This window comes from Telopea speciosissima, chromosome 2 (assembly GCF_018873765.1).
Source record: "Telopea speciosissima isolate NSW1024214 ecotype Mountain lineage chromosome 2, Tspe_v1, whole genome shotgun sequence".
Classification (NCBI taxonomy): Eukaryota; Viridiplantae; Streptophyta; class Magnoliopsida; order Proteales; family Proteaceae; genus Telopea; species Telopea speciosissima.
The window spans coordinates 68,962,983-69,107,161 of record NC_057917.1 but is presented as its reverse complement, the minus strand read 5'-3'; the positions used below and the strand labels follow the sequence as shown (position 1 = coordinate 69,107,161).

Here is a 144,179-nt window from a genome sequence, read left to right as displayed (position 1 = left end):
GCTGGATTGATCGATTACGAGCAATTGACCTAACCAGCCCGATTAAAAATTGACTAGCCCAACCCTTTATTATATGCTTGACAAGGAGATAGAGGATACCCCATTCAAGAAAAACAGCGGGGGAAAGAAGGACCCAGATGGGGAATTTTTATCCTGTCCTGTTCCATGCCCGAACAGGACCGTCCAATCCCCTCATAGGGGGTGCGAAATGACGACTTAACCTCCCTGGACAAGGGGTTAGGTCGTCATTTCACACCCCCTATGAGGGGACTGGACGGTCCTGTTCGGGTAGGGAACAGGAGAAGATAACGATTCCCCAGATGGGTATGAGGGGACATGTGACAAATTCAAGAAGCAGTGGGATGTTGATGAGCATTGGGTGGTTGAAGCCTTGAGAGTGAGGCTTCGGATGGTTTGACACCTAGTCCAAGTGTTCTCACAAATCATGAACCCCAAAGGACGTTGAGGGCTGGGCAGTTATCTGTCCAAATTAAAACAAAGAGTGATAGAGTTATGTTTGGATAACCACATTCTGTTCTATGGATTTTTTTTTTCTTTTTCCCTCTTCAGTTCATTAAAATTTTGTTAAAATCATTCTTGTAGTTAATGTTTTTTAAATTTTCTGATGAAAATTGTTATTGACTTTTAGGTTTACACCGTTTAAAGACCGTCTAGAGTTAAACATGCCCACAACCCGATTGAACTTTTACAGAGATTTCTCCAATCTGATCGAGGAGGGGTAAATGAATGAAGTTGCATCTTCATATCTGACATTCCACATTTTATATGCAAACCTTATTACAAGTTCTAAGTAGAGTGCTCCAATCTTCCTTGCAACTTCACCGGCCCTTCCCCTTCATTATTTCTGTATCCGCTGGAGAATCTCCTTTTTCAATGAGCCTAATGAGTTGGTTTATAGGGTGTGCAATACCAATTACACCCTCTGTAAAGAAATTCATTACAAGATGTGATCCTCTAGAGCCTGCAAGTAGGGGTGTAAATGAATAGTCAAAATCCGTTTCCATATCCTTGTCCGTATCCGTTTAGCGGTATCCGAATCCGTCCGAAAGCTAAACGGATGGGGATACGGATAGGCTATAGCTATCCGAAAAGCTATATTTACACGTAAACGGATAAAAAATCCGATCTGTATCTGTGTCCGTATCCGTTTAGTACTATCCGAATCCGTCCGATAGATAATCGGATGCGGATGAAGATGCGGATATAGCATTATCCGAGCCGAATCCGATATGTTTATAGCCCTACCTGCAAGTCCATGTTAGCCAACGGGGGAGAGCACACACAAGCATTGATCTCTGTGGGAATTTCACCTTTTCATGGAAGTAGCATGGTATTTTTGTGTACTTTTGTGTGTAAGCGTAGGAGCCACACAGGCAATGCGATCAGGGCATGTGTGATCGCATTGCCTGTGTGTTGCACTATGCTGCCCTTGCGTCCAGACATAGGGTGGGTGAAATACAAAATTTCTCAAGAACGTGATGATCATTTCACCTGCCCTTGTTGTGAGATAACCTAGAGGGGGGTGAATAGGTTATCACTAGTGAATTTTAAATCTTTTTCGATTTGTCTCCCAATTAAGTGTTTGAAACAAAAAAGTAAATAAAAATAATGCGAAAATAGGAAGACACAAGATTTATAGTGGTTCGGCTAAACCAAGCCTACATCCAGTCCTTTCAACCTTGAGAGAATTCCACTAGTAACTTCCTTTCAGTACAGTAGATGGGAAGAACACCTTTACAACTTTTTTTCACAGGATAAGAGGATCCTAACTCTTTTTCGCAGGATAAGAGGATCCTACACACTAATCTAAGTACAGTCTAGATTAAGGTGAAAATGTTTTCTTAACTCAAAAGCATAAACAATTGAAAGATAAAAGGTAAGGATTAGCTACGCAAGAAATGTGTCACGTATTCCTTGCAAGTGAAGAATGATATGTATATGAATGCTCTATGAAATGCCTTCAACATAATAAAGCTTGAAATATGAATTTGGAGAAGGTCTTTGATGTGTTGAAGTTCTCTTGAATGATGCTTGTACGAGATGGCTAAACTTCAACAAAGAGAGCTTGAGATTGATGCTTGAATATAGCTCTCGCTAGATTTGAAACTCACACAAACAAGTCTTCAATGGCTAGTACTTGGGGGTTTTCAAGTGTTGTATTTAAAGCTAAGAAGATGCTCTATTTATACAAAAAATCTGGGTTAAGTTTGAATTACAACGGAGTTTTTAATCAAATCGGTCTACAACTTTGTGTGCCGGTCGACCTCTTTAAGAGAGCAGCTGAAAATATAGTCGTTGGAATCAAAATGCACCAACTGGTCGATCGCCGGTCGACCGGTTGTGGAACCGGTTGGTGTTGGACGATCGGTTCCCCAACTAGTACGTCCCACTTCAACTAGTGTGACCAGCGGTCGATCTGTGTAAGATCAATCGGTCGACCAGTTCTGAAACAGGTTCACAGACGGTATTTTTTGTGATTTTTCTCAGTGGGTACTTACACATATTAAACCCTATTAATACTAAGGCCATTATGGTTTATAATCTAGCTTCCTAAGGCCTCTAAAATGCATGATGTATGCAATGCAATTTTCATTTAAAATTATCATGCAGTACATTGTGTGTAAGTGGTGTGTGTCTACAGGGTTGAGTCTTCGATCTTGAGCTTCATATTGACATCTTCAAAGATGTTCTTCAATCTTCAAAAGATCTTGATTAAATTTTCTTATTGAAGAAGCTTCTCATGACTTTTCAGTATCCTTGATCATCCAAGTTCTTTGATTCTTTGGTTCTGGGCTTCTTGGTTTCTTGACTTCTTGGCTTGATGTTCATTTTCAAACAGGTTTGTTTGTTATCATCAAAACCAATGATTGGGGTGGGAAGTGATTACCCAACACTTGTGTCTAGGTGCAGGGGCAGTATATACGTACTGCACGCACCCAGATGGCGTTATCTTTTCCAAATAAAATATATCAAATTATCTTTGTGAAAATTACATGATTAGCTACTTTTGGGTTTTCATTTACAAAACTGTCCACCCTATGTTTGAATTAACAAAAATAGACAAAAACAAGTTTAGTTTTACAAAACTAGACAAAACAGTGACTCTCCTTCCTTCCTCGACAGTTCCCCTCTGAAAAAAAATCTCTTTTTTTTCCCCCTCTGTTACTTGGGGTAGCAGAGAATGGCGGTGGCTGGGACAAAGGTAGGGTTGCAGGGAACGGAGGATGCCTGGGCGAGAAGGCAATGACAAGGGTAAAAATGTCTAAAAAAGTAAGTGTGGGAGGGAGAGATACTATTTTGTCCAGTTTTGTAAATCTTAACTTTATTTTGTCTATTTTTGTTAACTCAAACATAGGGTGGACAATTTTGTAAATGAAAAACCCAAAAGTAGCTAATCATGTAATTTTCCCATTATCTTTTGTCTCCTTCCCATCCAATTTTCAGTTTTTCAGTGGGCATTGCAAGAGGATTGGGCTCCTCTAAATGGGTTACAATGTTTTTGTGACTAGCTGAGTTACAACTTGACAAACCCTTGATGGGATGTAAACACATGGGGGGGGGGGGGGGTACGTACTTAAGTGCCTTTCCCCTATTCAGCCTTGTTTTTTTAGGTGAATGAGAAATTTATAGCCAAAGAAGCTTAGAAATCGATACACTAAACCGTAGAAGGGAGAAGAAAAAAAATTAAAACATGATATATAGGGTCCACTTAGAGAAATTTATGATCTCGATTTTTTCAATCTAAATTTATGACAAGTGAAAGATGCGACATTCAACCATATTGGGCTCGAGAAGAAAGAAGATAAAAAAAAAAAAAAGGGGGGTCAATTGGGCTCGCACCATTGAGCTCTCAAGCCCGAATAACAAGCTGCAAGGCACTGCAGAGCGGTTGCCATGAGATGGTTAAGTTACCTGTCCTATTAGGCAAAAAAAAGAGGATAGTTATCCCCTCCAATTCGCTGCCCGCTCTAATTCTTTCAATTCCTCACATAGAAGTGGAAATAACCACCCTACCCCCTGCCCGAACACACTGCCCAAAGTGGAGTAAGGTGGTAATTTCTACTCCTATGTGAAAAATTAGAGAAAATTGAAACGGGCAACGATTTGGAGGTGATAATTATTCGTAGATGGGTTCAGCTGGTTTTGAAAATTTGACATAGCATTACCATCTACACTGTGTTATTAGAGTGAGAGACAAAGACTAGAAGACACTGTTCATGATCGCCGGAGATAACATGTGAACGTCAGAAAAGCTTGGATTCAAGAAGAGATTGATCAGAACAATCATCCAAATTGTTTTTGACCTAATGGAGTTTAGTTCCTCCATTTTAATTTCAGTTTAATGCATGTGATTAACATCGTCATGACGCAATTGCTGGTCTGTATTGTCAACCACTTCTTTGGAATTTTAAGAAATCTCCTACATCAACAACAACAAAAAAAAAAAAAGGGACAATGATGACCGTGATTATACCAAAAAGCAAGCCAAAATCATGCTTATACCGGCTCTCAATGTCTTCTTCACATGATGATTATAGAGTTATATGAAAAATTCTAATATAAATTGTTTGGTAGTATAAGCTGATATGAACATTGGATCGAGATGAAAATTAGTTCCTCTGCTTTTAACCACCCAAGCTAATAGGGATGTAAATGGATAATCGAAAATTTGAATCCAATTCGCATCCGTTTAAAGATATCTGAAAAAAAAATTCAAATACTTAATAATAAAAAACTAAGTAAATAATGATCTTGAGGGTTTTTAAAGACTAGACAAGGTCTAGAATACAAGAAAAAGATAATAATGATTTAAGAGATATCGATTGAGAGTGAATTATATCTGTTAGGGGAAGAAGGTCAAGATTACACAAGGCAAAGATGTAAATGGATTATCACAAATTCGAATTTGATCCGCATCTGAATCTATTTAAAGGTATCTATATTCAGCCAAGAAATATTCGAATCTGATCACATCCGATCTGGATCCGAACCAAATCTGATCCATCTACATCCCTACACACAAGCTACACAGTGAAAAAACCGTCATTGTCTGTGTTTCCAATTGCTTGCCAACCCACAAATAGTTGTTGGAAAAGAAATGATAAAGAGTCCCTCTTTTTCCACTAGTTGCCAAAAATGACCCCACAAAAAGATAAAGCATTCATAACCCTACTGATAGACTGGAGAGATTAGGCATATTATTTTTTCTGAAAGTGATGGGAATGGAATCCAAAGGTTGAGTAATAAAGTAGCAAAAAAAGAAGAAAAAACTTCTTAAGGGCTACACTACCTTCATACAGAGGAGACCTGATTTCTGAACATTTAGCCAAAACCAAGGCACCCAATATGAAGTTCTTGTTCCAGTGTCCTTGCTGCTCATGCTTCTGTTTCATGAAGCCCAAGAAGGGGAAACCAAAGGAGGTGGTGAAGGAAGCGAAGGCTGAATGAGCATTAATGCTTCATTCCTTCAATAATGTAGGAATATTGTCCTTCCTTCTTATTTAACTGTTTCTGAGCATTCTTCTTCTTCTTCTAATTCTACTGCTCTTCTTTGTCTTTGTAACACTCATGAGCAAAATGTGTATTTCTCATCCAATCTGATATAAATATTGGCATAAACCGGTCCTTTGAGGCCTTATTTTCTGATTCTTGTTGATGCTTCTAGTCTTAAATGCTATTATGTATGCAAAAGTTGAACATCAGCATCACCATGAGTTTCTTTTCTTGTTTTCTTCATTTGATCTTTTGGCACCATGCATATCCATCTTACAAGACCTGTCTCTGCTAGAAAACTGCAAAGAACACATTAACATCACTTTTTGAAATTCACAATTAAGGGAGAATGTTCTCTGTGCCGCATTGCAGGCTGTGCCCAGGCACATGGGCAGACTGTGCAGGGGGCAGGATGGTCATTGCGCCCACCTCCATGTGTCTGGGTGTAGCCTACGCTGCGGCACAGATAACAGTGCCCCCTCAATTAAATACCTCCGTAAATCTTAAGAACAATCACTTTTAATAGCCTTATCACTAGTTAATTAGCTATGGTGCTAGGGTCAATGCATGGTTCTAAGTATCACTATCGTATCGCTCGTATCGATACGTATCGGTTTTGCTAGTCACTGATATCGTATCGGTAGCACGGTACGGACAAGGGGTAAAATGATCAAAAAAACTCTTTTTTAAGGAAATTTAGGGGTAATTTTATCCGATCCATGCCGCTATCTTATCGGTATCGTATCGGTTTTGCGGATCATTGATACCCGTTCCTATACCGTGCACTAAAACCACAGGTCAATGAGAGCACACACAAGGGCATCAATATAGAAGTGGTTTTTTATTCCATGTGGTGGGGTGGTACTTTCGCACGCTTCTATTTTTGTACATAGGAACTACGCGATCAAGTAGTGTTGTGTTTTTCAAGAAAAAAAAACAAATACAATTTCAACTTACATCTGTAGTTCAAACTGTGGATACCAGAATTATCATTACTTGGGTCAAGAGCAGCAATACGGAAGAAAAAAAATCCTCTTCAATTCCCTAAAAGTGCGGTGTAGTGCAGTTTAGGGCTGAGAGCTCGACACATGGAAACTGCTAAATCCAATGGTGCCAAGCTCCCAGCCCAGAACTGCACCGCATTGCACTTTTAGGGAATTGAAGAGGATTTTAATCCAACAATACCCCTCCCCCAATTCAGAAATGCAGTTTTTATGCAACTATTGGTGGAACATAGAGAAAAATTATGCATGTGAATTAGTTATGTAATCAAAAATATTAATGTCATTTTATGTTTACAACTGAGAAGGGGAAAGATTAATTGTCCAAGGAAAGGCAGAAATTCTTGGGGGCATGACAGTCATTCTACTCACCCTTATGTCTGGGTACAGTAGCAGCATACCGCATGCACCCAGGTAGCTTTCTCTTTTCTATTATATTATTATTATTATTATTATTTTGATAGATAAGGGAGGATGTAGGATGTGCACAAGGAGGCTTGAACTCAAGACCTCTTGATAGCAATGGGCCTTTACGCACCATTGATATTATTATTATTATTATTATTAGTATACATGGGCTATAAGTTGTTACTGTCAATTATTATTGTGTTAGCTAGTAGTCATAGGTTTGAAATATTGCCTTTGAATTTTCTTGCCCTTAATTTGATGTAACCACATGGTTAGGACTGTAAACGGATCGGATTCGGCTCGGATAGTGCTATATCCGCATCCGCATCCGATTAACTATCGGACGGATTCAGATAGTGCTAAACGGATACGGATCGAATATTTTATCTGTTTACATGTAAATATAACTTTTCGGATAGCTATAGCCTATTCGTATCCGCATCCATTTAGCTTTCGGATGGATTCGGATAATGCTAAACGGATACGAAAATGAATTTTAATTATTCATTTACACCCCTACACATGGTCCACCTCCAACCGAAAAAATATTACATTCTTGGATCTCTCTTTTGAACCTTTACCCGCTGGTAGATCAGCTTGACCGCCCTTGGGACCTGATCTCCATCCACTTGGGATCCAGGGGACCCACAGTGAGGGCAGTGGGTCCCATGTGGGTGGAGATCGGGTCCCAAGGACGGTCCACGTGCATGAGCCTGATCTGGGTTCGATAAAAAGATTAGTTGAATCTAATCGATAAGCAACATGTTCATGTCAAATCAATGAACATGCAAACATGCGCAACCATACCCAGTGTCCACAATCAGAACTCAGAATTAGTCCCCTTTTGCGGCGGTAATATGAAATGTCGCATTATGTGATCACTACTGCCGAACGTTTACCATCGCTAAAGATAAGATATGTTTTCGCAAGGTAAATCGAACTATGAGCTACTAATGGTAGTAAATGAAGAACTTATGTCGATCAAGGGCTTGCCCTGTTGGTTAGTTGTTCTTTTTGAGAAATAGCGTCGGAAGCTTGATCGGTGGTTTCAAGTCTCCTCAACGACACCTAATCCACATTTAATTGCTTTCCAAGAAGTGGAGCCCGTTGGTATCATATTTGAACCCCTTTGTGGGTCCCCTCTTTGCCTCCTTGTGGGGCCATGATGGCCATTCAGCCCTTGAATTACACCCAAAAAAAAAAAAATGAAGAACTTATAACACTTCCTCAAATCTATTTTTTTATCTGAACTGATTCATCTGTACATTCAATTATGCAAGATGCCTACCCATAATTATTAGCAAGGGCTTAGCTACCAGGACCCATCACAGCACAAATCGTCCTTCTATTTCATGTAGGATAATCCTATTCTTGTTTTATTGTCCTTCTAATAACGAATAAAGAAAGAGCTTCTTACGAAATCCGAAAAGATTCATTATAATCCGATCCAACAGGAATTCTTAATAAAGTAAAAAAACAACGGACACAACCAAGAAGTGGATAAGAGAACCCAGAATATCATGTCATAAGAGATGCAAACTTTAGTGATTACCTTTAGACTTGGATTGTTGTATCGGCTTCCCTGGACAAGTATTATCTTGATGGTTTAGGCCCAAATATTTCTGAATCTTTTTTATGGAGCTCAAAATAATGCTCTGAAGAATATATGTTGCAGGAAGATCTTTGATGATACTATTGCTTGGATTTTTATCCTCTACAGCCAGGCAGCCGTGTGGCCATTGTGTGGCCCACACACAGGTAGGGGCAAAATGACCACCTTACCCATTGCCCGAGCACCCTGACCGAGTGACGTCCACTCCCTGCCTATGTGAGGCCACACAATGGCCACTCGGCCGCCCAGCCATATAGGATCCAAATTGCTATTGCTTCCACACTTCTTGGATTAAAACCTGAGACTTAATGTTTGATTGTAAGATCTGGAAGAGGTTGAAGGATAAGCATAAGGTACGCTCTTAACCAAGGGAAATTGAGAATGAATGATGTAGCTAGAGAAGGTTTTCAAATAATTTCTGGATTGTTGGACAGGTAGAAGTCTACCTGATCAGGTCCACGATATTAATTTTCCAATTCAACTTTCGAAGGTCATAACTTTTCGTTAGAATGGAGTTATGGGAACCATAATACCATTTCGGAAACGGCAACCAATGTTTAAGGGGTTTATGCAACTTCCAAAGTTTTATGCACGATTTAGGAATATTAGTTTCTTATTTTAATTTTCATCTACTAGCATCTGAAAAGATAGAAGGCGCGCTGCATTTTTCATTATGAGAGATTGTAAATATACTAATTTCCCAGGCTGGCTGAGGTAACTTAAAATTGAAAGAAGCTATTCAATTATGTAGCCTCATCATGGAAGCGGCGGATCAAGAGAATCGAACACATACTCTTGCAGACGTATGCGAGTATTGTCTCAAACAAAGAGATATATAGGAATGAAAGCAACAAGAAAAACTACAATTCTTTGATATTGTGGTGAAACTCTTCAAGGTTTCAAGCGTTGAACTCTTCTAGGTTCCAAAATACTCAATTGAATAACAATTTTATTAATCAATTTTTTCACCACTTCGATGAGCATTACTCTTATATATTTATAGCAAAAGAAAACCCTAAATTTAATCTCTAAACCTACTAAATCCTATGAGTGAAATTACATCAAAACAAAAGCAATTAAAACGTAAGGAAAACCTAATCGATTCTAGGTTCCTTAGCAATTAAGACATGCTAAAAATAAACCCAAAATAAAGGTGGAAGGCCCAGCTTGTGCTCTCAAGCTCCTCAAATCGTCCAGCTAGGGTGTCGTCTTGACTGTGATCTCCTTCAAGTGTTCATAGTCTACGACTATCTCCTTCAATTTAAGGCTGCTGGTCACTTTCTGAAATCCAGTTTTCTCCAATATTTTATGATTCCCAAAAATAGAATTGGAAAGTTGTTCCAATGTTGATCTTCAAAATGGATTTTTCAAAACCCAAATATAGAGAGTGGTTCAACTGATCGAGATATTCGTCCAAATACATCCAAATCGGTTGGTGATTTTTCTTTTCTCTTTTAATGTCATAATTGAAGTCTATTCTCTCGTCTAACTTTCCTTTATTGATATTCCTTCCTTGTGTTAGGCAGGTACTTCATCGATACGCCAACAGTTTCAGAGTCGATGGAACGCGTTAAATCAAGTCCTTTAACTTATCTCATACTAGGTTGGTCCAATCTAGCACCTATACACTAGATTGAACCCCATTAGGCATATAACAAACCACCACGCTTTTGCAGCCATCGTCCTCGGCGGTTCTCATTCTGACGGTGGGTAGCCCTTTCCAAGCGGCTCCACTCTGCTCCAGGGTTTTTGCCTGGCGGTAGGTAGCCCTTTCCGTGACTCGAACCCATACATGATGTTCGCCTCTGATACCAAATATTAGGTACTTGACCAATACGGCAAAAGTTCCAGCGCTGATGGAATACGTTAAATCAAACTCTTTAACCTATCCCATATTAGGCTGGCCCTAACGCTCATACACTAGATCGAACCCCATTAGGCACATAACACATTGCTGCCTAAGAATTGCCAAAATTAACAAGAAAAGCTTGAAAAAAATTAGTGGGTAAGGTGGCAATTCTAATCATGTGAAATGGGTTGGCACATGACTCATCATTGAGCTCGGTTTGCTTGCTGGTTTTGGGCCTTCATGGGTTCCTTTTGGGCCTTGATACACTTGAACCTCCAAAGATTATGAGGCCGGCCATAATGGACCGGCCTGATGACAATATCAGATCTGATTAAGAGGTTCTGAAGCAGGTGAGGATGACACTTGCATCTGGCTTGTGAGTGATGGAGGAAAAGTAAAAATAAAAGGAACTATTAGATTCCAATAAGAATCTCCAAAGCCACTTTCAAGAGAAGTGTGATTCTCCCTTTGAGGTCCTTATTCCAATACCCCTTTCTTATTTGGTTATACCCATCTTTTTGTGTAACCAAATTAACCATTTTTTGCTTTCTCCTCCCTTTTTAGTACACAAGATTTTCTTTGAATTTCCTTGGAATCTGTTCCAACTTCTCCACTACATAGCCATTTTGCAATACAAAATAAGCTTTAGCTAAGTTAGAATCCACAAGTTACATAAATCTCCTACCCAAAGAATTGCATGGCTTTATAAATCCACAAGTTGCAGACAATTTTATATATATATTATTAAGGAAAATGTTCTCAGTGGGGGAGAGGTGGGGTCGCAGGCTACGCCCAAACACAATGGGGTACAAAATGACAGCCTTGTCTCCCATGAAAGGTGGAATTTCTACTCCTAAGATGCCAGCGTGCGATTTCATTGACTGCCGTGCACTCATGGCCCCTGTGCTCCCCCACAAAGAACGCTCTCCCATACTATTCCTTTTGAAAGCGTCATAATAATTGTGAATGAAACACAACCAAGGCTTTCTAGTATTAGGTTAGTAAAATTCTAGACTTTCTTGGGTTAAAAAAATAAATAAAAGCAGTCTGGCCAAAAAAAAGAACTAAGACGAGAAGACGGAAAATGCAAAGTGCGAAAAAAAGATTGAACATGTGGGAGGATCTGAACGAATTCTTTTTTCTCCCCCTCTCTCTCTTTCTCTATGTTTAAAAATTGGATCAGAATATGTGGAATTGGTCAGTTCAATATCCGATTGTCAAAAAACCCTATTTAGAGCCGGCCATGGATGCATTTAGATCTTCTTCTTTATTTTTATCATTTTTTCTTTCTTTTAGTTATTAAAAAAAAATACAGAAAATCAATGAAACTTAACTCTTGTAACTAGATTACAAGACTTTGAAATAAAAAACTTCAAAAAATCAAAGACTTATGGAAATCTTTTTTGTTTCTTTCCAATAATATTTTCTAAAGTTTTGACCGATTCCAACTGATTTTAATTCTAATTCGTCTCAAGTCGAAATCGATAGAAGCCAATCTCATTCCCGATTTCGGGTTTTTAAACTTTATGCTTTACTTTGTATCTATCCAAGATTACAACTTGGATCATTTTGAAACTGTAGCTATGGAACCAATTAGATTGCCAATTTGCTATCACAAAAAGTGATTATATTCATATAATCAAAGACAATTAAGTAAGTGGAAGGTGGATAAGCAGTAAGACAATATATGCTAAATAAACCTCCTTCTATTGTAAAAGAAAAAAACAATAAATAAATCATTTCTTCTTCTTCTTTATCAAAAATATATTTTTTGGTGAACAAAAGAAGACTATCGATGATAGGTATTGGTTGGATGGTTACTCTAATAAATCAGTTCGCAGAGCTTCATATGTTGACCACGTCACCCTCTACTATTGATGTGGATCACGTTATGTCAAAAAATGGCAAAAGCAATCTTTTTGTTTTTTTTTTCTTTTTTGAGGAAAAGAGTAAATAAAAACAGCCTTCTTCTCATAGATATTTTTAAACTACAATGGCAGACACTCTTAAACAATTCTATAACATGTCTCCATATGATATTCTCTCCAAGTTCATGAGGCAAACAATCCATCAACCAGATATTCCTCAATGATGATTCCATCTAAATAATAATTGAGAAAAAGATTTCTACTTGGTGGTGTTTTCTATGCCCTCTCATAGGGTACTGCGAAATGACACCTCTACTCCTGGGTAGATACTCAGGCGTACGTGCTCCCCCATTGGCCCAGACGTTTGTGTAAAGACCATGCGATCAAGTAGATACATAATAATTTATATTTTCCTTTCACACATACATACCTATATGGCCTTTATATTTTAGGTCCACATTGGAAGAATATTTCAATTTGTAGGAAAATAATCTATGCTAGATGGCCAATCAATTAAGGCTTTGGCACATGTGGAGGGGCCATATGATTGGGTCAACAAATCAAATTTTCTGAGGCAATTCAATTGCTTGATATAATACCATGTATTGGATCCTTTCTTACTTCAACTACAATTTAATGTTTTTTTTTTTTTTTTCAAGCAATTGACCTTCCAATCATTTTTTTTGAAGTTTTAATTAAATTATAATTTTTGTCTTTACTTTGTAAATTTTCTAATTATGATTAAAGACAATCTTAAACAGGTGTAACATGTAGTTGTGTTCACAAGACAAAGAGCATATTATTATTGGGTCACATATCATAATTTGGGGGCATTTCAAATGTTTGACCTACAATGTATTGGACCGTTTCTTACTTAGCCTACCATTTAATCTTCTTCTTCTTCTTCGTCTTCTTCTTAAGTGATTGACTTTTCAATAATTTTTTAAAGTTTAAATTACAGATATTTTTTTTGTTTTTAATTTGTTGATTTTTCTAACTAAAATCTTAGACAATCTTAAACATATGTAACATGTACTTATGTGACTCATCTAATAATTTCATAAGATATTCAATTAAAATTCATAAGGCAAAGACCAAATCGTTGGCTCAATTAAATGATTGATTGAGCTGAGTTATAAGATTTTATTTTTTTGGGTAGAAAAAGAAAGACTTCATAGCAATAAAAAAAATTATATATATATATATATATATATATATATAGAGAGAGAGAGAGAGAGAGAGAGAGATAACTCCATTTTTTCTCTCTTTTTTTTTTTTTTTTTTTTTTTTTGAATAGAAAATTTAATTCCCATTAGACATTATAATTTGGTGTTTACCCCACATCACCTGGAGTGCAGTGCAGATTATCATTTAACGCGTAATGCACTCTTAATTGAAAATGTGAACATTTTTTAGATACATATTTGGCTAGAATGTATTCTTTATTTCAGAATGTTTAAGTATTTCATCGAACACCTCATGGGCTATTACCAAATATTGAAAATTAACAACAAAACAAAAAATAAATTTGTTTGTATAAAAGAAGATGAGTTGGTATGTATTCTTCAACGCCATTGCCGAGATAGCTACCAGAATTCAAGAAAAAAAATGAATCGGATAACTTCCATAAGTCTTAGAGCCAACTTTGTTGATGCCTTCACCATATGTAGCCAATACAGCTTTAATGTCACCTGAATTAAGAACATAAAGATCATTCTGTGAAAAAGCAGGATCAAAATGCAAGATTCGGTGGATACCAAATTTGGGCAGTCAATTCCTTTCCTGCTCAACCATGAACAATAAGAGCTAAGAGCCTAAGACCATGTTTTGGTGCAAGCTGAAGAGAAAGAAGAAATCTAGTGTTCCCAAGATCAATAAGAGAAACAACTCAACTCAAGAATTGCACAAAACAGGGAAAATAGAAAGATTAATGAAACAGTCATACAAATTGCTATTAACTATAATCTTAAATGATGAATTGAGAGAATATTTCATTTTTTTGAAAAATTTTATGGTAGATGGCCTAACAAATAAATCTTTGGATTATATGATTTTAGTCATGTGGACGGACGATGATTTGGACATTTTGGTCATTGGAACTGTGTGTATATACATATCATTTGGATCAGTCATGTGTCTTTTATATAAAATAGAGCATTACCCAATTGTACACCTTGCATGACGACCACACCCAGACACAGAACATGAAAGTAAGGCAATCATTTTCAGACGTCCCAAAGAAGTTCTATATATGTTTAGGTGTGATCGCCACGCTAAGCACAGGATCGGGTAACTTTTTTTTCTCCCTATATTTATATATATATGTGATGCATTTGAACACATATTATCCATTAATCACAATGATACTTTCATAGAGCACTCTTGTCTCTTACTTTTTGGATAAATAGCCAAACCGTACAAAGGTTACTCTTCAAACTCTCCCATTTCCTTGACTTTTCCTTGCCTTTTCTTTCCTTCTCTTTCTACGTAGCTTCCACTATATGGACAACCTACAATAACTTAATGTTATTAGTTTTGGCTTTTGTAATGCTTTAAAGCTTGTGGTTTTCCTTTCTTTTCAATTTTTTGACCTTTTTGGCTCTTGTTGCCACATTATTAATGATATCGATTAAATACTAAAACAACTACAATAGAAGTAAAAGTGAAAGTGAACCATATTCATCCAAAAATAAATAATTTAATGGATGTAAAGAAGAAGGGAGCACAAAATAGAATAATGACAGAGACAGCTAGTGTGTTTGCCTACACTCTTCTACTACTACTGCTACTAACTCTCTTTGTCACCAATTCTTGATCGAGCCACACATAACATGGAACGAGTGAGTGGTCCATCTATATATCCCTTCCCTCTATGATCCTTGTCCCTGATGAGTGAAGAATATGGGGACCTTGTGGGACTTAAAACACCCCCCCCCAATAAAACAAAATAAGACCACAGTTTCTATATCATATCCCTTCTTTTTCATATTCAACAAAAATTTTAAAAATAAAAAAATAAAAAATCCCTTCTTCATAAGAGAAGTCTTCCAATTCATGGACTAGTTAGGTAGTTGTTCAATATTATTAGCATGATGGTAAGATCCTGTTTGGTTTGACTGCAATTTATATATATAGAGCTGATGTTCTCTGTGCCGCAGTTCAAACTATGCCCAGACACATGGGTTGAGTATTCTTGTCATTCAGGGGGATAGGATGGTCATTTTACTTATCCCTATATGTCTAGGCACAACCTACACCCCCAGCACAGGGAACATTTGGTCATATATGTGTATGAATTAATTTTGACCTCCCATCATATGGTGGCTTTCTTTTCTTTTATTTTTTTTGGTAAATTAGCTTTCATTTCTCCTCTTTCCCTTTGATGAAGTTATTGGGGTTTTAGCTTTGGTTATAATTTGCAACCAAACATTGCCTCAGTAAATATTTAGGGCTTAAATAGAATTAGTGATCGAAGAGAATTAAAAATAAGAGAGAAGATTCTCTAAGCAGGTGTCATAGAGGAACACGTACATCAATAAAGTGCGATAAAACAATATCATATATTAGAGGACAATAAAATCATTTTATATTAAAAAGAAAGACAAACATAGAGGTGTTAGCATACACCTACCCTCAATGCTAGGTTCTCTTAAAATAAGTTGTTATTCAAGAAGAAATCCAGTAGATCACCGAGTCAAATCGTCCTCTGAGTTATAATTTGAACACAACAGCATATATGATATATCCTTGACACCCTGGCACACTCTACTCTTTTGGGTACCAAAGTCCTCCAGTGGTGTGGCACAACTTTCACGGCATAGGGAGTGGAAGTGGCGCCCACATGATGACATTCACTGCTACTATCTCTCTCTCTCTCTCTCTCTCTCTCTCTCTCTCTCATTCATTGATTCATATATGAATTCATTGGGTGGAAGTGGAAACAAGGAATGGGACACTCACTAGTCAGCAAGCAAAGACTTTATTATTATTGTTTTTAGAAGTAGAGAGAGAGAGAGAAGGAAGCTGAAGACTCAAATAAAATAAAAGTTGTAGGCCACTCCACCGAACAAGTTTGGGACAGTTACCAAGTTAGGAGTCTAAGAACTAATCATCTCAAGCTAAGAGTCAAGGTCGATCTTCCTTATCACCCCACCACTCCTTCCCCTTCTTCAATCAAACTTCTAATTTCAAAAGAAACACACACACACACACACACACACACACTCATAAACAATCACTCATAAACAATCATATTCAAAACAAAAGTAATTTTCTTAGTGGGTTCCTTTGTTAAAGCTAATATCACACTAAGTGGAAGATTACTTGGATGAAAACCACTATCAAGGAGCCACGTAGGCCACGCGATCAAGTAATGTTGTTTAACCCACAACTTATAAAGGCTAATTTTATCCGTAGTTATCATAATCCAGCTTTTGCTTTTAAAGTCAAGTTGGTTAGGAGATATAATTAAGCTTAATTTGTTTTGAAAAGGTTCAAATTCAATGTACATTGTCAAAGCCAAAGGAAAAAAGAAGGCTATGCGTGCATCTTGTTCCCAGACACAGGAACGCATGAAACTACCATCTCATTCATGTTGATCGGCTCCACGTTAATGCAAGGATTACACGACCAGACAACAACGAGATTCATGCATATTGATATGACCTTGTCAAGTTGAATTGGTGTTATCTATTAACATGTCTAATGAACTAGTTTTGGTATAGGCATGGTTTAAAGAATTGGATTAGAATCTACAAGATTATATTTCTAAAATCGCTCGTGAATGCTCTTTGATCTTCATTTTCTTTTTTTAATATTTAAAATAAAAAAAAATACAATGAAACATACTTCCATCAACTAGCTTTACAAGACTTTTGAATCAAGATCTATAAAATCAAGATCATATATTTTATTGAAATCTTTGTTTCAATCTCTAGGATTTTTGACCAATTCTGAACTGATTTGAATCAAAATAGATAAAAATTGATCCTGTATCCAAACAGACAAATCGACCACCAAATCTGAGTTAGAGATTAGAATCACTAAATTGTTGAAATAAAATCAATAAATAAAAGTGAGTGATGCAACCTTAGCACGCACTGGAAAGATTTTAAGAGTTTTAAGTTGAGAATAGATTGGTTTAAGATTCTGCACTAATTTAGAGACAATGGAGATGAATTCTGGTTGGTTCAGGTAAAGCGGATCGATCTATTATTCACCTATTGGAAGATCCAAAACTTAACTAAAGTAATGCCTCTAAATCATAAGCTTTTTGACTCTTATCAAATATCATCATCACCTTCATAACCATATATATATATGGCCACTCCAATTCCAACTTCAAAAAATCTTTGTTTTTTTTGTTTTTTTTTTTTTTAATAAAAAAAACCTTTTAAAAATTAAAATGCAATACACTCAGACACCGTTTGGAACTATCCAGTCTACGAGGCTCCTGCTACTGCAAGGTCTGAGAGGGTTAAATTAATATACGTAGCATTATCCTTTGCTTAGTAGGAGAGGTCGTTTCCAAGTTTTGTACTCGCAATCAACATGTTACAATAGCCCTCTATATTATTAACTCCACATCTTTTCATATTTGGTCATAAAAATTTATTGTACTTTGCATCTAAATTCCTTGATTTTCAAAAAATAAAATAAAATAAAAAATTACATCTAAAAAATATAATTACTTGATAAGAAGTTTAAGTAATATATACAATCATGTTGGATAAAGATTACCAAATCTATTTTAGTTTTCTTCACTTTAATTTCTCCTAGAACCAAACAGAACCTTATTAAGGTTCCAGTTCAAGGCATCTAGAACGAATATCGACCAATTTTAAAAGATATTTTTACCTTAAAAAAATTAATACGATACCATTTTTTTTTTAATCATTTACCCTTTATCCATACCATATCACCGACTCAATATCAGCCAAGAGTCGATATCAATGTCGATCAATACCGATACAAATTGACCAATCTAATACCAATTCCTAATACACTTGATATTTCAAAATTTCCCTTTCTTTGGCCCTTCGGTCTCTCATTTGTTTCATGGAAGGCGCAACTAATTGATATTTGTCATGAAAACAAGCCTTTGGTTTGGTCATTTGTCTTCCATGATTCACTCAATTTTTTAATGTTTTTTTTGGTCTTTAAAAGCTTGGAATTTAGTGGCCGGTCTCATGATGCCAAAAAAATATAAAAATCTGCCCCAACCCAACACATCATTGACCGCCTCTGCTTCTGACGGTGTGGAATTTCAACGAAAGCGGACACTTTTAGGTCCACAAACCCTAGGTACTTCCTTCGTCCATCATATGCCATTGACCCATTTCTTATTTACCATTATACCACTCTCGGCTAATCCAACATTAAAAAAAAAATTCCACACAACTTCAAAAGCTTTTGCCTTTTGGGATCCCAAAAATAAGAAAAATTTCCCCTTATATTAACTTTAGGAAAAGTTAAATGTGGGGAAGTATACTGTATACCAATATACCACCATGCCAAGACAAGGGGACGCGTCCCACCCCTTATGTAAGGCGGAAATCCTGCTCTCATGATGCTAACGTGCATACAAGAACCACACTCTTCGTAAAGAGATATGATCTTTTACTTTATTGAAGAATTTCTTTCCTCAATTTGATGATCTTAATTTTATTCACTTATATGTTTTTACCAAAAAATAAAATCACTTATAAATTTGGCTTTTTTTAATTGATTTATAAAAATAAAAAAAAATGTCCCTGTGTAACAAGCTCTTGATATTATAGGATCTCGCTACTATAGGATCTGAGAGGCAAATGCATATAGCTTTAGTCCGCTGCTTTGTAAAAGGGTTGTTTCCATGTTTCAAACCCGTAACTTGATGATTACAATACATTAAATTTTATGTTTTTTTGATAAGAATTACAATACATTGATGATAAGATAAAATGATAAGAGAGGTAAGATAGTGAATTTGCATGAGAATTAATCATTGACCAAATATTAATGTGATACAATCCTGGCCGGCACTTTAATCCCAAATGAATCCATCCATATCCAATGGCCGGCCGGCCGGCCAGCCGGCTGGCTTGTAGTGCCGCCATATGAACCCATACCCACAATTTTTGGTGACCCATATGAAGTTCCTTTGCCCTTGCCGTGAAGCACTTTCTCACAGTCAATTAGGGTTGGGTTCTTCAATGAGGGCAATGAGTTTTTTCCTTGTAGTTTTTTGTATCAATCAAGTTAATGTTTTATGAAAGCATTTTCTACACAAAATTTCCTTCTTGCATTGATAAGAAGTGCCTAAAGAAGAAGAAGATGATGATGGAGTCTAATTTTATCAAGTTATTTACCCCCAAAAAAAAATTGTTATCAAAGTTGGGTCTGATTTGGTATAATCTCAACTCATTATTCTGTTAAATCAAGTTGGAATCTTTCCTTATTTCTTTTTCACACTAAAATATAATTATAAAAAACCTTTTAATCAAATCAAATCAAATCATGGAGAAATATACGAAACCTCCTAATCAAATCACAAATTCAAAGCATATTGCATAAGATACATATTAATACATGGTACAAAGAGAAGAGGGAGAATTTGTTTGCTTCAAATTTAATCAAATTGTGTAAATTAGGGAGGGAAGAATTTGTTTGCTTGTGTTTTAATCAAATTATGTGAATTAAAATCTTGTTAAGCCATTAAATTAGCATGGGAGGTGAAGTTAGTTAGGAACTCCACACCATAATGACATTTAAAATTATGAGAATTTGTAGATGACAGGTCTCATCTTTGCACTAGAGTAGTAAGAAGAATAGGCAAATGGTCCCCACTTTCCATTCATCTTTTTTTTTTCTCCCCCCTTTTCCATTATAAATGAGAATTTGATTCCTCCCCTCCCCTCCTTCTTTGCTCCTTTTCCCAATGCCTCCATTAACCATTTTAGGTTAAGATCCAGTAGAGAGTCTCCCTACCTCATGTGGGAATCAATTCATATATTACTAAACAAAGAAAGAAAGAAAAAAACTAGCCCACTTCTGACATGATAAAATGCAAGCTCATATCCATGGAGATTGAGAGGTATCTTCTTGATGTTGGCATAATAGTAAGAAAAGTAAAATCTAAAGATAATATTGGAAAAGTGAAGTGAAGGGTTATGTGGAGAATCAAAATATAATCTAACCTAACATATTAGATTATACCATTTTGTCTATTATGAATTAGGGGAAAAGGCAAAAAATTATTGTCTGTTTGTTTCAGATTTGAGTGGTAAGGTTAAATGAGTGCATCTCTAACAATAGAGAGTCAGCGTCAGAGCTCTGAAGTCAATGGCAAATTTTGAAACTTTTTGATGACTTCTTCCACATCACAACTCCCCACACCCTCACATACATGAAATTCCAAACACAACCAATGGCTTCTCTTTGTATTTTGCCTTGAAACCATTGGGCATTTTCTCAAATGACCAATGACGAGTGAGGACCACCCACTTCTCTTCTCCTCTAAAAACTAAAGAAGAGCAAACCCATTATCACCAGAACTGCAAAAAAAAAAAAAGAAAGATTAATAAAAGATAGGGGAAGAGTGAGAAAGAGTTTGAAGAGAGAAGAAAGAAAGAAAGAAAACAAAAGTCATCTCATCATCTCATCAAACCTTGTTCTTCACACATCCTTCTCTCTTTTTCTTCTTCTCTACCCGAACTAACTCAAACCCTTTTTCTCTCTTTCTTTTTTTCTTTCTCTATCTCTCTGTCTCTCTGTCTCTCTGTGTGTGAAAGCAGCAGAAGGGAAACAACCCCATTACCCATCAATGGAGAACTCTCCAAGGCGTCAAGAGGGAGAGAACCCATCTGCTTTAACCTCTCCAAAGAGCAATAGCAGCAGCAGTAGTAGCAGCAACAGCAATGGAGTTCAACTTCCCTTGACGCCAAAACCCATCTCCAGATCTGATGCTAATGCTTACCCAACGACCTTCATTCAAGCTGATACCTCATCCTTCAAGCAAGTTGTTCAGATGCTCACTGGATCATCAGAGACAGCCAAACAAGCATCCAAGGCAAACCCTGCTGATCCATCCAACAAGAGCGCTATACCTCCAATTAAGTCTGGACCCAAGAAACAAGGTTTCAAGCTTTACGAGAGGAGAAACAGTCTCAAGAATCTCAAGATCAGTCCTTTGATGCCTGGAGCACTGGTCCATCCGAATTCTGGGTTTTCGCCGAGGAAGCCAGAGATCTTGTCGCCAAGTCTGCTAGATTTTCCTGGGCTTGTTCTGAGCCCTGTTACGCCTTTGATCCCTGACCCCTTTAATAGGTCTCCTCCAACTTGTAACAGTAACGATTCTATGGCGGAGGAAAAAGCGATTGCAGAGAAAGGGTTCTATTTGCATCCGTCTCCGATTACGACTCCAAGAGACTCAGAGCCCCGGCTTTTGCCCCTGTTTCCGGTGACATCTCCCAAAGTTTCAGGTTCTTCTTGAGATGTTTTACTTCGCTAAGCATGTATTGGCACTGAAGAGATGGAATTTCTGGGTACTTGATTGTTTGTAGAGGAAATATAGAGATATTGCTTCAATTGTAGAACTTTTATCTACCCCATCTTCATTTTCTTATTGTCTGTTCTTCTTTCTTTTTTTTTTCCCCCCCTGTTCTATCAACCTCTGTTTATCATTTTCGATCCGTTAGCACTTAGCATGGTCTCTGTCTCTGAAATCTCAATATGGGTTTTCTTTTCTGTGGTTGTCTTTCATTTCTCCCTCTTCTTCTTCTTCTTCTTTTAATTTCATGAATGATGCTTCATTGGGAGAGGATTATTCCTCTTTCTAGTTGCATTTTGGAGTCTACTCTGCTTTGAAGTGGTGGGGTTTCAGATTTCCAGTAGAGAAGATAGAAAGAAAAATTTCTTATTTAGTTACTGTTTGGTGGGACTTGAGAGAGAGAGAGAGAGAAGAAGAAGAAGGTGACTGCCCGTCTCTCTGTCTTCGCTCTCTCTCTCATGTACAAATAATGTACAATGAATGTGACTGTGATCCAACTCAATTTTGACATTATTTTAGCATTTAAAACTTTAAGGGGACTGGGGGAGAGAGAGAGAGTTTGAAAGGTTTTTAAAGAAGTAGAAGGTGAAGACTTCCATTACAAGTATAGGGAAATCTATTGTATTGTATCACTGGGAAAGGCTGGTTTTGATGCCAGCTGTTGAGAGGGAATTGGATGGAAGTGTAAGGAATCTTGACCCTTCTGTACCGATGATGAATGATGAGGAAATAAGCCAAACTGCTGAAGGCCCCAGTCCAGGCAGGCATTCTGGCGTTCTGCACTTTTACTGTTTGTGACTTGTGAGGTTCAACTGTACCCCTCAGATTCAGGTATCCATCAAAATAAGGGTTGTTTGGATTTACTTTCCATCCTCTAACTTCCCCACTCACAAACAACCCCCTCCCCAAAAAAAAAAAATGGGGGGGGGGAGGGAGGGAGGGAGAGGGGAAGGGGAAGGAAGGTAGTGTGTGGGAAGGAAACACACATTTGGTTAGTCATAAGCATAGTTTTAAGGATTGGTAGCAGATCGGTGGAATCGCCCAATCCAGATCGATATCGACAGTCTACAATTTGGTTTCCTGGCCGGTCCTATATTGGTGGATCGGTATGGTCAAAAGGTACCGAAGAAAAAGACCCATTTGGGTAGTCATAAGCATGGTTTTAGGGCTCAGTAGCAGATCAGTGGAATCCCCTAGTCTGTATCAGTATTGGCAGTCTACAATCCTGATTCCTGGTCGATCTTGTATCGATGGATCGATATGGACAAAAGGTACCGAAGGAAAAACCCATTTGGGTAGTCATAAGCGTGGTTTTAGGGATCGGTGGAATTGCCCGATCCGGATTAGTATCGGCAAAGTCTGCAATCCTGATACCTGGCCGCTCCAGTATCAGTGGATTGGTATGGGCAAAAGGTAAAAATGTTTCAAAAAAATTTAAATGAAGGACGGGAAAGTCCATCCAATCTAGACAGATATGGGACGCTTCACATCGGATCAATATCGGCCAAGACCGATCCTGTGTTCGACACCAATACCGATTCCTAAAACTGTGGTCATAAGAGACTGGTTTTTCGGATCGGGGTTGGTCACTTTGGAAATCAATACGATACCAATAAGAATTGGCCCGCAATGGACAGTTTTGCCCCTAGTTTACCTAAAAAATGGCATTTTTTTTATACCTCAAACCATGTAAGAGACTTAGAGACATCCACTAAATTGATTTGCTAATTTCTCATGCAAGAACTGGGAATTTGGAGGTATAAACTAGAAAGATTCACACCAGATGGGTGATGGTTCTTGTCCAGGATGTCTCTATCTTGTCAAAGATGCCTCTGGTCTAAGTATTGAATAGTCAAAACCATCTAATTCATTGCACCATGTGGGTAAGAGATGCTACGAAGAGTACAGACGAGTGGGGGGGAACTTGATATGATGTATCCTGTTTCTCTTATGTGGTCTGTGGTCGTTGTGTTGGTAATGGAATTGATAGATAGTGCCAAGAAAATAAATCAATCCGGTAAGTTCAATTTGTTGTTAGATTTCTATAGAAATAAAGGGCATATCAAGTTGAGTTTGTGCACTCCAGGATTTAGCCAATAATAGTAGGTAAAAAAGATGACGAAAACCAGGAACTATATTATAAAGTGACTGACCAAATGACCCATCTCAGGTCTTTTAATTCATTCAAGAATTAAAATTGGGTGCAAGAACTTGGACGTGTTTGGTTTTTCTTTCTAGAGTTAGAAGTTGTTACCTTTATTTACTCAAACGAGACCTACAAACTCACAATCAATGGGGACAAGAGAAATCAAAGTGGAGAGTTGGACTCAGGTTTTTAGTCTGTCATGATGGAAAGAAAATAAAGTGAAACAGTAAAGCCCAAGAAGATGAAAGCCTATAGAAAGAGAAAGGTTAAATAAGAACAAAAACTGTGGGTGATGGTAGTGGTGGTGGTGATGGTGGGGGAGGAGGGGGGAAAGATGGGGAAGGGGGGTTGGCTCTGATCTCTTCTGTTTTGTAGTGTAGACATCCGGCAATGTTTGACTATAATGTCATAAATGGAAACTTTCATGTGCTGTGGTTAGCTACTGTTAAATCCATCATTCAGTATCTCATCAATATCTCCATCACTATGATCAACATCCTCCCCTCTTAGTAAGTAGTGATTAAAGCACAGCAGCCCCCAATCCCCTTCCTTCACCTCTTAAAGAAAGGAGATCCATCAATCAATGAACATAATAGTGGGACCCCTTACTTCCCACCTCTTACACCATTTGATGGCTATGACCCACAAGGTGAAGGCTTAAAGCCATTGATTTAGATCCTTTAATTTTTTTTCCCCTTCTTTTCCTCAGGAAATTAGCTATGTGGATGGATAGATATCATTGGAAACTAGTATATGCAATTTTCCACACACGGGTCCCATAGCAGCTCTGACTATGGATTCTTTGCCGGCACTGAAGCTCCTACTTTTAAAGTCTTTATAGAAATTCATGGCATGGGCCAAGTGAGAATGTTCACAAACCCCCCCCCCCCCCCCAATACGGCCATACCACAGCTTGATTGGCTTTCTTGACCTTTTCACACGCTCCCCACAGCCCACGGGCAAGACTAGTGTGAACACAAGTGGTCAAGTCTCTATAACTCAGCTTCTACATCTTGACATGATCATATGGCAATTTATTCACTTTCTTTGTTTATTCAGTAAAATACATAACTGAAGAACTCAGATTTCCACAAACGATTGAACAGTCTGAAACCCGTGATTCTCTGGGAGTGGTCCATTTCCTGGCCGGACAGAAATTATCACTTCCAAACCTGAAAAAAAAATGCATTTGTATGTAATCCTAATTAGTGCTTAACCAGAACAAAGGCTGAAACCTTTCTTTTTCTCTCTTCATTTTAATTGTGTAATTTACATCAAAAGCAAAGGGAAACACAACCAATAATGACAAAAAAATTACTGCCAAACTTAGCCCCCAACAGACTAGGCAAAGTGACAAACCACTCCCTCCCCAAATCCACCCACCCAAACTAAAAAGACCCTCAATACTGTTATAATAAAATGGCGTTTTTTCTAGCCACTAGACCTGCCCATTTGATACTTATATTAATCGGCTCAGGTGGAAACCGAAAGTGTTGTGTATGCTTGTGGGTGTATATAAATATATACATACATATATATGTACCAGATGCAAGAACATGTAAAACATCAAACAGTGGATAGTACCTAGTGTAGATGTAACATATCAGATCTCTAAATGAGAATTGGTGAAAAATCTCAGAACCTCATTAGTAAAAATTACCTGCTCCTTTTGCAGCCACGGCTTCCTGAAAGACATCTGTTACAAATAAGATATCTGATGGTTCATCTACTCCAAGCGACTGTGAGATCTCAAAGTAACTTCGTGTTTCTTTTTTGTTTCTGCACCCAAAAAAAAACTTAGCTTAAGAAGTCCAGAGATGCTGCAAGTAGGTCCCACAAAAAAATGGAACACATAAAAACAGAAAGATGACCACAAGGAAACCATACCCTACTGTGGTGTCAAAGAATCCACACAAAAATTTTCTCAAGTCTCCATAATTTGAATTGCCAAAGAGAAGCCGTTGAGCCTCCCTGCTTCCACTAGAATATATATACACCTGAATGAAGAGATACTGGTGACAATTAGCCCTGCAGATGGATTTGTCTATATACATAAAACAAAAACATATTGCATATGGCTTCAAAACGTAAACAGTAAATACATTATGAACAGACAAAATGATTCAGTAAAAGGTAATAATCTAATGGCCCCTGTAAAAATTACATGTCTAAAGAAAAACAGTAGGTACTACAGAAAACAAAAGAAAAGGAAAATGGTAAAGGACTAGCAATTAAACCTCTAATAATAGGTAAGTGTTACTCGTACTTTCGAAAAGAAAGTAGTAGTATCACACCATGCAAAGGAGTTGTTTTTCCCTTCATATACTTCTCATGCACTGTATCTGCAATCTACGTATTCTAGTGACATTGGCCTAGTATTCTCAGAATCTTCTCTTTGTTTAGAATACAAATATAGTCATAGATGACAACTTCTTGTCTAAAATTTGGAAGTTCAAGCTCTTCCTATAGATTCTTGTTGTAGAAAATGGACATAAAGATTATTGAGAGAGAGATGTAAACTTATGTCCGTAGGAAAGTGTCTCCTTCAGGAAAATTAGAACAAATCAAATCAGGATGACAAAGAGGCGTAGCAATGGGCACTTTCCTTAAGACCATAGACACCCCCAATTGGTGCAGCCTGGTGTATGCGAATTGACCTCCAAGATACAACAGCCTAATGGCTACTGGCAGTAACAGTGCACTCTCTTACTGCAAACCCCTTCAAGTTCTACAAGGTTGTGCTCAAACTCACAAAGAAGAAACAGAAAAGGAGAGTTGAACTGAAAAAACAAGTGTGCAGTTGTATGAAAGAAACTGAAACAAATAGAGAGAGTTTTAAGTGAAAAAAAAAATATCACTTCAGAATGTATTCTTGAACGCCAGGGACGACCTCTATATATATAGGAGAGGAAACCTAGCCGTTACCGGCACTCAATGAGTACTGGATGGATCCAAATGGGAAGTTGCCAGCACCGGCGTAAAGCCAACCGCCGTCAGATGCCCCTCCCATAAAGCCGGCTGGAGCAGCCCGAGCACCGGACAGAGAGTAAGACAAGTCGGTAGGGGTTCTGATGAGCTTTGACATTTAACCGCGTCGGACGACACATATCCGTCGCTGGCCAGACCCTCCTTAATGCTGGACAGAGAGCAAATGGCGCCAGTGTATTCCCTGATGGACCCCGACATAAAATATATTATGTTTGGCGTTCGACGAAAACGATGTTGGGTAAAAACCCAAACGACGTCAGATATCATGCCACCGATATTGGAAAAACTATATCTGACACCGGTAAAAATGGACCCGGAAACTAATCCTGTTCGGAGTAAAATAATAGTTATTATAATAAAGCCCCAGCCAGGCTCGGCGTGCGTGTGTGAAAAGCACCCCAGACCAACCCCGGACATGAGGGAGGAGAGATAGCTCTCTTCAAGGAACCCTACCCTTAGATTCTCATTCCTACATATTAACCACTTGACATTCTCATCCACTTCCAATGTGGGACTAAAGTTCCCACACAAAAGTGCCTTTCGCTAAAGCAGCTCCAAAACCTCAAAAGCTTGTGGGAGGGAAAACACAGCCAAAATTTCGAAAACCAAACAAGGTATTTTGAAACTATATTTAATAAACCAATTTCCAACAATTCTTGAGCATGAAACAAATGGTTACAAGGGATGCAGTATCCATGAACCTCACTGAACATGCAAATGGATGGAATACCAATTGGGCAAATGTGTCAAACCCTCAATATATGAATGTTCTGAATATGAATATATCTCCCAACACACTATAAATGGGACCAAATTCCATAATATTATTCCTCTTTCCCCTAATGGAATATTAGGCCAGGCTGTACAATATTCTCCAACTCTGATGGACTCTTCCAATGAACATTAAAGAATCCAAGAAAGTAAAATCAGACATCATAGCAATCTCTAATGCCATAAAAAAGACAATGTATCGTCTCTTCATTGATGCAAAGTCAACAAGCTAATGGAATCCTAAGAGGGCGCAAGGAGTTTATGTTCATTCTCATAAGAGGCTTCTATAATGGGCTTTGGGCTTCCATTTTTCATGGTTTTTGTTTACCACAAGAAATAAATTTTCATGGGTTTAAGGTGTATTGATTTATAAATCTCAGTATTAGGTTAAATTTTTACACATCTATTAGGTGTTAATCGTAACTTCTTTTATCTAAATTGTCAAGCCAAAGTGTGAGCAAGTGAGCAAGAGTCAACTTAGTCAGGGTCATAGTAAGTGTGTTCTATACCAGTCAAGAGTCTTATCCTAATATATTCATGAAGGTCTGGATGTTGGATAAAGAGTTAATGATTTTAATTAATTAAGTTGAGTTGATTGAGGGAAAGGCTTACCCTAGGGCATGGCTAGGTTGGTTATTACCTTAATTGCTGTTATTTTCTCTTTCTAATCCCTTCTGATCAATTACTTGCTACATTTCATGCCTGAAGAATGCACCCACATCCGGATATGTCGATTCAGTTGATCAGTCTCAGTGTTCTCCAAGATCCTTTAGCTGTTTCAGTTTCATAATTCTGCAATTTGTCTGCGGAAAGCTTGTTTAATCGTATTACTGAATTTGCTTTAAGGAACTTCAATACACTGATCTATTTTCAAGTTTTCAACTCTTTCATAGTTCTCCACTGATTACAGTTAGTATCATAAAGTTTCCAGCCCAAACAATTGGGTTATCTGCAAGGTTAAAGTATGGGCATTATCAGGTTTTGTATCAGAAGGGTGATTTTAAGAGACGTATCATATCGTATCGGGGAGACGCAAGATACGTTAGATACATATGGAAATGGTCAAGAAATATATGGAAATGCTTAGGATATATGCAAAATAATATTTTGAAGCATAAAACACTATAAACAAGTACTATGTAAAATGTATCATGTATAAAAAGGAGAATAAAGTACGACAAGACAAATGCATTCAATTGATTATATATACAACAGGTTTCTTACATGTATTAATACCAATTTTTTTGGAGGAATTGTATCGGTACCTTAAAGATACGATATGTATCGGTTAGTCTTTGCAGATACGAAAGGATACTTAAAACCTTGGTTATCTGCCATTACATCTGTGTTCTCTCTTTCATGAATTATCCCATATCAATTGGTCACTACTAGAAGTGTGATAAATTTTTGCCACCCTGCCCAAATGGTGTAACAGGATTACTGACCTTGTGTTTGAACTTTGAAGTGAGGACGGTTTGCATAGAATTTTCTGGTTTTTGGTGACATACTAGAATTTCTCTCATACCGGCACATATTAGCAGAGTCATTATCCAATATATCCTCAATTTTCTCTTTCCACAGATCACTTTTATTGGCAAGGTAAGCTGCTTATCAAGGGCCAAGATCGAGACAAAGACTTCCATGCAGGAAGACTGGATTACTCGTAGCCCTGTCTTGGTTTGAGATAGCATTTTTTTAATATATACTTGGGAACATTTACATCCACAAATGCACAGGACTGACCTAAGTAAGCCAAAGTGTTTGGTAAAGTAATAGGTTGCACCTCCAAACAAATTACCGTAGTTAAAGAGTTAATCCTTCACAGAAGCAAAAAGAAAAATATAAGGAATAAGCTACAAATATACACATAGACATGTCCAATAAATCAGACTTTTCCAAGCTCATAGTGCGGAACATCAAGGATTTAAAACTCGGTATTGGAGATGTGATGCTGCCCGATCTTTCGACAGTACAGAAAACATTGGTTGGATAGTTGTCACTTGTAGACGACTGAAATCCGGATTTGCTGATACACGGAATCCAATCCTAAGAAACCGTGCTGTACACTGACATCACAGTTTCGTAGAACTAGTAACGCAATTACCAGTGCCAAACTAGAACTGGATATGCAGAACAGGATCACCAAAACAGAGTAGAATAAACAGTTCCAAGGAGAATATCTATAACTTGAATCAGATTGATCTGGTCTCCTGGTCAGGTATAGATTTCAGACACTAGAATATCATCACAAAATATCTCAGAAAAATATGTCTAATCTCGCCTGCACAGCAGCACAGACAACTCATAGTGGTAATAGGAGAACAGAGTAGCAGGAATAGAACTTGAGTATAAGATATCGGACTTCAGCAATCTAGATCAGAGATAAAGAGAACTAACACCCAGAGACTTGTGTATCAAACTTGAAGCAGATCTATGAAGAATTTGTTAAGACATTGCATGTCTATGAGTGTTTTTGGTGATTATTCTTTACTTTTGTTCAAATGTGAAAAAGCTTAGCATCATTGGTATATCTAACTTCTCTCTTAACTTTCATAGTGTGCAGGATGGTTTGCGTTCCATTGGTTCTTTGGTTGGTCAAGTTTTGATCACGAGCTTGGCCTTCCTATGTGCGGCAGCAAGTGACATCTTCAATGGAGATCAAGAGCCTTGCGTAAGTCCAGCCTTATGGTATGATGATGGTGAAGCCAAACCGGACATTGATCAAGAACTTCCATCATTAAGACCAAGTGTGGAGATTTTCAGAATTTAGTGGGTCAAGTGCTTCAAGAGGAAATCTTCATCAAATGGACGTATCTCTTTGCCTTAGGATTATTTAAATTGTATTTGTATATTCATTTTGTAATCCTAATCATGTTTGTAGTGTGACTCTCATAGACTTTAAACCCTTAGAGCATTGCCTTCAAAGTACCCACACATGACTTAACGGTGTAACCTTAGTTGGGTGACTTTGCATTTGCAGTAGAGGTGCATTTGGACCTATATTGGTATACCTTTCTTAGACCGTTTTGGGTTATCGGCCTCTGGCAAGGATTGAACATAAAATGGGGATTTTGACTTCTAGAAAATACTTGAAAATTACTTGGAAAATGTTTTGTCAAAAATCAGGACCTTTTTCCCCTTATACTTCCCAAAATAGGGCAACCAGTTGCAGTGCCGTTCCGATCGGCTCAACTGGTCGGAGTATGCAGAATGCCAAAGAGGAACTAGAATAAGTACCGGCCCATCCAATTAAACCATACGGAGCTGACCGAGAGGCTTAATGCCTGCGCAGCAACCGGTGTGTCTAGATCAATCGATCGCAGGCACCTGAGTGCTTAGTAATCAGACTGACACCGACCAATATAGTAGCATGTCGGTGTCCAACTTGTTCAAATCAACGGCTATATTTCTAGCCGTTATGCAATGGCCACTTGGAGCTGACCCGTCCAACCGGAACTTCGACCAGTTGAGCAAATTCTGCTCTGCACCTTGTCTGTACATCTCCCGTGACTTCAAGGAAATTTTAAATGGTCATGCAGATCGAATTGGACTTTGGCTACAACATGAAAGTTGTAGCTCTCTGAGTCTAGTTTCTAGAAAAAAGAATCAGGTCAATCCGATCTATATAGAAAAAGTAATGTCCAAAATACTGAGCAAAGGTCCGATCTGTACTGTTGCATAACTGTCATATTTGAACAGGTTGGAGGTCCGACCAATAACAGTCATAAATATGACCGTTTTATGTCTATTGGGAGCCTCTTTTGGGTACAGTTTTTTTTCCATCTTTATCTTACAAATAGGGGAGGCTTAAGGAAGTTTTAACAAGTCTTTGGGCACTTATTGGAACACCCTTTGGGTAATATTTTGTGAAAGACAATAAAGGTCAAGTTTGGAGGACCTCAAGAACGCCCATGAGCTTAACTTGGACAAATCATGCAAGAGATCTTGAAGAGAAGAACCAAGCCATGTGGGCTTCAAGGAAGATTAGCCTTCAATTGGTAAATGATTTTTTAAAAGCTTAATCTTATATACCTTAGAGAGGTTTAATGTTTCTGCTTAAGTTGTTTATCTCCCTACATAGAGGGTTTTGTATTGAGCGTGTATCTTGTATATCCACCTTCTAAAGACATTGTTTGGTTGAGTTGAAAACTCAACATCTTCTTATTGGAGTTTGTAAATGTGGAGAATATGAATAATGGCTTGTGACTTTATGATCACGACCCCACTTTTTTTTTTGGATGAATGAAAAATATAATCAAAGAATCTTTGCCCCCAAAAAAATAAAAGGGTAAAGATCAAGAAAAAAAACAAGGAGAAAACTCCACAACAAAACAACGGACTAACCTACAGCCAAATCAAGCTGAAGGGAGACTACTCAAAAGAGAAACAAAAGGACAAAACAAACCCAAACAACTAATCACCTGAAAATAAAGTTGACCTTCTTCCCATTAGGATTATAGGGAAGTATTGGAGGAATCACCCAGCTCCCACTTTGATTCTTTGAAGCAAAGGAAGGACTCTCCCGATCCAAAATGATACCATTAGGCCCAAAGACTTCCCTACCATTATTGTCAAAAACATTATCTTCTACACTAGGATCTCCCCGTAGAGAATCGATGACATGGTCAGACCCTACGGCCCTCCATAAGAGAATCACAGCCCAAAAAAACACCCTCAGATCTCACATCTCCTTCATTGCCAAGGTCACTCCGAACCGGACTGACAACATCACTATCTTCTACAGATGTTGAAACAACTTCCACATCATCTTCTAACGGCTCCACTTCCAACACTATTTGAATATCTACTTCTATGTCTCCAAAGTGCACAACATTAGGTGACTCATTTTGTTCATGAGTCCCATCCATAGCTAGGGCCTCAAACCGGTTTTCACAAGAAAAGGGACTAGCAATAGGATGTGGAACACCAACAATAGGACCAATAGAAAGAGGGGGGGGGGGGAGGGCAAGACAACAGACGAAGTGCCCTCCATGTGCATAGTATCATCTGCCCTCTCTATCTCAGAGGCATTAATAGGATGTGATGTTGGCTCAACAAGGCACATGCTAGGCTCCAAGGTGTGGCCAGAACCACAAATCAGATTTTCAGAAATCTGCTGCTCTCCCACATAATTGTCTCCAGTCTTACCAACGGACATATTGCCCAAGGAAGAATCCAAAGCAAAGGAAAGTGTGGGCTCCATATTATACTGCTGACTTGGAGAACAGGCCGCCGTGAAAATGGGAGGGGTGAGTTCCTTCTCCGACTCCGGCAATGTATTAGTCGAACCAGGACCAAGCACTGAACTCGACGGACCGGAAGAGGTGTGCTCATTGCGGCGAAGAATGGTTTGGTTTGCCACAGGGGTAGAAGACGTAGACTTCATCTTCACACAATGCGATAAATCATGTCCAAACACCTGACAGTGAGTACATCTCTGAGGGCGCCATTCATAAACTACAGCTTGTTCAAAAGAGGGCCCATTTTCTGAGCAAACTTTGATGGAGTGTTGCGTGTCCACGACAGCTGAGATTTCCACACAAACTCTTGCAAAGGAGAGCCTTTCCCACGACATAGTGCAGCTATCCGTGAAAAGCGGAGTGCCAAGAACACTACTAATGCCGCTAAGGGACTCAGAGGACCAGAACTGAAATGGGAGGGCTGGCAACCGGATCCAAACAGGGATGGAGTATAGTTCAACAGTTCTGAGAGGCACATATGGATTCCAAAGTCTAAGGATGAGAGGGCTGCGCTGCATGACCCAAGGCCCCCCTTCTAGGGCCTTCAGCATATCTTCTTCAAGATTAAAACGAAAAATAAAGAAACCAGTGTCAAGCATAACCACTTCAATGCTACCAGCAAGCTTCCAGAGATGATGCACAGCAGACTTCACGTAAGAAAATGCAGGCCTATGGCCAAGGAAATGCCCAACACAAGTGAACTGCCAGTGCTCCAGCTCCTCCTCCACAGCTTTAGTCGAGCAACGAGCTACAGGTCGACCATCCTCCAAGTGAGGATCAATAAAACGAAGGTTGAGACCATCTTCCTTAGATTGAGGAGCAGAGAAAAGAGAGGACCAAGGGATCCCCCCACTAATAGGAGGTGATACCTTACCCATGGAAATCGTAGCATCCACCTTTGAAGGACCATCTAAAACAGGTTCCAAATTCCTTGAGGCAACAGTTGCATCGCACGAGGGGCCAGAAACACACTCAGAGGCACCAATAACAGAATCAGACACACCTTCAAGCTCACAAGCAGCATAAGAAACCAAAGGAGGGTTCACACCCCCACGGCCAGACAGACGCCCACACCCGCGCACTCTGCGGCCCCTGGCCCCGGTGTTCGATGGGGCAGAGGGAGTAGACCGCCCCCTAGCCATCACACCGATTCCAAGTCCAGGGAGGGATCCCGGTTCATTGGCAACAAGAAGAACAAACTTCCAAAGGGTCTGGCCCAAATTTATTTATAATGAAAGTAGGAACATTACAGTATAGGAACAGGGACAAAAATACCCTTGAACCCATATTACAACACTCCCCCTCAAGTTGGTGCATAAATATCAAACATGCCCAACTTGCTAATTATAAAAGAAAAACTCTTACTACTAATTCCGTTAGTGAGAATATTAGCTAATTGCTCAGTAGACTAGATAAAAAGAACACAAATAACTCCTTGCTCTAGCTTCTCTTTGATGAAGTGACGATCAATTTCAACATGCTTGGTGCGATCATGTTGAACTGGGTTATGTGCAATACTTACTGCTGATTTACTGTCACAATAGAGATGCATAGGTAGATCAACAGCAACATGTATTTCTCGAAGGAGTCCTTGGAGCTAAAGGAGTTCGCATATTTCATGGGTCATAGCCCGAAATTCTTCTTCAGCATTGGATCGAGCAACAACAGCTTGCTTCTTGCTTCGCCAAGTAACCAAGATACCACCAACAAAAGTGCAATAGCCTAATGCAGATCTTCTATCACCTAGACACCCTGCCCAGTCAGCATCAGTGAAGGCTTCAAGTCGAAGTTGATTGTGAGGAGAGAAGAGAATACCCTTTCCAGGAGAAGATTTCAAACACCACAACTATTAGAGATTGGTTGGGCGTGCTGACAGGAAGACCGAGAGGAAGGAGGAAGGCGGCGGACGCTGGTGGTGGTGCAGGTTAGGGCTGGCGGCGCTAAGAGGTAGACCGCGAGAGAGAGAGAGAGAGAGAGAAAGGCGGAATTGTGGTTGGTGGCTGGCTGTGCAAAGTCAAGAGGAGAGAGAGAGAGGCTCTAGGGTTTCATGATGAAAGGCATTAGGGTGAGGATCCCAATGTGGAGTCGAACACAAGACCTCCCTGCTCTGATACGATGTGGAGAATATGAATAATAGCTTGTGACTTTATGATCACAGCCCCACTTTATTTATAATGAAAGCAGGAACATTCCAGCATAGGAACAAGGACTAAAATACCCCTATGACAAAAATACCCTTGAACCTATATTACAACAGTAAAGGTTAAGTAAGCCTTAAAACACTCACATTTGGTGTGAACTGGTGAGAAACACCGGGAATGATACTGAACCCAAAAAACTATTGAGTTAGTTGTGAGCCCGAAAAACAGTAAGTGGCTGTGTAGTGAGTCATATAAAACTACCTTGTAAGGGTTTCATTGCTACCCAATAAAGCAATTGAGTTAGTAGAAACACAAGGAGTGAGGAGCTTATTAGAGTGGTTGTAGTACGCAAGGTTGTATGTGTCTCTCTTTGTCTCTATTGCTCTTATCTTAATCCCTTACATTGTATTGAATGGGAGAAGAGTTTTAACATTTGTTATTGCCTTATCTAGGAAGTTTGATCTTATGTTTGAACTCAAAGTATTTATTGGGAAAATGTTTATAAAACAGTTAAAATTTTCGTCATACCCAATTCACCCCCCTCCTTGGGGATCGGTCCTACAGAATTCTAGAAGCCATGAACAAAGAAATCTAGTCTGAAACTTGACAGAAACAGCAGTGCCCCAAACCACTATTAATCCGCTCTTCCACCCAGGAATCCACCTTAGCACTGCTGGAAATCCATCCAAAGATACCATGAATCCACATAGCCAAATCTTGAAAAAAAACTTCAATAATATTATTCATAATTTCGTGGATTAGGCCATAGGCCAGTAAATCTATATATAGAATTCATAAAATGACCATCTAATACTCCTACACTGACTTGGAATTCAAACTACTTGGAAAAGCCAAAACATACTACTATTTGACACTCCTCTTCCAACTAGGACTCTAAAACCACAGCATAAACTAAAAAGTAAAAACCAACCAAATCTTTTAACAATCTAGGACTCCAAATAGGATTCATACTTGGACACTAGCACTAACTCCAACTCAACTAACTAGTAAATCCGAAATTCCTGACTCTTGCCCTTATTCGAGCCTTCTAGGCTCATTACAGTGGCCCAATTCAATGAAAAAAACCCATTGGACCAGATGCCCAACAATATGTAACCCAACCTGAGGCTTATTTCCACTCAAATAAGCCTGCTTCTGTGACTTACCTGCATCAACAAATCCCCTATTTTGTGGGTAATGCTCAATACCCACACTTCATACTTTTAGGTCTTGAGTGTGTGCATGTGTGGGTAAAAATTCTATTACAGATACATGCACAACCAACGTACAAAAATTTGTTTTCTCATTTCTTAATGTACTATACGCAAAGAGGCCACTAAGAAAACTTACCAAGAAAGCATATTTAATGTAACTTCTTCTGTAACTACTCATGCATGAGTAGGAGATAATATAGTAATATACTATAGTAAAGCTAGCATCTTGTATCTCCATCCAAATATAAATGCCATGGCTATGAATATCATGTCTACTGAAGCAGCTAAAGAAAACAGTAGAAAGAACGATAACCTTGATGCCCATAGCATGCCATTTCTGAAGAGCATCTGATACATCTTCAAAAACTACTCCTTTCAGTTCGTTATTTTGAAACCCAGTTCTCCATATATGACCCTGCATTGAATAAATATTAGGAAGTGAAGGGGTAATTAGATTACAAGCAGTCATACAGCAATTCTGAATTAAAGTTCAGTTACCTGCAACTGCTTCAGGCAAGTGATTTTACGGTCAGCCTTAATCATTGCTTCAACATTGGCAACCAAGGATGTTATCACCTCATCTTTTCCTGTGTCATTAGTGGGAATGGGCACAGCACCAGCAACACCTTGGTGCAAGTCCTCCTCAACCTATACAAGATGTTAGATCTATTCAAATTCCATTATCTTGAGTTTCAATGGTGCTAATATTTTTTTTGGGTGAATAAATGGTGCTAATGTTGAGCCCAACTTAGCACCACTTCTTATTGGGCTCAATGACGCTAATATTGAGCCCAACTAAGAAAGTAAAAGCTACAACATAGTACCATTTTCCACAACCTCTACCTTTGATTATACAACTCCGATATTAAAAATGCATAATAAACTTGACCCAACCCCACAAAATAGAGTTATTTTTTAACAAAAAAACTCATCGCATCATCAACAAAACAACTTGTCAACTAACTACTCAACAAATGTCTATCCTTGATGTGTAATTACTTGAAAACAGTTGAAAAGCTATTCAGGAATAAGATTAGTATTCCTTACAAAGAAAATAGCCAACTATTTACTGTAGGGAAGCTGACAATCCCCCCTCCCCCCAAGGTAATGAATAAGAACCTCATTCAATAAAAAAATTGGCTTGCAAAGCAAGAAGAAACTAACAAAACAACTCACAAGAACAAGATCAACAGATAGAAACATAAAAAAGAATTATATTGCTGGATATGACACAATATACAAGGATTCTCTCATTGCCCTATTTCATCCAATGCCATCCTGATGGGATGAAGTCCAACATATTAGCTACAGCTGGGGTCTCTTAACCCAACTTTAGCTAGCTCATCAGCAAGAGCACTAGTCAATCTCATCCTCCAAGCACTTCAATGTTGAAATGTTAGTTCCCAACAGATCATGATTCCCCCATAGTCATGGGCCTTCATGCGTCGGAGTCATTCTTCATGTGCTATCTTTGACAAAATCCAAGCAGAGTAGTGATGTAATTGTTTCAAAGCAAGTTTACCCCTATTTTAGTATAATTACATTATCAATCTTTTTGTTCTTCCGATCACCTCCTACCACTGTTCAGGCTTTTGATTTTCTTTTTCTTTCTTTCTTTTTTTTTTTTATGGTGGGGAGGGGGGGGGGAGGGTATACTCTGCTTTTTGTAGATTTCCCAACCATTTAATAGAGTATCCTAATTTTTATTTAAAATCTGATGAAAATATGCTCATACTACAACTCTACAAGACATGGAATTTACATAAAACCAAATCAATACCTACTACTGAATCCATGGACATTCATATGACTTCCCACGCATATTCAGCGGCCGAAAATGGACACAAAGAGCAAACATGTAGAACATTATAATGACAATAATAACATTAAAAAGAGAGGATAAAATAGAGGACACAACACAGATATCTCTGCTTTATTGACCATAAATATAAATGGCAACATATGAGAACAAATTAAGTAGAGAACCTTACTTGAGCACGCAGCAACTTAATATCATCCTGAGTTTCTTCAGTGTCATATGTTGAATATAAATGCTTTCCCACATTATCACGGGCATAAGGGAAAAGAACATCCGTAACAAATGATATAGGAGTCGTCGTCCCCTCAATGTCCAGAATAATACAACGCTGCAGATAGCAGGAGATTAAAATGAAAACATAATCCCACTCACAAAAGGCAATGGATAGAGCAATCAAAAAAGCACTCTTAGATTTGCCAACTGAAAATGAAGGTCCATATCCAGGCTCCAGTTAGCTATCTAATCCCCAAAACCAATACAGAAGAGAATAACAATGAGACTCTGTAACCTGAGATTTCTTATTAAAAGGAGAAGACCTCTAGAACTTACGCGAGATAGCTCCAGTGCATTATTAAAATTCAGTACCCCCGCATTCACATTCCTCTGACCACCAAAAACTCTTTGAATTGGACCATGGCTTGGAGTAGACCAGTCCAAGCCCAATTGATAAAGTTTAATAGCAGCATCAAAGAGATAGTGATAACATTCAGCCTGACACAATGACACTCCAATTAGAAGAAAACAAAAAACAGGTACCTACAACTTTTCATCTTAAGAGCAACTCAGAGCTAAAAAATGCAGGAATTATCAGATAAACTTCTTTAATGCAATTTAAAAACTAAGATTCAATTATAAACATCTTTTATCTAGCTATGTTTGTATTGTAGACGTTATACAGACAACAGAGGTAGCAATTTGTACTTTAACTGGTTGTGCTGGAAAGAAAAATTAAGAGCAGTTAGGCTTACAGAAAGGGTCACTGATGAGAACTTGTGAATTCGACAGATCTTAGAATGGAAAACTCATGACATGAAACATGTCCAAGAAATTATACAACCACCAGTTACAGATGTGGAAAGGTTGTCATGGACAATATCAAATAGGTGTCATGCCATAAAGCATCCTCACATTTCTATGGTTTCAAACATTCAGACATGAGACGATCAAAAACAGATACTATGTGTTAAGTTATCCAAAATAGACACAAATGTTACAAGGGGGAAAGACACAATATATATATATAAAGGGTGTACCCAGTGCACAAGGCTCCCGCCACTATGGGGTCTGGGGAGGGTCATAATGTACGCAGCCTTACCCCTGCTTTCACAGAGAGGCTGTTTCCAGAGATAGTCTTAACATTATATGACCATGTTTGAACATACAGTATTCAGCACGATTTTAAAACATACAGTGTTTGGCACAATTTTGAAAAGAAATAGTAGTGCTAATTATCAAATGATTAATACCAGCCATAGTCATGATGTGAATATGAACAATGAAGCCTGTATTCAAAGTCCAAACATATGATGATTGGCATTAACTTCAAATAAAAGGCAAGAGCAATAGGAGTTTATCATGGCAAGGTTTCATAATATGGATCCTTATCGTAGGCTCAATGTCAGTTGTTACGTGATATTTGCATGAGCTGTGAAGACTGCATTGAAAAGGTAGAAATGAGAAAAGCTTGAAAAAAAGGCCCCTATGGTTCAATCTAAGGATGGAGGCTCTGGCAAGCCTTCAACTAATTGAGATAATCAATTTGGTTCAATATTATAGTTGCTGGGCAGTGGGCCATTTTGTTGTCGGTTGGTCCCTCCCCATCTGGATAATATTGGGGGAAGAATTGTATTAATTTAGTTTATTTGGCCAATCCCATGTTTGTGAGTGATTATGATTTATGCATACATAAACCCTGTGTAAAGTCAAAGACTAAATACCCCAACTTAGACTCCAACTAGGATGATGACTGAACCAGTACTACAACAACAACTCAGCCTTATCCCAACTACATGGGGTCGCCTACATGGATCCTTGCCCTCCAATCAGCTCTATTCGAGGTCATATTTGAAACAAGCCCTAAGCCATGCATGTCTTTCCTCACCACTTTCTCCTAAGGTCATTTTAGGTCTGCCCCTGGCTCTTTTAGTTCCTTCAATCTGAAACAAATCACTCCTCCGTACTAGACCATCCAAAGGCCTCCGTTGAACATGGCCATGCCACCTCAAACGACTTTCTCATAGATTATCACGTATTGGGGCTACTCCCAAACCAGCTCTAATATGATCATTCCTTACTTTATCCTTCCTAGTTTTTCCACTCATCCATCTCAACATCCTCATCTCCGCTACACTGAGTTTATCTACATGGTGCTTCTTAACTGCCCAACATTCCACACCATACATCATTAGCCGATCGTATGACTGTCCTATAAAATTTTCCTTTAAGTTTTAAAGGAATACGCCGATCACACAACACTTCGGACGCACCTCTCCACTTTATCCATCCTATTTTAATTCTCTGTGAAACATCATCCTCTATATCACCTTCTTTGTTTATGATTGAACCAATATGTCTAAAATAATCACTTTGTCGAATTTCCCTCTCATCAAGTTTCACCACCTCATAATCCATCCTAGACTCCTAGTGTAACCAAAGTTACACACCATATCGTTCTACTTATTTTAAAACCTTTTGATTCCAAGGCTGATCTCCATACTCTAATTTGGCGTTAATCCCTGCTTTTGTCTCATCCACCAAAACAATATCATCAGCAAAAAGCATACACCAAGAAACCTCATCTTGAATGGCATTGATTAAATCATCCATGATAAGCGCAAACAATTAAGGGCTTAAAGTTGATCCTTGATGTAACCCAATTGTAATTGGGTATTCACTACTTTGTCCCCCTACAGTTCTTACACTTGTCACCGCTTCATCGTACGTATCTATAATTACGTCCACATATTTACTTGAAACACTTTTCTCTAGTACTTGCCAGATTAACTCTCTAGGGATTCTATCATAAGCTTTTTCTAGGTCAATAAAGACCATATGGAGATCCTTCTTGCAATCTCTATATCTTTCCATAAGTCTCCTAATTAGATAAATAGCTTCCGTCTTGGATCTTCCTGGCATAAAACAAAATTGGTTCTCCATAATGGTAGTTTCTTGTCTCAAGTGGGTTTCATTGACCCTCTCTCATAATTTCATGGTATGACTCATTAGTTTTATGCCTTTATAGTTATTGCAATACTACCTAAACAAAATAAATTTTGAAGAATGATTCCTAAACCCAAGTCCCAAAGCTAACCATCCATGCAAAACAGTGATTCCTACAGGTTTCTCCACCTCAAAATCACACAGTAAAACACAGCAAATCAACGGAAAAATCAAACCCCGTTACAAGCACGCTTTATCATTGAATACCCTTCACTCCTGAGCCAGGTAGTCTGCTCGTCTCTCTACTCAACCTCTACAGCCCCCTTGATCCCAGCTGTTCATCTAGTTTTCTGAATCCGGAACCTGTGTTACACAGATTCAGGTATGGGAGGATTGGGTAATATCAAGGACTCTGATCTACCTGAGGCCCAAAACTTAGGCTATGGGGGCAGGTATTCAAAAATGGGTACAAGAACAAGGAAACAGATTTTTTTTTTTGGGGGGGTGGGGTGTTAGGGGGTTACCTTTTTCCTCTTCTTCACAACTGTGTTCATGTGTTCAAGTTTCGGACTGCTGCGTGCATCTGAAACATAATGATGCAGTACCACTTGCTTAGACCAGAACGAACCCATTTGGTAGCTCAGACTTAGTCGAACCGAGGCCCAAAACTTAGGCAACGGGGGCAGGTATTCAAAATGGGTACAAGAACAAGGAAACAGATTATTTTTTTATTTTTTTATTGGGGGGGGTTGAGGGGGTTACCTTTTTCCTGTTCTTCAAAGCTGTGTTCATATGTTCAAGTTCCGGACTGCTGCGTGCATCTCAAACATAATGATGCATTAACACTTGCTTGGACCGGAACGAACCCATTTGGTAGCTCAGACTGAGTCGAACCAGATCCAAAATTGGTTTTGGTCCAGTAGGATATTCAGGGGCTTATTTATTTTGTGTTAGCCACGTAGGAGATTTGCTTATCTTAGGTAGTTTCTTCATTTAAGTTAGCTTCCTAGTTGTTGGTAGTTTCTATTTTCTGCTTTGGGTTGGAGTCTTTTCCAAGGTTTAAAGTATCAGTTTGCCATTGTATTGTATCAGGCCGTATTGGCCGATACAGTACGATACCAATAGAGACATACTATTTTCTAGAAAAATATATGTATCGGTATGTATGGTATTGGTACCGACTAATACCGATACGTATAGGGTCTATCGGCCGATACGATACGGACCGATACTTTAAACCCATGGTCTTTTCTGTCTACTTAAATACATGTAACCTCATCATAGACAACTAGAGAATGGAATGAATATTTGAGTTTTTGTTTTGGTTGTAGCCTGCATGGCCTGAGGCCAACAATTGGCTGTGGTGCTCTTCTTCTTCTTCCTCCCCCACCCCCTTTCCTCTGGTACGATTCCTTTCTTCCTTCCTTCCTTTTTCTGTTCTTTCCCTTTCTTTATTCTTCTTCCCTTGTTTCTTTATTTCTTGTTTCAGTTCTATGCTAGCGTTACCTGCAGCCCATTTTTTTGCATCGATCTCCTTCACCTCTTCTCCTTTCTTACTATGGTTCTGGGTGGGAGATTCTTGGACTTAAACGACTCAAACCCCAGCACCTTACCTGCTGAATCTAACCCTATTGTGAGAATCAAACCAAACCTAGGCAGGTTCTTCTTTACCGCTGGACCTGAGTTGCAGAGATTTTCTTTGATCCTCTGATCCCTGCTTGGAGTGTTTCTCAGTTGGAATCAACGCATCCTTAAGCTGTCTACCTCCATGAAAAGTTTCAGGTCGATTGCTGCCCAAACGAGAGAGTTCTTCGATTCTCTCCTTCCAAGTGATTCTGGTCTCTGCTGCTGGTTTTCGTTCGAAGGAAGTAGATGACCTTAGTGTTGGTATGTTAATTGTCACCATATCCCCCCTCTTTCCAAAATAACCCTCCCACTTATTCCTAATTTTGTCCCTACACTTTATTTGTGTTAATGGCTAGCCTACAGCCCTACACCTGGTCAATAGTTTGTATCCCTACCGATATTGATTTGCCAAGCAACCCCTTTAAGATTTTGTTTATTTACCAAAACTGCCGATTCCTTTGTAAACTCCGAAATAATTACAGAATTGCCATTGTCTTTCAACTTTTGGCTATTATTTCCATGGGTGGGCCTATAAGCAATCCGAACCAGAGTTTTTGAACCCCAGATTGCATCACATAATCCCATACGGCCATACCCATAACTGTGTCATGTCAAGTCAACATGGTTATTCTGTGGGGTAAAAATGTCTAAGTAACAGAGTCTGAAACTTCTCTAATCTGAATCAATCTCTAAACCCTTCAACCTGAACCCATTCTCTGCAGTTAGGATACCAAATTGCTCCTATATTAAAGCTTAATTCTACTGTCTAAAACCTAACCCTAAACCTTATCCTTATTGAACCCAGTTGCTGCTAAAATCTGAATTGCCACGTAAGGGAGAGACCTGCACACCACAAGCTAAGAGTTGGGCAAGAGAGAGGGTCAGAGCTGGCTCCAAGGTGGACTCTCCGATGCTAAAGTCAGTAATCCGAGTAACAGTAGTATGAGCTGGGAAATTGAGAGAGCAATGAGCTTAGGGAGTAATTATGTGAATCGTGACCCCCCTTTTACGTTGTGCCCACATTTCCTATTTATAGGATTGTGGTGGAGAGTTACCTTTTTCTTTGAGGCGGTGGAGAGTTTGAGTCTTAGTAGGTCACAGTAGCTATAGCCCTATCTTCCACTTTGACTTGGTTCTCTGCCATGTGTTGGATTGTTGGTCACCCATTAGTGGACCAAATTTATGCATATCAGATGCCCCTACTCCTTTAGGTCTGAATAGATCCAAGGGAGTAAGAAGTCGTATTCATCTGTTTTATTTTCTCAGTTATGGCAACTTGTCCAAGGGTTTGTGTTACCACAGTTGGTGTTGCTCGGCCGCTGGTGGCCTTATATCAACTGGTGTAGTTTGGCTACAGTTTGTTTTACCTCGACTTTGGCAACTTGACCGCAGGTTTGCTTTAGCCGATATGCCAGGGTTACAACCTTTATTTGTGAAGCACAATATAAGATGTCGTGTTTTGAGGTAGCTCAGCTTAAATATCACCGAGCTATTAAAGGAGCTGAGCTTAACTTTGATATTGTCGAGCTCAACTTCGAGGCTGAGCTGCCGAACTCAACTTGAACTCAACTCAGCCTCTTAGTTGAGCTCAACAGCTTGGCAATATCAAAGTTGAGCTCCTCCAAGTCTCCAACGGCTCAGCGATATCAAAGTTGAGCTTGGCCTCTAGGTTGAATTCAGCATCCAAGTTGAGCTCGTCAGCTTGGCATCAAAGTTGAGCTTGGCAACTCGGCATTTAAGTTGAGGTCGGCAGCTTGGCCTCCAAGTTGAGCTCCCTCAACAGCTCGGCGATACCTAAGATGAGCTACCTCAATAAGTTGTGCTGCACAAATCAAGGTCGTCACCCCAGCATCTCGGCTAAAACAAACATGCGATCAAGTTGCCAAAGCTAAGGTAAAACAAATTGCAGCCAAACCGCACCAGCTGACATAAGGCCACCAGCGGCCGAGCAGCACCAACCGTGGTAACACAAACCCGTGGACAAGCTGCCATAGCCGAGAGAATAAAACAGATGAATACGACTTCTTAGTTCTTACTCCCTCGGATCTATTAAGACCCTAAGGAGTAGGGGCATCTAATATGCATAAAAATGGTCCACCAATGAGTGACCAACACATGGCATGGGACCAAGTCAAAGTGGAAGATAGGTCTATAGTTGTTATGACTCACTAAGACTCAAACTCTCCACCACCTCAAAGAAAAAAGTAACTCTCCACCACAATCCTATAAATAGGAAAGTGGGGCATAAGGTAAAAGGGGGGTCATGATTCACACAATTACTCCCTTAAGCTCATTGCTCTCTGAATTTCCCAGCTCATACTGTTGTTGCTTGGATTACTAACTTTAACATCGGAGAGTCCACCTCAGAGCCAGCTCCGACCTTCTCTTGCTCAATTCTTAGCTTGTGGTGTGCAGGTCTCCCCACTTACGTGGCGATTCAGATTCCAACGGCCCCAAACCCCATCCCTAACCCTACTATCCAGGACCCAAATTCTTCCCTTTCGTCTTATATAACGTATTATTTCCAGCAGTTCTTTGATTATCTCTCATTCAGGCATCTCATGTTTATGATTTTATTCCATCCTTTAATCCTACAGAACCAAGGAAATCTGAAAGTCCCCAACAAAGTACCAAGAAATTTACATTAGCATTTCACAAAATATCACAAGTTGCATCAATGTTTGTGGCTCTCTTTTAGTAAAAAACACATCCTAGCCTAGCTGTCAAGCTTCTATTCTTATGCCATATTTCAGTCACTCTAGCAGGCCCAGACATGGGAGAAAGTAGTTAAACTTGGTCATCTAGTGATTAATTGAATGAGATTCTGACTTTTGATCCCCTTCCAAAATATTCCACCACTTAAAACACATTAAACAATTGGAGAAATCGCGTATGGTTTAGCCGGCCAACTCTCCCATGCAAAAAAAAAACAAAAAACTCTATTTGGGGTTTTAGCAATCTCCAACTAAAGCTCTCATGTCCTAATTTTCTCATACTCTTATTGAGGTTAGTATTTTCAGATTTCTTTTTGTTGAGGGGAAAGGTAATGATTGTATTAAGCAAAAAAACAACCTCTAGTTCAATTTGATCTATTTTAAGACACAAGCATATAAATACGCACTTCTTTTAAGTCACACATCCATACCCATTTTCCCTTGTTTTCTACAACTTTACTTATCAGTCCTCCATCTTCATGAATATAATCATGCTTGTTTTAACCATAGTTCGAGAACTCACGAGATCCGAGTTTCTCGGTTTTTCAAAAACTCGAGTCAAGATGCCATACGCATTATAAAATTACATTTTCTTGGCGAGATCTCGCCAAGATCTCGTTATTGTCTCGACCCATGCATCTTAGACCAATTTTGATTTTTTATTTTTTTTTTTTCCTGATTTTTTATGTTATAAAAATGCAATTTCTCGCCGAGATCTCGGTATCGGGTATGGATATGGGTTTTGACCCATTTTTTCTTCCCATTTCACCCATTTTATAAACTAAGCTACATGGACAGAACTCGAAAATCTCGCTGAGTTCTGTCCATAGCTCTAAAGAAAGGGAAAACAGCCTTTTGCTCCATTTTCTTCCTCTTTCCTTCAAATCTTGGGTGGATTGCATGGTTTCAAGTGAGATTCAAGTGCTAAATTGAAGATTCAACTCCAACAGTCCAAGAATCATCACCTATTTCAAGAATTTTCAAAGGTATTTTCTAGTTTTCCCCAAATCTATTTTTTTCAACAAAATTTGTGTAATCCTCGATAGATTCATGTGGTTTTGATATATATTAGACATCTTTGGCCAATCTATCACTTGGGGCGGATTTATTTTTCAGTTATTAAATTTTTTATTATAATTTCTGGAAAAATAAATGATTTATTTGAAAAAAATAGGATGAATAGTGATTGTTTGAAAATGAGTTTCATATATGTTGAACAACTTGGGATGCTCTATAGCCCCATGGATCAGTTTTTTATTTTCACCCATTAAAAAAATTATTTTTATTTTTCAGATTTAATAAAAATATTAGAAAAATTAAAAATATATATATATATATTAAGGAAAAATACTTGTTGTTTATGAAAAATTATGTACAAAATATGTATATAATGTTCAACTTCAAATGGTGTCAAATACATCATTACATTATATTTTTCTTATACTTTAAGGTATAAATATTTTTAATAAAAATTCTAAATATTATTTTTAATTAAGAAATAAATACTAGGGTTAGGGGATAAATAAGAGAGAGTTATTTCATAGTTCTAGTAGCTTGACATTATGTTTAACAGTTATGAATAGCATACTTTAAGTCTTGAATACCTTACTTTAAGTAAACCATGGTTATTAATACATGCTATTTTATGTAATAGTGTAAAGTATAAGACATTTTGTACACAATGTCTGATATAGCATGGCAACATTGAGTCCCGATGTCCGCAGACAAAAAGAAGTCCCAATGCAATTATTGTGGAAAGTTGCTATCTGGAGGAGCCACCAGGTTAAAACAACATTTGTCTGGTACAGGCAAGGATGTTGCCTCATGCCCAAATGTTCCTACCCAAGTGAAAGTGGCAATGGCACAACACTTGAAAGGAGGAAGAATAAAGAAAGCTGAGAGGGAAAGAATGCAACAACAGTTTGATGAGGCAGTACTAGAGAGACCTAGTGTAGAGGTCCGTGGAGGAGAAGATACTAACTTTAGGCCTTCACCTGGTGAGTTTCAATCAGAGGCTGAATGGAGAATTTACCAGCAGACTTTGGCTGAGAGTAGACAAAGTTTTCATTTTGAGAATATAAGAGCATATGAGCAAGCAAGAGAAGCTAGTGAATCTGGCTCAGCTGCACCAGTGCAAGAAAATGAGAGGAGGAAAAGCACTGGGACAAGAAATATACCACGACCCCCAACCCGACCACGAGCACATTCTCCAGATCCCATTTTTTAGTAGGATCCAACAATTTTTAGGCAACAAGATGCCTACCAGCCAACCATCCCGCAAATGTTTGGTGGTAAACAAGAGGAAACACGAAAAGCCTTCAGCAAGTTCATGCTTTACCATGGCATTCCAACCAATGTAGCACAAGGAAAATACTATAATGCATTCCTTGATGCTGCAAGGAGGGTTGGCCCAGGATGGAAGGGGCCTTCACCACATAAATTATACAATGTATATTTGCCTCAGGAGGTATAGGAGCTGAAAGATTATATTGATGGTTTGAAGCCAATGTGGGAGACATATGGGATTACTCTTATGGCTGATGGTTGGACTGGACCTACTAAACTTTCCATCATAAATTTCATGGTGAGTTGCAATGGGAAGACTGTATTCTTGAAGTCTATCGATGCATCAAAGCATGTAAAGGATGCATCATACTTGTATAAGGAGTTAAAGCAAATGGTAGAGGAGGTAGGACTAAAGAACGTTATCCAAGTTGTGACGGATAACGGTTCCAACTTTAAAAAAACTGGAGAGAAGTTGATGAATAAGAAGAGTAAGAGGATCCGGCTCTTTTGGACTCCATGTGCAACCCATTCTATTGATTTAATGCTGAAGGACATGGGGAAAAAGACTTTGGTGGCGAGTGTGGTAAATAGGGCAAGACAAGTAACAAATTTTTTGTATAACCATGGTTATGCTTTAGCCTTGTTGAGGGACAAATGCAATGGAGATTTAGTAAGGCCTGGTGTCACTCGATTTGCCACCAATTACATTGCATTGAAGAGCTTTCAGACGAAGGTGATAGGTCTGAGGTCTATGTTTGCAAGTGAACAATGGTTTGGTTAGCAAGGTTCTAAGTCAGAAGAAAGGAAGGCAGCACAACAGACCATTGCAAGTGATGGATTTTGGAAGGACTTGTAGAAAGTGGTTGCCATATTAGAGCCAGTGGTGGCAGTACTGAGGATGGTTAATATAGAGAATAAGCCTACCTTGGCCCACATTTATGCTGCCATTCAAAAAATGAAGGAAATGGTTAGAGCTGCTATACCTCGAAGTGCAAAGTCCTACATTAACATCATTGATGAGCGGTGGGAGTAGCACTTGAGTCATCCATTGCATAAAGCTGGTGAGTTCATCATACTTTACACTTTAAATGTTAAAACTTTTTTACATTTACATATTTAACCCAAAGGCATTAAGTCACTAACAAATTATATTTGTGGTTTCTACTTTACCAGCATACTATTTGAATCCAAAGTATCAGTACTCCCATGATCTTGGGCTAGACACAGATTTGTGAGAGGCAGTTCAAGCTGTTACAGAGAAGTTGGAGCCCAATCCAAAGATACAAGCTCTCTGCAATGATGAGGTGAGAGTATGGGACTTTGGTACTCCATTTGTTAGTTTATGAATGTAATTACTAAATAGCACATACTAATACCTCTAACAATGTTTGAAATTTAAAATGAAAATAGATCAAATACTTCAGAGAGGCCTTAGTAAGTTTCGGTCGACATGTTGCAGTGGAGGGTAGACAAAAGTCAAACCCTGGTAGGTGGCATGATATTACATTTATGAATTATAATTTTATCCCTTTAGAATGTACATATTCTTAATATTTTATATTTGTAATGCAGCCAATGGTGGGTGCTTTATGGTACAAGTTCACCCAACCTGAGGAAGGTAGCAGTGAGAGTGCTCTCACAAACTTGTTCATCCTCCAGATGTGAGCGCAACTGGAGTACATTCTCATTGATACATTCAAAGAGGCGGAACAGGTTGGGTAGCGAACGACTGGAGCAGCTTGTGTATGTGCACTTCAATATGAGATTAAGGATGAGGCACATACATGAAGGAATTGAAGCCAATGATAAAGAACCCATTGAACTATCTAACATTTTCCAAGAGGACTCTGATGAGGATGAGGATCCCCTATCCTAGTGGGTGAGGGATCGTGGTGCACCCGATATGGATCAGCCTAGGGGTAGGTACGACCCCACCATTGCGTCTGTAACCGGTACTGATGTTGATGAATATATGTCGTCGCAAGAGGGGCGTGCACATTCAGACTCACCGAGACCTTTTAAGCCTGCTATAGGAAGTTCTGCTGATGATGACGATGGTGGTGATGATGACAGTGGTGATGGTGGTGGTGATAGTGGTGGTGGTGGCATGCAGAGTGGTGGTTATTATGATGATTGTCATGAGGGGATGCGCGAGCAATACCAGGGTGAAGTGGGAACGCAGGAGGACCCTGTGCGTTTCACAGGTGAGTCTCAGTTTACGCATGCCACTAAAGATCAAGACCATGGTGGCCACTCTAAAACATACAACAGAAAGAAGGGTCGCAAACACTCACATGCTCAGGATGATGACAGTAGTATGAACACCATGCTTGCAAGTTTCGGAAGCATGAGTATAGATACTACTAGTGAGCATCAATCATGGCATTCATCTTAGCATCATCATGGCTATAACTATGGCCAGGAGAGCACCGGTTCTGAATATAGTGGCTATGGTCAGTATGGGCAGCCAACAGTTGAGTTTGACAGTCAAAGCTCTGGGTCAGGTTTTGGGTACATATTCCCAGTCCCAAACCAGCCATGCATGCCTCAAACTCAATATGACAGTAGCAGTGGATCTTACATCTCATACCAACAGCCTCTCATGTACCCTAAGATAGGGAGGTTGTTGATGACAACACTTATATGGAGGTTGTGTCACACTATGCGCAACACTTCAGCAATTCTATGACATGAGAATTCTTTGTGGATCAATATGGGGATGAATTTATTACTCGATCACATTTTATGTAACAAATTCAGAGAACATTGATGTAATGTACTTTTTATTTGAATGTTTTGATTGATATGTACTAATTTGGATGTTTTGATTGCTAATTTGCTATGTATTACTAAATTATGTGTAGAGTAGGTTGTTTTAGAACGACTCGTCGCCTACCAACCTATGGTCCAAAGTGAAACTCATATTTGGACTTGTTTTTTGGGAAATCTGGGCATGTCATTGTGTTTAAATGGCCTGAAATAGGCTGAATACCAAGTTTCAGACCCAAAATATGTGTAAAACCCACCGAGTTGGGGGTCCGAGTCAAAAAAAAAATAAAAAAATGCAGCAACTAGGCGAGATCTCGACTCGTCTCGGTTTCTGGCTGGGCCGAGATGCCACCGAGACCCGAGTTTTAGAACCTTGGTTTTAACATTCTTTTTTTAGTTCTGTCAGAATTTCAAATTCCCCAGTGTTTTATCCCAAAGAAATTTTCACTGAATCAGTTTTTTCTTATTTTAGGAGGGGGGGGGGGGGGAGAGACTTTTCCCAGATTCCCATTACTTTTTGTGGAAAATTACCAACAATCAAATTTTTTTAACCTCGGTCTTTAGAATAGTGGATATCATCTTCAAAAACCAAAGGAAAAAAGATGATCATTGAGAACCAAGAAAATAAAAGCCTGAACTTATAAAATAACAAAAACAATGCATCAGTGGAGCAGTCTTGAGAGCATGTTCTGCTCCTATTTGAGAAGGAAACCCTGTTAAGGCTGAAATTTGATGAGTATATGCTTTGTGAGAGGGATATGATAATTATATTATTTAAGGGAAGTTCAGCTACTTTCATATCTTGGATGCGACCAGATGCTCAGGTCTTTTGGAGTGTCACTCATGTCATAAGGAATATTAGACATTTCGTTTCCTAAATGAACTGTTCATTCACTAAGTTAGTCTCATAAAACTTCCAAATACTGAAAAATTTTTTAATGCCAAGTCATTTATTCACCAGAAAACATTCAGTGAAGCTTTTAACTTGATCCATTCAAAAATCTTAAAGCAACATGACAAACTTATTTTCTCCATAATGATACAAACCTCTGAATAAAAAATTTTAAAAAAAAACATAAATAATATAAACCTGAGTTTTAGCTCTGATCCATGAGTCTCCCCATACATAAATACCGTGGTTACGAACAAGAACAGCGGTAGTTTTTGGGTAAGCTTGAATCTGCATAATTTAAGTACAATAAGCTTTTGTGCAATCAATGAAGCATTGGATTCACCACCTAGCATATAAAAACATCGTCCACTTTGACAGTGAGGCACATCAATATTTAAATTCCCAAGACAGGCTCAGTCACAGGAGATGGAGCAATTGTTTTCTAGACAACACCCTTGAGCTAAAGCATAGAGTAGGAAACAGAAACTAGTTGGCTGACACATTAAGCAAGCAGTCCTAAGTTACGAGGACAATGATGCCACAATTCATTTTATTAAGAGAGAGAGAAGAAAATGGCAAAGGTAATTAAAGATCCCCCTGTGTGTGTGCATGTGTCTATGAGGGACCATATAGTCTGATTCTGCTAATAATTGAGGAGCAACCCACCAATACTCCGTACAGAAATTATCTATGCTGCTACCCTAACACAATTACATCTAACAGAACTCTTGATTAAACAAGTTTTGCAGTTGCATATTTTATTTTCAGGAGAAAGGCTAGAGCTATGACAGATTTAACTTACTGAGTGTTGATCCAGCAACTAAGTCCAAGGGACCCCACAGTGTAAAACCAAGGGACCCAGTGTGTGAGTGGATGGATTGATAGTCATATTCTATGATGTCATAGTCGTAACACTTCTCATCTTATCAGAGAGAATCTGATGCAGATTTCCAGCAGAAAGAAGAGGAAGAAAAGATTTTTCCTGCAGTTTGGTTTGGTTCACCTGGTTCAGACAAACCTTGCGGTTCAAGATTGATTCAAGTTAGACTCGATTTTTAAGTCCCCAATGGGTTATATGGGTCATGGGCTAAGTATTTTTAAGTTTTCTATTGTAAAGGCCCAATTCTATTAGCCCAATTATGAGGAATTTGAGTCCTTTACGAGAATACGAGATTAGGTTTTCTATTGTGAAGGCCCAAATCTTATTTTGTCTATTTCTTTTTCTTCAGTCAACTAAGGTCTGTTTTCTGCACTTCTTTCCTGCGAAATTTAGTATTGTTTTGTTCTTCTTTCAGTTGCATATTCTGATCTCAAGATTGCTAACTTTTCTGTCCAGTTTTCAGAACCAGAATAAGTCCATCAAGTTCAGAAACTACTTACTATTCTGTTTCTTAAATTTCAGTTTTCTGAACCTTCTCTATCTATGGTAGCTAGTTACTATTTATTGTTTGTTATGTTACTGCTGGATATTATCTTCTTCAGTACTAATTAGGTTTTCTGTTTAGAGTTTCTATTTCCCATCTGCTACTAATTTCTGTTCCAGCACTACTTTCTAACTGTGGTTGAGGCTTCTATTTTCTGTTTCATCAGTTTCCAAATCTGGTTTCTATTTCTGAAAGTTTATAATCTCTACTTTCTAAATCTGGTAGTTACTCTTTTTGGTAGTTTCTAATTTAACAGTTACTAATTTGGTTCTTAGCAATTTTGGAAGTTACTAGTTTTGGAAGCGTAGGATTAGATTAGCTTCCTGGAACATTGGATCCTTAACGGGTAAGAGTCTGGAGTTGGTAGATGATGTGAGGAGACGAAGGATAAATATTGCTTGTATCCAAGAGACAAGATGGAAGGGTGACAAGCTAAGGTGTTGGATGACTTCATACTTTGGTATTCGGGAGTTCATAGTAATAAAAGCGGAGTGGGCATAATTGTGGACAAAGATCTAAAGAATGATGTAATAGAGGTCAAAAGACTGGGAGACAGGATCATAGCCATCAAATTGGTTTTAGAGAAAGAGGTTGTCAATATTGTTTGCGTTTATGCACCCTAAGTAGGATTGGATGAAAGTAGTAAGCGACAGTTTTGGGAACACATGGATGATTTAATGCAGGGTTTTGGCCAGGATGAACCGATTATTATTGGAGGTGACTTGAATGGACATGTTGGGAGCGATGGTAGAGGATATGAAGGTGTCCATAGTGGTTACGGGGTTGGGGAGAGGAACGAGGAGGGGACCTCAATCCTAGACTTTGCGGTAGCTTATGATCTTTCCAATGTGAACACTTTCTTTGAAAAAAGAGAAGAGAACTTAGTTACCTATAGAAGTGCAAATCATACCAGTCAAATAGACTTTTTCTTAACAAGAAAGGTAGATAGAATGGTGTGTAAGGACTGTAAGGTTGTCCCTGGGGAGAGCCTAACCACCCAACATAGACTAGTGGTCCTGGATATGTGCCTCAATGCCCAGAAGCGTAGGAGGGAACCTATGTACCCTAAGATAAGTCGGTGGAGATTAAAAGGAGAGTCTCAAAGGACATTTATTGATAATGTGGTCACAAAAAGGAAAGTAGGGCTTTGAGGGACACCAATGCAATGTGGAACGAGATGATGACTTGTATTAAGAGGGTTGCCAAAGATGTGCTAGGGGAAGCGAAGGGTAGTCATCAGGCCCCTAGGGAGACTTGGTGGTGGAACAAGGAGGTCTAAGAGGCTATTAAAACCAAGAAAGATTGTTTTAAGACATCGCAAAGGACTAAAGATACAGAGGATAAAAAGAGGTATAATGATGCCAGAAACGAAGCTAGGAAGATTGTGGGGATGGCTAGGGCGAAGAAATATGAGGACCTCTGTACCAACCTAAACACAAAAGAAGGGGAAAAATCTATATATAAGATAGCTAAGATGAGAGAAAGGAAGAGTAGAAATTTCGATCAGGTGAGGATGGGAGAGTAAAAGTAAGGGACGAGGACATTGTGAAGAGATGGGATGAGTATATTTGTGACCTACTAAATGGAAATAGGTCAAGTAGAAATGACCCGAACAATTACACTATTCAACAAGACATCATACGACATAGGTATGTACGAAAGGTTAGTGTGGCAGAAGTTAAAGAAGCCTTAAGAAAGATGGAAGCAGGCAAGACACCAGGCCCTGATGAGATTCCAATAGAAGTGTTGAAAACCCTAGGAGGTTATGGGGTTTATTGGTTAACTAATATCTTTAACAAGATTATGAACACAAGGAAGATGTCAGATGAATGGAGAAGAAGTATGGTAGTCCCGATCTACAAAAATAAAAGTGATAACCAAAGCTGAAATAACTATAGAAGCATAAAGCTAATGAGTCATACTATGAAACTTTGGGAGAAGATTATTGAAGCCTGTTTGAGAAGAGAGACTCATATCTAAGTGAACCAATTTGGCTTTATGCCAGGTAGATTCACGACAGAAGCTATCTACATGCTGAGGAGGCTCATGGAAAGATATAGAGAAAGCGAAAAGGATCTCCATATGGTCTTTATTGACCTAGAAAAAGCCTATGACCGGGTCCCTAGAGATTTAATCCGGCATTTCTAGTGAAAAGAGGGGTGGCGAGTAGAGATGTGAATGCTATTAAAGATATGTATGAGGGCGTGGTGGCTAGTGTGAGATCTGTGGGAGGGCAGGGCAAGGTAAGGAATTCCCAATCACGATTGGGTTACATCAAGGTTCAGCCTTAAGCCCTTACCTATTTGCGCTTATCATGGACAACCTAACCAAGAGCATTCAAGACGAGGTCCCATGGTGTATACTCTTTGCCGATGATAATGTTTTGGTGGATAAGACAAAAGTAGGGATTAACGCTAAATTAGAGCTATGGAGATCTACCTTGGAAACAAGAGGCTTTGAGATTAATAGAACGAAGACGGAGTATATGATGTGTAATTTTAGTCATACTATGATTGATACTAACATGGTGCGAATAGAAGAAAGAGAGATACCACAAAGTGACTATTTTAGATATCTGGGGTCAATCATAAATAAAGAAGGTAACATAGAGGATGATGTTTCACAAAGAACTAAAGTGGGAAGGATGAAGTAGAGAGGTGCGTCCGGAGTGCTGTGTGACTGACATATTCTTTTAAAGCTTAAAGGAAAGTTCTATAGGATTGTTGTACGACCGGCTATGATGTATGGGGCAGAATGTTGGGCAATTAAGAAATGTCATATTGAGAAGCTATGTATAGCAAAGATGAGGATGTTAAGATGGATGAGCGGAAAAACTAGGAAGGATAAATTAAGGAACGAACGTTTTAGAGCTGACTTAGGAGTTGCCCCTATCAATAACAATCTCCGAGAGAGTCGTTTGAGATGGTATGGTCATGTTCAACGGAGGCCTAGGGACGCCCCCAGTAAGGAGGAGCGATATGATCTCGATTGAAGGAGCTAAAAGAGCTAGGGGCAGGCCTAAAATGACCAGTGGAGAAGTTGTGAGGAAGGGCATGCATTGTCTAGGTCTTGTACCAAGTGTGACCTCGGATAGAGCCTATTGGAGGGCAATGATCCATGCACCAAACCCCATTTGGCTGGTATTCTCCTGACCTGCTGGGTTGTGCCTCTTCCCTCTTAATTTAATCTTTCATTTGTCATTTTCCATTTTTCTTTTGTCATCTATTTTTCCATCCCTCTTTTCCCATCTTTCCCTACTTTGTTTTGTTTGGATCCATGTAGCCGACCCCATTAAGTTGGGATAAGGCTGAGTGTGTTGTTGTATTTTGGGGCTCACTTACCTTTGAATCTGACCGTCAAATACCTTTCAAAATTTTTTGTTTTGTTCTCCATTCCCAATAGACCATTCGACCAGACTCTCATGACCATCTTAACCGTCTTATATTCTATTATTGAATTTCTTTAAATTCTGATTTGGTTCCTAATCCCTGTGATTCTCGATTTACATGAGGTTTTCTAACCCTAATCCCTTAGGTGATTAGAATGGCCCATTAGAACCCCAAGGTCATGGGAAAAGCAGCAAGGTGGACAAGCGGTAGGCCAAGGTGGGTATCCTAAGGAGGATTTGTTGGTTGCTCATATAATTATTAGGGCGGTAATTTAGCCAGAAACAGGCAGGTACTATCAGACCATTACATCATAGCAAAGTAAAACAAGGATTCCCTCTCCCCCCCCCCCCCGGGGCTCTGTGTGTGTGTGTGGCCCAATTTGATACTGCCAATAATTGAGGAGCAACCTGCCAGTATTTCAAGCAGAAATAACTCTGTCATTACGACACAATCAAATCTCACAGAAATATTGATTAAACAAAGTCGAGAGAGGAATATCTATACTTCCATCTTCAAATTATAAGAGCTAACTAGAGCGTTCACATTTGATAAGAAGCAGTTAATTCTCTCAAAAGAGTGTTCAAGCAAGAAAAGGTCCCATGTTCTTATTCCAAACAATCACTTATCAAAGTTGTAATTATTTTATTGAAAAAGGAAATCATGTGTAGGACACAGGTCAACAAGAAACAGTAGATAGGAAAACTATGAACAATTGAAGAAAAAATTACCGCTTCACTAAGAGATTCGGTGAGCTCTCCCTCATGGGCAGTGTTCTCTATTATTGGGACCACAAGCTCATCATAATAACCATGCCCGTCAATTCCTTTAATCATCTCCATATGAGTAATCTAATAATCAACAGGAAACTCATAGTAAGCAAAAGATGAGGATGCATCCAAAAGGGTTGATGGGAGAGGAGAAGTGAACAAGGGCGAGGACATACAGCTCGTGAACTTACAATAATCATGCAAGGAGGAAAGATCAAACAAAATAACCACAATGTGAAAGAAGTACTTTGAAAGTAAAATAAGCAGTATCTTGATCAAAGCAGTTCACGTATTTTGTAACCTAATTATTACATCCTGCAGACACTACACAGATTCCAAAGACGCCAGCTGCCCAAGGGAGGAGAAATGAATTGATAAATATGAATCAGTAATATTACCATAATAAAGTAACTAATTTTTAAAGAAACAACGGAATTAAACGAGATGCAGTATTTGAGAAATTAAAACCAGATCCATCCAACTTCAATCTTTTGTTGGATGCTTTAACTAAGTAAATTAAACAGAAATCTAAATGCAACCACTGTTGGTGGCATTTGACACATGGAATACATGGATGGATGTGCGTGGGTACATGCTATAGGAACCCCACACCCATCTCACTAGTCAAATTTCAGCTTGAAACAAGCATTGGAAGTGGTTAAAAAATTAGTTTAAAATTACAAGAATGCCCATTTCACCCTAGTGGAACTAATGGCACTTTTGTAATGTTCCGTCACTTTAAACTCACTTATGAGGCACATCTCCAGCTTGTTTGATGCTGAAACTTGACCCTTGAGGTTGGTGTGCAGACCTCCATAACATGGACCACTCATGTCTACAACATGACAAAGTGGCGCAGTCTAAATTGTGGCTGGTGGCTGGTGGAATGTAGAGACAGCCCAAAATTAAAAGCAGGAAAGTTCTATCTATGTTTCTTACATATGATCTCTTCTCTGTTTTCTCCATCAACTCATCACTTCCAAAATATGGAGCTTCAAATTTATAAGAAATAGGAGGAGTGATTTCTATAGGTTATTGCATGATTATTGGAGTCATTCTTATCTGATGCTTCCCAGTAATCCCCTGCTGCCAAACTTCTATTCTTGTTTTACAGGCCACTAAAAGTAAGTCAAGCCTCTCCCTAGACAATAGATGCTAGAAGCTTCTCAATAATACTAAGCGAGACAACATAACAAACCATCTGTACCAAACACTATCAAAAACCTTTATTCTTGAAACCTAAATGTGAGCATAAATTAGGAATTAAGTTTGGTACGAAGTAGTCAACATAAAAGTCTCTGGGAATCATAAACTCTTACTTTCAGAATGGTCGGACACTATATAGGGGAGACATTAAAGTTGTGAGTTATAATTTATAAATCCATCGATTGCACTCTTATCAGAACTCCCACATGTGCCCTCTACGAGTTGGGTGCTATTACACGAGCACATTACCAAAGAAGGGTATTGAGTTCAACTAATTCCTTCTAAAGATGTCATAAATATATTAAAATGAATGCACAAATGTTGTCCCAATAGCCGCTAGGAATGGCACAAACATTATAGGACTCAGCACTTTAGAGAACTGACAAAATACATGTGAAAGAACCATCAACCCAGTTTGGAAGCGGCTAACATGGGAAATGAAGCAAAAACTCACAAAACCGAACTTTTTTTTCATAAACTAACCAAAATAGAACTGTCCTTTAATGCATTCCATATGGTAAATATAAGAAGCCTGGGACATCCACTCTTCTTCTACAAAAGCTAATAGGAGGCAAGTCATAAATCTTGTATTCATGATCCAAAACAAAAATTTTGTTCCTTTAACTTGGCCAATACAGCAGACTGGACATGAGAAGCTAACTCCATCGGTCTTTATTGGTTATTTTACAAACATTTAACCTTCTTTTTCATCTTTGAGTATGCGGATAACACGTAATCAAAAATTGTATGATAACAAAAACTTATAAATTATGGGGGAGAGGGAAGATTGAAAGATGGTTTTTTTCTTAATGATTTAAATATTAAAGTCATTAAACTTGCAGCATTGGCCTTAAACCAAGTTCCTTGGGAATTCCTTCTGAAGCAGTCTGAACCTGAGTTTACTAGCTCATAGAATACTTAATCTGATTTATGAGGTAAATCGCCATAAAATATTCTATCTTGAACTAAGGTTAAGTATTTCCCTCCCAAGCAGTCCAAGCTCATCAAAAGACTAGTATTAGAATCCAAGCTTAATTGAGTAGACATTAATGCTCTAGCACCTTGCAGGAGTGGGAGGTTTTGACTGCCTTGAAGAAGCATGCCACATAGCATCAAGTTAGGTTATTAAATTTAAGGGAGAGGGTTCCCTGAAAGGCAGCATGGCCCTGCGCCAGTGCGGGGGCCAATGGGAGGGGGACAGAAGCATCAATAGGGGTCGGATTTCTGCCTTTCATGGGGGGGCAGGGTGGTCATTTTGCACACCTCTGTGTCTGGGCACAGGGGCCACACTGCCTTTCTAGTTCTTTTTCCCCTAAATTTAATTTAGGGTAATTTACACATACCACCCCTGAGGTTTGATGAAAGGATAATTTTACCCCCCAGTTTTGAAAAATTCTGCGTACACCCTGAGGTTTGCAATCGGTAACAAATAAGCCAATTCCGTCAGTTCATGACTAACAGTGTTAAAATTAAGAGGTGAATTGACAAAATTACCCTTGCAAGAAAAGAAAAGAAAAGAAAAAAACCTGCAACTCATCTTCCCCAAACGTATCCTGAAAATCTTCACTCTTTGTTGGATATTATTGATTTCTGAAGAGGAAGAAAGAAGTTCGCCAATGTTATTGTTTCATCTTCTTCTTCTCCTCTGTTTCCTCTTCCATCTTCTTCTTCCCCATTAGCCTCTTCTTTCTTCCCAACAAACCCTAGCCCCAATACCTAACCACTCTCTTACATCTCGCATCTTTATTACCCTAATCTGGACTCTCTCAATAACCCTAATTCAACTAAATCTCCTCCTACTGCCACCGGATACCCAACTGTAGACGATCTGGATTGCAGCTTTTCCTACAATTAAACGTGCCAAGCCTGGAACTTCACTCCGGCGATATGAAATGTTCTCTGAATCCCATCACCGGCGGGTTTCTTTTCTTCTCCGGAGAAAAACTCTAAGGATTTATTTTGGGTTGTTGGACTTGGCTGACCGTTGATTCACTACCTCCTCGAATCAAGTTGTAGGAGAAGAATCGAAATTTTCGATTGAAGAATTGCAGAACCTCTGGTTCTTGATTTGTTGCGCTAAACTCAGTCTCTGATCTCTGATTTGTTTCGTCGAAAGGGCCAAACAATCAATTACATTTTCTCTAACATATGATCTTATAATCTGGAGTTGGGTGGATCATGGATTAATCGATCTAAATTTGAGATTCAGAACCCTTGAGCATCTCTATGGGTTTAAGCACATCTCAGATGAATTTTCTCGAGATCAAATGATCAATTGCATCCTCAATGATGTGTTATGATGTCTGATCTCATGATTTTTGAACCGCGAATTAGATATTTAGCAGATTTTTCTGAGTTTCGGATTTCGTTGTTCAATCTCTATGCGTGATGGTCCGGATATATGAGCGAATGTTCGTCACGAAGGTTCAATTGAAATTTACATCAGAGATGAACTAGGGTTCTTGTTGTGCCTTGCAGATTTTCACTTGCAACTCATCTTCCCCAATCGATTTGGGGAAGATGAGTTGCAGGTTTTTTTTTTTTTTTTTTTTTTTTTCTTGCAAGGGTAATTTTGTCAGTTCACCTTTTATTTTTAACAGTGTTAGTCATGAACTGACGGAATGGGCTTATTTGTTACCATTTGCAAACCTCAGGGGGGTACGCATAATTTTTCAAAACTGGGGGGTAAAAGTATCCTTCCGGCAAACCTCAGGGGTCGTATGTGTAAATTACCCTTTAATTTATAGCTGTTTTTAAGCGAAGAAAATCTTCTGCCACCCATGTTCCAAAAAAATTGTTCCAGTTACGGCGAAAACTTTCCTTCAAAAGAAGCATGCTGTTTTCAAAATGACAGTAATGTAACACAAAGCCAAGAGATTTTTTATTGCAAAATCATCATTTGCTTCCTCAAATGAATATCATGCCTGCAGATTGCTATAAATATTGAGTAAGTGATTTAAGCTTGGATCTCTACATTGAGAATCCCTAAGTATTAAATGAAAGTCATGCACCCGTCCTTCAGGCTGCAATTATTAGGAACTTCGATGTCATATCATTTGCTTCTGCTCTCAAACAGGAAGAGAAGACCTTCAAGATTTATCATCTTAAGTATGCAAGTAGTAAACAAAGATATATTCTATTGTAAAGAAACCAGAAGAAAATAAAATGCTGATACACAAGCATAGCAGTATGAACATACGTCATGAAGGACAAGATGGAAACAATCTACTTCCTAATAGTCAAAGAACAAAAATTTACTCGAAACTCCTTTGAGAATGGTTGGATCATTGTCACAAGACAAGACTCCATTCCATGACTGTGAATGACAGCTCCAGCATTCCGCATCTCATACGCCTGGGAAGGGAGGAAAATGATTGGTTACAACTGCTACTTGTGGGGATATCCAAAAGAAATTTAAATATCAGCCTATCATAGTTGTGGTCAATAAATTTCATCCCAGGCAAAATGCAGAGACTTCACAGAGAGGAAAGTGAATGGTTAACAAATTAGAACTGGAACATCTGATATGAGATAAAATTTTATTTTTTACCTATGCCAGATGATAAATCAAAGTTGAGGGAGCCAACTACGTTCATTTTCCAGATCAAAGGAAGAATAACACATGACATAACATCTACAGAATTTCATGCCAGAGTTTAGATACTTAGCTATATAATGGCATAATGCAGCTCTATGTCTACAATGATTACCCAAAAAACAGAGAATTCTGCACTAAAAGACAAATAAAATTTTAGTCTATGGTGTTGTCATCAAATCTCATCTACAGACCACACATCTTCAGGATCATGCAAACTATATTTTCAACAATTCAGGCATTAGATAGCATTTACTTCAATCATCAAAGAACAAAGAGAATTCTGACTTGCAACCAAACATTTTCTAATCACCTCAGATGGGGGGAAAAAAACTAAACATCCAGAATGTGTCTGATTATTTTGCTTCTTCATTGTTTTCCTTTTTTTTAAATACCAAATAGATTTTATTTTCTGAGTTAACAGTTTCCCCAATTCACTACAAAAACTTAATTGGAAGGAAGAAAAAGAACGTAAGTCACTAGTATGCGGCAACAACAACAATAACAACAGATGGTCGCAGTGACCGGGACATATACCATTTGACATATCACATAGTAGGATAAGAATCCAAGAAATAGTTGTGTCTATTGGTAACTCTAACCATTATGCCGGAAACCCCAGCTGAAGATCATGAGATTTTCATGGAGAGTATGTTGTTTCTGACCAATTATGAGGATAATCGCCTCCGATAACTTGCATAAAAGCCACAGATATCGTTTAAATTCATAATGGAGTATATTAGAGATCACCATCCCATTACCAGTCTGAAATAACAGACGACAGCACATGTGCTCGAATGGAAATAGTAGCAAAAAGCACAGTGGTAAGCCACTGAAATCCACATTATCAGTCAAAATCGTAAGAAGAATTCGCATGTCACAGGAGTTTCAACACAATCGAAACGGATTAAAAAAGGGAAAAATGAAAAAGAAAAAGGCAATTGTAGATACCTTCATGAAGAGGGAAGCACAGTCGGTACACTTGGGAGGCTTATGGGGATAAGGGTTAGGAGAAGGAGCGGAGATAATAGACCCAGCTGAAGAAAGCACATACATGTCTTCAGGAGACATCCTCTCCTTTTGAACACCTACAAATGCATTGAAAGTTGAGTTTGCAAACAGTAAATAAGCGAGAAGAACGGAACAGAACTGGGAAATAAGAGATGATGAAAAAGTAAAAGCGAGCGAAGTGAGATACCAGAAGGGGACATGACGATGAGCTGTTGGGACTTGGGAATGGATTCATCATGGACCTTGATAGTGATGCTGCCACCGGTGCCGGACACCCATCCCTGTGTGTAGAAGTGACGGCAAAGTTCCGCCACCAGCTCCCTCGTCTCCCTCACAGGTTTATTATTCAGGTATGACTGACAAACACCGTTAGCTACATCTACCGCGGCTGCGGCTCCTGTCGCCATTTTTCTGGTGTCTTGGTTCGCTGCAGCGAAGAAAAGGCGAGAGAGAGAGATTATTCGGGATGCGCGTGCACAGGATACATGAGATTAGTAATTAATAATGACAAGTTATTATTAACTTTCTTTAATCCGTCATTGATTATTGTTGACTCGCCACCTGTCTCTCGTTCTCGCCATCTATTTAATACAAAAGCGAATCATATGCTGCTTGGAAGCATTTTTTCTCTCACATAAGAGTCACATAAAAATCCTCCCTGGTGATCAATGATCACTGATGGTGGAGTGAGGATCTTTTGTTTTTTTAGAGTGATGCATTACATTCTCACCTCAAAGTCTTGAAATAATGGTCACGTTTGGGGTTTATGTGAGGCTAAAATTTTATATATAATTGAACGGAAGCAGTTTTCTGTACGGGAGTGTGGCCTACGTCAGCACTCCAGGCCAGCACTCCCATGTGTCTATCTCTCTCCTCCTTAAAGAAAGGGGGCAAAGGTGTTTTTCACATAGAGAGGAGAGAGATAGACTCATGGGAGTGCTAGCGTAGGCCACACTCCCGAACATATAACTTTTTCCCATAATTGAAAAAGGGAAGTTTTCATACACAGCTGTGTAAGTCGTGCATGTGAGAGGGTGAGAGTTTTGAGGCATTAAATATGGGGGTGGTTTATGACTTTTCCTACTTTTTGTGAGAGGAGACATGACCGTACATGCTTGATCGTGTATTAAATCTTTGGTCTAATTGAAATTTTAAAGTTTTTTGTTAACCTTTAATTTTATTTTAATTTAGATTTGATAAACAACAAACTAAGATATTAAAAAAAAATCAATCTAGAAACTATAATTTTATGCATAGACATACACAATAAATTATGCCTACAAATAAATACGTGAGAGAATAAATTAAAAATCAATTGAAAATTTGACATGTGATAAATCCACATCATTTTCTAAACATCCAAAGTGATAATTTTCATATCACTTTCCAAATGGCAAAAAAAAAAATACAAGAACATTGATCTTTTTTTTTTTTTTTTTGGTTAAGAATATTGAATTACTTCCATGTGAGGGTATGCTGGCAATTGTTGGATCATTCCCATTCTACTATTTCTTATCAAAGACCCAAGGAAAGAGTTGTAGAGAGACATAGAAGACGGGAAACAAAGGGAGAAGGGGAGCGAGGGTAGAAAAGGTTGTTGTTGTTGTTGGTGTTGGTCACCACTAAAAAAAGAAAGATTGATTATTTGGGATTCTTCTTTTCTTCAGATGAAACGAATAGAGACAGAATTAAACGATTCACGAAAAGCTTTTCTATATATTCCTCAATGTCTACACTCTCGTAGTTGAAGAGAGAGAGGGAAAGTCAGGGACAAAATTGTTCAAGAAGAACGGTCAATGTATGTACCTAGGGTATTGTTTTTTGGCATTTTTTTAATATCGATGTTTGTTTGAAGACATTGTTGAATGGATACTTTAGTAAACCGAAAACCACTTTATATGTAATCTTGTAATTCCCCTCTTTTTTGTTTTCTGTCGTTTGGGAGTTGAAGATGAGGTTGATCTGATGAAAGAGGGTAACGACAGAGAAAGTCATGATTTCACAGTGGTGAACAATATCTTCGGATGCTCGACTTCCAATGAAGTGATCAAAGGAAGAGAAAGTCTCACACACAGACACTCACTTGTGTATTTCATTTCGCCTACTAATTTATATACATATAAAGTATGAATGGTGATTTACCAAAAAAATAAAGTTAGAAAGGTGGGTAGGCAACGAATGGGTTATTATCCTCTCCAATTTCCTATAGCTCAACAGTGTGGCAGTGTTACTGTGGATGTCTAACACATGACAGTTTGAACATTCAACGGTCTGAACTCAACATAGTCAATGAGTCTGAATGTTCGAGCTGCCACATGTCAGGCATCCACACTAGCACTGCTGCACTTTCGAGCTATAGGGAATTGGATGGGATAATTTCCCCCCATCCTACACACACTCACATGTTTGATAAGGCTTGCTAATTTATATACATATGAAGTCATAAAAGGTGGCCGATCTAGGGCTTGCTGTGGTGATTCACTACTCCCTTGGGAGAATTGCGTTAGGAGCTTGATTAGTGGTTCAAGTTTCCTTAGCGGCACCAAATCCATATTTATTTGCTTTCCAATAAGTGGAGCCCGATGGGTACCATATTTGATCCCTTGTGAGTGTTATCCTTGCCTCCTTTGTGGGCCTTGATGGCCAATTGGCCTTTGAATTGCACTAAAAAAACAAAAAAAGGTGGGTAGGCAGCATATTCTCCTGTCTTGTCATCTATTTGCTTTAGAATTTGTTATTTTTGGGGAAGGCTTTTCTATCAAGGAGCGTGGCCGACATTAATCCTGAGGCCATTGGGCAAGCCCTCAAAAGCATCAAAATGGGCAGGATTTCCGACCTTCACGAGGGGTGGAGCAGTCATTTCACCCCATCTTATGTCTGTGTGCAGCTATGTAGGAACCATGCTTCCAAATAGTATCATTTTTCCCGTTATTTTTATAGGATAAAGTTTTCCTACACCAGAAAAGTACACCGATCAAGCGTCATAAATGTTCTGTCCCGTTATAATACAAAGTCGACAATATCTCCCACTACTATCCTATGTCTTATGGACACCATCCGATGGGATAGTATTCCTTGAGTTTTCAATTCATTCAATTTGTGTGTCGGTGCCTTCTACTGCCGTGTGCGTCCCAGACACAACAAGGCGGTGAAAAGACCGCCTTACCTCAACTCGGAAATAGAGGATCCGGATCCTTTGATTTATACAACTATATTATCCATTATTACCAATAACTCAAGGGACAATTACTATCACTCCCCCTGCACTTACCTTATATTTACTTATATTCTCTTATGAAAGTTTTGTTTCTAATAGTCCCCTACCTTCCAAGTGATTCCAACAAGAATTTTTATCCTCTACTGTTACAGCATGGTGCTGTAACGCATCGCACAATAGCTGCAGAGGCCATGTGCACCATGTGGGGCCTGCTATGCCACATGGCCTCTGCAGTGCCCACGATGCATTACAGCACTGTGCTGGAACAGAAGTGGATAACGATTCTTTCCAACAAACATTGCTTGGCTAATGAAGAGAGTTTGGCTCAAACCTGAAAGAGTCTAGCTTAGTTAGCCGGGGTAAAACTGGCCCAAACAAAACTGAAAGAGGTCCGCGTAACTTAGAACTCGTGTGAGCGAGGGCGCGGAAGTAAAACTCCCATAGGACCTCCACTCTCCGACTGCAAGCAAAACGATGCAAACATCATTCCCGGCTTATCCATCATATCCAGGCGGCAGTTTCAACTTTCAACTCAGTTCGTTTTTGTGAATTCGCAATGTCGAAGGGCTCCGACCGTTTCATGAGATCTGTAAAGCAATTCGCCGATGTTCGTTATAAGATATTTACGGCTCGTTACGGGCAGCAGTTGATTGACATCTTCGAGTTCCCAATCAAGCTCGTCTTATCCCCTTTCACGCTTGCCTACGATGTTGCTGGTTCTGCTCCTCGTGGATTCGGCGTTCCCGAGTTCATTTCCAATCTCTCCTTCTCTGCTATCTTTGTGAGTTCCTCCAAGCTGATTGTATTTACACAGATAAGCACTTGGCTAATGGCTCATTGTCTTTGTTAGTAGGGATAAGGCTCACGGTCGTACTGAATTCGAAGTATCAGAAGGCTAGTTTAGGTGTTTTTTTTTTTTATTAAAATAAATAATTTGACTGATAGTGCTGTTAAAGGTTTATTAGCCATGACGATTTTATTTCTACTAATTGCTGGTTGGAATTTTGTTAAAGGTTCATTGATGGCCTTTATCTTAGTGAATCAGTGTGTATGCATTTGTTTGTCAGAGTGGTTTTAGTTTTTGGTTGGTTTATATTCACTAATCATTTGATTAAATGAGTTACAGCTTGAATATCAATCTACTGCTACCAGAGGTATGCTGGTCACTTGGTTTTGCTGCTTCTGGAAGTGGCATGGAACACTTTCTCTTAGCTCACTGATGCTTATCATTTGATTTTTTTTGGGGAAAAATAATGAATAATTTGGTTAAATGGGTCAGTATCTACTGTCTGTTTGGAGAAGATTTTTATTTATTAATTTGATTTTTTTTTTTTTTTGTTTAGAATAAGGTTCGAACACACCGAGAGCTTGTACTTAACAAGTGAATGAACTAACCTGCTAAGTTAAGCTTAGCTAAAGCACTAACGTGTGTGAAAAGCCATGCACAAAGGGACTTAACCATGCGTTGGATCCCACTTCAAAATGTGACCCCAGCTACGCTTAGCTGTATGCTCATGTGATGCTTGTAGTGTTGGCAATTGCAGCTGTGCATGGAATTAGCATTTTCCAGCTGAAGATTCACTTGGATTTTTGTGCAAATTCTGCTGTTGAACTATATCTTTTGTCAGGTTTATTTGTCATGCTTATTTGTCTATCAGAGTTTGAATTCCAAAAGAAAATAATTGTTTCAAGGTAGTGTAGTATTTTCAATAACCTTCAATAAATAATCACATCATGTGTGCATGGTATGGATTGCACGTTTCTTCTTTTTCATACAAGACAGTATTTGTCTGATATTGTCAATTTGATGTCTTAATTTGTGTTTTGGAGCAGTTTATGATATCCTTATTCTCTATCTGTGGTGTTCTCATTTTGATCAGTGATAAACAACTATTAAAATTCTAGTTTGTCCTCACATCTATTGTATATATTCTTGATTGCTTTCCTTGTTTTTCCAGTTTTTGTTCTGATGATTACACAGATAAAAATTATCTAAAGTTTGCTCGCACCATTGATATTACCATGGATCTTAGCAAATAAATACTCACTTCCCTATGGGCTGATTACAGGCAGTTGCTACCCTTGGTACTTATGATATTGCCTTGGAGCTGGTGAGGAAGGTTGTTTGTGAAAGGTGCTTATCAATATATTTGACGTATTCCTTGATTCATATTACTGCTTTATTCTTTATTATTTACCAGATTTCAACTTTTTGATGAGCTTCCTCTCTTTGTGCGTCCCATATTTTCTTTCTTCCCCTTTTTTTTTTTAAAATATTTCCTCCCATGTTTAATGTTCATTATATTCTTAACTTCAAGTAATGAATTGAAACTTGGTTAATTATGTTGTTGTAGCTGTTGCCTTTTTGAGGTGCTCAGATTGGGAACTTCCAAGTCAAATAATTCCTGTATTCATCTAATCTTGACAACTTGATTAGATGAATTGTACACCGTGGCCAAGTCTATAATGATTTGCTTACCTAGGTTGACGAAACATCAGCTGACATTTGTTTAAAATGTAACAGATTGCAAAACCACATTTTGAGTTCGATTAGACAATCAACATTAACATGACTAATCAATGGTGTCCATCTCTCTCATTTTCCCCCCTCCTCTCTGTCTCTGAGAAATTGGTTTTGTGTAGCTTTTGTCCAATATTTATCGTTTTCTGCAGTGTCAAGGACTGGCACCTGCATCAAGTTGCTTTAGACTTGGCCATAGGAGTGCTCTTTGGCAGACACTGATATGTTTATGAGTCTCTCATAGCTCAATGATTAGCTTGCCTCAAAGATTCTTACAAAAACTGTAAGCCAATAAATTTTTTTTTGTTTTTTGAGGGAAGGTAATTGGCATAAGCCCTATAACTGTTATTCTCTTGGTCAGATGAAAAACCCCAAAAGGACAGAGAATATTGTTTGTTGAGGATGCTGGGTTGTCAAGAGACTTTTTGCATGCTGTTTATGCTATGACAATGCTATCCATTAAAAATATCCACAGAATATGGGAACCACCAATGCAAAACTACCATGTCGTTATGCACTTATGCATACACGAGCATCTGTTCCTCAAACAAATCAATCTGATAATCTTGATCACTCTCCTGCACTATCAGAATGAACCTTAATTTTTATCAATTGTCAAGTTATGCAAAAATGGAATCTTTGTTGGGAAATTGTTCTCAGTTGTATGAATATATAACTCTTGCTTCTTGCTTTTGTGTTCGGCAAAATGAGACAATTCGAATAATGGTACCCATGAGGAAACGAAGTCCTTGTGAAAGATGTCGAATTTTATTGGATTGAGTGTCTGAATTGGATTTAACCTTCCCAAACTGAAAGGCCATATCAACTGATTTTTGGAAAGAGTGTAATTGCACTAGACTATTGAAAATCAAGTATTCATGAAAGATGACTAATTATTCGATTAAAGTTTGATGCACCCTTCTCAACATCATTTATATAAAGTGCAGGAATTGTCGGACCTGTAATGGATGGCAAGCATTGCGGTGTACCATGTGTAAAGGCACAGGAAAGGTGCACTATCAAGTGAAAAATTATACCCTGAAAAGGTAGCTACATCCATGGTAGAGTTTGATTTTTATGTTTGCAAAATTCATATGTTCCTACATGTTTCTGTTTACCGTTGTAAATTCTATATACAGAGTGGATGCTACATACATTTGATTATTTTACGTTCAGAACGTAATCTGGTTAGATTGGAAGTTGCATTGTTTAGGTAAGGTATGAGTTTGTATGAAACTGGGGATAGCCATTGGCGTCCAATTTGAAACATGTAATCTGAATCCACAGTCAGGAAAGGTAATATGTGGTGTTAGAGTTTTGAAAAGAGTGGTCAAAGTGGATGAGCTGTCAATACAAAAAATCAGATTTAAGTTTGGGTATGTTGTGTGTATTTGGCTTTGGGAAAATTAGTCAGTAGATGTCGGAACATTATCAATATTCCCCCCCCCCCCCGGTTTATATATTGTCAAGTTAACTATAGTTTAGTACTATGAACTATGAAGTAGTATGAAGTGCAGAACCGTAGAGTGGATTGTTGTCAGGAATTTGTAAGAGTTTTAATGGATAGAGAATTATGACTCTCATGAGTCGATTCAATGGAAGTCCAATATCATCTCAAGCTACAAGGAGAGGATGGGAAATTGTGGAAAGATGCTTCTTCTAGCTGCCTTCATGGTGAGCCCTGAGATGATTATGTGATATTGGTGGTGGAGGATGCTTCTCCAGCCAAGGTATAGGAAAATATCCCTGCTAACAGTTGATGCTTCATGAGCCAAGATATAAGAAAATATCCCTGTTAAGATCCAATACCAGCACTCTTGTATTTCTTTGCATGAGAAATTGAGAATTCACTTCTCAATGAAGTCACTAGGGCATATAACTACTTGTAGTACCTCTTTCATTCCTGCATCAAGTGGAGAATATAACAACATCCACCGAACAAAGAAACACCTTGTAGTACCTCTTTAATGAGTAATGACCTTAAGGCTTAAGCTAACCCGAATGGGTATTATTTTAGAGTTTACCCCTTTGATCCTTGTTAACTAGAAGCTTCAAATAGGAGCTGTGTGTGTCTCGCCCTTCACTTTTAAGTACAACATACTAGAGCCCAGTTGCGTCTTTGATGTAATCATTTAACATACCTATTCAACAGGTAGGTTTTCAAAGATGCTATTGATCACTGAGTACTTTTGAAGTCGAGATGTGTTGATATGAATATGCAATTTATGCCAGGAACATTGCATTTTTGGTGACTTGATCATTGTTTCCTTAGTGGTGAAAGTTCTAGATTTTGAATGTTCTCTACTCTCCCAAGTATTCTTAGACAAGATTTATCTGCTTTAGATGGGTTTTTCTTGTATCTATCTATTTTACACACACACACACACACACACACACACACAGAGACACACACTTATTTGATTCTGATTTTTTTTTTGGTTTGTCAATCTTCTTGCAGTGGTGAGAAGGCGACAGCTGAGCATGTTGCCGATGCTATTGTTGACAACCGGGCTGAATTGGTGCATCTTCCTTCTGCCTTTGATCTTCAAGTGCCATTGCCCTCTAAAGACTGTCCAACATGTACTGGATCAGTAAGTTTTAGTTAATCCAATAAACATTTGGATTTCCCCCTTTATATTTGATTTTTAGCACGAGTGTTGCATGTCCAGTTATCGATCTTACATTCCTCTATCTTTTTGAGTTCCCATTTCCTTATGGTCAGTAATATTTTTCCTTTTTGATCACTTGCAAAGTAAATTTATGAGAAAACTTAATGAGCACACACGGTCAAGTGGTCAACATTCAAGTGAGACTGACATGGGAGGGATCTATGTCAGCCGGCCTTCTTGTTCTGGTTGGGACGACCAGTATGTATAACCTTTTGTAAGGCTGAATATAATGGTTTGTGAATTGTGATCGAGCAACCAAGTGGAGGTTGTATTTACACTTAAGAGCTGCAGAGGAGAGTTAAGTTTTTAGGCTGGGAGGGTATTTTAGTAATTTGGCATATGAGATATGCTGGCCAAACAGACCAGTCTTTGTTTTTGTTCAATGTATATTTTGGCCAAGGCGCTTGATTTGTCTTTGTTTTGTTATATCTTCTAGATTTTATGTGATGAGGTACCTTTATCAATTCTGAATCTTCTTAGAAAATCTAGTAAAATAGAAGCTAGGGGGAGTATATTTTGGGATAATTTTTGTGGTACACAATTTCAAATTTTCTTTTCCTGATAGAAGTAGGCTTCAGAGTTTGAACATTCATTTTGAATTGCACTCTGGGATGAGTTGCTTCTCTCTAGTCTTCTCTTGGTTGCATCTGTAATCTGTTAGATAGAGAGGCTGATCAAGAAACATTAACTTTAGCAAAGTGTAATTGTTGCTGCTGTTGTTTTCTTATGCATCTTCTGAACAGGCATCCCCGGATGAGTTCTTAGTCTACTTTAAATCTTCATTGTAATCACTGAGATTGGTTTGGGATGCCTAAGGCCTGGCAACCATAAATCTATGTGATGTTTTTAGTCACATTAAAACTCTATCAAGAATTCAAGATTAAGGGAGAATGTTTCTGCTCATTTTTCTTTTCAGTTTGACTGGGGGCAAAAGAAAACTTATGTAGGGTTCTGGTTGCTTTGGAATTTCTAGGCCTTGGACTATTTAAGTCTTCTCCTAAATCTAAATCTCATGGTTCCTAGAGCTGCCGTTAAATTGTTATAAAATTTTTAAGCCAGCTGGCAATCTGAACTGAAAACGGCATATCATTCAATTGGCTGTAAAGTTTGACCCATCTATAGTTCTCCAGTTTAGCAAATTTTGTATGGTTGGATTGGTTCTATCTTCATAGAAAAGATTTGTCCTAAGTATTGAAACCTTTTCTGCTCCTTCAATGAAATTGATGTCATTTTGATCTCTTTTGAGTCATTTTTTTTTTTGAGAATTTAATTTGAAAATTAGTTGCTGCTGCTGATTCAGGGTTTGGCCTACCTTGTGTGTGTGTGTGTGTATATATATATATAGGGGGAGGGTAGTGCAGAAGTCGACCTCGAACCAGGGAAATCAGCGAGACATCGATTGCAGCCAGGATTAATACAATAAGGAAGAACAAATTGGATAACTGAAACTCTTATTGTTTTTTTTTTTTTTTTTTTTACATATGAAAGAAGACACATAAAAGGATTGGAGGAATAATAAAGGGCTATAGTAGGGGTGATAAGATCAGCTCTCTCATCCCATCATCCTCTCACCCACGGTCTGTCTCCATTGCCGCGTCTCACAACTTCAACCATAACTCTTTTCTCTTCAATCTCTGCCCTCTTCTGCTCAGCCATATACATGTATTTATGATAAACCCAATTACAAAGCAACCCAGTCCCAATCTAATTAAGAAACTAAAGAGTCCTAAAAATGGAAACTACTAATTCATAAAACTCATAAAATAGAAACTTAAAAAAAGAAACTTCTAAATAAAAGCTACTCTAAAAATAGAAACTCTAAATTAAAAACAAATAATCTCAAAAATAGAAACTAGATCTTTGTCAAAAGGGAAGCTAACTTGGTCTTCAATCTTCTAGAAGCTGTCCCATCGATCCTGGAGTGTCTTGCTGTCCGAGGCTTCTAGAATAGAAGCACACATGATCTAAGCTGGGACCCACACTGTTCACGTGAACAATAATTTTGTTTATGAAATCTGTTTTGTCCTGTTCTTTATGCTTTGATCTACATCAGAGGGTGTCATACGTCACCTATGTGCAATTTGGGACCAATAGGAGGGGAGGGTTTCGAACAATACAGAAGGGGGTTTTTGGGTTTTAGTGAGGCTTATATCATATTACAGAATCAAAAAGAAAAAATTAAAAAACATTACAGATATGATCGTTTATCACATAAATATATGAATTATAATTATGAAAGTAGGAAGGACTTATATATTTATGGATCATCCTTACAAGTAAACGAGAGTCGAAAGATTCCCTATAAATACAACACACATAAACTTGAATCGTTTTATGGGCTAGAAGATATCTCTATTAATGATTATCTAGGGGAAGATTATCTTATTGAGACGGAGAAAAATCCAGATAGAAAATATTTTGATTGGGGGATTCTCTAATTTTTTCTTATAAAAAAGGCCAATATTGAGGCCTGGGCCAATATGGATACTGGGACCAAAATTCAAAAAAATACTAAGACTGGGACTGATTATTATCAAAATAAAATACAAATAATAGAGAAAATGGATAAAAAAGATCTTTTTTAATTTCACGATTCATCAAGAAATCAACCCATCCGTGGGGAAAAAAAAAACAAAGGCGACACCAACAAAGCTCCTAGACGACGCCTCGACAACTATGGCTTACATACTGACATACATGGCCTTAGAAATATGCCATGCAACAACTCTGTTGATTCCATATTTTGTGGATATATTGTCCATGACACCCTTGATTTGTCTGTTAAGTTTAAACACATTTCAATGCAAAAACATTACATCACCCGGTAAGATCAACATGTCCATATTGGTTATGACCTCATGATTTGGTTAGAGAGGGAAAAATTCAATACGTAGTGGACCACATGACCAAGTTCGGTTTCAAAGTTTGACTGATGGCCATTCTAGATGATTCTTAATCTACCCAATTGGTATAATTTCCACATTAATACACAACAACAACATCATAGCCTTATCCCAACTTAATAGGGTCAGTTACATGAATCCTTGAAGAGTCAGTAAAATAATAATAAAGAAGTAAAATAAAAAGGGGAGGGGGCGTACAACATCGACACACTCTAGGGCATCATTCCTTCTTAGCTACGTTCCACTTCTTAATTACCCAACATTCCGCTCTAGGCCTCGAGATGGAGTGTAATACAACAACAACATCACATCATTATGATCCAGCTAAATGGGATCGACCACATGGATCTTTGCTCTCCAATCAGCTCTATTTGAGGTCATACTAGGAACAAGGCCTAAGCTAAGCATGTCCTTCTTCACCACTTCTCCTATGGTTATCTTAGGCCTGCCTCTGGTTCTTTTGGTTCCCTCAATCAGGATCAGGTCACTCCTCCGAACTGGGGCATCTGGAGGCCTCCGTTGAACATGGCCATACCACCTCAAACGACTCTCTCTAAGTTTGCCACATCAATCCTCTACTGATTTGATGGCTGAGAAAACATTAGAGAAAATCCAGTAAATGGTGGGCCATGGTTGAGATAGGCCATACTTTTTTGACATCTCAATGATTCAGGGGGATCTATATCTGTCCAACAATCTAATCAATCTGATAATCCCCCCATGTTGCTCAAAAATGGTGGACTGTGTAGGTAAGCTTTTTTGTGTATGGGACGGTGTAAATAGCAATTCAGTTAAAAGGAATTTCATATGATACATTGATACAAACAATTGTTTAACTGCTATGGAATAGATTGATTATTTGCATATATTATGTGCAATCTATATTTTGTTTACATATATGTCTCATCTTTGGAACAAAATATGGATGAGTGCGTGTGTGTGTGTTTGTGGAGTTTGTGTCTGCACATGCTGGACACAGTCATAACTCCTATTTTGAAGTGTCCAGGAAACATGGGCCACACTGCAACTCAGACCTACACATGATTTACTGAATATAACCTCTGATAAATCCCACAGATTCAGACACTGAGTCCTACAATTCAAATTCAAAGTGAATCAGTGCCCAAGTAATTTACAGAATCATTTTTAGAAGAATCCTTTGAATTGGTATTGATTCAATTGCTGAAATTCAAAGTGAATCAGTCAATTTCTTATGATTCTAAGATTCTTACGGGTCACAACTTGGTTGACTTAGTGGAAATATGTCAAACACAATTATGCAAAAAATCTTTTTCCCAAAAACTTCCAACACTTGTCCAACTCTTACTCCTTCTTTGAATTCCTTTGGGAAAGAATTGGGGAATTTGGAAGGTTTTATTACTCAGAAACAAACTTTTACAATATCCACTTCGATGCTCAATGGAATCCCATCCGTTTCTTGCATTCATTTCTTTGAGGAAGGAGAAAGTCTTTTATTGTTCTTTATTTAAAAGCACGTGTTTTTTTTTCTTTTGGGTTGGGGGTGTATAAGTAGTAAGGAGTGTATTGTTGTTACTTATTTATGGATGTATCTTTTGAAAAGATAAAGCAAGTCTTATAGAAAATTCGATACAGGTGCATGATTTTCCAAATCTTTATTACAAGTTTTTGAATTAATTGTTATGCATTAAATTAGATGGCAAATCTTTTAGCGATTTGATTCAGGTGCATTATATTTTTTTCAAATTGAAGAACTGTTACTTATACTATGAATCATGATTTGAATCCCGATCCTATTCAGTAAGACCTCATTGGGATTCTATGATCTGATTTTGTATATGTAACGATGAATATTACTGTGACTTCTCTTGTACTGAAGGTTTTCCCAATTCATAATAATAGATGAAATGGTATTTATCCCCTAAATTTTCGTTTTCCTTATGAATAAGGAATATATATATATATATCAAGGGAAAATCTTGTTGTAAGCAACCTTGGTTACAACAAGATTGTAACTTTACTTTTTTGCCTCTTGTCTTATTTTCAATTAGTCATGGGTAAAAAAGAGTTTTCAAAGTTGAAAGTGACTTCTCATTATGTCGTTTCAAATCTGTCATTGTCTATGTGAAATGACAAGATTACCCCTACATTTGAACAACTTCTGGGAATAAGACAAGGGACAAAAAAAGTAAGGTTACAACTTCTTAGTTCACCTACTTGTTGACAACAAGATGCACCCATATATATATATATATACTGTGTTGTTCTTAACTCTATGATAATGTGTCAATTTCTCTATTTTGCAGGGCGTGATGAGCTGTCCTGAATGTAAACACAAGTTACAAGTTAGGATCTCTGCAGATGATGTGAGTCATTTTTTGACATTGCCACTGGTTATTACGCAAGGGCTTTTATTTACATTGAATTTTCTTTAACCTGCCCCCTTTGCCCTCTCTTTTTGTTTCTTGCCCCACTCCCCTTTCTGGTACCGTGGTACGTATCATGCATTCTTCAATATAATGTCACTGGAACTGGTATGTCTTCTAATTTGGAAGGGTGACATGCATTAGCAAGGTTCCAGGTTTCAGTTTTGGCTAGGCTCGAAACTGAATTAATTCGTGAAATCGCAAATTTTCAGTTGCGGTAGATGGTTTGAGTGATGGTTTTGAGGTCCAAATGGCTAAATTAGGTCCTGAAAAAAAAGAAGGAAACCCTATTTTAGGCCATCTAAACATAATGGAATCCTTAGATTTAAATAAAAAACTCACCCAAAATGGTAGGTTGGTAGTATACGTTGTATGTTACTGTTTAATATGGCCTATTCAATTAAAACTACTAAAATATGCATTGGGAATGAATAAAGTATACATATAAAATTATAAACCATTTCATAATTATCAAATGTTATACACGGTTCATTACTACTAATTTTAAAAATATTGATAACAAAATCAACAAGTTAGATTCCGATATTAAAACTATTGGATCTATTATAGATCTCGACCTGAAAGAGCAAACCAAAGCTCAAATGCGAACATTGTCTGATCAACTATCAGTCTTTGTTGATGGGTATGTTTCACCAAATACTTCTCATCGTTCTAATTTATTCTACGGAAACTCCCTCAATGTTTTCGATGATGAAACGTCAAATTATTCATTAGATGAATCAGAGTTTAATCCGTTAAAAGAGATAATGGATTATTGGAAATCACGTTTTATAGACGAAAAAGACCCTGATGAAAGAAACAAACTTTTATCTATGATGCAAGAACTCTACTCTGAACATGAAACCCTGTTCAGCTTGCATGAATATCAAATATTTTTGACGAATCAGACACTGAAACCATTCAGGCTGAAACTGATGAGTCCGAACATAGTTCGTCTTCAACCTCAGAAGATGAACACGAGCAGGACCCAAATCCAAAAGGAAAAAGAAAGGTTGGTCCTTCTGATCATCTAGATCAAGATGATCTATGTAGACCACAAATGGGACTCAGATCCGATTTTGGTCAAAACCTTCATGAAGAAGTAAAACATACTTCCAAAGATGACCCTGTCCCAACCACACAAAGGCGAGATGATTTAAACAAACAGCATGTCGCCTCGGGAGGAACCTATTTAGACTTAACCCATATTGCTTATAAAGATTATGAGCATACAATAGATGACTGGGCTCAATCATTAGCCATTGTCATAACAAATTACAAAACTTCATGGGATAAGAAAAAATTTGTAGCCTATTTTACTGGAACACTCCAAGGGGATGTCTTGCAGTACATCCGCAAATGGGAAGCCTCAGAAACTGGCAAAGTTGAATATGCAACTTTGACAGGTGACTTATTGTCACATGAAGCTATACTCTGTAAACTCACAGATATTATTAAAAGAGAATTTTGTAGAATATCTTCACAAAACACTTTTTCCCAAAACAAAGAATTTTATCAAATCAAAAGAATTTGTCTGTATGAAAAATGCAAACAACTCTTCCCTTTCGAACTGTTATCTCAAATTTCTCATTATTGTGAAAAAGAGCAGTATGCCAAATTTAAAAATGCTTAACAAAATATTATAAGAATATATTTGAAAATGTTTACAAACATCTTCGTCTTATTTTTTATATTCAAGAAAATGACCCTTGGGATATCAACTCTGTAGAATGGGGACTAGTTAGCAGGATAGTAGTCCTTCCTAATAGTCATCTCCTACAAGATTTCCCTATAATGATCAAAACCATGATCTATCATCCAACTAAGCACTGGAGAATTCAGAATTACATTGTTCTAGATATATTCGGCACACTGGGATGGAGACAAAGAGATAAATTCTTTCAACCATATCAATTCTGGATCTTTAGACGTGCCAATGAAAGTGACTTTGTTGGACCTCCAAAAATTGAGGACGATCAAGCCTTGCAACTTGCACGACAAGTCTGCCCCGAATCAATGTATCGTGGGTCTCTAATTGAACTGCATAAAGCTGCAGAACATTGGAGATATGCTACCACCAGAATCATTGATGGAAGAAGAATTTTTTGTTCAGATTTAGAAATCAATTATATGTTTATTGATGAACAAATTCAAGAAACAGATAATCTGATCAACTACTGCCGGAATCTAAATTGCTTAGACGTTCTATATGATCTTCTTCTAGAGGCAGAAGAACTCATTGAGGCAGAACGGGTTTTTGTTGAAGAGCAACACGGATCCGGTTATACGTCCACAGACAGGGGTGACAGTGTGACTTAGCATAACATTGACAACATGGTAGAACCATAATTAATATGTTGAGGACACAAGCTTCTGCTTTTAGAAAAGAATCAACTTTTCAAAAAGCATTTGGTCAGAGATATTTTGAAGCAAAGACGACTGCACGACTGCACGTGATAAGATTCCTACTTATCTTCCAGCACAGGACAAGTCTCTTGCCACCGACAAAACTCATTGTTCATAAATTGGATTTTATAATCAGTTGAAGTCCAAGGTCTATAAAAGGAGAAGCTGAAGACTAAAGGACTCACTTCGAACTTGGCTTTCTCTTTGTATTTTCTATTTGCAGCAGTTGGCTTTAAGTGTTTTCTCTTTTCATACTATTTTCCCCAATTTTTTGCAAAAATTCATTTTTGGAAAGAAAAAGTGATATTTCAACTTTGAATCTTTCACAAATGCAGCAAATTGTCACTTCTGATGCGTTTCACTACTGCCCCACAACTTGTTGCACGCTTGTATGGGAGTGATTTGACCAAAAATCATAAAAAACCAAGTTTACCCTATCCATAGAGTAGAAACCAGCGAAACCAACGAAATGAGTCGAAATTTATTTAGAAGGATTGTAATTTCGACCTTCCGTCTGATACTATGTAATTTATATAAAAGGATTGTATCGTTTTGGTTGAAATGATACATTTCATCGAAATTTTGACTGAAACATTGCATTTCTTCCATATTGCATACCATTTCGTTTCGACATCTTGCGGATCCTATTTTACGAAATTTCGGCGAAACCTGGAACATTGGCATTAGTCTGACAGGTGCTAGAATTTTGTTGAACTGTTTTTTAAATTTATAGATTTTTCTCTGTATCATTCTCCCCCTACCATTATAATTTATAAATGGAGGTACGATGTATCAGTAAACCCCCAGGACAATATTTTTTATATCTATTTGGTGTTGTTTCCATCTGACTGATTCAAAACAACCTTATTTTGTAAAATTATTTGAAGTAGAAACATTGAAAATTTGATAAAGAAAAGGTTAGAAAAAACAATACACATCCAAAAAAGTTCTACGGCGGTGGGGTGGGTGTTGATATACCCATTTGAATAGTCAGGCCACAACTTTCTGGAACCTGACTCAGACCAACTTACCCAACATGATCCTAATTAAACTGAACATAAAGAAAAAAAACTAGTCGGAGCCTCGTGCACTGGGTAAGCCCCTTTTATAAAAAAAAAAATCTAACTAGGACTGTCATGGGGATTGCAAGTATACCCCTCTTGTAAGGTAAGAGAAATTAAGTGACAGAAAAAGTAATTAAATTACAACTCTAGAGCGGGTTCCCAGTGTAATGTTTGGTGGGCCCCCGGAATTCTTCTTATATCAATAAAGTTTTATTGTTGCTTATCAAAAAGAGAAAAGAAAAATGACAACTCTAGAGTAGCAGGACTGAAAAATGTTTCTTTGAACTGTTTTTGTGAAATGGACCCATTCATGGTACCTTGGTGGGCCCTGCAGATTTATTGACCTCCAAGGCATTAAAGTTGTTTGCAGTCCTGTATCAGAGCAGCTTGGTTGAGTTCAATTAGATTTTAATGAGTTTTGGACCCCAACACATATGCTGTTAAATACTTTATTCTTTACCCAAGCAATGGAACACATTCCTCTTTCTCTCTCTCTTTTTTGAGGTAGGGGAAGATAAGAATCTTTATATTGAAGTTTACAAAAAAAAAAAATAAAAAAAAATACAATGGAACACATTCTTTCTCTTCTTTAATTCTTCATTCTTTTCCTTCTCCTCAGATTATGGAGCCACCCTGGAAAGCATACAGTGTCTTGGGCAAGATGGATTACCCCTATGAGGTTGGTGTGAGAATTCCCAGTCCCAGGCGTTGTCTTATTAATACTTAATCATTTTCAAGTTTGTCTGATGAGTTCTTGAAGTTTAGAGAGTTTCTGCAACTGTCTTCTTTTGTTTCAACTCCTTTCCTGCTGTTTGGTTGTGCCATGTAACCTGATAACATAGTCCCATATGTCATGCTGCATACTCCTAATAATTAAAGTAGTCAAAGTACTGCTATGAAGTTTTTGATCTTGTTGATTCATAATTATCTCTCTGTCCAGCATATGATAAAATAAAGCAAGGAATGCAGAGAGGTAATGCTTTTGATAGACAAAAAAGATGTTGTGCTTCTTAAGGTGACAATGTAATAGAAGATTGAGTTCTGGTGCTTAACAACTGTGAAATAACCTAGAGGGGGGAGGGTTAATAGGTTATTATTAGTTGATTTTGCCTCTTTTTCAATTAGTTATACAATTATGTGAATTGTGTTGTATGATGCAGAATTATAACTAAGCAATTGACAACAATGAGTGCACAAATAAGGAAGACACAAGATGTGTAGTGGTTTGACTCAAATAGTCCACGTCCACTCCTATCAACACTTGAGAGATTCCACTAGTATTTCCCTTTCAATACAATAGATGGGAAAATGTCACATTTACAAATCATTTAAGGATAAGATGATCCTTTATACTCTTTTAAGGATAAGAGGATCCTTGCATAAGTCTAAGTGCAATCTAGACTAATGTAATGTAATAATGTTCTATACTAGAGTTTACACAACTTAAGAGCAACACAACTACAATAAGGAGGAATTGAATTGTTACCTAACAAGGACTGTAACACTACTCCTTGTTGTGAGTGCAAATGATATGAATGATGATTAATGCACTTGAACTCCTTGGTACACTCTTGATGTAGTAACTTGGAGGGAATGTGGAGACTTGAATGCTTGAGTTTTCTTGAGGAAGACTTGAATGAGATTCTTGAATTCAAGGACAAAAGTACTTTGGAATTGATTTGATAACTCAACAAATAAAGCTCTAGTTTGGATGGTAGTTGATAGTCATCAAGTTGTGCAAGGTTTGTCTTTATAGACCCACTTTATTGCTCAAAAGTTTGGTGGAGAAAAAAATCTAACGGATAGAACTTTTCTCATCTGGCTTGCCGGATTTTGAGATTGTTGGTGGCAAATAGCCGTTGGGGGGGGGGGGTGTTCTAGGTCATCCAGACTCGCCGTTTCATCAAGTGGTCTATGCTGGTTGGTCATTTTTCCATGGGAGAAAATCTGGTGAGCCGCTTTACCATCCGGAGCCCGCCGAATGCACTCTGGAAGAAATCCGGCGAGCCGTATCTCAGGAAATCGAATCCGATTGTCCTGATTTTGGCTCTTTTTCAGTCTAATTTGACCTCCTACTCTATTTGGGTCAATTTTGGGACATATTTGGCATCACTTAGGGTCTATCTAGGTCTTGCAACATGTATGCAATGATGTTATATGCATATGCAAATTTACACAATGCAATAAATGTGTTCTATCCTAAACTAAGTGCACACGAACGTTTTCTAACTTCATTTTTTGGATCTTCAATCTTCTCCAAGCTTTTCTTGAACTTTGGTGACTTCCAAGTCTTGTCTCCTTCTTGTCTTTGCTCACTTGAGTTCGATCACTACGGATTCTAACACTTGAATGCAATGTTAGTCATTTTAATGTGTTTGTTATCATCAAAACTCTTATAGGGAGAAGGGCATTTCACAAAGGCACGCCTCTTCAGGGCATAGTTGTCAAGGTGTCCAGGCGCCTTGGTCGCCTAGGCGGGCACCCCGGTCACTTAGTTGGTGTCGCCTTGATTTTGGACCCTCTCCAACGCCTTGGGTCACCTAGACGCCGTTACAACTATGCTTCAGGGACATTCGAACCCACGACCTAGGCTCTGATACCAGTTTTGGATAGAGTTTCCTATTTCAAGTACACTTTCTTTTCCTATTGTAAGTACGCTTTTAGTTTCTATGAAAACCCATGTAAAGCCTAGAGCTTACCATATATGATTTGAGTTAATGAAGTTGGGCTTGTTGCCTTCATTCTGTGGTGATTCATAGCATTGATTCAGTTACAGCCCCTGTTGTGGTGATTCAACAGGTTGATTGGTTGTGATTCCAATTGAGACCTTTGGTGGTGATTCCAAGGTCATGTCTCTTCTCTTCTTATTCTTATTTTCCATCATTGTTCCAGGTTAGTACATTCGAGCTCCTACATTGTTTTATTCATTCCCTGCTTTGCACTTCAACTCCGATTTCTGAAAGTTTCAATTTCAATTACTGTTTTCAAGGTTTGATATCAGATTTCTATGTGCTGTTATACTGAGGTTTATTATCACTAATCTGCTTACTCTTCAGACTTGATCTCCTTTAAGAACGATTCTCAGTCTTGTTTTCCTACCTAGTTTCTGATATATTCTTCACCTGTTGAATTTGAGTACACAACCAGACTTTTGACCTGATCAGAGTTGTTGATCTTGGTTATTTTAATTTTTCTTTAAATCTTGATTTTATTCCATCTCTGCGACTCTGGTTTTCAAAGGGTTCTAAATTCCTAAGCCCTAGGTTACTTAGAACTCCATTATTACGTATCAAAGCCATGACTAGCAGTGAATTAAGTCCCTCTGAGATGGTCTACATAAAAAATTTTCTTAATCAATTTTTTGGGGAGTTGAGACAAGTAGATAAACTACTGGCTCTAATTCAGCAAAGAAGTGGCATACCTAGGGGTGTCAAACCCTAGCCCGAACCGAATCCTTATTGGTTTGGTTTCAGTTTGGGGTATTATGGAACCAGCTGAAAACCGGACCACACCGAACATAGAAAAGCGGAACAAAACCGAATCCAAACATATAAGCCGATATCAACTTGAAAACCATAAAAAACATGTTTATTCCCCATAATTATGTATATATATATATATATATATATATATATATATAGAGGTCTAGGGTTCCATTCTTGAGAGGTAGAGGAAAATATTCTTTTAATTAAATATTCCTAGCACTTTCCGTCAGGGTTCTCTCCCTCCAGGGGAGCTTCAGGTACTGCTTAGAGAGGATAAGGCCGGCATGCCGGTCCTCAGGCTTTAGTTTCAGTTTTTTCTCATGTGTATATGGGTGGAGAGGTTTGAGTGTAAGAGTTTTCTCAGTGGGCTGGGGAAAGGTGGCATGTCCCCCCCCCCTTGTATTCTTTCATTCTTTATTGGATTTAAATAAAGCTCTAGGGGCTGGCCCGGGTCCCAGGTAATATTCGGGTTAAATATATATATATATATATATGCATGGTAAACCAAACCCAATATCAAACCAATAAGAGGTAACCGAAATAAACAGAACCCAAACCGGACCGAAACTGAACCTTCCCTTATGGGTTTGGTTTCAGATTCACCCATTCTCACACTGAAACCGGACTGAACTGACCTGACCAATTGATACCCCTAGGCATACCAAGATCGCCCTCTACTTTACATACTGATCTCAACTTTGTACCTCCACATAAGAGAAGAGATCACCAATCAAAGAAAAGGAACCTGAGATTGAGGAAGAAATTCCTTTGAGGCTTTGATTGATCTACAAGGGAAGATCCAGTTCCCCCACAAACAGTAGAAGAGATAGTGACTCAAGGTGAAGATCAAACACTTTGCAAGGTGGAAGATTTTCCTTCCCTAGAGCCTAGCGTGAAAGACTATGTAGAAGAGGTCAAAGAGGACGAAGTTGAAGTAGTGGTGGAAGATGAGGCCAAAAGCGAGGACGAAGTCAAGAACAATCCACAAGAAACCATCAAGATCCAATATGCTGTTCTTGAAGAGAGAGTTTGTGTTACCACCTCATGTCTTTGACACGAAAGTTTCTTGGGTTCGGTTCTATACATGTTAGGCCTTTGGTCCAATGGGTTTTTATTGCAATGGGATTTTGTCTACAGAATGAATGTGATTTCTGATAAGTTCCATTTTTCTTCTTAAAATACTATTGGAATCAGTAAACTGCATCAGTTTAATTGTCCAACATTATGTGATACTGAAGATGCTGCTTCCATTATGTTATGAATATACTGTCATCACATCTCACTGTATTTTGGAATATCTCTCAGCTGAATGATCGAAAACTTTTGCTTTCCTTTAACGTTTGCGCCTCTTCAAGCATACAAAGAACAATTGGCTCTTAATATAGCTATTAAAGATTGATTAGAATTGACCATACCAAGTCTGACTTTACTAGTTGATTTGCAATGAATCACTAACTGGATCTCTCTTCTATACTGTCTCACTATAAAAGAAAGCAGCACATGCAGTCTTTTTTTCTTATCTGATATTCTATTTTTTTTTTCTTAGTTTTCATGGTGGGAAAGGTTTGTCATCCCTAGCTAGCTGTAAATTTCTTTAATTGTCCTATAAAATTTCAAGGACAAGTGCTGCGGGAGAAAAAAAGAAAGAGAAGCTTTAATAATTAACTATATCCCAGAGTGTCTTATCTTGCTTTTGTTTACTGTTTCAGAATATTGCTCACAGCATGAGAGATCCAAACATTGCTGCATTTTGGTTAATTACCATGCCTCAGATTTTGGGAGGATTCAACTATGATGATGATGTCAAACAAAAAATCTGGTGGCAGTACAAGGTTAGTGGGTCATATTCAGTAATTATTCCTCTTACCCAGGTTCTATTTTATACATTTGTTCTTCCAATACTTGATTTAATTCCTTTCCTCATATAGTTTTAGTGAGAGTCCTGCAACATAGCTCTCTACTCTGAGTCCAGATCTGCTCCCACGTGGGGACGGTCCCCATCCCATCCACACCATCCACAGGGTATGGGTCCTGCACACTAGAGGTGGGTCTTACACCCCGTGTATGGTGTGGATGGGGTGGGGACCATCCCCATGTGGGGAGTGGATCCAAACTCCTCTACTCTGACCTAGTGAGGTTATGGAGCATTTTCCTCCCTATGGTAGTTCTTTTCCTCCTTAACGATGATTTGATTTACCTCTTGGCCTAGGAATCAATGCGATATGATCAACTCCGAGATGTGGTAGCTAAGCGGAAACCTGGTTGGGAGCATTTACAAGAAGTGGGTAACAGAATTTTCTGCTTCTTTTTTTTTTTTTTTTCTGTATATATATTGAATAACAGCTAATTCTGTGCCAATGAATTTATTTATTTATGCAGGTTATTTTGGATCCATTCAGTTAATTTTCCTAGAAGATACATGTAAAAGAAAATGGAATGAAAGAGGCAAATGTCTAATACTGAATATATGACGCATATAAATTCTGTGTACTTTAATTGGCTAATACTATTTTGGTGGTGGTGTTGGGAGGTATCTAGGGTTCCCAATGGGAGCTACCATGAGATGTAAGACCATAGTTGTCAAGGCGTTGGAGGGACACCTAGGTGCCTGCCTTCTAGGTCTCATCTAGGTGCCTTAAGCATGCAATATATGTAATATAACAATGACTTGGACAACATTCTCTATCCCCATCTCTTGGATCACCTCCTTCAACAACTTGTATATATATTTTAAGTCCCTCTTTTCCTTGGATGCATCCACTGACTTAAGGAACACAGTCCTACCATCACAGTATAACGTGAAGTTGATGATGAATTGTCTAGTAGGTCCAGTTCAGCCATCACACATAACAATGACACCATAGTCTGACCCAAGGTTCTAAAACTCACGTTTTGACCAGCCAGAAACTGAGATATGGTCGAAACCTGTGATTTTTTCCCACTTAACTAAGTTGGTGGTTTCGAGGCCTAGAAATGTTTTTTTATCTGATTTTTGTTATACAACCTATTTTTGACATATTCTAGACACAATGCTTGAACTATTTTCACAAAAAAAAAAAAAAAAAAAAAAAAAAAACCTCAAAATGGTACTTGTGGTTTTTGACCCAAGTTTGGTGTATATTGTTCTTGGACATTGTCCTGGAAACCAGGACAAACACTTATTTATGCCAAACAACATTTAAGTAAATGGTTTTATATTTGTTATGTCATTTACTTAAGATATTATTCATAAATAAACAAACACCCTCTATTTGAATCCAATAAAAATAGTTAAAAAATAAAATTCCAAAAGGATAAAAAATCAACCCCCCAGTTCAAAAAACAAAAACTGGATTTTCGGCGGCAGGTGAAATTTTCAACTTTCTAATGCTGGGGTATTTCTCAAATATAAAAATTTCATTAATCATAATATGGTAAAACATTGCTAAAAACCAAAAGTGCGGTAAATTATTCATGTCTAAAAAATTATTTTATTCAGAGCGATTTTAAACAACATTCACGCACACAGATCTTTCTATTTTATTTTCATCTTTTTATCTTATCTTTTTCCTCTGTTTTGTGGTGGCCATGGATCCTGAGTTTTGGGATGTTTTTAGTTGTTTGTTTTATGTGCTTTGATCTGTGGAAACATCTTTATAAACTTAATTGATCAGTTGAGCTTGGCATTTACTGTCTGCAAATCTCCAGATTAGTGAAACCATGATCCCTCTCAAATAATGAAATGTGCCCCTCACATTGGCAATATTTGATGCTTAGATTATTGGAAGAAACGTGTACAAGTATATGTGTTTATGTTTGTTGTAATTCATATTAAGTCGAAGGTGACTATCAACAAAAAATTCAGGATGGAAAATAAACATCCAAGTAGGACCATCTTAAGGTAGCTTATACAAATTCAAACAGCAGTGTCCTAATGAAATCCCAGCTTTGTCCGTACTAGTGTCCAACATGACGCGAGGACAAGCAGGAAATGAATGAGGTGAATTGTCTGACAAATCATAGGTTGGTGGTGATTAGGGATTTCTTAGGGGTGAGGTTGGTTATGGCGCCTACTGTTTTACTTGGTAGCTGGATTTCCTGGTCTGGATTCTGTGTTTTTTTTCCCTCTTCTTTTTCTAAATATATTTTCCTTCTTGCTGCCCATCCAAAAAAAAAAAAAAAGAAAAGAAAATCTATTTGATACCAAGCAAAAGCTTGGTTTGGGTTATCTAACAAAGAAATTTGCTTGGTTTTTCATCCCTTTTCACTGCATACAGTTCCACTTTATTTAGATCTATTTTGTTTATTTTTGAGCTAAAATTTTGATTTATGGACTTCCCAATATGCTGGGAACTTTGGAAAGATGAAAGCTTAAAGGTAGAGACTGTTATGATTTGGTTTCCAAATATTTTAATTTTTGCCGAATTTCTGAACTCAAAAATGTTTTTAATTAACAGGCCCTCATTACCATAGACCCAGTTCGTGCGAGGGATGATCCAGTTATTGTGAAAAACATTCCTTATTATAAGGCCAAGAAGGCACTAGAGGCAGAAGTAATGAACCTTGATGTCCCACCACGACCACAAAACTGGGGTGTAAGTACTCTCAATTGTTGTATTATGTTCTAGTGGTGGTTATTTTTTGAAATTTTTGTGTGGACATTTGAGAAATTCACTAATTATTGGAGAAAGAATGCATGTGAGAAATTTGAGGATGATTCGAGTATCCAAGTACTTGTTCTGAGCTATTGTTACCACAGATACTATAAAGGGCCATTACCTAGTGCTGGTCTGGCCCATGCAGGATCCTGGGAGGGGGTGAGTTGGAGTCAGTCCTAACCTTTGGCATTTTTGAGCAAAGTGGCCTCCCTCAAGACTCAATCCCGGGCATTTGCCCTGTAATGTTGAATTGTTTTGGTTTGGATTGGTTAGCTCGATTAACTGGCAAACCAAGTTTTTTGGTTCAATCCTGGTTTAATTGTGAATCTTATCTGGTCTGTCCAGTCAGCAGTGCAGGTCGTGGAGTAGTCCTTACTCCTTAGCAGTTTATTTTCGTCTTATTTTATTATTCTTTTTATTGTAAGTAGTTGGCTGGATTAGGGACTTTATAAGTCTGGCCATACTTTAAGTTTGTCTTAATTCAGTTTCATGGTCAGATTAGGACACCCACATAGACAGGTCGATTGGATATAGTTTCCTTTCAGTTAAAAACTTCTTTGTTATTTAGTGTTTGAGACAATTAATGAGTCGCCATTTTTTAGCCTGCACAAGAGAGGAGATTATGTTATTTAGTGTTTGAGACAATTAATGAGTCTCCATTTTTTAGCCTGCACAAGAGAGGAGATTACCTTATCTAATTAGGTTGTTATTAGGTAGTTGAGTGAAGATAGAACTCCTCCCATTGCAGCTGGTTGATGGGAAGGAATAAAGGATAAGTTTTTGAGTCAATAAAGGACTGCCAACTCAGCCCATCGATTAGTAGTTTAGAGTTTAGTTTTAATTTAGTTTTTTTTTTTATTTTCAGCATTATAAATTGATTGTAAAGGGTAGTAGCCTCCACGATGTGATGATGGAATAGAAGTTGTTCTTTTTGAAAGTGAGAGTCTTCTCTCTCCACTCTTGCTTCCAAGTTACTGTTCATGGTACTGTTCACAGCCCCGGAGCAGCCCCATCTCTTCTCTTCCTTCTATTATTGTCTCTCTTAAAGCTTCCATAGCAGATCCTTTTTTGATCTGCATCACCCTGGCAGCCTAAACCTTTACAATCCTTTTTTGGTTTTCCACTTTGTAAAACATGGATTGCTTATGTCACTACTCCACAACTTGTGAATTTCTTGAATGTCCCTGTCTTTGAAGAGTTTTCATTGGTATTCTGGGAACAGGGATGTAAAAATTGAGCTGGGTGGCCTGCGGCCCAATAGGCCTAGCCCGAAAATTGGCCCGATTGACTAAACACAGCTTAGTTTGAAACGATTTCCAAGATGTTCTTTCATTGGCTGGGTTAGCACCAGATTTTTCTTCACCTTGCATGACCAAAGGCCCAGCCAGCTAGATTTTTCTTGTCTTGTTTAAGACCTGGCCGCCCCTGTCTGGCCTGATGCTGAGTCCTCAAAATGACTAGCCACCTACTTTTATTGTTGTTGTTGTTTGTGTTTTTTTTTTTTTCTGGAAAAGATTTCTTTAATCTACCCTGCCTGGGTGGTTTGTATGACCAGTGGTCAACCAAGGACCTGGCACCTAAAAGTGTTTGAGGGCTGGGCTGATTTTCAGAGCTTTGCTTTGCAGTTTCTGTTCTAGGATTTTAACTTTGCATGTACGAGAACTGTAGATGTGACCCCAAGAAACAACAGGATTTCATATGAGAGACTCAGAGAGGAACTCCTCTTGTGCCTCTCAAATTCAACTCAGATACAACTAATCCTTATCCCAATTAAATGGGGTTGGCTACAGGGATCCTCCTTTTTCTTCTTTCAACTCTATTGAAACCATGTTCTCAACCCTAATCCATTCATGTCTTTTTGACCTTAAACATTCAAGGGTCTCATGATTCTCCCGTTTTACTCCACAACTAATATAAAAATGCTTTTCCTTTGTATTTTATTTGTATTCTTATCCTCTGTTTTTCATGTTAAACCGAGTAGACTGGGTTTCCTTTTTTTGTTTATATTCTTTTTCTCTTATGTTTTATGTGCAAAACGTATCAAATCTTGAAACCTGTGAATTTTTCCATCCATCCTCTATCTGTAGTAGAAAGCCCAGTAGAATCTGGAATCCTTGCTTTTAAAGTGACTATCTTCAAGGGGTTTCTTTTTGTTATTTCCTTTCTCAATGTGGCCAGGAAACTTCCTAAGTAAGATGCATCAGTCAGCACATAGAAGTGAGCCATATTTTAAATTATTAAAGTGAAGGTGAAAGCAGTGGCCTTGGGAGATGGTGTAGAAATATTGATTGTCATAAACCTTTTGCAGTTCGTAGAACTCAGGCCCTGTACCACAAAAGTGCAAAAATACATCCATTAACTGTACTATCATGTGTCAATCTTCTACTGTAGTCCACGCACTGCCTTATTCCTCTTGTTGAAGAAAATTTGCTCCCCCTTTCTTCTCATTGGTGTTTGAGACAGCATTAAATCTGCTCCAATTTTCACCAACCGTCTGTTATATACTTGATGTATCAATGCCACCAACAATTCTTCTCTGTCCCTTTGTGGACAAGGGTCATACACATTGGTGAGTATTTCTCTCCTCACCCAAGCTTCTCTCATGTAAAGCTATAGAGAGTGAAAGCCTCCACATTTGCATCCAATTTCTCAAATAACAAGATTCCAAAACAATGGGCTCTAGAAGAACCCATGGCTGAAGATCCACCCAGACTACTGTATTAGATACCAAAAATTGGCAAAACAAAATAGAAACCACTTCTAGTTTTGTGGTATATACAATGGTTATCTTTAATCCTCCGTTAGTGAAGACCTGGAGTGTTTTTTGAGTATTCAGTTGTTTCTCGATCAGATTATTGATGGAAATCAATTTCCTTGTATAGTTATTCAGAAATCGTGCTTCCTATTATGCCTTCCACTTCCAAACATTTGGCTAATTAGAATAAAACATTGTGACATGAAGCACTCCGGCATTCTCTTTGATTGTGCCTATCTGAGTCATCTATTTTTTCTGTTTGACAAAGACCTTTATCTCCTTTATGCTATCCTCACGGAGAAATTACCTCTGCTTCATGGATTTAATAGTCCTATGTGTTTCATGGGTCTTCATAGATATAATAATTCCTGTGAAAGCTTAACTTGCACTGTGATACAACCCCTTTTTGGGGCAGATGGTCCATTATGCTTTTCATGGACCTGTGTTATTTGGCCGGTCATATCTTTTTTTTAATGCAAGGAATATCCGGATTAATCTATGTGGTAACTTTGAGGTATACGTGGTTCTTTGGAAATCTCAGAGAGAATATTGAATTACCTTCATGATCAATGGCTTGTAATTTATAATATGGATCTAGAGTAAATTAGCATTACTTTCTTTCCTATTAGCTTGCATGAAATATTACTTGCATCTTTCTTTGTTATGCAAAGTGGGCAACTTAATGTTCCAAAAAGAACTTGGACTTTTAAGTGGATCGAAATTATCTATTTGGACAAGTACGGACTGATTTGGCTGATTAAGGAGAGAACAATGCACAATAATATCTTTGCTCGTCTTACAAATGAACATGTGCAAAACAGAACTGAAAGGTTTTATTATTTCTACTCTTAATTATCGGACTTATTATAGGACTTTTGCAGGAGCTTAACCTTCCATTGAATGCATCTTCTTGGAGTGAGGAGGAGCTCAAAGATCCAAAGAAATTGTATGAGATGACAGTCCTTCTCAATGCCCAGAGAGAAATGGCAGAAAATTTTTTGGATGCACAGTGGGAAACAAAATGGCGTCAAGACAAGGTAGGTGACTTGCAGTTCCCTATGGTCAGACCATATTAATGAAGACCTTCCCCCCCCCCCCCCCCCTTTTAGTTCTTTGGATTTTATGTTAAAAGACGTACAGACAATAAGCAACTAGGGTTTCACAATGTTATTTTTATGACTGAATAGATTGGTGGAGCAGGGTACTGTAGATGACCCCATTTAGTTGTGATAAGGTTTAATTATGAAAAATAGACATGTAAAATTTCATTTTAAATGGTCGACCAAATGTTATAACTTATAATCAAAAGTAAAGACTTGCTGACTCTAGTTTGTGTGCCAATTTAGTTGTTCTTTTCTTATGCCAATGAATTTGAACAACTGTCCCTGAATTTGGTTGATTTGTTAATGTGAAAACGTAGAATAGTAGCAGTGTTTGTACCAGACTGACCGTCAATCATGGTTTTCAAAACTGGCACAGAAAAGGGTCCCCTGACTCTTTATAGGTTTAGCTGGCGGGTTTTCATTAGATGTGCGAATCGAGCTGGAAAATTAGGAATCTGAATAGTGGTCAGTTTTTGTTTATGTTGGTCAAATGGCCTGTGAAATCCAGTTTCTAACTGTAGGTTTAAAGTTTATAGATAAGTAGAAGAAAAATATGGGAGTTTAAATTTTATCTCTTGTATCTGGAGCTGAATTGATACTTAGACCCTTCGTATTATCCAAGTGCATCGTCAGATCAACACATCATGGGTGTGTGTGCAGGATATGTGTTGGATCCTCCAAATGTGACACTAGCTTTTATTTTTCTCTCTTTTTTTTGTGTGTGGTGTGGGGGGGGGGGGGGGGATGGTTTATGCATCAACTTATCTATCACTTGCTCATTTATGCAATAAGAAGTGTGGACTTCCATTTTTACAAGTCCATGCCCTTAACTTATATTTTAGTGCAATTTTACACAAAAAGTTATTCTTGTCATCTTACAAGTTTAGAATTGCATAGTTTTGTTGCTTAATATTTTTTGGATATAAATACTGACCACATCTATTTTAGCTTGCTTGCATGCAATTGTGTATAATTTTAATTTTTAGTTGTTATACAGGATTAAACTTGGGAATCAGTTTTAAGATAAGCAGAATGAAGACGAAGTTTAGTTACACACTAAGACGGATGATGAGGTGGTGAAAATTGATGAGAGGGAGATTCTACATAGTGATTATTTTAGGTATCTAGCTCAATCATAAATTAAGAAGGTGATATAGAGGATGATTTTTCACAAAGAATTAAAATAAGATGGATGAAGTGGAGAGGTGCGTCTGGAGTGTTGTGTGATCGACGTATTCTTTTAAAACGTAAAAGAAAAATTTTATAGAACAGTTATACGACCGGCCATGTTGTATGGTGTGGAATGTTGGGCAGTTAAGAAGCATCATGTAGATAAACTCTGTGTAGTGGAGATGAGGATGTTGAAATGGATGTGTGGCAAAACTAGGAAGGATAAAGTAAGGAATGAGCATATTAGAGCTGATTTGGGAGTAGCTCCGATACATGATAAGCTACGAGAAGTTGTTTGAGGTGGCATGGCCATGTTCAACGGAGGCCTTTGGATGCTCCGGTACAGAGGATTGATTTGATTTCAGATTGAAGGAACTAAAAGAGCCGAGGGCAGACCCAAAATGACCGTAGGAGAAGTGGTGAGGAAAGACATCCATAGTTTAGGCCTTGTGTCAAGTATAACCTCGAATAGGGCAAGAATCCATGTAGTCAAACCCATTTAGTTGGGATAAGGCTGAGTTGTTGTTGTATAAAGGATTATCCATATGCTCTTACCTAGTTTGCTGAACCATACTAGCTCAGTTACGATATCCTAAGATTTAATCACAGACAAATGTGCCTACTTGGCCCATACCCACTCCCGAACCCATGATAGGTAGCCCGCGCCCTAACCCATGGTAGTTAGCTCTAGAGATACTATGCTGAATTCACGACTAAAGCCTATTTCTCAATGGGTCTCTAATAAATTAATGGATTTGGAGGCATAATTTTCTTGAGTGACGTATAACTCGTTTTCTGAACCATGAGATTCAATTTTGCATTTACAAGGTCCAGTGTAGAAAGACCTCTCTCCACTGGACCCCTAATTATGGCATGTGGCAACTTCAAACTGTTGGATAGACAGTGGACAGTCTGGATAGGCCACATGTCAAATTGATTCAACCATTTATAGTGTATTGGCATGCATCCCCATGTTTGTCCATGGTTGAGTACTGTATTCCAACCAGCACGTGAACTCTCCCATTTCCAGGATTTTTTCAAAGCCCTATTTTGCCACTTGATAAATTCTGTTTGGGCTGAAACTTGACATGCAAAAAGGGGAGCGGTCTGCCTGGTCCACAAAATTCGAGCACAATCTGACCATGCTACACATGGCAAAACAGGTGACCGTGGCCATGAAGGAAACTTTTGTCCTATTATTATTCTTGTTGTGTTTTAAAATGCCCTACGGACAAAACCGTTATGTAACCTTAAAAGGTTAAACTACTCGAGAATATATATTCAGTGGTTCATGGAACTTATCACAAAGCAAAGCATGGCTCTACTTTGCAACCTATTCTCATAATTAAGGTTTGAAACATAATGACATTTACTCGTTGGGGTAGAATGTGCAAAGAAATTATGCATCCAAATATCAGGTCTTTGCATCAATTGCCTGTCTCCCCTCTTAAGGCATTTTCCTTTGTTGAAATACTGAAAAATATTTTTGATAGGGTTTTCATGTTTCGACGGTTTGTCTAAAATTTAGTGCTCCATTCTTAAATTTCAGTTGAATGAGATATTGGAAGAAAAGGTGCAGCCATATATCCAGAGCATTGATAATGGTGTTCTTCCACAACCGATTGTCATGCAATCCCCAAATCAAGAACAGAAGGTTTCTTTCTCACTCCCTGTTTGGCATTTCCTCACTCAGTAATCAGTATTTTTTTTAAAGTTTATGATTTCAGTTCGAGTTAAAATTGTTAAGAATACCAGCTGGAGTGGATGGTGCAAAACTTGTTTCTCAAAGGCTGCTGAGTGCTGATTATTAGAAGTTTTAAGGGGTGTCTGTCATTAGTCAAGCTTTTGACTTGTTGACTGCCATGATTCTGCTTCTTTTGAGAAAACATAAGGGGCTGGTAGTGCTTTCCCTGTCACTTTACTTGGAAAATGATTGACTTTCAGCTTAGATTGTGGTCTAGGAACTCTTATAGCTTTAGCTCTGTCAGCTTTTTGTCTTTAGTGGGTTCATGTTCAACTCTCACCATGGACTTGTCTTAATATGTAATTTTATTTGGTACTTCCTAATTTGCAAGTTGGCTGCTTACCATTAAAATTTTCATTGAAACTTAATCTGTGCCTCATTTTACTTAGAATTTTTATAACTAGCAGTGTTTACTTAACTTGTTTGAAAAATTGAACTGAAAATGATGTCATAACTGAGCTCCTGGATTTCTCTTCTCTGACAATAATTTTCTTAAATTTGAGGACTGATGTGTAGAGACCTGCTTACTTGGCAGGTCTGCCAAACAGTCTGAGAATAGTGTTTATACAATGCATAATTTTATGAGATGCATTAGCTTATCAGGAATTTTTGCGACTTAAATATCAGTATGTGTTTCTTTGGTACATTGCAGAAAAGGAGGCGGCAGCGCCGATGGTGGTTATTTTGAAAAAACAAGTCCTGGTGAGAAACTTGCTTTTTGCAAAAATTGTATCTCTTGATTGTATTGTTGTCTATGATTACTTTAAAGGATCTTTCAGGATACTTTTAAATGCCCAGTGGAAACTATTTTCGATATGAAAACAAGTCTCTTTTGGACTGTCTGCAACCCTCCGAAGGCATTACAAGTTTCTGCTAACTAGTTTCCACCATCTCCCATATTTTTCAAGGAGAATGGTGCCTTTTGGCTGGGAATTTTCCATCATTCCCACTTTCTGGTTTCTTCATCCTCTCTACCAGCATGTAAAATTTTGTTTCTTGCAACCAAATATATATTTAGCGGGGAAAAAAATTGGATTATGTTCCATGCAGCATAGTTGATTAAAATTATATTTATTCATTCCTGTAAGGGAAAAAAATATGGATCACCGATGTGGGTGATCTTCCGAAATCGCACCTGATAGAAAAGAGGGAAAACCACAAGACTAAACAAAAATAGGTTTATATTTACAAAATTACCCAGCCAATGTTTTCTTTAACCAAATTATTCAGTCGCGTATTTCAAAACTATCCAAAACAGTCTCTCCCGCCCATCCAAATTTTTTGACATTTTTTTGCCCCATTTCTCTTCTCCTACCTCGACTGTCACCACCTTTGAGAACGTCAATAATGGACCAGAGTGCCGCAACACCCAACTTGGCGAGCTCCCATAAAAGAGGAAGCTATGATTCTCATTGTCGGAGAAGTATGCCAGCTTCTAAACCGAACTTTTGCGGTTACTTTACTTCCTTGTAGACGGCAAAGTGGGATTTAGTTGACATGGCTGGCAACGATGTCGATTGTGGGGAATATGTAGAAAAAACGACTCAACTTGAAGTGTTGATACAACTTGGCCTCAACACCGACTACGCTAAATCCAGAAACGTGATTCCAGTATGTAACGCACGATCTCTCAAAACAGATTGTAAAAACTGATCGCACAAATCGATCAACTAACCAGAATCGATCGGAGAAAAACCACCGAAGCCGAACGTGAATCTGCAAATCCAAAGCCGATCTTGAAGAGAAATAAAGTTAATCTAATGTTTTAAGATTGTTAGGGTTTAGAGTTTAAGCACAAGGTTGCTTAAAGCATTACACCCTGAGTATCTAGTTTGGAATACCCAGACCGCTGCCTCCAGCTAGTATATATACGGAAACTAGGGTTTAGGTTAGATGGCCTAATTATTAGATTGTCCCTCACAGTCTGGGCATTAATACAAGTGGGATTATATTAGAACATATGAAGGGATGTTACATAAATACCCTTACAGAACATCCGCCAATCTTGTGGTGTGACAATATTGGAGTTACCTACCTGTCGGTCAACCCCGTTTTTTCATGCCCACACCAAGCGTTTGAAAATTAACTTTCATTTCGTGTGTGAGCAGGTTGCACAACGAGAGTTAACCATCAACTTCATTTCCACCACCAGGTGGAACACAAACATCATGACTAAGGGCTTACTGTCTATATGATTTCAATTTCTTTGTAACAAGTTAAAGGTCCATCCCAGAGGATCTTCAACTTGAGGGGGTGTATTGAACCATATCGACAATATAGGTTGCGGTGATCAACTCATACTAGGATTATAAATTAGATTGTATTTGAGATTGGCTTAGATTATGGTTTCTCTTTTTATGTATCCTAGTCTATCTTATATTCTCTTTCCTTTTCTGCTTTTGTTTCTTGGCTATCAAGCCATTGCATGTATATATACTTTAAGCAAACTTCTCTACATTAAGAGAGAGCAATAATACAATCTATTGAGTTAGCACGGAGAGATTAATTTTTCCCATTTTGTGCGAACTGTAATAACTAGTAGACTGCATGCTTGGCAGGAGAGGTCACAGATCAGACCAATCCACAATCCCTGTATCCATATGAAATCGGATCCAGATCTTCTACGGCCCAGCTGCCCGAGCGACCATAGTGGCACAAACCATGTGAGGCGTGCATTGACTACCTTACCCCTGCCCGAGTGCCTTGTCTGAACAGGGATAAGGTGGTCATTGCGCACCTCATTGTGCCTGTGCTGCTATGGCCGCTCGAGCAGCTGCGCCCTAGAGGATCTGTTTCCTATGAAATCAAAGTACATAAACTGGTTAGCTCTCTGCTGCTATGTGTTTTCACTTGTAAAATTGACTATTGCTCACCCTACCTTAGCTTATAATCCCATCTTAAAACCGAGGAGAACCATTGGTAGTACCAACCTACATGGATTTTTCTTTTATAAATTATTCCTACATGGTTTGTTAAAGAAGTCTCTCCTTAATGGTGCAAATGTCTCCCATGTGGCAGATCAGATGAGACCTAAATTTCGTGGACAGGTATGCACTTGAAGGTCCCCTACTCAGATGTCAAATTTCATTATACATGAAGTTTGTCAAGTGACAAAAATACTTTGAAAAAAAAAATCTTGGATCAAGGAGATTGCATAGTAGCGGTTGAAGTACAGTACGAATGCATGGACATAGGGGTATGCCATATAACTTGAGTAACAAATTTAATAAATGACTAATCTAGACCATGTTTTATCTATCCAACGGTCAAAATAGCCACATCATCTGTCCATGTGGCACAATGAGGGTGACCTCTTAAGGTAGTCAGGGTGCTTAATAGGCCGTGTAAAGAAATTGCTATTATTATTTTGGGTAAGAGAACACTGCATGGGCCTCTAGAGCTTGCATGAGCACGCTGGCCAATGGGAGCGCACACGCAAGCATCAATCTAAGCGGGATTTCTGCCTTTTCATGGGGGTAAGGCGGTACTTTCCATGGGATATGACAGTATTGTGTCTAGTCATAGGAGCCACGTGATTAGCTAAAGTTTTTTTTCCCATATTATTTTTAGGGAAAGAGAACTCTAACTGGTGACGTGCGGCACATGGCTTCTACACCTAGACACTAGGCCATGCAAAATGATTGCCACACCCTCAGGGAATTGTGGCAATTATTTCGTGTGGCCCTATGTCTAGGCACCGGAGCCGTGTGCCGCACACAAGTAGGTAGCGTTCTTTTCTCCTTATTTTTATTAGTCTTTATTTTCTCGGGAAGGGGGGGATGGAGGAAGAAGTTTGTTCTGCATTTATGGTGCAATTAAGAAGGCTCATTAAAACACAAATAGCTTTACTCCTAATTTCAAAAATCGTCTTGAAGTTCTAGAAGGGAAAAAACAATGTTTTGATTGTTTGTGGGAAGTTATTGTTGTTGGAAATGTCCGCATCAAATCCACATTTCGTGCTGCTCATGACAAGAAAATTCCTTGAGGAACTGTCATGGAAGTTCTTACGACATCTCATTATAATTATGAATTTGTGATTCCATAAATAGCATCGTTTATGATCTTTGAATCCCTTTCTTCAGATTTGTTTTAGTGCTTATAATACAAAAAAACAAGCGTACCCAGTGCATGAGGCTCCTGCCACTACGGAGTCTAGGGAGGGTCATTACTCAGCCTTATCCCCCGCTTTACGGAGAGGCTGTTTCCAGAGACTTGAACCCGTGACCACTTTTAGTGTTTATGATTTGTGTAGAATTTACACTGGAAATACCTCTTTGGGAATATTTAGCAAAATGATCATCAATTATATATACTAAGAGACACAAAGCCGGATCTTTATCCCCTCAATTTGCCTGCCCCTCAATTTCTTCAATTCCATCTAATAGGAGGGAGGAAATGACTACCCTACCCCCTGCCTGAACACACTGCCCGAAGTGGAGTCCACCTCACTCTATTAGAGGGATAACAGAATAGTTTCACCCTCTCCTCCAGGACTCCATCCCACTTTCATTACTCTATTAACTCCTACCACGACGCCACGTCTACTTAACCACTTACATAGTTACATAGTTCACATAATAACTCCCACGTAGGCTAGAAACATAGTCTAACTAACATAACATACAATCAGACTACTAACTCAATTGCTGTAATTCATGTACCATGAAGCGCTTATGGAACTTGCTGCATACCTTCTCAATGTATCAGCAGTAGATCAGGAGCAGATTTCATCTAGTCCCTGAACCTCTCTTTCTTTTCAATTCTTCTTTGAGTGATCATTCAGCCTCTGAACTTTAATTATAGTGTTGACATGAGAAAACTCTCGAATCAGTTAGGGAAAGCTATCACTTTTCACTCTCTGGCTTCTGTTGTATGCTATGCATTCATTCTTGTTTGAACTACTACAACCAAGCTTGTATATTGTTCTAAGCCATTAATCTATGATCACCTATACAGTTAGTTGTTGTCAAACATGATTAGTTAGACCAGCACTGATTGGGCATTACCATTCTCCACAAAGAGATTTATTTTTTCCCATTTTGTGCGTACTGTAATAACTAGTAGGCTGCATGATTGGCAGAAGAGGCCACAGATCAGACCAATCCATAATCCCTGTACCCATATGAAATCAAAGTATATAAACTGGTTAGATCTCTGCTGCTATGTGTTTCCACTTGTAAAATTGATTATTTGCTCACACTACCTTAGCATGTAATCCCGTCTTAAAACCGAGGAGAACCGCTATTGGCATGCCAACACCATAGAAAGTTGCCAAATTGGTCCATGCTGCCAAGTGCTGCCAGCCACATCCTCTGGACACCCCTGCAAAATTTAAGATTGTAAATATCAATAATATTGTAAAACCATCTAGGGTTGTTCAATTCAAGCAATGGATGTCAATCCTTCACCTGATAAAATGCCCTGAGCTGAATCAAATAATATGGAGAATGCAAGCAATGGGGTCATGGAAGCAAATTCTCTCTTTATTATAGAACTATTGGTGAAGCAGCTTGCCCAGATATCGTGGCCAAATGCTAAGGCTAGAATAACTGTAAGAGCCAGAATGATAGAAAGCTTGAAGGTCACTGTGATAGAATTCTTTGCTCGATCTGTATTACCAGCTCCCAATTCATTTGAAACTCGTGTGCTGCCATACCAGAATAACTTCCCATTATTTCATCATCTGGTAAGGACTAAGGATGCAATGGAAGGAACATATGTAATAGTAATCCAAAAATCACTAGTCTCTAAACTTACCTAACAGCAGCACTGAAACCATAAGTAATGTTGAAGATAACAGCTTCCGTATTCACGCTAATTAAGTAGATAATACAAAATAAATCCATCAGGCTTAATCCTAAAAAAGACCCAAGCTTATAAATGGCAGAGGAAATATACAAAAAGAGTGAAGCCAGAAACCATACCACATTGCTATCAGTGATGTGCTGGTTTCTGAATTAGGCAACAATCCTGCTATTAACACCAAAATTTCAAAAGCCCAGTACTCTAAGCTGAAACAATAAACCCTCAATTAGAGAATATGAGTGGAAGACCAAGTTAGGAAACAGAGTAATCCTGATTAATTCCAATATATAAAGCTCAGAAAATATTTTTTTTTGAAGAAACAACCATTGGACATATGAAATAAGGTAAGATGCTATAACATTGGATGTCACTTACCATACCATAACAGCAGAAGGAACAGCTAACTTCAAGCTTGGAAGTACATAGTGGAATGATTCCATTAAAAACCCTTCCCATGTATGCTTGAATTTGTCGGCATAGTTCACATAGAGAGCCAACATTAGAAATGATATCCATAGTGATATGGTAGCTGCCAATGGTGCTCCCCTGAATCCCAGAGGTGTGAGGACAACCAATGTATATGTGATGCCGACATGGATGGCTAATGGAACTACTGAGCATACAACTAGTGGTATTATGACAGTCTGTGTCTGGAGAAACCTGAGGATGCATTGTAGGAAGCCATAAGCAAACAGCCCTGGGATCAAGTGCTTCATGTATATGGCAGCCATTTTTGATACTTGAGGTTCTTGATGAAGCAAAATCAATATGGGTTCTGAATAGAACCATAAAGCAGATACCATCACAGAGAAGAAGAAAGCTATTATGATTGAAGATTGTAGATAAATTCCCATCATTCTATATAACCTTGCACCATAACCTTGTCCACAGAGTGTCTCAAGTGACCCACTTAGACCAGTCTGAAACAGGCAAAATGTAGGGATAAATCATGTAAGAACTTCAAAATGAAGCAGGAAAAATGCAAACTCAATAGACTTAATAGTGAATTCTTCGATGATTTGACGTTATGATTGAATTCTTGAAATAGTGAATTTCATCCTTAATTCTAAAGAGTATAAGAATACTGACCATGAGAGCGAAACCGGTGACCACAGCCCAGGAGTTAGCAAGGGTGGAAGCAGCGAGCTCAAGATCGCCAATGTGGCCAGCGAACATGACGGAGATCAAGGTGATGCAATAGTAAGAAACGTTTGTAAGGATCATTGGAACAGCAAAGCAAACCTGCATCTTCGCCTCCTCCATGTCCACCACCTCCCCCCATCCTTTCTTCTTTATTTCCTCTTCTCCACCATTCTCCAATAACGGTGTTTTAATCGAACCCATTATCAGATTATTTTCTTCTTTTGGGTGATCACAGAAACCGCACGAAAATCCCAAAAGAATGAAGATTCATAAGAACAAAAAAGAAGAAGAAAAGTGAGAAAACACAGAGAAAAATGAAAAGGACGATTTGAGAAGAACCATTATTAAGTAGAGGGAAGAGAGTTCTGTCTGCAAGTGGCATAGAGAAGCGGACATGGGAAGGAAAGGGTTCATAGAGAAGAGGGTAACTGCTAAATCCCATCAATAAATGTACAATAAATAAGGTGTAGTTTTCAACCACCCGATTCCGATTGAAGATAATTCCTTTTTTTTTTTTCTTTCTTTCTTGTTTATAGATGGATCCAGTTTTTATATTCAATCCATTTTTTATTTCTCGAATTGTCGGGAGAGGTTGGTTTTCTGCTCTGATCGTTAGGAATTGAATTTCGTAATAATTGTTTGAAAGGATTTCAAACCTCTTTCTCATTACTCTGCTACACAACCAGAGAAAAATAGGATCCCAAGTAAATGTTGAAGGGGATCACTAAGACCTTTTGAATTAATTTAGAATATAGAAATAGGATTAGTTATATCGATACAAGAATATAAAAATAGAATATAGAAGAATATCAATAGGAGAATATATCGGAATAATAATAATAAATAGGTATGCATAGATCAAGAAAATAAATAAATAGTGGAGAAAAATTTATACAAAGCTAGATTTAAATATGAGTGACCCCTTCGATCTTTTTTATTATTTATTTTATGTTTTATTAATTTAATAAGTAATTTCATGTGAAGAAAAATTAGATAAAGAAAGAGGGTTCTAAGCTAGGGGTGTCAATTGGTCGTCTAGGCCGATTTCTGTTCTATTTTAGGATCCCGTATTGTGACCGACCCGTTTAAGTAATAGGTCCTCATAGGCTAGGCATGGTCTCATTTATAAGTGATCAATCGGGTACAGGTCTATAATTGGGATTATACTAAATAGGCTAAACGTGCTTATAAATGGACTCATACGACATGGCTACAATCGGGCTATACAAGTTTGGTCCATATAGCACCTAACGAGATTCAATTCTTTGTGATTAAACAAGAACTTACTTGAGAGATTGTTCCTCAGTAGGCTAATAGACATCCATAAGTAAATCTCAAATTTATTTGGAACTCTATGACCCTTAATCTCAATGGACAAACATATGATGGCATTTCGAACAATATAAATGGCTTTGAATATATCCTCTATTTATTTTTGGCACATCAACTTCATAGGGTAATAACATACAATTATAAATTTTATGTTTTTATTCGGCCCATAATCCCTTATTTATTGCTTACGTAATGCAAGATGATAAATTAATCAAGGTGATTAAGAAAATATATATTTGGGATAAAATAAAGAATTTATGGGGTAATTGGGGTAAAACAAAGGATCCATAAATGGGCTTAAATGTGTCGGTCCTTAAATGTTTCGGGCTTGGTCGGGTGTTCGTCGGTCCATCCCCTTGCACTGTGACTCACATTTTTAGCTAACGTGTCGAGCTGGTTTCAGGCTTTTCACCGGTTCAGACAGGTCAGTCCTATCGGTGCGGGTGTAGAATCAACACCCCCTAGTTTCAACGTACCCTCCAAAGGAATGTAGAACTTGGTGATAATCTCTATTGACTGCTCCTTCTCCGATGGTCATAACCCAAGCTTGAAGACGACGAGACTCTATGCTTTCTTCAAATGTAGAAACAATAATGTGTTGAGCAATTAGGGTTTCTGCTTTACTCTCTCCTTATAAGTGGGATGATGTAGAAGATTACATTCTAACAAATACAATCATCCCAAGTGGTGTGATTCTAAGAGGTAGCCTTTAAGTTATCATTAATTGCATAAAAAATAATAATCCTATCAATGCATAAGCATAGGGAACCCCTATCATAGTCTCTATGTCCTTGGGGGTATGGGGACACTGATTTAGAAAGTGTAATTCCATGTCTAAAGGGAACATTTCCTTGTAGAATTTTCCATTTTGAACCTTTCCAATATCTTGACAATGTAGTTTGCTTGTGAGAGTCCCAACATCCTGTTTTTGGTCTCTTACAACCTTAGATGCCGAGTACATAACTAGCATCACCCAAGTCTTTCATCGAAAATCTGTGGACAACTTCTTTACATAAATGAGCATACCAACATCATTCTCAATCAACAGTATATCATTCACATACAAGACTAGGTAACAGACTGTGCTCCAACTGATCTTCTTGTAAATACATAGCTCATCGATGTTCTGATCAAACCCAAACTCTTTGGTTGTTTGATTGAACCTGAGTTCTAACTTCTAGATGCTTGCTAGAGTCCATAAATGGATTTCAATAACTTACACACTTTGTTCTCTTCTCCCGGAGAAGTGAACCTCTCTGACTGATATATGTAAATATCTTCATTAAGAAAGTTGTCTGGACATCCGTCTACCGGATCTTTAAAACTAGTCGTTGGAGTCCCCGACGGTAACATTTTCGACCCTAGTGTACGTCCATGAAACAGGGGATGATTTTGGTCTTTTTCTACTTGGCCGTCTGCACCTATTTGCAGATGTCCACCACTCCTGCTCTGGCTTCAATTAGTTTTTGCTAAATTGGCTTTAAATATCTTGTCTGAGCTCAAATTTATATTCATAAACCATTGGAATAAAGATTCAAAGAGCCACATTTTTCATGTTTTGAGCTTGGGTCAATTATGAATGCTAGGGATTCAAACTGCCTATGAAGTTACTGCTTGTGCCAAAGTAGGATTCTGAACAGCATGGACTAGTATCGCTATATATGATCCATACGTCTTCTCCTTTATCTGCGATCAACTTGATTCAAAGTCGGGATGCTTTCCAAAGCAGGGGTAAGGCGGTCAAAGCGCGCCGCCTTGAGTCTGGCGCTGCACATGCAGCCTGGCTGCCCGGATGCATAGGAGCCAGGTTCGGAAAGGGGGGGGGGGAAGAGAAATATGTACCACATTTATGGTGCAATTAAGGCACAATTACGCTTGAAGTTCTGGAAGGGACAAAATAATGTTTGTTTCTGGGAGGTTATTGTGAGAAAATTCTTTAAGGAACTGTCATGGAAGTTCTTAAGAAAGCTCATTATGATTATGAATTGGTGATTTGATGTTATCACCTACAGTAATAGCATCGTTTATGATCCTTGAATCCCTTTCTTTAGATTTGTTATGGTGTTTATGATCTGTGTAGAATCTACACTGGAATTACCTCTGGGGATCATTTTGCTAAAAAAAAAAAAAAATAAAAAACTCTCATTTATATATACTCAGATACAGAGAGGCCAAATTTTTTAGAAACTATTCAATTTTCTGTGTGGATGGTTTGGGCTTTGCAGAGAGAAACCTAGTCTAACATAACATACAACCAGACTGCTAATACAATTGCTGGAATTTGCTGCATACCTTCTCAATGTATCAGCAGTAGATCAGGAGCAGAGATCATCTAGCCCCTGAACCTCTTTCTTTTCAATCCTTCTTTGAGTGACCATTCAACCTCTGAACTTTAATTGGAGTGTTGACATGAGAAAAACCCATCTAATCGATTAGGGAAAGCTATCACTTCTCAATCTCTGGCTTCTGTATCCTATCGCGTGCATATCTTGTTTGAACTACTACAACCAAGCTTGTATTCTGAGGCATTAATCTATTATCACCCATATAGAGTTAGACCAGCACTGGTTTGGCTTTACCATTCTCCACACAGAGATTAATTTTTTCCCATTTTGTGCGAACTGTAATAACTAGTAGGCTGCATGCTTGGGTGGAGAGACCACAGATCAGACCAATCCACAATCCCTGTATCCATATGAAATCAAAGTATATAAACTGGTTAGATCTCTGCTGCTATGTGTTTTCACATGTAAAATTTATTGTTTCTCACAGTACCTTAGCATATAATCCCATCTTAAAACCCAGGAGAAGTGCTATTGGCGTGCCAATACCATAGAAAGTTGCCAAGTTGGTCCATGCTGCCAAGTGCTGCCAACCACATCCTCTGGACACCCCTGCAAAATTTAAGATTGTAAATATCAATAATATTGTATAATAGGCCATCTAGGGTTTGTTCAAGCAATGGATGTCGATCGTTCACCTGATAAAATGCCCTGAGCTGAATCAAATAATATGGAGACAGCAAGCAATGGGGTCATGGAAGCAAATTCTCTCTTTATTATAGGACTACTGGTGAAGGAGCTTGCCCATATATTGTGACCAAATACCAAGGCTAGAATAACTGTAAGAGCCAGAAAGATAGAGAGCTTAAGGGTCACTGCGATAGCATTCTTTGCTCGATCTGCATTACCAGCTCCCAATTCATTTGACACTCGTGTGCTGTGTCGTAGCAGAATAAATTCCCATTATTTCATTATCTGGTAAGGACTAATGATGCATGGAAGGAAAGAACATATGTAATAGAAACCCAAAAATCACTACTGGAATTCTAGCTCAGTCTTTAAACTTACCTAACAGCAGCACTGAAACCATAAGTAATCATGTATGTGACAGCTTCCGTATTCACGCTAATTAAGCAGATAATACACAAGAAATCCATCAGGTTCAATCCTCAAAAGAACCCAAGCTTAATTATCAAAGCCAGAGGAAATATACAAATTGAGTGAAGCTAGAAACTATACCACATTGCTATCAGTGATGTGCTGGTTTCTGAATTAGGCATCAATCCTGCTATTAACACCAAAATTTCAAAAGCCCAGTACTCCAAGCTGAAACAATAACCCTCAATTATAGAAAATGAGTGGAAGACCAAGGTAGGAAACAGAGTAATTCCAATGTATAAAGTAAGGTAAGCAGCTATAACTTTGAATGTCACTTACCAGACCATAACAGCAGAAGGAACTGCTAACTTCAAGCTTGGAAGTATGTAGCGGAATGATTCCTTTGAAAACCCTTCCCATGTATGCTTAAATTTATCGGCATAGTTCACATAGAGAGCCAACATTAGAAATGATATCCATAGTGATATGGCAGCTGCCAATGGTGCTCCCCTGAATCCCAGAGGTGTGAGGACAACCAATGTATATGTGACGCCGACATGAATGGCTAATGGAATCACTGAGCATATAACTAGTGGTATAATGACAGTCTGTGTCTGAAGAAACCTGAGGATGCATTGTATGAAGCCATAAGCAAACAGCCCAGGGATCAAATGCTTCAAATATATGGCAGCCACTTTTGATACTTGAGGTTCTTGATGAAGCAAAATCAGTATGGGTTCTGAATAGAACCATAAAACAGATACCATCACAGAGAAGAAGAAAGTTATTATGATTGAAGATTGTAGATAAATTCCCATCATTTTGTATAGCTTTGCTCCATAACCTTGTCCACAGAGTGTCTCAAGTGCCCCACTTAAACCAGTCTGAAACAGGCAAAATGTAGAGATAAATCATGTAAGAACTTCCCAATAGAAAAATGAAACAGGAAAAAAAAGCAAACACTGAAACTTTACAAGGGAATCAATTTATGTTCCTAAGCTTCTCCCACACTCTAGGAACATGAATTGATTTATGATTGAATTCTTGAAATAGATTAATGAAATTTTGAATTCTCGGGTCAAATCCTCGTGGATAAAGATATACTCTCTTCCCCCATAAAAATCAAATCCTAAATTTTGGGAGTGAATAGCCAAATCAATCAACAAGAGAGAAGTAATGGAGATGAGCAAATAAAATTAAATTCCTGAACTTAATTTCAACTTGCTAGCAAAGTCGTAGAAGAAATAGAAGTCTAGAAAGAGACAAAACCAAATAAAGATCAGTGGGGGACAAGTCCAACATTTTTTTTGAAGAAGAAGATTACAAAGAAAGAAGATAAGATCTAGGGAAAATTACAAGATTACACACTTTTAGGTTTCCTTTTACCAAACTAACCTCTTATTGTTTGGTTCAACAAAATTAGACAAAAGTTGAGTTTGGTTTTACAAAACAAGTCAATACAGTGTGTTTCCTTCTTTTCTGACAATTTTACCCTTAAAGGGCAATGAATGAGGCGGCGATCATCTTCTTCCTCCCGCCGCCGGGGTGCCCCCACCTGTCTCTTCTTCTTCATCTTCTTTCCCACAACTCAGCCCTACCCTCGATTCGGCAGACCCCAACTAAGAGAAAAAACTCTTCCGCATGCAATCATCTACTAAAAACTCAAATCAATGAGTGCTCACCCATAAATCAAAGCCCTTCTTCTTGTTCTTTCTTCCCATAACCCTACCTCTACCCTCGATTTAGCTTACCCCCAATGAACAGAAACAAGATCTGGACGCCAAGAGCAGAGAAATAGATTTTCAAAAACTCTTCGTAATGCAATCATCTACTAAAAACTCAACAATAGATCTAAGCGCGCTCACCCATAAGTCAAAGTCCTTCACAGTGCACACACTGAAAACAACGGAATAAGAGAAAACCAAAATCTAATTTCAGTGTAGAACACCAGATCTAGAATGAAGCAAAAAATAAAATAGATCTGGTTGATGGCATCATTCTTAAGTTGATAGAGATTCCACTAAAAAGTTTGAATTTTCAGTTTCCCAAACTGGAAATAATACGGATTCAGATAACCCAAAACTCCAAAGAAAGGAAAATTGTTGTGGTCCATTATCCCATATCCCTTTGGACTCGATCCAAACCCCTCCAACTGATAATTATAGTGGACTTTCAGATCTCGTGCTAACCTAGTTACTCGCTAAATGTGATAAAAGATCAATTTTCCAATTCTCAGGAAATAGAGATTTTCAGTGTGGCTCTCCATATCAGTGGCATATCGACGATCAAAATCAGAGAGGTAAGGTATGCATTCTCAGCAGGGGTGGGAGGATTGCAGTGGCGGAGAGGTTGCAGATGGTGGGTGATCGGACAGGGGGAGGTGGAAGGATAAAACCGTCAAAAAACATACTGGGTTGAGGGAAGAACACTATTTTGGCTAATTTTGTAAATCCAAACTTATTTTTAGATAATTTTATTAACTAAAACAGTTAATGTCTAATTTTGTAAACACAAACTTAATAATGGCTAATCAGGTAATTTTCCCTAAGATCTAGCTAGCGCGGCACTTGAGGTCCAGAATAGTCAAAGAATAGTGATCCATCCCTCATCGCGATCCTCTGCTGCCGCTGTCCGTACAGTCGGCGTGCAACCTCAGGCAGGGACGAAATGACCGTCATATCCACTGGCCAACACCTTGTCCGGATGGAGTCCACATGGGATCTCGCCCTGCCTGTTGCACGCGGGCTACAGGGGGCAGGGGGCAGGCGGCAGACGAGGACTAGCCATGTTTGTACTTGTACAAGTTTAGTGGTGGCTATTGATCAGAGGTTCTCAGCCTTTGTTGCAGAGAGAGAGAGAGAGAGAGAGAGATAGAAAAGCCATTAATGGAAGGGAGGGTGGGGGTGTTGTAGGTAAGAGAATAAGAATACTGACCATGAGAGCGAAACCGGTGACCATAGCCCAGGAGTTAGCGAGGGTGGAAGCAGCGAGCTCAAGGTCCCCAAGATGGCCAGCGAACATGACGGAGATCAAGGTGATGCAATAGTATGAAACGCTTGTAAGGATCATTGGGACGGAGAAGCTAACCTGCTGCTTCGCTTCCTCCACATCCACCACCTTCCTCCATCCGTTCTTCTTTATTTCTTCTTCTCCACCATTCTCCAATAACGGTGTTTTAATCGAACCCATTTTCAGATGATTTTCTTCTTTTGCTTATCCCCTCTCTTTGATAAGCAAAGAAGGTGAGAAAACTGAGAATAATTGAAGGAACATTTGAGAAGAACCCATTACTTATATTAAAGGTGAGGGCAGTTTATTTGAACAGGGGTAAGGTGGTCATTATGTAGCACTGGGGAACTGGGTCGGATAAGAACCTAGAGGAGATGAAGATCCAAGGGTTCATCGAGGAAGAAGCACACGTGGGATGGAAAGGTTTCTAGATTAGAGGGTAGGTAAGTAATTTGTGTGAAGAAGAATTAAACAAAGAAAGAGGGATTCTAACGTAAGAAAATGAGAAAAATGAAGAGAGGTTCTCCGGGCAATGGCACAAACATAGTAGAGGAAGAGAGGAGCTTACCAATGAGGACAGTTAAGTCATTTCAGGTGAAGAGGAGTTAATATAAAAAAGAGAGATCTAGAGGCTATTGGATGTGCGTTACATTTCCTGTCGCGCTATAGAGAAGTCCAACGCACCCCTTGCACCCCTTGCACCCCTTACCTGTCCTGACAAGTGACAACCATGGGAGAGAGAGGCAGGGCGTCCCAAACTAGGTAGGGACTGGTGGAGAGATGGACATGTGGGAACAGTAACTAATTAATTAATTAATCTCTTCCATCAAATAATGATTGATTTTTTTTTTAGTGATTTAAAAAACTTTTCTAGTTTGTACCAAAAACAAAAATACTTTTTTAGTTTTCTCGGAACCAATCAGACGGTCACATGGGATTGGATGAAGAGATTTTTCTACTCACCATGATTAGAGAGAAAGCTTTGAAGGTAAAAAGAGGATCTGAGTATGATTACACAAAGCCGTCAATTAAGACATTCAATATTGATTTACGATTTGATTTGATTTGATTGTTTTTTTAATAAAAATAATATTTATTGATCAAATCCAAAAAAGGCATGCATGACAGCATGAGTATCACCTGCACGAGGCTTCCGAAAGGATATGAATTGTAGGCAGATTTCAACCAAAAAACAAAAACAAATGTAGGCAGATTCTTGTCTTTGAGTAAATTATACGGACCTCCCCTGAAACTTTATTTGTCTAGTGACAGGGACAACTCTGTATTTTCAACAACCATGTGTTTTCAACAATTACATTTACTATCTGTATTTTTTGCTACAGACTACCGTCACTATTCCAACAGAGAACTTTTTTTCTAATTATATATAACAAGAACAATCTAAGAATATAATATTATGGGAGGTTTTCTGTTGGGGAGTGTGGCGCACACCAGCACTCTCAAGTGTCTATCTCTCTTTTCTTTAAAACAAGGTGGTAGAATTGTCTTTTCATATGAAAAGAAGAGAGATAGACTCATGGAAGTATTTCTCATATTTATGAAGAAATTTTCTTACGAGTTCAAAATTCTAACTAGAGCTTTGGCACGAAATAACAAAAGAAAAACAGGGGTGGGGAAGTGTGGCAAAGTGTGGGCCGATGGTGCAAAGGGTGGGGCACAATTGTAAAAGATGGGTTAGGGGGGAAGAAGGGGGGAGGGGCGGGGCTGCAGAGGATAAGGATGGGGAAACGTTGGGAGAGAGAAGGGATTAGGGATGTAAATGGATCGAATTCGGTCGGATAGTGGTATTATCATATTCGTATCCGATTATATTCGGACGGATTCGGATAATATTCTATCAGTTTTCGGACGGATTTGGATAATTTTCGGATAGTGATTTTTTGAATACAGGTTCTCCTAAATGGATATGAATACGGATAGAATACGATTTTTCAACTATCCGTTGACATATTTACCGTTTTTATGATGAGGGTTTAGTAATTACCCTTTCTTCTACTCTTCTTAGTCTTTTATTCTCTTATGTTTTTTACTTTTGAATTTTTAATAGATATATAATTCCATGTATTACATTGTATAAAACAATATATATAAATCAATAGCAAATCTAGAAAAAGAATCACATTATCTTAACTTATAAATTTATAAAAATAAGTTAATAAAATCCAATAAGATAACTTAAAAGGATAGACAAACATAGAGTTATATTTCAGATATTTTATTACTCTTGGACTGCTAAACGAATCGGATAATAATCAATCAAATAGGGGGATTATCATATTCGTATCCGATTAGTTTCGGACGAATTCAGATTCTTCTAAACGAATACGAACGCGGATCGAATACGAATTTACGAATATTCATTTACATCCCTAGAAAGGATTGATGCAACGGTGTTCACGAAGAAGAAGAACAAGAAGAAAAGGAGTTTTATTGGATCAAATAATAAATTTTATCTTCTTGTCTCTTTAGATGCGGAGGAGCATTTAGGCGAGATTGGTGAGAGAAAGAAATCATCAGATTTTATGGAAGGTAATTGTGAATCTGATTTGGAGGAAGATTCTTTGGAAGAGCTTGGAGAGATAAGGGAGGATATGTCAACCTAAGGAGTGGAGCCCAATGAAGGAAGACTCCAGTCAAGGAAGGAAGCTCAATTGGGAGGGACTATTTAGGAATCCTCAATGAAAATCATTAATGAGCAATCGGATAAGGAGGTTAATGAGGAGGAACAAATTGCCCATCAATTAAGGAGGCGAGAATTAAATCCCTTGATTGATGGAGGGCATATTGTGGAGGTGACTAATATTGTGGAGGTGACTAGGACTGAAGTTAGGAAGGCGCACAACATGATCTAAATGATCAAGATATGCAAGGTGGGTGGATTGAGGTGTTGGGGGTGAAAAAATCATGACGGACTAGGAATGTTCTTCGAGGTGATCGTGTGGATTTTCATATGGCATTTTCAGTTATTAGCAGAATTTGAAGTCAGAGGAATGCAAATCTTGGTGTTAAGGTGATGGATGCGATGGTAGAAAAACATCAGGTTGAAAAGGAGTTAGGTGGAGTTGCAAAAAATTTCATCTCCTTTTTCGTCAGAGGAAGAGACTCTTTTCTTGATAGGCCTGATTTATATACTGAGATCTTTCGATTATCGATTAAGATAAGGATCCCCTCCGTGTGTTTCACTGATCCCCATAACCTTATTTTATTATTTTTTTTGGATGAGCGAATAACTTGTTGCCCTCACCGATATGTTTTAGGACTGAATCCCTTTTTTAAGCTTTAGTTTACTTTGCCTTTAATGAGTTTTTAGTTTGTTTGCCTTCCTTTTAATGTTCAAAAAATATTTATTAACACACAAATATTTTAACAAAAACAAAGAAAAAGAGGATATGAGCATGATTACACAAAACCGCCAATTAAGACATTCAATATTGATGGACGATTTGATTTGATTTCATTTAATTTTTTTTAATAGATATAATATTTATTGACCAAATCCAAAAACGGCGCAGAACCTGCCCGAGGCTTCTGAAAGGATATGAATTGTAGGCAGATTTCAACCATACAAAAATAGGCAGATTTTTGTTTTTGAGTAAATTATACGGACATCCCCTGTAACTTTCTTTGTTTGATGACAAGGACACTCCTATGTTTTCTACAATTATGTTTACTACTTGTATTTCACTACAGACTACGGTCACTATCCGAACAGAGAACTTTTTCCTTAATTATATATAATATAAAATATCTAAACATATAATATTATGAGAAATAATTTTCTATCGAGAAGTATGACGTACGTTAACACTCCCATGTGCTTATCTCTTTTCTCCTTAAAACAAGGTGGTAGAGTTATCTTTTCATATGGGAAGGAGAGAGGTAGACTCATGGGGGTGCTGGAGACTGGAATAAGCTAGAGTCCCAAACATAGTTCTTTTTCTAGATCTAAGAAGAAATCTTCTTTCGGGTTCAAAGTTCTAACCAGCGCTTTCACATGGAATAGCAAAGGAAAAACAGGGGTGGGGTAGTGTGGCAGAGGGTGGGCCGATGGTGCAAAGGATGGGGCACAATTGTAAAATATGGGTTGGGGGGAAGAAGGGGGGAGGGACGGGGCTGCAGAGGATGGGGACAGGGAAACATTTGAAGGGAGAAGGGATTGGGGTGGCAGTGTTCACGATGACGAAGAAGAAGAAAGAGCAGCTGATGTGGGTCCCACCATACTGGTTACTTATTAAACCAAAATTTTTATACGAATATTATACATATTTGATTCAAAATTTACCTCCTTTTATTATTTTGTTATTTAATTAATGTTTGCATTAGATCCAATACTAGTGACCAAAATATCCCAATCCAATGGTTTTAAAAGCGGCTGCGTGGAATATACACTATCCACACAACCAAGTAGAGTTCTTTCTCCCTATTTATATATAACAAATTTGATCTTCAGGTTGGGCATTTTGCTTTTTGTTAGATGGCAATCCCTTTTTGTTCTTTGCAGGTCACATAAAAGGACATAATGAATTGGAGTCAGAATTAGTTGCTATCACTAACGGATTAACCATGGCAACCAAGAGAAGATGAAGCTAAAAGAAGTATGATGCTCAAATATTCTGTTGTTTAGACTTCTTCCAACTCCATCCCGTTCTTCTTGCCTTTTAATTTTATAACCAATTTTTTGCAGATTTCTTACCTTAAGGGATTTGGGTTTTAGACATTTTGACGACAATATTTTTGCTGACTCATCTTACATCTTTATTCTACAAGGCCTGCGGTACAACTCACCCTTTTGTGTATGATTATTGTACATATCTGCCTTATAATTGATATATACATATAAAAACTGAAAGGGGAATAAATATGGGTCATGCTTAACCATGCATCACATCCTTGCCATATGGATCAACCTACCTCCACACATACAACATGAATGAAACACCACTTCTCTAATAAATAACAAAATGCATAAATAAAATTTATTATTTTTCAAGAAGTTGCTTTCTGAATTTTAGGCCATGGATTCCATTTCATTTTCATGGTAACCTTTTTCAAATGGAGTTTTTCTTAAAAAGTTAAAATAAAAACAAAAATAGTAGTTCCTAAGAAGAATAAAATGAGCTGGTACAACCAGATGTTGAAATGGAATCCATGACCTAAATTTCAGAAAACAACATCTTAAAAAATAATAAATTTTATTTATGCATTTTGTTATTTATTAGAGAAGTGGTGTTTCATTCATGTTGTAAAACTCAAATGTATAATTTGCGTCGAAAAGGATAAAAGAATTCTCAAATGACATTAAATAAAAAAATAATTTTCTTCCCGATCACTATGTCTCGTGAAGTATAACACTTCACTATTTACCACATCGGTATCAATCATAAGTAAACTCCAACTTGATATGCTCCTCTCCATAGGTCTCACCTCCACGGTTCCACGGGTCCACGTACATATCCTTTGTCATGTCCATTGTTTATCGCATCTTAGTTGGTTGGTTGAAGTTCTTCATCTTTAAGAAAAAGAACGAGGATCTCATATATATATATATATATCAATTAAGGGAAAAGGAACACGACCTAGTCGTGTGGATGGTGTGGTTTCTATACCCGGACATAGGAGCGTGCGAAAACACCGTTCAACCCTAGAGATTGGTTCCCAGGTACAACCAGATGTTTTTAATATGGCTGTGGAGTTTTTCAACTCTGGGTTTATCCCTTTTGGTATGAGCTATACCCTTATTTGTCTTATTCCTAAGATTGATAATGCTTCTTGTGTGGGTGACTTTAGACCCATTAGTCTTTGCAATGTTTCTTATAAGATCCTTTCAAAACTTATTGCTACTAGACTTAAATCTTGTCTTCAGTCTTTTATTTCACCTTTTCAGGTTGCTTTTATTCCGAGTACACAAATCATTGATAATATCATTATGGCGTAGGAAATTTTTCATTATTTTAAGCATACCCGGGGTAAGGGAGGGTTTGTTGCCATTAAAATTGATACGTCCAAGGCTTATGACAGAATTGAATGGGGCCTGATGACTTCTATTTTTAAGTTTTTAGGGTTTGGGGAAAAATGGATTCATTTAGTCTCCGCTTTAATCTCTTTAATTTCTTTCTCTATTAAATTAAATGGGAGTCCTTTTGATTTCTTTCATGCTTCTAGGGGGCTTCGTCAAGGATGCCCTCTTAGTACCTATCTTTTTATCGTGACTATGGAAGTTCTGTCTCGTCTGTTTTTTGCTTATCAGGATCTTGATATGTTTCGTGGGGTTAAAATTTCTCGATCGGCTCCGGAAATCTCTCATCTTCTCTTTGCCGATGATATTTTCATCTTCTGTCATGCTACCCAAGAGGACCTTCTTACTATCAAGGCTATTTTGGATCTTTTTTCTGACCTATCAGGCCAGGAGATTAACTTTGCCAAAAGTAGGATCCATTTTAGTAAAAATGTTCCCCATGATATTCGAACTTCTCTTTCTTCTCTTCTGGGTATCAAGGAGATGTCCAAAGACTCTGTGTAGCTGGGAACCAATCTCTTTCATGGCAAATCCAAAATCAAGGACTTGGAGGGGGTGCTTTTGCATATGCAATGCAAACTCGCTTCTTGGAAAACTAAGTTTTTGTCTTTTGCTGGACGAAGTGTTTTTATTAAATCGGTTTTGGCATGCTTTCTTGATGCAATGCTTTTGATTCCCAAATCATATTTGCCGCAAGATTGATTCTCTTTGTCTTAACTTTTGGCTTGGTAATACGAGCAGTGATAAGAAAAAACATACCTTATTTTCTTGGGACAGAATGTGCCGCCCTCAGACTTGTGGGGGTTTGGGATTTAGGAAGGCTGAACACCATAACAAAGCTTTGCTTTTAAAACTAGGTTAGAGATTAATCAATGAGCCTTCATCTTTGTGGGCTAGAGTCCTGAGAGCCAAATATTTTTTGAAATTTCATTTCTTTGACCCTTGTACTAGAGCCAAAAAGGGTTCATGGACTTGGAATAGCATTGCACAGATTATTCCTGATTTGGAGAGAATGGTGAGTAGAAGAATTGGTAACGGTTGCAATACTTCTTTCTGGTACGATAAATGGATCCCTTCTCTCTCTGGTAATCTCTCTCATATTGCTTCTATTCCCTTAAATACGGATACTAAGTTGTTGACTGTTAGTCATTTTAAAAGTGGTACTGATTGGAATCTTGAACTCATCAAGACATGTCTTCCTCATGTTCAGTCCATTAAGCTTTCTTCTGATGATGATCAATGGTGGTGTCTGAAGACAAAATCCGATCTTTTTACCACTGAATTTGCAGCAAAAAATTTAATTTCCACTTCTATGGGCACTTCTGATAATTTTGTTGGTTGATGGAAATTTTTTTGGAAACTTCAGCTTCATCCTAAGTTTAAGATTTTCTTCTGACGTTTGCTCAATGCAGGACTCCCTACCAAGGATATTTTATCGAAATGGATCCAGATTGACTCTACCTGTGCTCTCTGTGGAAATGGTGTTGAATCTCTATGACACCTTTTCCTTTCTTGTGATTGGGTTAAACGCATCTGGGCAGCAGGACCACTGAGGCTAAGGCCTGATTCTCTAGGATTTGATAACTTCAATCTCTTCTGTCGGTTTTTTAATTTTCAATTTCAGTCTGATAAACTTCTGTTGGTCTGGTTTTTTAGTATTTTTTATTATAACTTGTTATTATATATGGACAAGTAGGAACAAAGTTGTGGTAGGTTTTGAACAACCTAATCCGTCATGTGTTCTAAAGGTTGTTCATCAATGGATTGTGGACCAAAACTTATATCCCTCTTCCTTTTATTCCCAGGATATTATGGTACCTGATTTAGAAATTCCAATACACCTTTCCTCGTTTAGTTTGCCTAATTATGATTTTCCTGTCTTAATTTGTGCAGGATTCAGTTCACTTGGACTGACTGAGGCCGGATGGGCCTATCTCATTTTGGTAGACGGCACGTTTAAGTTTTTTGATGCAGGAAAGTTACGATTCACAGAGGATTTGGTCAACTACATTTTTGCTATCCGTAAGGGTTTAGACCATGCTACCTGCATTGGGTTGCAGATTACAGAAATATGGTGTGATAACATGTGGATCACTCAATCTCTTCCATCTCCAACCAAATGCCAATAGCCGTGGAACTTGTTTAATAGTTTACTCTATATATCTGATTTAACCCAAAATGTATATTTTAGGTTTAGCACCAACACTCTTTGTGCAACTATTGCCAAAAATTTGGCAAAAAATGCTTGTACTACTGTTCCCTTTCTAACTGTCTAATGTATATAGATTAAGCTATTTTGTTGCAACAAAAAAGAGCTGAGAAGATAATAGGTGTTTTGTTGCGACTTATTTTCAATAGTCAAACACAATCAGGATTCAAATAAATCTATTTTTTTTTAATGAATCCTTGTAGGGTGTCACTTTGCCATGTGATAACGGCTTTACTTATAAATGACCATTTTAGTCCAAAGAAAAGAAAATTACTCAAATTCTGATTCAAAGTTTAAATAAAATATTCAAAATGCCATCAAATGAAGATGAATTGCACCAATGAGGTGTTTGATTGGTTCTCTATCATATGGACTAACCCATGTACCGTAATGTGGTAAATAGTGAAGTGTTATACTTCACGAGACATAGTGATCGGGAAGAAAATTATTTTTTTATTTAATGTCATATGAGAACTTTTTTATCCTTTTCGACGCAAATTATACATCTGAGTTTAGACATTAGAGATGGTATCGATCATAAGTAAACTCCAACTTGATATGCTCCTCTCCATAGGTCTCACCTCCACGGGTCCACGTACATATCCTTGTCATGTCCATTGTTTATCGCATCTTGGTTGGTTCGTTGAAGTTTTTCATGTTTAAGAAAAAGAACGAGGACCTCATATATATATCAATTAAGGGAAAAGGAACACTACCTAGTCGTGTGGACGGTGTGGTTTCTATACCCGGACACAGGAGCGTGCAAAAACACCGTTCAACCCTAGTGAAATTGAAAATTCCTTCTCCAAACCAATGGCTTTGTGCGTACTCTCATTGGCCCCCACGCTATTGCAGGGACTACACGGTACACGGCTGATTAGAGTTCTCTTGCCCATCAATTAATTAGGAGATGATATGGGTACTTTCATACATTCATATTTAGCTTTTGAAAAAATTAGAGGCACAAAAAAAAGGCAATATACTCACATAAATTAAGGAATAATTATCTAAATTTTTGCACTAAAGTCCAAAAAAATCATAATATCCAATAAAAATTGCATATAATATCCGCATTATTTCAAATTCCACAAACCAAATTAACAAAAGGGTGGTGCATCTTGTTGTCACCAAAATGGTGAAGTCAGATCTGTAACCTTCTTTTAACTTACGCAATTTAATATAAGGATAAAAAATGGTTTTTATAATAATCTGAAAAATGATTTGTCATATGTCATAATTATAGGCATATGAAATAATAGCATTTACCCCCACTGAAAAAAAAATTATTTTATACTAAAAGAACAAAAATGTAAGGTTACGATTTTTTTTCTCACTAATCTTGATCACAACAAGATTTTTCTTTAAAATAAAAGAGATTTTCTCGACTTTTTTTTCACTAACCTTGGTTACAATAAGATTTTTTTTTTATATAATAAAAGGGATTTTCTCGAGTTTTTTGACCAACCTTGGTATCAATAAGATTTTACTTTAATGAAAGAGATTTTCTTATATAGGGTATAACATATGTATTCAAAAAATGTGAAAGATAATGATAGTTTTTTATTAAGGATGTAAACGGATCAAATTCAGTCGGATAGTAAAATTTTCATATTCATATCCGATTATATTCAGATGGATTCGAATAATATCTTATTAGTTTTCAAACAGATTTAGATAATATCCAATCTGTTGACATTTTTACCGTTTTGTTGATGAGGGTTAGGGTTGAGACTTGAAAGTTCAATAACTATCCTTTCTTCTACTCTTATTAATCTTTGATTTTCTTACGTTTTCTATTTTTGATTTTATCTTGTATTTATTTTAATAGATATTTGATTCCATGTATCACAACATAAAACAAAATAAAAAAAATAAAATAAAATAAATATATATATAAACAAATAGAAAATCTAGAAAAAGAATCACATTATCTTAACTTATAAAATTATAAAAAATAAAAAAAACTTAATCAGATAGACAGACACAAAGATATATTTCAAACATTTTATTACCGTCAGATTGTTAAACGAATCGAATAATAATCGGTCGGACAGGGATATTATCATTTTCGTATCAAATTAATTTTCGGATGGATTCAGATTCTCCTAAACGGATAAGAGGTGGATCGAACACGAATTTTCGTTGACATCCTTATTTTTTATAATAAGATAATTTTAAAAAATCTTACTCGACCTTAAATTTAAAAACTTTGAGAATAAGACAAGGAATAATAAAAATAAGGGCAAGTTTCACAGACACCCCCTCTAAGTATTCATTATGTCACGGACTTGCCAAACTTGGTCAAAATGGCAACCTTCCCCCTGATGTTAAGCACAGTTAGTACCCAAAGGTGAAATATCCATTTTACCCCTTAGTTATTTAAATAAAAAAACTGTCATTTCATCTTCTTCCCCTTCTTCAATTCTTACCGTTTTGGAGAAAATGCGTGTATTTCCCCGGTAATTATCTCTTTCTCTGTTTCTTTCATCTCTTCTTTTTTTTTCTTACTTTTCGCAGGTTCCGGCAGCTCTCTCGATTGGTTGCAGATCAGAGTTAAGTTATGTAGTGTAACGGCCTCTTGTTTCACGAGAAACTGAATCCTTCTTTCTCTTCCTCTTATTTTTTTTGTTGAAATTTTTAGTGGTTGGTGTTGATGTCTTGCATCCAAACATGACTTCTGACGCCGAAACGGTGGAATGAAACAAAAGACGGTCAAGGCAGCCACGCGATGCATCAGAAGATCAGGTGAGAGTCATTGTAGCTTCTTAGCCTGTTCCAAGATATTATGCCGGTTGATCGTAAAGAACCGATCACTGTGTGTTTTGCTTACGAAACTATCTTATAAGACCTTCTCGTTAAACTGGAAATCAAACGGCAGTGAGGTTCTATAACACCGATTAGTCTCTGTTTTTAACTCCAACCTCTCCTCCGGCGAAGCCGCAGAGCCTTTTCTTTGTTTTTTCACATTTCTTTAACGATTGAATTCCTTCTCTTTGACACGTGTTGTCTGCTTACAGGTGGTCCCGCAGCTTGCAAACACGAAAGTCGATAAGATCAATAGCAGTGACGACGAAGTCACCGTCGCGTCTACAGAAGAAGAAAAAGAAGCTCCGTCAGTTTCACCATTACACGGGAAGTCAAGTTAGATATGGTTTCTGTTTTGGATATTTGTTAGATTATAAGATTTTTTAATTAAGAGAGATTAGGTTTAGATTTTTTCAGATTTTTTTCGCTTCGGAGTAGTGCAATGCCAATTTCACCTCTTACTTCACTCCAACCTTCTGGTCTAATCCTGCTCTCTCCTTGGTCTTCGCGGGTTGTAATTCGTAAAGCTTGCTACTTTAACACCGGAGTCATGGTAATTGATCTCGAGCGATGGCGTGCTGGGGACTACACTACCAAGATTGTGGAGTGGATGGAGTTACAGAAGAGAATGAGGATTTACGAATTGGGTTCATTGCCTCCATTTTTGCTTGTCTTTCCAGGGAATATTGCCCCTGTAGATCACCGGTGGAATCAACACGGCCGATGAATGGTTTGTATTTTTGGTTTTACCCTTAAGGGTATTATGGTAAATTCACCCTGTGATAAGGGTAATCTTGCCATTATAAAAGAATTAACAGCAATCTACCTGCACAGACCTAACGGTGTGGACTAAGTTAAAATAAAAACATAAAATAAGGGTAGTCTATGATATTTTTCTAAAGTTTGGTATATCTGTGATATTTCATATATTTATAGGGGGGCGTCTGTGAAATTTACCCTAAAAATAAAAATAAAAAATCAAGTTCTAATTACATATATAAAGGTGTCATTTGGATCGTCCTTAATAAAATTACCAAACAAAACAAAGCAGCGGCTGTTTTATAAATTCAGACCAATTGTAGTATTTTTTTGACATATATAACAGTACTAGGGATGATCCTGAAAATAACTATGGTCTATGGGTATGACCTATCTATAAACAACATTATTTAGGGGGAGCTATATGTAATATTAGAAAATACATATAAACATTAAACAAGTTTACCAGAAGATGAACGGAACTTGAAACCCAGCCCACACGCAAGCACAGCCCAGAATTCGGGCTTAAAGAGAATTTTTAAATTTTTTTTTTTTTTTTTGTAGTAGTGTATTATACGCATTTAAAAATTAAAATAGACACTCAGAGAATTTATTTTTTAGTTTGGTCGTATCGAAAAAGACAACAGTGTCTAAACAAGACAAATGTAGAACTTTGACATTTAAAATGTGTATTAAGTAATTATGACCAATTTTCTACCCAAAAAAAAAAAAAAGGTAATTTTGTCCAATTCTCAATTTATTTATTAGATTACAAAATAATTATTACATTTTCGGAGAAATGATGAGATCAGATTCTTTCTAGCAACAAAGAATATTTTGCCTTGGTTTTGGAATATTTGGTTACTCTCACTGTCTATGATTTATTTGGACAAGGCATATGACATTAATAGGCCATCTCAGCCATATGAGATAATATTTTTTTGGGTATGAGATCGGTGCTTGGACGCATGGTTTCTATACCAGCGTCTAGACTAATGGGGGAGAGCGTTTGAGCATCCACCCAACGGGTAGGGACGTTATTTCATAACGCCCTATGAGAGGAACGAAAGGTTCTTCAAATGTCATTCAAAGAAGGAAAATTTTCTGGATCCACTAGATAAGAAAAAGTATTACAAAACAATTAAGTTTGACTTTGTTTAGGGATATCGGTCTTGGACTAATGGTTGAAATCACTCATCGAAGTGGTGCTTGAGGCATGATGGTCTCGTGTTCCAGATCCCCCCCTCCTTCCCCTATCACTTGAACAGGCCGGGTCCCTTGGTGGGCTTAATTCTACCGTACAAAAAAAGTTTGACTTAGTTTTACACTTTTCTTGTAAACTTACTTGTTTTGTAATATTTTTTTTCTTTATCTAGTAGATCTAAGAAATTGTGCCTTCAAATAATCATATTGACGAGTAAATGTCATTCAGAACAATTCTTCTGAAGTATCAAAACATCAAGAAACCACACAAGCATTGATCACTGAGCTCTACGAGCAATAACAACAATTTCCAAGAGCTACCAAGTGGAAGATGACATTTTATAGAGATCACATAAGAGCTCAAGTGATGTAGAAGCCGGGGTGTCTATCTCTCCATTAAGCATCAATGGCATCAAATTTTGAAGTATGGATTCTTAGGTCTTTAGTACATAGGATTTGGGATTTAAATCCTCTCCTATTCCCTAAAGGTGCAATATGGTGCAGTTCGGGGCTGAGAGCTCGACATCTGGTGATGCAAGTGTTGGGTATATTCTACAACCCTAATATATGTTTTAATATAAGTCTACTTGAATATGGAATAAGGTTATGGTGGGCCCACTAGATAGAGTCCATCTAACCTAAAACCTTAGTCTTTTCTATAAATACTAACTGGAGGCAACAACCTGTATTATTCCAAAACTTAATATGCAGGGTGTATTGCTTTAAGCAACCTTGTGTTTAAATCCAAAACCCTAGCAATCTTAAAACAATACAAGAGTTTTTTTATTTTTGAAACTGATCGAGTTCGTTCTCTAAACACAGAGGAGCTGATAGATGCAAAGAAGTTCGTGTGTGATGTTCATAAGCTTTACAGAATTTTGAAGCCGATCTGCTAAGGAGTTTTTCTTTTTCTCTCAACGTCGCTTCACCGTAATAACGTCCTTTGTCTCAGATCACGGTTCTGGCTTTTGCTCTTGTAAGATCAACTTTTGGGTCTGTCCTCATTCACGGTGCTGATTTTGAGAGATCAATTTTTTGGTTTCTCCTCATTCAAGGAAAAAGTGGTTTTGAGGGATCAATTTTTGGGTTTGTCTTCTTCATTCAAGAGAAAAGTGGTTTGAGAAAGGATCTCCAGGATTTGTAAAAAACTATTTTATTTTCAAATGATTGCTTTTGATTTAAAAAAAAAAAAAAAGGTTTGCAGGAAGTCTTTTTTGGCCAAAAGCCTTTTTGTCAAAACCTTTGTCAAGAAAATTTTTTGATGAAAGTGTAATCATACAAACCACACGCCAATCCCAAAAGGTATTTTTGATTTGTTTTGACAGTAAGTTTTAATCAAAGCTTTGATTTGATTGATAAAAAATAAAATAAAAAAAAATAGGACAAAAGACAAAATCTACAGGAACTCTATTTTTTGGCAGAAAACTTTTTGTCAAGGCTTTGGCTTCGGTCTCCAGCGCCAGCGTCAAAAAATGTCGGGTCTCTACCGGTTGTGTCTGATCCACCGTATCCTTTGCCTCTCCTCTTAGTAGGTGCAATTGTTCTGCTTTAATTATTTTTATATATAGTAATCTTGAGATGAAAAAACATGGCGTTCTGTTTGAGATGATCAAATTGAAAACTTTTAGTGGATCTGAGTTCAATGCATGAAAACGGAAAACTCAATTTTGTCTAAAATATTTGAATGTTTTCTAGACTGTAACGTGTATTTTCAAAGATTGTGTTGATATTGAAGAATCTCAATGGATTAGTGATAAAAAATTTTATAAAGATTATTTGTTGAATTGTTTGTCAGATAGACTTGCAAAAACTTACAGTAAATTTAAAATTACAAAGGAGATCTGGGATATTTTAGACATCCAATTTAAGGAGGAGGAGGAACTATCCAAAACTCACTTGGTGGATAAGTTCATGAACTTTAAATTTCAGGAAGACAAGACAATCCTCCCTCAAGTAACTGATTTTGAGAATTTACAGTCTAAGTTAAACCTAGAAAATATACCTGTTTGTGATGCATTCCTAGTTGGTACCATTATTTTTAAGTTATCTTCGACTTGACATTATTTTAAAACTGAGATATATAGAAAGAAAGTACAAGTGGGGTTAAATGATCTCAAGCGATTCATTAGAATCGAAGATGAGACCAGGGCTTGGAATAACTCGGAGATGGTTAAACAACAGCAGTCAGCAGCTAACATGGTTTTCCATCTCAAAAAATTTTCTAAGAAATCCAAGCCGCCTAAAAGTAAATCAAAGCAATTGGAGGTTAAATAAACTACTTTCAAAAAGAACAAGTGCCACAACTGTGGTAAGTGGGGTCACTATGCAAATGAATATAGACTCCCTAAAAATGGGCATGCTGACACACCAAAGGAGGGAATACATGATGGTGGATAAGATTGAAACTACAAATTTTGTTGCATGGTTGGAAAGGGTGAGGCCAGATCTTCAGATTGGTGGTTGAATTTTGGAGCAATATTTCATGTGTTCAATAATAAGAATTTGCTGATTGAGAAAGCCAAAGTAACAAAAACGATTACTTTGCAAATTTGGTTTGTCTTCAGTTAAGACTTTAATTTAAAAGATGTTAAAGTAGTTTCTGATTTTGAAAAGAATTTAATTTCACTTAGTCTATTATGTGATGCTGGCATGTGTGTTTCTTTTCATGGTGGTAAAGTAACTTTGTCTGTTAACTCTCATTATTTTGATTGTGTTTTTTTTTTCAATGGCATGTATAGATTAAGTTTAGCAAAAGAGACAATTAATCAAGTTAATTCAAATTTGATTGATCCTAAAACATTACATTGCAGATTAGAACATGTGAATTATAGAAAATTGCCCAAACTAGCTAAAACTCATAATTTACCATTAGACACTTCTATTAAATTTGACAGATGTGATGTGTGTGCTCAAACTAAAATTACTAGAAAATATTTTCGTTCGATTTCTAGGAGTACACAACTTCTTGAATTAATACATTCTAACCTTTGTGATTTTAAAAGTTTCACTATCAGAGGTGGTCGGAAGTATTTAATTATTTTTATAAATAATTTTTCTAGGTATTGTCATATTTATCTGTTAAAATCGTAAGATAAAACTTTTGAAAAATTTAAAATTTTCAAAAATCGAGTAGAAAATCAGTTGAACTTAAAGATTAAAACTCTTAGAAATGATAGATGAAAAGAATATAAATTGTCAGAGTTCATGGATTTTTGTGCATCTCAGGGCATAATACTTGAAATTACTGCTCCTTACTCGCCTTAATCAAACGGCATAACTGAACGTAAGAACAGGACGTTAACAGAAATGTTAAACTCCATATTATTGACAGCTAACATGCGTGCTTGTTATTAGAGAGAAGAAATGTTGATTGCCAATCACATTTTAAATAGGTTACCACACTCTAAATTGACTTTTATTCCTCATGAAATTTGGTATAACCATCCATGTAGATTTGACACTCTTAAAACTTGGGACTGTATAGCTTATGTAAGGATACAAGACCTTAGGAGACCTAAGGTGGGAACTAGAACCAACACTTGTGTGTATCTAGGATGTGCAGAAGATAATGTTGCAGACCATGTTTTGGATTTCTCAACCAATGTGGTAATAGAATCTAGGGATGCTGTATTTTTTGAGGATAAATTTCTCAAAGATAAAGGCATGACCTTACTAGGTTTGACAGGAACGGTTACAGAATCATCTTTGAAATCTGAACCAATTGTTTCTGATACTCATCCCACAATGCTCTCTGAATCAGAGTCTAGACGTGTTTCTACTAGGGATCGAGTACCCAAGAATTTTGGTGAGGACTTTTTGACTTACCATTTAGAGGTTGATCCATCCAACTTTAAGGAAGTGATGAGATCTAGGGATTCACTATTATGGAAAGAAGCCATTGATGAAGAAATTAGCTCTTTAATGCAGAATAAGACCTGGCAGCTCATTGATTTGCCTACAGGGGCTAAAACGATAGACTGTAAATGGATTTTAAAGAAGAAACTTAATCTTGACAGATCTATAGCCAGGTATAAAGCAAGCTTAGTAGCTAAAGGCTATATTCAAGTGAGTGGGATAGATTATTTTGATATCTACTCACCGATCTGTCACTTGACTATGATAAAGATTCTTCTTGCTTTGGCATCTATTGAGCACTATGTTGTTCATAAAATGGATGTAAAAATGATCTTCCTTAATGGAGACATAATGGAAGAAATCTATATGAACCGATCTGACGGGTTTGTCATGGAAGATTTTGAAAAGAGAGTTAATAAATTAAACAGATCTCTATATGACCTTAAACCTAAATTGTGACATGAAAAGTTTGACAGAATAGTAAAGAGCATTGGTTTTCATACCAGTCACTCGGATAAATGCGTTTACTTTAGATTTGTGTCAAATAAGGTTACGATTATTTGCTTGTATGTAGATGGCATATTGATTCTTGGTTCTGATCATTCTGCAGTGAATAACATTAAAATAATTTTGTCTAAAGAATTCGACATGAAAGATCTTAGTGTAGTAGACACCATTCTTGGTATGAAAGTAAATTTTGATAGGCAAGGAATCATTCTTAGTCAGACTCATTACGTTGATAAACTACTTTCCACATGGGGATACAGTGATTGCAAACAGATTGAGACACCTTATGACTATACCAAACGGCTGAAACCTAATGCAGGTGACACCGTGAATCAGTTGGATTATTCTAGATCGATTGGTAGTCTCATGTATGCAATGAGTTGTACTAGACCAGACATAGCTTTTATGGTAGGTATGCTGAGTCGATTCACTAGTAACCTTGGCAAAGAGCATTGGGATGCTCCAACGAGGCTCATGAGATATCTTAAAGGTACTCTAAGGTATGCCTTACATTATACTGGATATCCTTCAATTTTGAAAGGATATTCTGATGCATTGTGGTACTCAGATTTGGGAGACAGTAAATCTACCAGTGGATATGTCTTTACACTGGGTGGAGCAGCTGTTGCATGAAATCCAAGAGACAGACTTGTATTGCTCTGTCATCTATGGAATCAAAATTTGTTGCTCTAACTTCTGCAGGAGATGAAGCAGAGTGGATAAAAGATTTGATTATGAATATTTCATTGAGAAGTTTGAAGTTAAACTCTCTATCTATATTCTGTGATAATCAAGCTACGAAAACGATAGTTAATAACTCATTCTTTAATGGAAAGATGAGACATATCAAACTGAAACAGGTCATGTTGAATTATCTGACAGAAAACAGAATCATCACTTTGATCGATGTGCGATCAAAGGATAATATGGCAGATGTTCTTACAAATGGACTGAACAAAGATCAAACATTCAAAACTGCGGGAAAAATGAGATTAAAGACCTTTTAGGTAGGTCTTAATCTAATTGTATGTTATTTTGAATAATTCGAATATTATCTAACCATAATAAGCATTTGTGACAATTTACATATTTCAGATAATCTGGTAAGATTACTAAGTATGGATGTTTGTGAAATCATTCCAAATCTAATGGTGTATCAAATTTCTGTATGTCATTTCCTTACTTTGTTAGTCTACAAAAAAATATGAAAATTTGTTTTGATATGTTTCGTTGATATTATGCTTGTCTTCTAGTCCTTCATAGTATGATGTGTCATTCCAAACTTGATGATACAACATCTGTGATTGATATGACGATCATAATATTTCAAAAGAAAACATGAAATGGTCCTTATAAAAGAGACTATATAGGGTTTTGTTCTTGTATAGAAACTTGACGATAATGCTTATTGTTGAATTTTGATTCATATTCAGTCAATATATGAATTGTACTAAGTTCTTCTTATTGAACTAGATACTCTTATATCTTTATGCAAATGATTGAATTCATTTTTCTTATGAAATTTATATTTGATAAATTACAAAGAATGACAAATATGGAGGAGAACGTTTAAATCTGGATCTCGATGATGATGACTTATTTGATGAGTAAAGTCATTAAGGATTGCAAGGATTTTTTATTTTTTTTAATTAGTTTTCTTGCATGTGGAACTTCTAGATGTTTGGGTTTAGATTCGATCTAAAACTCAAATGTTTTGTTTCTTGAAGTTTACTTTATGATCCATTAAAGTTTTAAACATTCTATTTATTTGATTCAATATTTCGTTTGAACAATGTTTATCTATTCTTGGTGTTGACTATATGTAGAACATAGGAGGAGATTATTGAATATATTCTATAACCCTAATATATATTCTAATATATTTTTTTTTGTAAAATATATGTTCTAATATAAATCTACTTAAATAAGGAATAAGGTTGTGGTAGACCCCACTAGATAGAGCCCATCTAACCTAAAACCCTAGTCTTTCCTATAAATACTAGTTGGATGCAACAACTTGTATTATTCCAAAACTTGATATGCATGGTGTATTGCTTTAAGCAACCTTGTGCTTAAACCCAAAACCCTAACAACAAGTTTGATTGACCCATTTTTTTTTTCTCAAGCTTGACATCGTTGAATGTCATATCTGCCAGGTGTTGAATTCTTAACCCCAAACTACACCCCACTGCACCTTTAGGGAATTGGAGAGGATTTTTTTTTTTTAGGATTTGCTTTTATTGATTTATTCTGAGTAATCCTAGGTTGTAACGATTCATCCACTACTTTGGCCTAGACAAGGCTAATGATTGAGACCAGACCTAAAACTAGACCAATGGTTGAAGTTGTGCCCTAACTAGACCGATAGTGGTAACTTCGGCTAAGTCAGCTATCTTAAGTTGATCTCAAAATTGAATCATACTTAGGCTTATGGGACTTGTGAAGTAAGAAGTTTTTACAAAAATTGTCCTAAAATGGGTCATGATTGTAATAAAAGTAATTGCATGACCCAGGCCCTGTGGTGGAGGGTACGCGTTTCTCAATTGACATGTTGATTATATTGTTTTTAACTGTATTCTGTTATTTGAAGCAATATATAAAACAATAAAATGATTATAAGATTCACCGTAAGCCAATGAGAATAAAACACTCATGAGATGGAGCCATCAGTGAACCTTAAGATTACTTCAAAATCGCCATAAACAACCCTAAAGAGGGGGTGGAGGCAGAGCTCAGTCGGCATTTGGCAATGACAAACACCTCACAATTAAGAGGTCAAAATTTTGCTGCTGCTCGGTATGTGGTCCCCTCTCATTGGCAAGAGGTAAGCCCACTACGAGTTACCTCTCCTTCCCTTCGTCTCTCTCATGGTTTATGTTTATCAAGATTTTTTTTTCATTTCATTTCATTAATTTATTTAACTCCCCATCTTTCATCTTCTTCTTATTCTTAATGTTTTTATTTAAATTTTTTTTATAAAAATCTCATTTCGGCACAATGGTTTTACGTATCAGTCTCGGTAGACATCGATAGATGATCCCAAGCGAGGTATGATATTTTGGTGATATGACATCATGTCCACGTTTTGGCAATATGGTACCATGGCGACGGTTTGACGATCTGGTGCCATGATAGCGGTTTAACGATATGATGCTATGGTGGGTGGGTCATGTCAATGTCTTGTATCAGATCGGTGATATTTGATATTTCATAGTGTATTAAATCGGTATCAGTCTCGATCAATATCAATCTGATTGTGCCGAAGGGAGATTTAGGTTTATTATTATTATTTTTTTAATGTTGAATAAACATTAAAAAAAAGAAGATGATGATGAAACAAGGGTGTTAAATACAAAAATAAATAAAGAAATAAAATGGTGAGAGAGAGGGACGAAGGGATGGAGAGGTAACCTAAGGGTGCAAGTTTGGCACTGTCGGCTGGAGTCCGTCTTGAACCCAAATAGAGCCTAAGCTTAGATACCCTAGCACTAAGGGTAGGTTGAGGCCGAGTCGGGCCAGGCTTGAGGCCTTGGGCTGAGCCTGGCCTTGTCTTGTTTAATAGAAGTGATAAACTATTAAATCTTGTGTTGGAATTGATGGGATCATCAATAATTGAAAATAATGCATCGGCTAAATATACATTTGAACAATCAAGTAAAATTTGTGCAATTGCTTCCATCCTCCAATTTTGCAGAATATACTTTTACTGATATGCACTTATGCGTCAAGCATGAATTTAACTAGTTGTGTTGCTTTCTTCAAATTAGTTGATACAAAAAAGTATCAGATTAAGAGGAACAAGAATGCTAACCGGTCACGTGGTTCCTGCGCCGATATACAAATCAATGCATTTGTGCATGAAAAGAACATTCAGCCCCAGTGAAATTTAAAATAGCATCCAAACCAATGCATCTGTACACACTTTCATTGGCTACCACACTAGTGCAGGGGATAATGACCGATTAACATTCTCTTGTCCTAGATTATAATATTCATATTATGGTCATATTATTCTTGGACAACAATAACAATCTCATTGACTAATTTTTGTTCTACGATTAAAACAAAGAAACTTGATATGATTAGAGGAATGCATCAAAATCCATACTAGTAAGGATTCTACATGATAATTATAATATGTTTTTAGTTCTAGAACTATATAAGTTTGGTATTACTTTGAGATTTTGGTTTCCTTAAATTATTGTTATGATTTCTACCCAAAAAAAATTTACTGTTATGATGCTTTCAGTTCATTGTCATGTGAAAAGTGTTAATTTGCCAAGCATCTATATGTTTCTTATTCTTTTTCCTCTCCTTGGTCAGGGCCAATCAGAGTTAGTCCGGCTCGGCCCTGAGGGCGAGTCAGGGTTGGATTTTTCAGGCCCTAAGTAAAAGCCAGGCTAGGCTTTAACCAAGTTAAGAGGACTTAGGGTTGGGTTAGGGTTTTAAAAAGCCCAGCCCAACCCGACCTTGTTGGAGCCCTGTATTTGGGTTCTCTCTCTCGACCAATAGGAGGGAGTGAGGGACCAAGTACTGGGCAGCAGGAAAGTTCTGTGCTACCCGGACAGCTGCAAAATTTTATACCAATTAAGAGGTCATGAGTTCATCTCTCCTTGGGCCCCAATATAAAAAGGAAAAAAATAAAAGAGAGAGAAAGAGAGAGAGAAACAAACCTTCATAAGCACAAAAATTAGCGTTCATTTCGTTACCCAGAAACATGGGCTTATTACTTCAATAATGTAAGCGACTTGGGCCTGGTAACTGATTTAGAGTACCTAGGAAGCAAACTGGGCTTGGGCTTGGGCTGTGGGTTACTAATGTTTGTTTATGAAGTGCCTGACTCATGGTTGCCCAAGAGGCTAGGACCCCGCTTGACTTAGTGAGCTTAGAAGGGACCATGTCGTTTAATATTGGCTTTCGTACTTCGTTAAAAATTGTGTGAAAATTAACTAACTGCTTGTCCACCATATTTCGGTCCTGTTTTAAAATATATTTTATAGTATAATTTAAAACAGGATTGGGCTAGGTCAGGCAAGCTCAGCCTGAGACCTCAACCCTAGCTCGGCCAGACCCTGACTTTGTGCCAAAAAATTTTAATCCTGACCTACTCTCAAGGCCGAGTATATCAACCCAGACCTTGTTCGGGCTCAAGATAGGCTAGAGTTGGATCGAGCTGGATCGAGCCGACAAGGCCAAACTTGCACCCCTACTACTCTTAGTCTATATAATGTTAGCAATGCCTATAAGTTGCTAACCTGACCAATAGTGCAGAAAAAATCAACAAAAGGAGAGAACAATCCATGATTATAGTCAATTTTATGGTCGTCCACATTCCTCCACATACAACGCTATCTTAGCCAGGGCAGACTGAATAGCTTGAAAGCCTTCATCTGCATGCACCACCTGAAGAGGAAGTTTCCTACTGAAAGGAGAGTGGGAGAGAACACAGGAGACCACATGACATCTCGACGGTGCTATACAAGCACTCTCCAAGGAAAAAGCAAGCACATGATTTCGATTGGTTGGAGCTCAGCAAGTTCCAACATCATCTGGTCAGAAGATGAAGAAGTCTCGAGACTTCGGAGTCCAAAGCCTCTTTGAAAAGGTAGACAGATACGAGTTTCTTGTCAAATCTATTGGTTAATGTATCATGTTCAATTATTCAACATGTTGATCCTATAAATTATTCTAACACAATAAGCCTAATTAACTTAATTCTCCTTTATGATCATAAGAGAGTACTGTGAGATCAATTTATGATGCAATTAAAGAAACAAGAATGCAATGGAATATGCATAGAAAAGATTGTTACCTCTCTCAGAATATTATCAAACAGATGGACTGCAGAGGCAATATGCATACATTGTTACCTCTCTCAGAATATTATCAAACAGATGGACTGCAGAAGCATTTGTAAGGCCAAATACGATGCTTTGTTCTTCCATCTGACTAGAGGAGTATCTCTCTGCCCAGCTCATTTCTACTGGTTAATCAACAAGAACCCAAACGCATAAGAAGCCAAAGTACAGCTTAGAAAGGCTTAAACTAGCCAATCTAGCAAGTAAAGTCTCCAAATTAAGTCATTTTTGGGTTACTTAAATGGCATTTGGGAGCCAAACCCAGCTTCAAGTTTAAATCAGGAAGAAGGGATGCCCAGAATTGGTTCAAGTTTAGCAATTACAGGATATATATATAAAGAACAAATCGGAAAAGAAAACGAAGATCCAGATAATGAGGAGGAGCCACAACTTAACTTCATCTTGGATAGGATTTCTTTTCCGGTCATGATTCCTTGTATTCGAAGCTAAGCTCCAATAAATAGTGAGTATAGAGAGAGAGGATAGCAAATTGGAATGGAAGAGATGGAAGAGCAGACAAGTGTTTACATAAGTGTGTGACACGTGAGGGAGCGGTAGTTGTAATGTCAGATGACACTCAAAACCATACCGAAACTGAATACCAAGTCGCGTTAACCGAACCGAACAAAACAAATTTGATTTGGTTTTGGTTCTGGTATATGAACATTTAATTTGGTTTCGATTTCACTTCAAAAGCCATCTGTTTGAATCGAAGTCGAACTGAATACCACATTTAAATCCAAAATCCTATAAAAAAAATTTTATGGTGTTGCATTTTCTTCTGCAATTATAATTTTGATGTGTTTCTCTTACTTTTTTAATGGATAAGCTAAAAGATAAGATAAGTGGAGAACTCACTTGGGTATTTTATTTATTTATTATTATTTCTAGTTCTTTTTAAGATTTTGTGAGCATTTTATTTATACAAATGGAGTTTCTTGAGAACACTGCAAGGTAATAACATTTGACAGTCTAGCAGAATGGATTTGTATTGGAGAACCGAATTAAACCCGTATTGAAAAATCGAATTAGAACCGTAATTGAACCAAGCCAAGCAAGTTTGAATTCGGTTCCCACTTCTAGAACCGAGTCAGTTCTTGGTTCGATTTCGGATCACATCATCAAGGCATGGAACCGAACCGATTGACACCCTTAGATGACACCAATGAAGACGATAATAGTGAGGAAGTCGAATGAGGGTCCTCCTACCTCTGGTCTTGTCTTGGTATTTAAGTTAACTACACTAGGATTTTTAAGAATCGAGAATCAAACTATTCGTATTGGAATTGGTCATAATAGATCCTGATTTTTAGCAATTCTAAGGCTGCGTTTGGTATGCATCTTGGAATGCATTCTGGGTTGATTTAGCATTCTTGGATGATAAAAATAGTTGTTTTCATTGTCCGAGAATGCCAAAGTGACCTACAATGCATCCAAAAATGCATACCAAACACAGCATAAGATTCTAGGAGATTGATTATGATTGAATTAGATTTGATTCGGATTGAAATCGCCATAGACGGATTCCGTCTCCGGTTCTACATTTTAAAGTCCCCCACAAAGAAAACGTGGAGCGTTTGTCTTTTGGGAGTGGAAGTTGTGGGAGTCTGAGAGGGCCTGCTGCAAGCTTAACAAATCATCGGACACAGACTTCACCCCCTCTTAGCCTCTCCTACGCTAGGTGGGTCTAGCACGTGAGTCCGGATCCTCTCCAACTATGGTTCCTTTAACCCACGTTATGAGCATTCATGAGTATGATATGAATTGTATTTTTTCTTATTGGGCTAGTTAGCTCACCCTAGAGTTGTGATTATTTTTACAAAGCATACACATGTTGAGTGTCATTGCGCTTACTGTGTCAAGAGAGCTAAAGGGAATAGACTCCAATTAGATGGACAGAGACAAAGACTCGAGACAGTGTTTTGATATTTTTAGATATACTGAGATGAAAAGTTTACAAATGATCTTTTGATGTATGTGTATATATATATATATATATATATATGGTCAAATGTTCTTTGTGTTGCCTGCGCCCAAACACATGGGGGTGGGCGAAATGATCACCTTGCCCCCCTAAATGGCAGGCCCATGTATCTGGGCACAGGCTGTGCTGCGGCACTGAGAACATCAGCCCTATATATATAGACAAATGGTTATATTATATTAGTATGATAGTTTATACCAATGGTATACAGAATTTTAATTCGGAATGTTTATGTTTTTCTCTGTAGTATTATGATGTCTCCGATGCTTTTATAGTTTCCGAACATAATAAGTAACAGACTTCAACCGTTATTTAACAGTGGCCCATGAAGGCCAGCACCATATCTTTATTTGGAGTTGGGGCGTTAAATAATCGAACACAGACTTCACCCTCTATAAGCCTTTCTTACGTACGCTGCATTCATGTGCCAGATCCCCTCTCTCTCTCTCTCTCCCTCTCTCTCCCTCCTTGCCTCCCCAGGGCAGAATTCTGCAACTTCTTGCAATTTAACTTGTCCTTTTTCTAATGTGATTTTGAAGAGATCATAGAGTAGTTCATTTTCCTCTAAATGCTTGGAAACCATATACCCATAAATTTCTTCAGAAAATGTAATCTTACTAACCGACCGTGTTGATATTCTTATTGAATCTTTGCCAAATATTTCTTCCAATAAACCTAAGTGTAGTGCATATTTGGTGTATTGATGTGTGCGAGTTGTTTATTTCAAGAATAGACGGGATCCAACCATGTGCACCACTTTCTTCTCTTCAACCCCTTCCCCTTCTTTAAAACTAAAAACTAGGAAAGAAAGGTGCACAATCTCGCGAATTACTTTTAAGAATTATTGAAAAAAAAAAAAATCAAATCATATGTGAGAACCAGAGCATTTTGGTTTCCTTACTATAATCATCCTTGCGAAATTATGCAACAAGGTTTCTCACTTTTTTATTCGGACTTTTTGATTTAGTTCTTGTATGTAAGCGTATCTTTCTTCGGAATTAACCCCTTCAGGAATTGCAGGAATTGGGAACTTGGCTATATATCCCATTGATTGATAATCAGATAGATAATCATCAACTTCAACAAGACTTCAAAAAATGAAAATTGTATCTTGCCAAGTTCTTGACCTGATACTAAATACACTATCCTGCTATCCATGGCTGTACGAAGAAATGACCAAGCCAATATTGCAGTTGTTAATACCACCGGAGTAATTTGTGTTGTATCAAGATCTGATTTTGGATGAATTATTTACCAAATTACTTGCAGTGATCATCAATCTCATCAAGATTATTTCCACCAACAAAAGTGATAATAGCTAAACAGTTCAATGCCTACATTAAATCATAGTTGAAAACCAGGTTTTTCTGACTCGACTCATCTTTCAGAAAAACCTGGTGATTCGGCCTTGTCAAACCCGGTCAAGGCGAGTCAGTTTTTTTTTGTTTTTTAAATACAATAAATATGTATAAATTATTAAAAAACAGAAAAATACAGAAAAAAATATGAAAAAAAATCAGATAAAATAATGAATCACATATCAATGCATTTTGAGTTTATTCCATTGAACAAGAGAAGGGAGTTGAAGAATTGAGAGTTTCTTACTGTTTTAGAATACATATTTACTATTTTACTCAACTCAAATTCTAAGTGAACCGGTTTTATGGTTTTTAAAAAAATGACTAAACTCGTCGAGTTTGTCATGATTCAGGTAAAAATATCGAGTCTTATTTGACTCAGACGATTTCTAACCAAGTCTCATCATTTTTTACCCTGATCTAGTCTACACGACTCTTGACTAGGTTCTCCAAAATTTTGACTTGACTCAACCAACTCGCCCCAGTCAAAACCTACTTTTCCAACTATGCATTAAACGAAATTCAGTAAAGAATGCTTAGACTTACTCCCTAGAATCCTTTAAAAAAACAAATAAATCAAAATCTGAAAGTTGCAGGAATCTTGCGCATGGAGGCAAGGAGCGAAGGAGGGAGAGAAAGAGATTGAATTCGTGGAGATTAATTACCTATTTGAGTGCAATGAGATTGAATGGATTCCTATAAATGAAGGGAGAGAGAGGAAAAAAGGAAGCAAATATTAAAATAAATAATAGAAGTAACCGAGGTTTTTCTCCGTGCATGGACAGAACGTGTGGGTTAAAGGAACCGTAGTTGGAGAGGATCCGGAATCACGTGCCAGACTCACGCAATGTACGAGAGACTGAGAAGGGGTGAAGTTTGTGTCTGACGGTTCATTAAGCTTGCAGTAAAACCAAATAATAGAAGTAACTGAAGTTTTTCTCTGTGAACAGACAGAACGCGTGGGTTAAAGGAACCGCAGTTGGAGAGGGTCCAGACTCCAGACTCACATGCCAAACCCATGTAGCATAAGAGACGTTACGAGGGGGTGAAATCGGTGTCCGATAGTTTGTTAAGCCTTGCAGGCTTGCAACTGGCACTCTCAGGCTCCCATAGTTTCCACTCCCAAAAGACAAATGTTATGCGTTTTGTTTGTGGGGACCTTTAAAACCCAGAACCGGAGACGAAATCGGTCTGTGTCATATCAGATCAGTCAAAATCGGAATCTAGCATGGCTGATTCTGATATGAATCGTCTAATTCACCGATCCGATTCCTGATTCTTAAAACCCTTCTAAGCTCAACAAAATCTAGTCTCTCTCCTCTCAAGGTCCTCTCTCTCACCAATCAACATTCACCTTCATGTACATGTAGGTGACCCGTCATGTGAGAGGCAACTGGTTGTCCCTTTTTTTCCATAATTACCCCTCTTCCCTCGTAAATTACAAAAATGGGATAGGTGGTTATCTCTCACATTTACTGCACCTGCATGTACGTGCAAAGGAACTGGACTTGATTGGTTGATAGATTTATGAAGACAAGCAGAAAAAATATATATGGAAAAAAATCAGATAAAAATAATGAATCACATATCAATGTATTTTGAGTTTATACCATTGAACAAGATAAGGGAGTCGAAGAGCTGAGGGTTTCTTACTATTTTAGAATACAGATTTACAATTTTGCTCAACTCAAATACTAAGTGAACCGGCTTCATGGTTTTTTAAAAAATGACTAAACTCGTCGAGTTTGTCATGACTCGGGTAAAAATACCGAATCTTATTTGACTCGGACGATTTCTAACCCAGTCTCGTAATTTTTTACCCTGACCTAGCCTACACCACTCTTGACTAGGTTTTTCAAAATGTTGACTTGACTCAGGCGACTCACCCCAGTCAAAACCTAGTTTTCCAACTATGCATTAAACGGAATTTAGTAAAGAATGCTTAGACTTACTCCCTAGAATCCTTTAAAAAAAAAGTAAGTACATCGAAATCCGGAAGTTGCAGGAATCTTGTGCATGGGGAGGCAAGGAGTGAAGGAGGGAGAGAAACAGATTGAGTTCGCGGAGATTAATTACCTATCCCAGCGCAATGAGATTGATTGGATTCCTATAAATAAAGGGAGAGAGAAGATAAAAGGAAGTAAAAATTAAAATAAATAATAGAAGTAACCGAGGTTTTTCTCCGTGCATGGACAGAACGTGTGGGTTAAAGAAACCGTAGTTGGAGAGGATCCGGAATCACATGCCAGACTCACGCAATGTAGGAGAGGCTGATAAGGGGGTGAAGTCCGTGTCCAACGATGGTTCATTAAGCTTGCAGTAAAAACAAATAATAGAAGTAACTGAGGTTTTTCTCTGTGAACAGACAGAATGCGTGGGTTAAAGGAACTGTAGTTGGAGAGGGTCCAGATTCACGTGCTAGACCCTTGTAGCATAAGAGACGTTGCGAGGGAGTGAAGTCCGTGTTCGACGGTTTGTTAAACCTTACAGGCTTGCAACTGGCACTCCCAGACTCCCACAGTTTCTACTCACAAAAGACAAACGTTACGCATTTTGTTCGTGGGGGACCTTTAAAACTCAAAATCAGAGACGAAATCGGTATGTGTCATATCAGATCAGTCGAAATCGAAATCTATCAAGGCCGATTCTAATATAAATCGTTTGATTCATCGATCCGATTCCCGATTCTTAAAACCCCTCTAAGCTCAACAAAACCACTCTCTCTCTATCCTCTCAAGGCCCACTCTCACCAATCAACATTCACCTGCATGTACGTGCAGGTGAACCGACATGTGAGAGACAGCCACTTGTCTTTTTTTTTTTCATAATTACCCTTCTCCTCTTGTAAATTGCAAAAATAGGATAGATGGTTACCTCTCACATGTAGTGCACCTGCACATACATGCAAGGAGCTGGACTCAGATTGGTTGATAGATTTATGAAAACAAGCGGAAAAGTTCTATATAAGTAATGTCAGGGAAGGGAATGAACAACGAGTAGAACAGAGAGAAGAACTCTAATAGAGAGAAAGAGAGGCACAGCATACAACACACAAACAGAGGCATACAGCAGCAGCACTCTGCAACGCCGAACGCCACTATCGCTGGAGGCGTGGCCGCCTCTGCTTCGCTCTCGCCCATATTCTCTTGATCTCTCGCCGTCGTCTTCTTCCTCGCTTCTGTAGCTCATTTTTCTTCTTTTCAGTGTCTTCCTCTTCTTTTTGTGGAATCTGTTTGTTTTGTTGTACGAGTTGGGTTATTTGATCCATGGGATGAACTGGGCTCCTGTCTTCCCTCCTTTTCTCTGCTATTCTGGGTGACTGCGATTACTCAGAGAGGAGGAACCCAGATTGAATCATCAGTTCCCCTCTAGTACTGTACTTTCACCGAACTCGTTTTCCTGTACTCTCTCTCTCTCTCACGGATTGAGACGTTTTCTTTGTCTGCTATATACAAATCCGCTTCTCATTTTCCTCTCTCTTCCTTTATCTCGTCTCGCAGCCACCGTACCTACTGTCTTCAACCTTGCTGGAGGTGTGAACTGGTTAATTTCCATTTTCGTGTCTCTCTTTCGTTGGCTATTTATGTAAGAACAGAAGATTTCATCATTTATCGCAAAGAGTGGAAGATCTTCGAAGATTTTGTTTAGGATCTCTTGCATTTTTATCGAACACCTTATTCCCAAAATCAAAACCCGCATTCGTTCATCCATCCTCAGTTCCCGTCTCAGACATTGTCTATTAGAGAAAAGATGCAGCAAGAAGGAGGAAGAAGAGGAGAAGGGAGAGTTGAGTTAATGACTGCTCTTCAGCAGCAACAGCAACGGCAAAGGGTGAAACCAGAGAATCAACAACCACAGTGCCCTCGTTGTGAATCTATCAATACCAAGTTTTGTTATTACAACAATTACAGTCTGTCTCAGCCTCGTTATTTCTGCAAGAGTTGCAGAAGGTACTGGACTCAAGGTGGAACCCTCCGGAACGTCCCTATCGGCGGTGGTTGCCGAAAGGGGAAACGATCCAAAAAGCCCCCTACGGCCGACAATCCACCGACAGGATCAATGGCACAGCTACAGAATCAGCAGCAACAATTAATTTCAGTCTCTGCTACAGCTTCCAATGCTTCTGTTTCCGTAATATCCTCGGCCACAGGTCCTACTTCTTCTTCTAATCCGATCCCTTCCGTGTACTATCCGGTTGGTGGATTCTTGTCTTCCTTGGCAACAGTTGATGATCCTTTCATTCAGCCCATCAACTCTGGTATTGGTGATTTCGGGATTTCCAATTTGGCTCTGCTACAGGGATTCGGATACCCTTCTTTGACCTCACAGCAGCAGCTTCTTCTTCTTCAGGAATCGCAAGAATTCGACATGGGCAGTAGAGGAACAAACGTAATTCAAGGAAACGGCGCTAGCTCTTCTACTATTACTACTCATCAAGGTTGGCAACAAAGCTTTTTCGATGCTACCAACGCATCTGAACCATCCAATTGGACCAGCAGCGGCCCTGACAGCAACAGTAACAACACTGGTGGTGGTGGTGGTTCTTGGATGTCTGAACCACCAGTTTATGGTCCTCCTTAAGAACTGTTCTAGAGTTCTAGTTTCTATACAAACCATTTGAATCTTCTTTTTTAGTTTATTTTTCTTTTCTTTTACTTTGGTTAGATCTTTAGTTCTGGTTATTTTGATGTGGGTATGGAATCGTGGTTCATGTAGATAAGTTCTTCATTATAGTTTTCCGCTTTTGATGGGTTCTTGTGATTATAGCTGAGTAGGTTCTGTAATTCCATATATAACTGCAAGGAGTAGTCTGAGCCTTGCCTATGAGATAAGCAAAGGAGGAGATTGGTTTGATTTAGTGTTTTTAATTTCATCTATCAATTTCCAAATAGTTTCTGAACAGTTAATGAAACATGGCTGAGTTTGAGTTGAGGCTTTCATCTCCCACAAAGATCAGACGGTCATAAATGCTTGCATGCATGCATGCATGCTTTTGTTCTCTCTGGTTTACCTTTAAAAATGGAAGCACGTCTCTTGCTTGTAACAAAAGGATCGGACGGCTACAAAGGCATCCATGCTTGTTCTGCAACTTATAATCTACTTAAGACTACAGAGAAGGTATTGATTTTCCAAGGTGAGGTTTTGCAGTTTACTTTCCTAGACGGACCACAGTCGACTAGGGAAAATTAATTTTAATAAAATAAAGAAAAAGAAAATGGTAAATTATAAAGAAGAAAAACTAGGAACGGGGGGAGCATGGAGGAGCCGGGAGGGAATCTGCCACTGTGCTGTGTGCCTGTGCGCCAATATGGGGAGGCCGAGACGAGAGGGCTTTCGTTTGGATTGGGTGGATGAGCAGTGGTGCAGGCACTGCGGTCTCAGACGTCCAGCATATCTTTCGTCTGCCAAAAGTGAGATCTGTTGCCCAGAATACAAATGCTTCAGGCCCTATCCTTGTACGAGAGAGAAAGAGAAGATTTCTTCTTCTGGCACTTTGGGTCCTTCAACCCAGGAGTGTATGTTTCGTTGTTCATGGTTTTAGTTTACCGGAACGTGTATCGGTCAACTCAAAAATCGATACGGCATGGATAGATCATATCAGACAAATTTGTCTTTGATTTTTTTTAAAAAATGAGGTTTTTTGGACAAAGTATCGGGATCGATCACTTGTAAAATCAATATGTATCGTCTGATGCAGACAATACGATACCGATACTTCAAAGTTCAAACCATGGGTGCTCACCAAACAACTATAGAGGCATTCAGCTGTGCTCCATTATTCCTATTGTAGGAATTAATTTTACTTAATTAATTGGGGAGAGTTTTCATACATGGCCGTGCATGTACACGATTGTGCTTTCAACCGTTGGATGAACATGATCGTATACAGTACAAGGTTCCTCATCCCCATCCAACGGTTGTAGGCATGGTCGTGCACCATACACGGCCATGCACCAAAACCTTTTGCCTACTTAATTTAAGTGTTTCATATGACCTATTATTTGTTGGTCAAGTATATCTCAATATAGATTTGCATTTAAAATAGAAATTCAATCTTAGTTAACTAAGGGAATGGGAGTCTTATTATGAATCCGACACCTTGATGGGAGGGTGCATTGAGATCTATATAAAAGACTTTTAAGTTTCATATTAATTAGCCCATCACTGAGAAATATTGTGGGTGATCAAGAAACTGCACTGTTCATTCTTGTTGCAAGGGATTCTAAGACGAACGTCATCATAGTTAGTGAGAGTCAAGGTATTGTTGCATAGCATACATCGGTGAATATATGGTATGTGTTTCTTCTCTTATGTTTGGTGATTCTAGAATGTTACTGGCAAGATCCTTATGAATTCGTATGTATGAAGATATCAATCCCACATGGTTTGAGAATGTTGCAACTTACGAGGATAGTTGTCTATGATTTCTCCAAATCACCTCACAGTTTCCTTCCACACGGCAACCAACGGTCATTTGCCTTTAATTTGCTTCAAAACCCACCTTTCTCTACTTCTTCAATTACAACTTAGAAAGACAGAGTAAGAATTTGAAAATCTGTATCTATCAGATTAAGTCATTATGGTAAATCTTTTACTTCTCTTATAGGAGATGGATTTACAGGGAATTGACAAGGCAACAGGGGTTTGATCTTGGCTTCTTATCGATACCTAAGCTAATACCAAAAAGTTATGCTAACTCAGCTTATCAACTAATTAATACCAGCACAATACGATGGACCTGAATCCAATCCCGTATCGACTGAATTTTTATTCCTCTCAAGTCCATCTGACGCTGGCCAAAGGTGAATTGGTGGGTTTTAAAGGTGAATAGGTGCACTGCCCAGGTCGGAAGCACTTCAAGGTACATTGGGCAGTAAGCACTTTAGAGGATAAAGATTCCATATCGACTTCTGGGATGGTCAATTCCAAATCCAATTTCATGCACTTAAACCAGGATCTGACTCCTCTCCAAGGAGCCCAGCGCCCAGGGAGTGCCTCTGGGGCATCCAAGGGCTGGGCTGTGCCGCCACACACATCTCAATGCTCGCCCAGTCAGTCATCAAAATGTGTACGGCACAGTCCAACGGTTGGATGCCCCCTAACACCCACTGCAGAGGAACTCAATCCCTTAAACCATGCCTATCAACTATGTTTTGTCTTCGATGATAACCTCGCATTGTACATTGGGGACTGACCCATCCAATTTTTCATTTCCTTAGTTTTTATTTATTTATTTATTTATATTTATTTTTTGACTAAATTGTCACAGCATGTAGAGATTAATTATATTACACGATAGTCCGGATGAGAGGGATCCTCTCCCCTTGTGGTAACCACCCCATATATGGCTGATCAAACCATGGTCTACCACCTCTAACTCGTGGTCAGAGCACCCCCTTGGACGGTGGATCAGCCATGGGGGGTTACCACATGAGGAGAGGATCCGGACTCAGTTCGAACGTTGTTCAAATATATCCGCAAATTAAGTAAATCACATGGACGGTTACATTTATAGGTCTGCCCACGAGTTAGAGGTGGAGGAACACTGACAACCTTGATGACATTATAATCTGAGAAAGAATCTTCCTAGACCGTTGAGGAACACTTTGAATTTATAATCATTATAATGCCTTGGTGGCCAAACATCCAAAATAAGCAAAACACACATAGAATAGGAAACTAGAGTCCTACCTATACATGGAATTAATCTAATTAACATCCAATTCAATCTTTTAACTCACTTTTGCCATCTCCATAATGGTTATCCGCATGTGATTGACTCAATAAACTCCCCAAGTTGAAGATTCTTTAGGACGAATCCTTTAACTTGTCACAAAGAAATTGAAATCATGTCGACGATAAGCCCTTAGGCATTATGTATGTAGTCTGATCAATAGTGGAAATTAAATTGATTGCA

The 144,179-nt window shown here is 38.0% G+C and overlaps 6 protein-coding genes across 11 annotated transcripts; 3 read left to right on the top strand and 3 right to left on the bottom strand.

Annotated features, from left to right (window-relative positions):
• The first annotated feature begins 20,815 nt into the window (after positions 1–20,815).
• LOC122652275 (VQ motif-containing protein 4) lies at positions 20,816–21,952 on the top strand. Of its 2 annotated transcripts, none has more exons than XM_043845974.1 (2): positions 20,816–20,967; positions 20,998–21,952. In XM_043845974.1, exon 2 carries the CDS (start codon positions 21,056–21,058, stop codon positions 21,722–21,724), a length of 669 nt encoding a protein of 222 aa, XP_043701909.1. In that variant the 5' UTR covers positions 20,816–20,967; positions 20,998–21,055; the 3' UTR covers positions 21,725–21,952. The 2 variants fall into 2 exon arrangements, with proteins under 2 accessions (XP_043701909.1, XP_043701910.1); XM_043845975.1 differs by having other exon boundaries at positions 20,816–20,970; positions 21,001–21,952.
• A 3,009-nt stretch (positions 21,953–24,961) lies between these two features.
• Positions 24,962–63,349, bottom strand: LOC122652271 (probable bifunctional methylthioribulose-1-phosphate dehydratase/enolase-phosphatase E1 1). 3 transcript variants are annotated; one of them, XM_043845967.1, is made up of 12 exons: positions 63,126–63,349; positions 62,879–63,015; positions 61,591–61,686; positions 57,088–57,207; positions 51,745–51,834; positions 38,650–38,811; positions 38,273–38,428; positions 36,780–36,929; positions 36,595–36,696; positions 25,815–25,924; positions 25,588–25,706; positions 24,962–25,099 (listed from the first exon to the last, which is right to left on the bottom strand). In XM_043845967.1, exons 1-12 carry the CDS (start codon positions 63,343–63,345, stop codon positions 25,008–25,010), a joined length of 1,554 nt encoding a protein of 517 aa, XP_043701902.1. In that variant the 5' UTR covers positions 63,346–63,349; the 3' UTR covers positions 24,962–25,007. The 3 variants fall into 3 exon arrangements, with proteins under 3 accessions (XP_043701902.1, XP_043701901.1, XP_043701903.1); XM_043845966.1 differs by having other exon boundaries at positions 38,273–38,437; positions 38,653–38,811; XM_043845968.1 differs by lacking the exon at positions 38,273–38,428.
• Positions 63,350–66,626: 3,277 nt separating this feature from the next.
• On the top strand, positions 66,627–95,738 carry LOC122652274. Of its 2 annotated transcripts, none has more exons than XM_043845973.1 (12): positions 66,627–66,936; positions 68,225–68,289; positions 69,624–69,722; positions 71,135–71,267; positions 76,534–76,593; positions 80,743–80,802; positions 85,318–85,440; positions 85,818–85,889; positions 88,045–88,182; positions 91,882–92,037; positions 94,823–94,927; positions 95,670–95,738. In XM_043845973.1, the coding sequence occupies exons 1-12, from the start codon at positions 66,712–66,714 to the stop codon at positions 95,703–95,705; spliced, it is 1,272 nt and encodes a 423-aa protein (XP_043701908.1). In that variant the 5' UTR covers positions 66,627–66,711; the 3' UTR covers positions 95,706–95,738. The 2 variants fall into 2 exon arrangements, with proteins under 2 accessions (XP_043701908.1, XP_043701907.1); XM_043845972.1 differs by lacking the exon at positions 95,670–95,738 and adding an exon at positions 95,021–95,184.
• Positions 95,739–99,938: 4,200 nt separating this feature from the next.
• LOC122652273 (protein DETOXIFICATION 18-like) lies at positions 99,939–102,173 on the bottom strand. 2 transcript variants are annotated; one of them, XM_043845970.1, is made up of 7 exons: positions 101,912–102,173; positions 101,198–101,742; positions 100,942–101,028; positions 100,775–100,831; positions 100,426–100,664; positions 100,221–100,339; positions 99,939–100,129 (listed from the first exon to the last, which is right to left on the bottom strand). In XM_043845970.1, exons 1-7 carry the CDS (start codon positions 102,164–102,166, stop codon positions 99,998–100,000), a joined length of 1,434 nt encoding a protein of 477 aa, XP_043701905.1. In that variant the 5' UTR covers positions 102,167–102,173; the 3' UTR covers positions 99,939–99,997. The 2 variants fall into 2 exon arrangements, with proteins under 2 accessions (XP_043701905.1, XP_043701906.1); XM_043845971.1 differs by lacking the exon at positions 100,942–101,028.
• Positions 102,174–105,737: 3,564 nt separating this feature from the next.
• On the bottom strand, positions 105,738–109,879 carry LOC122652272 (protein DETOXIFICATION 19-like). Its single transcript, XM_043845969.1, has 7 exons — positions 109,612–109,879; positions 107,017–107,561; positions 106,819–106,905; positions 106,648–106,704; positions 106,278–106,516; positions 106,073–106,191; positions 105,738–105,982 (listed from the first exon to the last, which is right to left on the bottom strand). Exons 1-7 carry the CDS (start codon positions 109,864–109,866, stop codon positions 105,851–105,853), a joined length of 1,434 nt encoding a protein of 477 aa, XP_043701904.1. The 5' UTR covers positions 109,867–109,879; the 3' UTR covers positions 105,738–105,850.
• Positions 109,880–140,011: 30,132 nt separating this feature from the next.
• LOC122651051 (dof zinc finger protein 4-like) lies at positions 140,012–140,842 on the top strand. The gene has a single exon (XM_043844388.1). It carries the CDS (start codon positions 140,012–140,014, stop codon positions 140,840–140,842), a length of 831 nt encoding a protein of 276 aa, XP_043700323.1.
• The last annotated feature ends 3,337 nt before the right edge of the window (positions 140,843–144,179 follow it).

Coding starts and splice junctions, on each gene's coding strand:
- LOC122652275 (XM_043845974.1), top strand. CDS start 21,056: ATGGAGAACTCTCCAAGGCGTCAAGAGGGAGAGAACCCATCTGCTTTA.
- LOC122652272 (XM_043845969.1), bottom strand. CDS start 109,866: ATGGGTTCGATTAAAACACCGTTATTGGAGAATGGTGGAGAAGAAGAA. Junction 106,517..106,647: donor GGTTTCAGTGCTGCTGTTAG/GTAAGTTTAAAG, acceptor GCTACGACACAG/CACACGAGTGTCAAATGAAT. Junction 106,192..106,277: donor AGCTCAGGGCATTTTATCAG/GTGAACGATCGA, acceptor TAAATTTTGCAG/GGGTGTCCAGAGGATGTGGT.
- LOC122652273 (XM_043845970.1), bottom strand. CDS start 102,166: ATGGGTTCGATTAAAACACCGTTATTGGAGAATGGTGGAGAAGAGGAA. Junction 101,743..101,911: donor TCACCGGTTTCGCTCTCATG/GTCAGTATTCTT, acceptor TGCCTGTTTCAG/ACTGGTCTAAGTGGGTCACT. Junction 100,665..100,774: donor GGTTTCAGTGCTGCTGTTAG/GTAAGTTTAGAG, acceptor CTGGTATGGCAG/CACACGAGTTTCAAATGAAT.
- LOC122652271 (XM_043845966.1), bottom strand. CDS start 63,345: ATGGCGACAGGAGCCGCAGCCGCGGTAGATGTAGCTAACGGTGTTTGT. Junction 61,687..62,878: donor GTGCTTCCCTCTTCATGAAG/GTATCTACAATT, acceptor CTCCCTTCCCAG/GCGTATGAGATGCGGAATGC. Junction 25,925..36,594: donor GGCATGCTATGGGCATCAAG/GTTATCGTTCTT, acceptor CTCTTCATTCAG/GTGTATATATATTCTAGTGG.
- LOC122652274 (XM_043845972.1), top strand. CDS start 66,712: ATGTCGAAGGGCTCCGACCGTTTCATGAGATCTGTAAAGCAATTCGCC. Junction 85,441..85,817: donor AAATCTGGTGGCAGTACAAG/GTTAGTGGGTCA, acceptor CTCTTGGCCTAG/GAATCAATGCGATATGATCA. Junction 94,928..95,020: donor CCCCAAATCAAGAACAGAAG/GTTTCTTTCTCA, acceptor AAAATTGTTAAG/AATACCAGCTGGAGTGGATG.
- LOC122651051 (XM_043844388.1), top strand. CDS start 140,012: ATGCAGCAAGAAGGAGGAAGAAGAGGAGAAGGGAGAGTTGAGTTAATG.